Source organism: Ischnura elegans, chromosome 4 (assembly GCF_921293095.1).
Source record: "Ischnura elegans chromosome 4, ioIscEleg1.1, whole genome shotgun sequence".
Classification (NCBI taxonomy): Eukaryota; Metazoa; Arthropoda; class Insecta; order Odonata; family Coenagrionidae; genus Ischnura; species Ischnura elegans.
In genome coordinates this window covers 24,107,297-24,231,297 of record NC_060249.1, presented here as the reverse complement: position 1 = coordinate 24,231,297, position 124,001 = coordinate 24,107,297, and the positions used below count along the sequence as shown (strand labels likewise).

Genomic DNA, 124,001 nt, shown 5'->3' with positions numbered 1-124,001 from the left:
TATAAGGACCATGCCTATGACCATATACCCAAGTTGATCAATTGAAAATTGTTGGAGTTGGGTTTATCCTGATGTTAAAATCGTGAAGAGGGGCGAATTCATATTAGTACTATGCTCGAATGTAAGATTATGGTATGCAATCAATCCAATGCTGCATTTTCTGGGAAGGATCAAGCGGTAGTTTCTTATTGTCTTTTGCTTCACAATATTCCTTCCCATTCAAAGAATTTCAATCTTGCATAAAACTATGACAGTTGGTACCTCATGTTCTGTACATGTCCTCTGGATCTTTACCATCAGTGTCTTTTGGTAAACCTGCTACCTCATTAGTGGAGATATGTAGTTTTAGAGTTGCTTGCTGTTGCTGACCAAAATTACCCAGGCATATCTTGTTTTTCTAGTATTATCTTTAGATTGAAAATAATTTTGTTTGCATTGAGACCTCTGACCTTAAGATTGGACACTAAGGTAGCTACTATTTGTGCTACCTCTGCCTCGAAAAATTTGTTAAATTGCGAACAATTCTGAGTCTTTCATTTAGCATTCCACTGATCATGACACAAACCAAGAAACTATTATTAACACAGAGGGCGTAGAGTTCTTGGCTATTTTGTGGAATAGTAGTTAGCATAATTTGTTCACTATGTACACTCTTATCTGAGGTTACGTGCATTAAGGGTCAGGCTCAGTATTTCACTCTTAATTCACAGCAGAGAAATGAGTAATTGGCCATTATTGTTGAACTATGTGCCCAACTCATTGATAGGGCAGCGTAAAGTCGAATTTTACATGTAGAATGGATGAGAGGGGAGCCTTGCTTACTACGATGATTATGAAGGACTATAGTAATATGGCATCTACGTTAATCCATACGGGTTTATGTCTAAATGTATAATGAACGTGTCAATTAATGCAAAATTGCTCTATGTAGCCACCCAACTTGTGCAAATACATGAATAGAAAATGAAACCTAATTTGGCCCATACATTGGTACATTTTTTATTTCTGTCCACCATAATCAAGGGCGGATCCAGGATTTTTTTCTGGAGGGCACAAAGGTCTGGTAGGCAAACGATCCTCTGATATTTCAGATAAAAAACAATGAACAACAATTACTGTATGAAATCCACCCTTTATTTTTATATAAAAGTTATTAATATGCAAATATTAAAAATTTTACATCTATAAAAACGACGGTTTTTGAGCCCCTTACCCACTAGGACTATGTTTTTTTTTACCACTGACTAGGGAATAACCAGTGATCTGTCTTCTTGACTTGAGCTCAAGGCTTAAATGATCAAGGTTCTGTAATACAGAAAGCAAAACGAATGTAATGATAATGGGACCATATTAAATATCTTGTGTATTCTTTAAGTGCCTGGGGAGGGCAGGTGCCCTTGTGCCCCCCCCCCCTAAATCTGCCTATGGCCAAAATCATTCGTGATTTTAGACAAAAACCTTAATGGGTTAATTTGTCATGTAACCAGGCCTTAAAGGATGAGGTGAAAGGGAGATTGATTGCGACCTTCTCTAAAGCTGGTTTCACACGGTTAAATTTTGCTTCAAATTCTAATCAAGATTCATTGATCAAGGTTTCTCGAATGGACATGACGTCATTGAAAAGTCACGGTAGCGGCCATGCTGTCTTGAAACCTCTTTGAAGGCTTCTTCGCCATCAAATTTCTCTTGTTTTGAACGGTTCTAAGGCTTAGAAAAAATTATGATTACCAAAACATTGGTATAGAGAGTATTGAGAGATTAATTCATGGGGATCGTTCTGGGAAATTATGGAGCAATTAATGTTGCAAAATATGGGGATGAGTCTTTTGACTAGGGAATTAGGGTTGCTCAACAGGGGAAAGGATAACCAAGGCCAAGGAGCATTAACTCCTCTATCGCTTTAATATCTTTCGTTAACTAGCATTTATTTCATTAATATTATGTGTTTATTTTCCAAATTTATGACATAATTCATATGATAAGTATTTTAATGGTGTCCAGGAAAAGATTCAAAAAGGGACGTTATCTCAAATTAGTTTATTTTTGCTGAATGTAATGAATTTTTTGTTTTTCAGAATGGGTCTTTGTCCATATGATGGTCTATATTAAACCTGTAGCAGTAAAAAGAAAATGTATCTACCCAGACTTGTTTATCCTTGAATGCAGGTATCAGATTTACACCTTGTTATGATTACTGTCGTGTTTACAGATTAATTTTTTCAATTTTAGTTTTTCATTATTATTTTGTCTTTTAAAAGTATTATTTAATTATGTAAGTATTATAGTAAAAAATTATTATATGTTAATAATTTATATATTTAATTAATGCTAACCTTGTATTATAATTACTAAAATAATAAATAGAATTAAAATGTATAGCATTCGTAAAGTTTTAAGAAAAAGCTGACACATCTCTGGTAACTCGTCATAATTTTTTCCAGAGACTACGTTTAACTCTGTCATTATGCTATCAACGGAAGGAGCACTTTTTCGCGTGCGCGTTCTTTAGATTTTTTTTTCGAAGTGGCCGCCAGCGAAGAGGTCCGTCGCAGTCTCGTAACGAGGCTCCTCTCACGGCGAAGAGCGTAACTAATCTTCAAGTCCCGTCGCGCACGAGTTTTCGTTTCGTGAATTCATGTCACTCGCGGCAGTCGCGTGAATTTTGTGTGCCGAGGTAGTCGTCAATTTTCAAATATTTCTGCATTATGTAATTGCATTATTCAGTGGGAACTCGTTCAGTCAGCCGCGTTCGTGTCGGAATTCGGAACGATGAGAATTTTTTCATGATACCAATACGTACCCTGTCGGTAGCATTAAGTTTTCCCCCGAAAGACAGGAGAGGAAGTTCGCCCTCGTCTTCGGGAGGGCTGTCCGAGAAGTGACAGCGCTGTTCGGTATCCTTGTGTGATCGCGGTGGAAGAACTAGTTAAATTTGTATGAGTTATGTATAATGCATATTGGTTTTGGATGTCGTCGTTGAGTGTCCGACGCGGCCGGCGGTTAGGGTAGTGTGAGGTGTGACAGCCGCTGAGATATTCCGTCCTTCCCCCGTCTCGGCTCGATTTCCTCCGAGCCCTCCACTCGGTGATCTTCGGTCGAGCGAGAGACAGCGAGTGAAGATGGTCACTTCTCTCGGTTTGGTTCTCCTGTTTGTGCTCATCCCTGCATTGCAGTTGTCTTCTTCGGAAAACAACTCGACGCGAGACCAAGGGATCCCCGACGTATCCAAGGAAACCACGCAAAACGATTTCTGCCGCGAAGTTTGCGAACCCGAGGTAAGAATAACGTTTAAACTCGTTTCATCGTAAGTTTTCTAGTCCCTTTTCTCGTTCCATGCATGAATCCATCATTTGGTGTTCTGTCATTGTGGAAATACGCGGACAGGTGGATTAGCTACTGGTATGGGCCTCTGTGACGGGGCGGCATATACCTCTTATACGCACTCCCCCAGATACCCCTCTAAATGAGGAAAAATGAGAAAAAATCGTATCTAAATCTTTATTTATTAAATAAAATAATGCGCGAGGGTATGGCCAAGGTATGCAGTCATACTCCTTAATATTTATTAAATTTCGGTGCATATTGAAGTAAAAAGTATCGCAATCAATAATTTCAGGCGTTACGTAGTGATATTACTTCACATAAAATAACTTAGTTAAAGTCAAATTTTTAAGTTCACACGAACGGATTCATCGCGGTGCGACTTAATCACAACATGTGTCTCCGCGACGAATGCGGTCGTGTGAAATCAAATATACGAAAATAACAAGGTTAATGCAAAGTTAATCATGAGTTGACCGTATTTAAAATGGGTTTACGTATCCTTAGTCCAGTGGCGTAACTATGGGGGGGATGAGTGGGATAGATCCCCCCCCCCCCCCCAAAGCCTCAGAGAAGTAAAATAATATTCAAAACTATAGTCTAGTTTTGACTTAAAGTAAATTTTATCGTAACCTTTTAATGAAACCCGAATTTTAAGTGCTAAATTTATGTAAAATGTATTTGCAGGCATGTCATTTTTCCAAAATTTTCCTATAAGGGGAGGTCGCCCTTCCTCATTCCCTCTCATCCACCCCAAAGCACATTCCTAGTTACGCCGCTGCCTTAGACTGATCTTGCCCGCCCCCATATTATCTTAAATCACGCCAAGCTATTGCTTAGCTCTGTTCACCCAAATCTTCTGTACCCACGAGAGACGAAGGCAAACTTGAAGAACCGAAATCACCTAACTGAATTTGACGAAATCGGCCCCTCCTGAAATGAGGATATGTAGACGCCACCACTGTGTCACCTCTCTGGCTCTTTGGCAAAGAATTGGATATTTCTCCAGCATTGATGAGAGTTCATCGTTTGTTCAACGTCTGTCGCAATTTCCACGCTGAATGCGGCGACAGGGTATGGCGTTGATCGCGGTAACGCTTGCCGTGTAACAGGTCCTACGGTCATGGATTTCTCAGGCGTGGATGGGTTATTCTTGAGCGGGGCCGTCCTTATGGGAGAATGTATGGCACAATTCGGACCTTCAAGGCACTGGGGAATTGGGAGGAATTGAAAAAGACATGAAATTATTATTTAGTACTATACCGGTTAAGGTAGGTTTACGTAGAGGGTTTTTTTCGAGTTATCACTGCATGTTTCCCCTCCCAACGTGAAATTCACTCTTCAATTCACAAGGGATCGTGTTGGTGTGGTAGACAGAGTGCTAGCTTTCCACCAAGTTGTTCGGGGCTCAAATTCCGGCGGTAGCATCAAGTTTACAAAGGTTGCCCGATCCCTCTGTGAACGTCGCACGGAGGACACCTCATGTGCAGCACTCAGTCCGTCGCATGGGATGTTAAGCCGTGGTCCCATTGACGCCTTACGTTAAGAGTAGGCAGATTCCGACGCTGGGTTTATCTCCACCCTTCTTTCCCTACACTTCCCCAAAGCGCAAATGCCCTACATGTCGGTCGCCTCCTCCAATTACCAGGTACTCCCTCTTCCAGTGGCATAACTATGGTGGGGTATGAGGGGATAGATCCCTCCCCACTAAACCTCAGATAAAAAAAATGTTTAAAGATATTGTCTAGTTTTAACATGTAATAACTGCATCTGCTTAAAGTTAAACATTTAGAACCAAAATTTTGTAATAAAATGTATTTTCAGACATGTCATTTTTAAAAAATTTGCCGTTGACCGTTCACCTGCCCCCCTCCCCCGTCGCCACCCCAGGCTATCCCAACCCTCCCAAAGCATATTCCTAGTTACGCCATTGCTCTCTTCCATACCTTGAACTCTTACAAGGCCTACTCAACTTCATTCTATCCATAAATCCTATTCTCTTCCTCCTCTTCACGTTTGCCTATCGTTCTTCCCTATATCACGGTTTTTTTACGTCCCCTTCCCGCTCAGCACTCGCTCCATCCAAATCTATTATCTACTTTGTCGTTGTCAAGTTTCCTGCTCTCGCCTGATCCAGCACTTCATCGTCCCTCTTCCTCTCCGTCCGCTTCACCTTTTCCATTCTCCTCAGCATCCTCATCTCAATGGCGAAGACGACCGTTTCGCCGTTTTCATAGTTTTTCGCGTGTTCTTCTTCACTCTTTCGACCGTAGAAGCTAAAAGTTTACGTTTAAACAATGTTTGATGATTATTTGTTGTAGCCGAATACATAATGACTAAAACGATATGTGACATGACCCTATGGAGCTTCGTACAAATGCTTTAAGTTCAGCGCTCTACCTTTTTTGCGCAGATAGTAGGCTGTGCCACTACTACTTACCCTAGTTGTAGTTGCTGACTCCAGACGGTGAAGGGTAAGCGCCTAGATGCTCTCAAATTTTATTTTTATTGTGGTTATATTTTATGGCGCAAATATCCTTGTATTTATTGCTTGGCCACCTTACTTAGTTATTCTTTTTTCGCGAAAAAACAAATTTTAATAATGGAAAATGAAAAAATAAACTTTGTTAGGTTCACCAATATATTTGAAAAAGCAGAAGTTCCATAGCATAATTACATCGTCAGGTAATCATGTTATGAAACCCGGGTCGTGCTTTTTCAAATAAATTAGTGAACCTAGCAAAGTATATTCTTTTATTTTCCATAATGGAAAGGTTTCACACAGTTAAGCCTGAAATTATAAGTACAGTTTTAATAATTCTTGCGCCATTCATTTTCATTCTTTTTTCGCGAATTAGGGTTTTTCAGCCCAAGGAACATGCTTTAAGAGTTGTAATTAATTTTTAAATTCACAGGGAGATTTTCCTTGAGCACCAAGCCTCTTTAGTGTGGTCCACAACTTAGGTCCATCTTAGTAGTCTCCATATGAAAAATGCGGGCCTGATGCGAAGAAAACCCCTGGTATTATCCTTTTCTTGGTCATCTGCGTCCATCTCGCTTTTGAAATATTTTCGCGTGTCCTTACCCTCATTGAAACGCAGCAGCTGCTCAGGATAAGAGAGCGGTTTATATTCAAAACTTCTGTTGCTGCTATAGTCGGTGAGTGGAGATGGGGTCGTTTGTGGATATACTGAATGTTGAGGAACCCTTGCCCTGAATAAGTCTGGTGGAGAATATGAATCGTGATTTTGCCATTAAGTCAGGCACGTAGCCAGAATTAGCTTCGGTGTGTGCTTTAATTTTTTGCGGGTTGGCTGTACTGGTAATTTGTTGTCAATTCACACGTACCGGAATACTATAGTTTTCATTAAATAATTTTTTTAGTATTCTTCCGATGAAGGTAGGTTTGCATGAAGTTTTAATAAGTATTCTGGCAGTTTCCTCTCCCTTCTTGGAATTCCCGCTTAAATTCACAATAAAACCCACTGCCTTTCATTCCATCTAAAAATCCTATTCTCTTCCTTCCTCTCCCTCGTTTACCCAGTATTCTACCCTCTAACTCTGTTTTCAACATCCCCTCCACGCTCAGTTCTCGCTCCATCCATACCTTCCGTCTCCTCCGTATCTCATCTCATCTAAAAGCTGTGTCTTCTCACCCATCATGTCTAAAGGCCGTTTTACACGGGGAACGGAATTGCGCAGGTTAGAACTGCATTGATTTCTAAAATGGCGTGGAATTGCACGAATATATGAACGAAATTAGAACAGGGGCTATTTTGCCATCACACGTCCACGCTTGTGTTCTAGCAATTCACCGCTTTACACGACGCAATTTTGACTGCGCCTTCGTACACACGTCAGATTGTGCAAGTACGTGCCCGGTGTAAAACGGCCTTAGCACTTCGTCGTTCATCCTCCTCTCCGTTTACTTACCCTTCTCCATTTTTCTCCAAATCCACATGTCGAACGCCTCCAGTCCCCTCCTTTCTTAGTGTCCATATTTTCGTACCATTAAGCGCAAGTTATAAATTTCATTTTCATTATCATGAATTTTATAGTTATCGTTGATTTTCACAGCCTCAGTTTTTTGTGTTCATTGTCATCCGTTTCCGAAAGCAGCAAATTTTCGATGTGTTTGTTCAAAATGATACGGTGGCAGAATTTATGAAATGTGACTCTAGGGAGAAACAGAATGGCAGAGGATAGTTGCCCCTGGGCAGGAGACGACCTCAGCCAATGTTATGCGGGCAGTCGCCGCAATGGAAAATATATCGGGGGGTTGAACACCCCAAAACCCTCCTTGCTAATTGCCTCCTTTGAGTGTCAAACATAAAATATTATCCCTGGCATTTTAATGTAGCCACATAATCGGACCATCAGATATGTGCCATCCTTTTTGACACCTTTCGTACTCATGACGTAACATCTACGTCTTGGCAGCCACTAGTGAGTGACTGAGGACGTAAGCGTATAAATCATTATTGGGAACAACACCTTCGTAAAAAAATATTGGTAACGCTCTTAATATTTACTTAAGTTCAATAAAACTTAAGAAATGATAACAATTAGTATTATTTCCAGGATAACAAATTATTTTTGGCTGCATAATGATGTTGTATAGCTTTTTTCACAGAATGGCAAGGATTGATAGGATTTTCTCCACAATACTGACGAAGAGCGAAAAAGTAGAGGAAAGAAATGCGTGTAACGCGGAAAAGTATCAAATGTTTGACAGGTTACTTTCAACAATATAATCTCAAGTGTATATAGAAAATGAAGTATTATTTGAAAAAAAAAGAAAACATGGTTGCAGCATAAAATCTCATGAGATCGCTTTGTTAAAATAAAATAAAAAATATTAAATTTTTGCCAAAATTTCTCTCTGTGAGAACGGATTGTGTAAAATTAATCATTTTCACGAGTTTGAAATTTTTCGCGTGGACCGTTGCACTGAATGCGAAAACTTTCCAATATCAATCAATGAGTAGGCCAAATAGTTGTAATGGGCCCTGGATGATCGCTCTCTTGACGCCGTCTATTTTAATGACAGCCGCGACTTGATCTTCGATAGCATATTGCCGCCATATTTGCATGCGGAGGCTTAAAATTGAAGTAGATTAATGTTTTTAACCATGTGTAAGTTTTCCTAGTCGTCACATTTTCTCTCCATTGTACGAAGTGACTGCGTCTTAGGTTGCCTCACCGATATATCTATCCGTATTGTGTGCACTGGCTTTAAACCTCACTTCGATTAAATCGGATACCAACTCTTTCAGAATTCAGTCCCCAGAATCAATGAATATGTAATGAGAAGGAAAGCTGTTGTTGCACATACTCCCAATTCATGTCTTTATTTTTTTTGTCTCGTATATTTATCATTGCTATGGAGGCAAGTAACCCCTTGCGTTCTTCCAGCCCTTCATTCGTATTCCCTCAGTGAGTTAATAAATATATTCGAGGAAAACGAAATTAAGAAAATGAACATGTGGCAGTGTATAAGTTTTTATTACGTTGCGCCAGTTTTAGAAAACTTAAATTAATGGTCGATGAAAAGTGAGTAGTTATTATAATTGAGCCAGAAAGTGGACTGTGAAACAGCTGCTAAATAACGGTAAATTGGTGATAGATTTAAGATATTTTTCGTTTAGTTAGTATTACTTACGATCGATAGACCCAGTTGTGATTCCTCTTTATATTTTGGTGCATGCATTAGAATCTGGTAAAACCGTTATGTGCGAACGAGTGCATTCTTGGTGACTTTACCTCATACCATATGGAATAAATCACTCAGAAGTGCGATTTTTTATTTACACCCGAGAGAGAAGGGGTCATGGAAGTAGGTGGAAGATATATCCCGCATCACGTTTCCCTCGCGTAGATTTTTTTTGTGTGCGAAGGAGCGAAAGCATTTCCTTTCTTCCAACCAGGAAACGAAACGTTCTCAGAATTTTAGGTCACGTAATTACTGTTTTTTAACGATTTTAAAAGAATAATATACGGTGATAGTTTTTAATACACTGGGTGATGAAAAATGACTTTTCAAGCCGGTCGAGACGGAATAAAAGAATCTGCGGTACGTGGTAATTTATGGGCACAATACAGTCGTTTTCCATTTGTCAGTTATCAGTATGAATTTGAATTGAATTTCTATTCCGATAGTTTTTATCGAATTCGTGCGAAGGGGTTACGATGAGCTCTTACAGTTTTCTCCTGACCGTTCTTTTTACCTTTTTTTGTAAAAATTCCAGAATGGAATATTTCAAAACCATTGTCTTTTACTTGGCTGAAGTTCTATTTATCAACGATAAAAACAGTGTTTTTGACTATTCTGTCGAATTGGGCTACCTGTAATTTGTGAACGCGTGTTATGTTTCAGGCGATCATAATGTACCGCGAATTTCCCCGATTAAGGAAAATAATGCTTGTGACGAAGTTTAATATGAGCGTATTAGCGAAGAGTCGACTAGATAGAGGAGGCTTCAGTCCGTCCTGTAGAAGTTTCATGCATGCTGATTCTTCTCTCGCTTTTCAAAAAAATATCCGCAGCGTGGAGCGCACGACTATCCATTTATTCCTGTTGTTTGCAATTGTGTACATGCAATCGCGAAGGATATTTAGCATTGAAAAGTTGTGAATTCGACAGATTATATCGTATCGAATAAAATTCAGTTGACTGCCCTAATTATAGCTTCTTTACTCTTGAAATTCGAATCGCTTTATCACCTGGATCGCGTGCTGCAACTTTCACATGCACATTTAAATGCGCGGTGATTGGCAATGGCAATTGTTTATTTTCGTGGTCATCAATTTGAAGATGGGTATTAAAGTATGGGTCGTGTAGGACAGTCACTCCCATGTTTATTTTAGTACTCCCTTTTCACATGAATTGCCATTACAAAAAATTGCCCTGGACCGGGAATCGACCTCATTTCCGGTTCAGACCGGAAGGGGCATGGATATACGCAACTGCTGCACCATTTTAAGTGAGCAAGCTATCGTTCGTCTCCATTCATGTGTTTAAGTTTCATTGTCTACTAGCAGGCCCCCCGGCGTTGCTCGGGAAGGATAGTTTCCAGACAAGTGGGAAACTTGGAATTTAATGGTCACATGGTATGATTTTTAGGCAAAGGAACAAAGCAGGTATGATGATTATGTACATATGTAGCAGAAAACAACGGGAAAAACGATATCTGCTTACTATACATGGAATCAGCTTATGCCCCGCTCCACAGCATTGATCATTATGTGTCCGTACGTCCGTTGACCAAAAAAGTCGTGTGATCGCATACCCCAGCAAAAAGGTTTCTACATCTACAAAATACCCTGTGAGCCACCTCTATGGTGTTTGGCATGGGGTGATCAATCACCAGCATGCAGCATGCAATGGGATTCCCACATGCACTCCACACGGTCCAAAAAACGTTACGCATACTGACAAATTATTCTACCTCATTCTGTTAGAAATAATAATAAAATTAAAAACATGCATTAAGGTATACATAAGTTATTAGGCTACACTGTAAGTCATCTAATCTATTTGTGAATTCTTACGCTACCGTTATAACCTCTAATTGATCGTGGAAAAAAGACTTTCTAAATCTGTGCGAAAAAGCCACAGAGGAAAAACCATTCGCCTTGACCGGGATTCGAACCCGGATCCCTCGATTTCCTCAAATTTCCACAAGGGAGAATAACGCCTCGGTAGCTTAACTGGCTAAAGCACTCGGCCGGAAATCGAGGGATCCGGGTTCGAATCCCGATCAAGGCGAATTATTTTTCCTCTGTGGATTTTTCGCACCATTTGCGCATAGCGGGTGACTCCGTAAAAGTTATCACCGTGGCTGGTCCCGGTATACTTGAATACTTTCTAAATCTGTCTCTTCTACAGTCTATCTCTCTTATTTTATTTATATGATCTGATCTTCCGTAGTATGTTGGCTTTCGCTAGATATGACGAACTCCGTTAGAAAAGACAATGCTCTTGAATTTATTTAAAAGGTTTAGTCTATTTTCCAATCTACGGTCAGCCAGAGATTCCCATCCTAGTTTATCTAATTGTAAGAGGTCAGTTACACTAACAAGACTATCGTAACGACTTTTCACGTACCAGGCAGCTCTTCTTTGCTCGGGTTCTAACTCTGTTATTAAGCCTTTTTCATGAGGGTCCGAAACACTGGCAGCGTACTCCAAATGGGGTCTAACGAGGAAAAAGAGGCTAATTTCTCTCATTTTGTTGACGCACTTTCCTAATATTCTTTTCACAAAACCCATTTTACGATCAGCTTGACCTGTTTATTTCCCGATTATGTTTATTCCGCGATTGATCATCCACATCCCGTTGAGCGTGTCAAGAGATGAGCCTACTCGGCAGGATGTCCAACCACAGAAGTTGTATGACGTGACGTAACAAACGGTATTGAAAAAACGACGCTAAGCACGCGCCGGACACAATCAGAAGCAGCACTATGGACTTTTGGAGCAAAAAATGTACCTACGTTCTAACTTTGGTTGAAATCCGTGCGGCCGTATGGAAATGCATAGCGGACAGACAAACAGACGTCCTAGAAACATAAATACAGGACGATGACACAGCGTGGCGTGGAGATGGAATGAAGGCCGAAAACACATGGAAAATTTTAACCCAGACTGGGAATCGAACCACGGACCTTCTGCTTTCCGGGCAGATGCTCAGACCACCGAGCTATAAGCCTCCTAAAAGGCGTGTGGCGTGGGATGTTGGGAAACTAGCCGTTTACACTTAAAGAGGAAATTCGAAATCACGATTAGTATTTATTCGTCCTTTATGGTTCGGGGGAAAAACGAATTCCCGTTTCTATCCGTTCGGCTAAATATCTATCTTAATTTATCGCTTTTGTCGGACCTGGAAATATAGTGGGGCTCTAATATTATGTTCTCCATGTCGCTCTTAAAGATACAATCTATTCTCAATTGCTCAAGCAATCCTAGCCTAGCGCGCAGCCTCCCCAGTCTCCAGCGGCTCCCAGCCTAATTCGCGTAACATCTGGGTAACGCTATCTGTACGCCCATAGTGGTTTTCGACGGACCGTGCAGCCTTCCTTTGTATTTTACTCAGTTCACGGATTCAGTCTTTTCGCACCGGATCCCATATGCTCGCTGCATATTTAATGTGCGGTCGGACGAGTGCGATATAGCACCTTTCTTTTACTTTCTCATCCGAACAATACTCTTGACGATTCCTAATTTCTTCAGGGCTATGCCGCAAATATTCCTAATATGTGAAAAAAGATTTCGTGCTTTCCCGACGAATGGACTTGGTGAAGAGTTCTCGGGATCGCCACCGGGTCAGGAACTCCATATCTGCCAACGTTTCGATGTCCGACTCGGTCATCGAAACGTTGGCAGATATGGAGTTCCTGACCCGGTGGCGATCCCGAGAACTCTTCACCATTCTTTATATGTGCTCTCCACGAGAGGTTCGAGATTATCGTAACTTCTAGGTATTTCACTTCGTCTGTTGCCTTTATTTTTACACAATCCACAGCATAAATAAGGTTATAGTTGGACGAACTCAGCAAAAAATGTACCGCCGTGCATTTGCTCAGATTAAGTTCGAATCCCCTCTCTTGGCTCCACAGATGAACGTTGTTTAAACCCGATGATAGAATCTCATAGTCAGAGTGATCACAATGTCACGATAGATGAAAGCGTCGTCACCAAATAAACGTGTTTTACTGTTAATTTATGTGTATAATGAACAAAAGGGGGCCGATTACGCTTCTTTTTGGTACACCTGATGTCACTTTAACTACATCAGAGCTAATTCCGTCAAGAACTAATTTTTGTTTACGATCACTCAGAAAGTCGCGTATCCATTTCACCACTGTTTCGTTTAATACGCATGACTATAATTTGTGTAAAATATAATTGTGAGGTGCCATTTCGAAAGCTCTCTTAAAATCTGGAAAGATTCGGTGGGTCCCGCGTTCCATTAGTTAGCAGGCCTTCTTGTATTGAAGTATTCTTTATTTTTGACTCATAAATACAGTTCTCTTCATAGGTATACATTGTGCCATGCAAGGAGATAAAAATTTCTTGGTGTTGGGGTCAGCAACCCAGGCCCACGAACGGGGATCTCAACCTGCAACTTCAGCGCTATCTCTATAGTATGTTGTTTTGAGAGAAATACGTCTCCGGTTAGGCTAGAGTTCATTAAGCCTGAATCTCACGAACATATTTTCCGTTCCTTACGAGCGATTGCTGCAATGATATCTTCAACTTCACCGTACAATAATCAAATAGCGGCATTATCAAAGAACACCGTCAGTTTGAACCCTAATGTCGCTGCAGCGATGGTAGCAGCCCACCGTCGCTTCCCCTTTCTCGGTATTATATATCCCATTGAGATTAGATGGATAGACATCCCGGTCTTGGCCAAAACATATATGGCCCCCCTATCATCAATTTATCTGCGAATATTCTAAGGCCGTCGATTGTTGGTCGCAATTAGCTCGAGAAGGTGGCGAAGGATTGAGAAATGGAAAATACGGGTCCGTTAATTTTTTAAACCCTATCACATTAAACTGTTTTACCAGTACATTATTGAGGAACGAATGCAGTATTCTGCACATGAGGAAGAGAATTACGTTAGCAAAGGAGGCATGTAAGAATTTAAGAAGAAAAAGGTTATTGAAGAGTCTGATATGGAGTCGCTATGCGTTGCGGAAACATGGACACTTATGAAGGAGGACGAGAGGAGACCGGAGGCATTGGAGATGTGGGTCTGAATAAGAATGGTGAAAGTGAAAGAGACGGAGAAAAGGAGATATGTCGAAGTTCTGCACGTGGTGGGTGGGGCGAGGAAGCTCCTAGATAAGATACGGAAGAGACGGATGATATTGGCGGAGCGAATAGTGTGTGTGTAGGGAATGTTGAAAGCAGTGCTAGAGGGGAGAATGTTGGGTAAAAGAGGGAGAGGAAGGAAGAAATAGGAATCATTAGATGGAATAAAAGGGAGTAGACCTTATTATGAATATGAATTGACTGGAGAATACTTAAGTCCTCCATCGAGACATGCCATGGACAAAATTAGTTATTAATTAGTCATATTTTTTGTGATATTTATATTAAAGGAGCTTGCGTAAGAACGTGTACTTCACAGAGCGAATCAAGTCAGTCGACACAGCCACATTTTCGCCCAGATGTTGGCTCGTAGATGATGTACTTATGTTTGTCACTTTCGACCTACGACCAATTATTTGGAGCGTATGCTGTTCTTAAGTCGAGAAGTATTTGTAATTTTCATGTCGCCATCCTCTCCAATCAAAAACGTCTATTTCAGTAACAACTTGTGTGTTGATTACAATAGTGTGTGGAAAATCAATTGGCCCGTCCGTTATTACGATTGCATAGACAGGTTTTCTGTCTTCCATGACGAAGTGTGTTCTGGATGCTGAAGAATAGGTAATAATAACTTAGTCGATTGTGATTTACCCCGTTAAAAGTCGTAGTCCTCATTCCATCCTTAACCTTAGCGTATTTTTCTGTGTACATCATTATATTTACGTCTTCATTTTTACCGATTCTATTTGCTTTCATAAACGGATGCAGCTGTAGGGACACCGGGAAAAGAATTGCGTTAGAAAAGGAGGCATGAAAAAGAAGGAGCTTATGAGAGTATCGTCATGTAAGAGTTTAAGGTGAAGACTACTGGAGAGTCTGATCTTGAGTTGCTTTGCGGGGCGGAAACGTGGACACTTATGAAGGAGGACGACAGGAGACCGGAGGAATTAAGAGTTGTTGGTCTGAATGAGAATGGAGAAAGTGAAAGAGACGGGGAAAAGGAGATATGTCGAAGTTCTGGACTTGGTGGGTGGGGCGAGGCAGCTCCTAGATAAGATACGGAAGAGACGGATGATATTGGCGGAGCGAATAGTGTGTGGAAAGGGAATATTGAAAGCAGTGCTAGAGGGGAGAATGTTGGGTAAACGAGGGAGAGGAAGGAAGAAAATAGGAATCATTAGATGGAATGAAAGGGAGTAGACCTCATTGTGCATACGAATAGAGGCAAATCTACCAGAATACTTAAATCCTCCATCGAAACATACCTTAATCGGTTGAATACTTAAGTATTGCAGAATGAAATGACAAATATTGGTGAACGAGCCCTTTCACTGGTTACATTCTTGTCTGATGTTTTAGGAATCTGCAGCGAATCAGCGAAACAGCATAAATATGCAGCGAAGCAGTATTGACCCTATCTAACCCAGAGCTGCTTATGGCTGAAATTAAATTTCAAGACTTCTCATTTTATAAAATTGGAAATTTTCTACTCAATCATAATTATTATGACAGATACCTATTTTTCCATACACTTAACAGCACGAAAAAACACGTAGTTTAAATCTTTCCTTAATATAGCTGAAAATGACATTTTTTTATGTTACTTATAGACAACATTGGGTTATAATGGGTTAGACTATTCCTTCGCGTATCTTTGAAGCGCTCGTGTAAGACCCGTTACTTCATTTAAGCTGAGTCAGACTCCTAGCCGCGCGTAGTAATGCGTAGGCCAAACCTTGGTTGTGGTTCGTGACTGAAGACCTCGCTGGGGACACGAATTTCCCGACCTCGTGACGCTACGCGGTGACGCGTCGACACTATATCCTAATATTTCTGCAAATTGTGGGTCATGCATTTTTTGCGTTGCATTACACAAGAGGTGAGCTAAATTTGGTATGAAACGGTGATGAAGAGTGTAATTTTATCTTCAAGGAGTGAGTGAGATAGAGACTGTGTCATTGCACCATTCCGTGTTCAGTTCAACAAATGATTTGTCACAAGGTTTTCGTGACCAAAATAGAAATTTTACTTTATAGCTATGGGTGTTTGTTTATAGAATTCATTATGAGTAATTTTCCTCACATCCCTTATCATTTATATGAATCTCGCGTATAACATCGATATCTTTTTGTCTCTATGGAGTGTGGGATTTATAGCATTGCTAAATGTTGTCAGAGTTGAAAATTAATAACATAATTATTAAAGTATTCTACCAATTAAGTTAGTTTTACATGGAGTACTTAAGAAGAACTCTGGAATCCTCCCCTTCCATCAAGAACTTCCCTTTTCAATTCATAATAACGCCTACTCCCCTTCAACCTATCTAAAAATCGTCTTTTTTCCTTCCTCTCCCTCGTTTACTCAAAATTCTACCCTCTGACATTATTTTCAACATCCCCTCCCCGCTAAGTATTCGCTGCATCAATACCTGCTGTCTCCTCCGTATCTCATATAAGCGCTGTCTCTTCTCACCCACCATATCCAACACTTCGACGTTCCAAGTAACGTAATAATCGAAAAAATTCTTATTTTGTCTCTCCTTAAAAACATACTTCACCTTGTAATTTTCCGGAGAAAATGACATTTAATGTCAGTGGCAGATTTGGGGAGAGTTTGACCGTCCCCATAAATTGCGGAAAAACCGAAAATATAGTAACATACAAATTGGCTCTCCAATGGAGGTTTGTATTTCACCTGATTAGTTAAAAAAGTTTAAAAATTATTTATGAATATCTAAAAATCGCTTATCTACAAATATCAAACCTCAGATGCATTATTGCGCAGAAGTATTGCATGCCTCATTGGCGCTGCGGAAATAAATGGATCGCCCCAAAACAACGACCTTAATCCGCACGTGATAGCCCGGGAGGGAGGGAAGAGAATTTGTAAAGAATGAAATTAATAGAGATGGTACTTTTTACCATACTTTTTCAGTTCAATAGATCATTAGGGGCCGTAAGTTTTTTGCGCCTGCATTAGAAATTTAGTAATAGTCCAATAAAATCGGAAGGACCAAGCGTAATGGAGTGGAATTTTTCCGTATTGAAATAAACATTCACAATTTTCCAAGATTATAAACTTTATTCTGATCTAAGTTTCGATGTTACTACATCATCTACAAGGTACAAAATGGTGTGAAATACGTTCAATTTATGTATTTTTTTTTACAAAAAAATTTGTTAATCGAAGGAACTCTGCATTTCCCGTGCCTCCTCCTTTACTGACCCCACCACCTCTTTCTCCGGTTTTTCCAGGCATCATCTTCCCCTCTCTTAAGGCCGTTTTACACGGTACACGGAATTGCGCAGTCTGACGTACGTGTGAAGGCGCAATCAAAATTGCGTCGTGTAAAGCGGTGAATTGCTAGAACACATGCGAGAATGCGTGGATGCGAGACGGCAAAATAGCCCGTTCTAATTTCGTTCATGCATTCGCGCAATTCCACGCCATTTTAGAAATTAATGCAGCTCTAACCTGCGCAATTCCGTGTACCGTGTAAAACGGCCTTTACTCTCCTCTATTCCGTTCACTTTCTCCTTTAGGTTTTCCATCTCCTCCCCCTTTTCTCTTCCCTAACTTTCTCTCTCCCCGCTTCAGTTGAAAATTGAATTAATTGAATGCACTACACACCATTTTGAACTATTTTGTACCTTGAAGGTGATGTTATAACTTAGAAACCTTAGTCGGAATAAATGTTTATACTCGTGGAAAATTGCAATTGTTTATTTTATAGTAAAATAGTCATCGGAGTATAGGTCAATGTATGTGATGCAAAAAAGTTGTAGTCAACGTTTCAGTTTATTTTAAACTATCATCAGGGATTAGCTTTGCACATATTTATTGATATAAATATTTAAAACTTTTTTGCATCACATACATTGACATACACTCCGAGAACTATTTTACCATGAATTAAACGAGGTCAAGGTAAGAAGAAAAAAGAAATTAATCAGTGTTTATTTTAATAATTACAGCCCCTTGCGTGTTGTTGGGTGAATTTTATGACTGAAATGCCATACATCTATAAGCATTAATACAAAAATAATACATAATTTTACGGCAATACACATTTGCTTCTATAGAAGATGATATCCTACCGGCAGCACGGGATACATTCGGGTTTTAAAAAAGTCGTGAACCACCAGACCGAAGGGTACACTTTAAATTTAATGATAAAGGAAGTAATCTGATTTTGTTCCTCCCTAAAACTTTACTTCTTCATCCTGTCACATCATTAAGGAAATGTCGATTAATATATTACTCTTTTTATCAGTTCTGCAATGTCCTAGTTGATATTATATTTTGTACCCATGTTGAACGTATTGAGAGACTATTCCTAAGACGCGAAGAAGAGGATGATGAATGGAGAAGCGTTTCTCTGGCGTCGAATGAAGAGCAAGGAGGTGTAGCCATTATGATAGGTGGCGGAAGAGTTTAGGTTAAGAATTTCGCCAGGCATTGGAAAGTACATATTATTTGTTACAAGGAGGAAACATCTATAACTTGCATGTGCTATTTCGCTCTGAGAAACCATGGATAGTTAACTTGGCTATAATTAATTTGGATATTGTATTTTAACTATTCCTGGTTAATGGTGTGGGTAAATCATTACGATTGTATCGAAAATTAAAGCACTTTTTATTTCTCTATGAAACATATTCGGGTGTGTGATTTTTTCGGTGCCATAGTATGTTCATGGGACTGAAAGGAGCAACGTAAGTAGGGGGATGATTTCCAAAATATTTTTGTATGATAATTGTTTTCTACTGTAGCAATAAATGGCCACATGAAAGATGTCGATTTCCTCAGTGTCATCCGGCGCTTCACCTTTCTTGTATGTTTACGTGGGTGATTCAATGACACACATTTAATACCACAGTTACTTTTGGGGTGTTTAGGGACTCCATTCGAGGGCGTACTCAGGATCATAACTAGGGGGGGCAAGCCATGGTCTTGGGGGCTCAAGCCATGGTCTAGGGGGGGCAAACCAAGTTGTGACATTAGTTTATGAGATTATTTCCTTGAAAAAAATAGCTTTATTTTTGTTACTTATCTTATATTAATACATATCATTTTTCGTGGGTTTAAAAAAAATTTGTTGAATTCATTCGTTTCAATTCAGTACTGATTTTGCTTAAGGACTTATGCGATTTTTGCTTCTAGGAGGGGGGGCAGCTGCCCCCCCTCCCCTCGCTGGGCACGCCCATGACTCCATTTGAAGCCTGAATCACAAGATCATTACCTCTGTCCCTTTTTTCCATCGCTTATTCCGTCTATATTCGTACCTACAACTGCTATTCGAGTAAAAGCCATGCATGGCGTTACAATCGCTGTTATCGGTCGTGCAGTTTGATCGGCTGATGTACGGTGCAAGCTATGGTTTCAGCGACGGAAAAAGGGACGTGACGAGTGATGGATAAAGAAATGACATTTCCATCCCTGGAGCCATCGCGGAAATAGATAGCTTAAAACGTCCAATTTTTCCTCCAATCATTGGGGCGATGGTCAGAGCCATCGCTAGGAAGAGACAGAAAAAATGGTCGTGTGATTCAGGCTTAACCGTTGAATTTTCAGTGGGGAAAGTTACAAGGACCCCATTTTCACTGTAAACACTCGTTTCGTTAAATAATTTACCTGGATTTCATTTCAGGAATAACTTTTTTCCTCAGCCACGAATGCGTAACTTCTTTAAAAACATTATTTAAAACCCCATACCGTGCGTCGATTTGGTGGCTCCATCCATCCACATCTCAGCATTTTACTTCCTTGGGTCCCAGTTAAATGGCTGTCTCTTGGGAGTTTCTAAAACTTTTGGATTGAAAAGTAATTAGTTCACTTTATTTTGTCATAGCATTGCTGTAGGGTTTCGTCAAGGTTGGGGGTCGATTAGGAGTAGGTATTTGGGAAGGGTTTAAGGCAAACTTAGCCAGTTTGTGCGTGGGTTTATCGGGTGATTCGGTGACTATTGGGAAACTGTGAAGTTTTATAATTTAAAGCCGTCATCGCGGAAGAGACTTGACTTCTACGCCGTAAATATTCGTTTCTCGGAAGAATTTTCGTGCCCCCTTTTTTCTATCATTCCGACTCTGAGAATTTTTCCCCTGGTTCCCCCGGTTAAGTCGGTGTCTCTCTCTTCGGTGATCTTCGGCGCAGCAACCCGATGGGGTCCCGTGAATGTATGAATGTCAGTTCGCGCTCCATTCTTCCGTAGAGAGCCCAAGCTCTGCCATTCTTCCGGCACAAACGAAGACCCCTCGGCCGCCGCCGCCACCCAAGTCGTAAACAACCCCTTCTCCTCTCCCCCATCCTATTCCCCTGCAAAGATGTCGGGGGAAGAATGGGAAAGTCTCATGATGGCTCTCCTGGGAGGATGAGAAAAGGAGAAATAGAGGAAGAAGAAAGAAGAGGCCTAGAGCACGTATGTGTGCGGGGACCAAGGTCCGACTCGCCATGCGATGTGATTTTTTTAGCTTGCGTCCACTTACTCTTACTTCACTCCTGGAGGACACCGTGTCTATTTTTAAGTTTTAGCCGATAAGGTTGCCTATCCAGCGTCCACGTTTTGCGTATTTGCTTTCCAAGAATGTTGAAGCCGCTAACAACATGACGTAATCCTCGCTATTACATGTTTGTTGCGTAAAACGTGTGAGTAATTATTCGCGTTTTTCGCAACACAGTTACTAATTATAATGAGTACCTGCATATTTCTATTATTGTAGCGATACCAATGTTTTTTAGATAGCAGTGACAAATATCTCTCATTTAACTTTCTGGTTCCAATGAGCGTTCAAATTTGCTCTGGAATGTTCACTGTATTCTTGGAATGCGATAAACCTGAATAAGAATGGAGAAAGTGAAAGAGACGGGGAAAAGGAGATATGTCGAAGTTCGGGACTTAGTGGGAGGGGCGAGACAGCTCCTAGATAAGATGCGGAAGAGACGGATGATATGGGTGGAGCGAATAGTGTGTGTAGGGAATGTTGAAAGCAGTGCTAGAGGGGAGAATGTTGGGTAAACGAGGGAGAAGAAGGAAGAAAATAGGACTTACTAGATGGAATGAAAGGAAGTAGACCTTATTGTGAATATGAATTGAGTGGAGACTGATAAGAATTACTGGAGAATACATAAATCCTCAATCGAGGCATGTGCTGGACATGGTGGCTGAGGAGACGCTGCTTCCACGTGAGATTCATAGGAGACAGAAGCATGGGCGTACCCAGCGAGGGACAAAGTGGGGGGGGGGGGGCGGGGCAGCTGCCCCCCCTAGAAGCAAAAATCGCAAAAGTCTTTATACAAAATCAATACTGAATTGAAACGAAAGTATTCAACAAATTTTCTTTAAGCCCACGAAAAATGATATGTATTAGTATAAGATATGTAACTAAAATAAAACTATTTTTCAAGGCAATAATCTCATAAGCAATAAAGCGCTGTTATAATTTTCTTAAAATATTGGTTTCATTCACCATTTTCTTGCTAAAATATCACAAATTGGCTCCCCCCCCTCCCTAGTGATGATCCTGGGTACGGCCTTGGTCGGAAGGTATAGATGGAGCGAGTACTGACCGGAAGGGGTTGTTGATAAAATTGTTGATGTTTTGAATACGAGGTAGTGGAAAGATGAGAATAAGATTTTTAGATAGGATGAAAGGGAGTTGACCTTGTGGTAAATTGAAGAGGGAAGTCCAAGAGGGAGGGGAGACTACCAGAATACTTCTTAACTACTCATTGTAAACCTAACTTAATCAACAGAATTGTTAAAAAATAATTATTATAATTTAGAGAGCTCACGTGTGTATGGACTATTTTACGAAGTGAAAGAAAATGCGGAGTTTGTAAGGGGACTAGATTTCGTATTTCCCGACGACACAATACCTACTCCGAACGAATGAAACCCGGATACCATAAGGAAGTGTTTTAAAGAAAGAATTTTTTTCAGACTCGGTGAGGTGATTTTGGACCGTTTATTGGGTCAAACCAAAACCTATCTCGGCGTTGCGTTGACAGCATGGACAGAGTGAGAAATGTGAATAAACATCACGATAATTTCAGTACGGGGTACTTTAATTCCCTTACTCCTTTATATATGCCACTTCACAAGAAAGGGGTGTAATTTTGCTGAATAAAACACAATATTCACGTCAATCGAGAAATCTCCTCGTCGGCGTGGAGCGTCCAATAAAATATACAAATATAATAATTGGTGTAAATATTGGTGTAGAAAAAGAAAGTAGAATACTTAATAACAACCTTCCACTCTGCTAATTTATGTTTGGAGTGAATATATTTTTATTTTTCTAATTCTGGTGACACTTACTGTGATTGTTTTTTCCATTTCTTTCACCCCTTGCGGTTATATCTTCTCTCTGATTTTCCCGAGAGAATCCCTTATTCCCACGTGCGTGCCCGGATTTTGTGTATTTCGTGACCGTCTTTCTCCATCATATTTTTTGTCTGTTTCTCTTTCGCACGCGTGAGAATATTCTTCCCTGTTAATCTTAGGGCTCCGTACATTCCACCAAGTGTATGCTGCAAATGAGGGCCTATGGTTTCGTAGTTCAACGGGTAAAAAATATTTTTAGTTGCTAATGAAAAAATGTACTTATAGGTTGTCAGCTCAAGTTACGCAATGTTTTTCATTTTTTCGTTAGCTTGGTAGTAATTTGAATATGTAGTAGCTTGAATTGTTATGATGGCAAGGTCACGTGTAATAAAATCTCTTTAAAGTTAACCGGACATTCCTTAATTTTCGCTAAAAAAACAAACCTCAACACCACGTATTTATTTTTTTGCTATAGTTTCGACGTGGCACGTCATCGTCAGGGATTATTGGCATAGGTACAAACACACTAGATTCAAACGTAATAGAATAGCCCATGCGAAGATGGCATTCATGAAAAAGAGGAATGTTCATACTGATGAAAATTTGATCTTTGAAGTTAGGAAGTAATTTATTATGAATTAAATGTGGAGCATGCTTCTTCAAGGTAGTGAGGCATGGACGATGACAGCATTGGAGAAAGCATGGTTGGGAGATTTCGAAATGTGGTGGTATATTAGATTGCTGGAGATAAAATTTATATATCGCATGGGTAAAGTAGAAGTTCTAAGAAGAGTGGGAGAGAAGTGAAGTCTTTTGAAAACCATGAGTAGAAGACGGGAAAGTATAATCGTCATTATCATGAGACATGGTGGTATAATAAAAATTAACAGTTAATACAGTCGTATTCTCTTTATTCCCTGCTTCTTATTCCCGATGTAGTTCAACTTTTCAATATCCTTCGCTATGCATATTGCAGTTAAGCTTATAATGATTATGCAATATTTAGGTTTGATGAATGCATGTACTGTATCAATTTGAATTGTTTCCTTAATGATATTCTGGCGAAAAGAAAAGAAATATAAAACGATTTTAATTTCTCTTGGTGGATAACATTGAGGCATTCTTATCGGGTTCTCAACCAGGTTAACTTAGTCGTAGAGGCCGACGTTTCGGAAGATGACATGTTTTCCATATTCAAGGCGTGTAGGAACTTTATAGGTTGTCAGCTCAAGTTACGAAAAGTGTTTTTCATTTTTTCGTGATCTTGGTGGTAATTTGAAATTTTAGCAGTTTGAATTGTTATGATAGCCTGGTCACGTGTAATAAAATCTCTTTAAAGTTAACCGGAAGTTCCTTTAATTAGTGTGAAATTTATTTCCCGTCTCAATAAATGTCCAATTTCACACTTTCAGAAAAACTATCGCTGTTTTATCACAACGTAGCTCATTATTGTTAGTTTTATAGCACGAGATAGCAGTTGAAAAAATATGCCAAAACTTCATAAAGTTACGGGAAATGTAATGGATGTTTTTTGTTGAAAAATTAAAATATGAGTGTATAAGCTGTATTTACACTGTCAAGCTTTATATCCAACAAGTTATCCTTCTCTAGCCACTTCGGACGTTAATTGCGGAAATATTCATGATCTGCGAGATGCTTTGGGGAGCATATTGTTGATAGTAAATACCTACTCATTAATCTTAACTCCTGGCACGTTTATCATTGACTTCAGCTCTTTCTGAAGTGCTCGAAAAAGTAAGTTACGCCAAATAAATGGCTGCGTAAATGCTACTTTAGGGTTTATGAAGTCTTTCGAGGCATTTTTTATCCTCGACCGACGATAAATGTGCTTTGGCCTCTATGAAATTAGTTTTGTTCTCTGCTTCCTTATTTTCCTTACGTTTTCGAAGTTATTTTCTGGTAACCACAGCGGAAATGCGTAGAAATAATTACAATATACTTTTGGTACATTTTTATTTGAAGTAAGAGTCCTCTGCGAATGTCATTAAAGAAAAATTTTGCCTAATAAATGCCAGCGTAATTAGATCCTAACCTCACATATATTTAATATTCGCCATTTATTTTATTCATATATATTTTCGTTCCCCATCAGTTAAGTGAAAAAATATAAACTGCATTGCGTTTTACTGATGTTAAACAAATAAGGCTCGGGACCGCTAGAGACTCGTCAGGTTGCTTGAGCAATTGAGAATAGATATCTTTCAGAGCGATGCAGAAAGCGTTGTATGAGACCTCCTGTATATTTCCTGGTCAGACAAGCAATAAATTAAGAGATATATTTTGCCGAACGAATAAGTACGGGAATTCGTTTTTCCCCCAGCAATAAAGGGCTTAAATAAATTTCAGGCGAGCTTCGTTCGGAAATTTCATTTTTTATTTGTTTTACGGCTAGTGATATATCACCCCCCACCACTCGCCTATTGAGCTTACGAGATAGTAGGTGGATGTAGATGAAATATAAAGTGCGTTGATATTTTTCTAATATACATGGGGCAAAATTTTGCGTGCAAATACCCGGTGCGGCGTTCTTTTCAATCTGATCCATCCCTACCAAAAGCGAAGTCCAAGTTACGCCTCTGCGTCGTGCTCTTTTTCATTTTCGTCCGCCGATAAATGTCCAGGGCCTCCATGACCGTAGACCTAGTTCTCTGCTTCGCTTGCCCTTCCGCTTTCGTTCCGTCTGCTAGGAGGACTCGATCTCCACCTCCCGCGACGGGACCAGAATTTAGTCTCAGACGAACGATAAGCGGATCCTTCGGCCAGATTGTTTAGGCATCTGGTGGCAGCGTCTCACTCTGACGGTGGTCCATCCCATTACGCCTATCGTTTTTCCCGTACTCACTGTCCCCGCTATCAGTGCTCTTTCCTTCTTCAGCAATCCTTAGCTGGCGCATCTGCTGCAGTCGGTCAAGGTTATGTAGCGCGCGTTCCGAAATTTACCGCCAGCGTTGACTGTGCTGCCGAATGGAGTGTAGTACTGCCACTGCGGTTAACGCTGTCCTTCCTGAACGGTTGACGCCAACCGCTCCGGGTTATTCAGCGGGAATTTGGTACTAGTAACGAAATTAACAATAACTGCAGAACTTATGAAATCTGGTGAAGTTTAGAGCAAAAGCGCTTTTATATCAGATTAAAGTGAATAAAATACTACAATTACGAAAATTATACGTAACATACCTTCATATCGCAATGGTCCAACGAGAAGTTACCAAATTTGATCTTTTTAGGAAGAGTTTATCGATTTAAGCTCAATTAATAGCCGGTGACTTAAATGTATTATTTTTGTGTAACGTAATCATAACCGCAGCAAGCTATGAATTGGATCAGGAAGAAAGATGCTAGATCTTATCTCAAGATAATGAAATTTACTGATGCCTACGTACTGAAGCATTCAAAAGTATTCATCAAATATGGCTTCCCTGTTATTTTTCAAAACGTGGAAATTTTTTTGCATCTAGTGGTAGATATTCTTTCAAAATATAATTTGGTTGGTGGAGACCGCGTTATTGTAGTTCTTGGAAAAAAAGAATTTTATTATTATGCCAATTTTTACCTTTATTTGAATACTAAGCAGTCGAATCCTCGGTTTAACCCGAAGTCTTGTGCCAAGGGCTAAGGGGTACGTAATTACACAGTCACATCTTCTGGTTTCCTTGATCATATAATTACCATTTTAGTCAAAACTGAGTGTGCTGGTAAGGGAGAATAAGCTGGAGAACTTCTAATCCCTTTCATAGCTTATCAATAGTTCAAATGAAAATTACATTACGCCACGCATCACATTTTAAAATTTTTATAGGAACAGTTTAAGAACCGCGATCAGCCAAATCAACTGAGATTCATCCTCAACCCGGATGCGTAAGTTTTTGAAACAGATCGAAATTGGTTGGTCGGAATGTCTCCAAGTTTGGCCCGATTTATCCTTCCTGGAGGGTGGTCAAACCGCTAAGAGATTTGCGAGCTTAGTTTCCTCGTGTTTGCTTCATTCCAATGCTATCCGTCCCTTTCTTCTTAGAAGAGGAAAATTCCTCACGAAATTCTTGACCTTTCCGTTCGAATTTTCTAATTCCTATTCTCCATCTCTATCATGTGATCTCTCTTCCCTTACCCGCCATACCTGGAAAGTCTTCTTTTAAAATAAAGCTGTGCCGATGTTTTTGGAGGACTTTAGCGCCCAGGGGAAAGGGGGAACTTTGGGGAAAATGGAACGATTTTTATTTTCGACTCGAAACCATTCCATTTTATCAACTTGATTATTTTTCTACCTATGTTTTTTTATCAGTGAATGGGTTCATGAATACATTGCGTTCGTCTCTAAGGATGCGTGTTGAATCAAGTAGTTGCTTGGAGCAGTGGTGCAGCGAGGGGGGGTTTTGTGGGATAAACCCCCCCCCCCCCCGAGCCTAGAGAAACTTTTAAGGTTAATACATTTTTCTTCATTTGATTAATATACTTATGGAACAGTGTAAGGATTAATAAAATATCCCTCAGAAAGCCATAAAACCTACCATTTTGAACCATTTATCTTAAAAAATTTCTGGGGGAGGGCCCCCGCACCTCCCGCTTATCCTGGCGGGTATAACACACACCCCAGGTCTAGTTGCGCCTGAAACCCCCCCCCCCCCTAGCCTTTACTCCTAGCTGCGCCCCTGGCTTATAGGATAGTTACCGTGGAAGACAAAAAAATAACTAACAAGCCTTGAGGTTACACGAATTGCCTGTAATGTGTAACGTCGTGCCTAGTCTAACTCCATTTTTATTTATATTATTTAACTTTATTTATTCAATTTCGGTCGTTATTTGGGATTTTCATCGCATTAATTTATGCTGATATGAGTTTTGCTAGGGTGATGTTTTAGATTATTGTTTGTTTGTCGTTGGGAAGAAAGTGTAAGTGAGAAGACGTGTTAAAGATGAAGAGAGCCAATGTTAAACTGAATAATTTCAAGGAAGTTTATATAATTTGAGGGATCCCGACGTCACTATTGGTAATTTTACTGCCCATTCCCACGCATCCGTAATCCAACAAATTTGATTGAATAACCCATAAACTTCGTTTACATAATGCAGAAATATGATTTTATCGTTTGTTTTGGCATTAGGTATTATGGCTGAGTCTCCGTAAGCGTTTGCTTCGTATATCCTCCTGATTTTTCGGATAAGTTGGAAACTTGAGGACTCCGGCGGCAGTAGTAAATATCATCCGATTGTGAGCAAATTTCGGTTCTGAGTCTCTGATTTCTGTCCACAACATTAAGTAGTTGAGAGAAAGTTGGAGGATTTATTATCCCTGGGATGATACGATGTGTGTCGGGCAGTCGCCACAAGAGAAAGAAGTATTAAAAGAAAATAGAGATGGTACTTTTCCACAGGTTTATTTAAAGTACGACGCGTTTCAACCGTTAGGTCATTATCAAGTTCTTCTTCCTTGGCGCTACAGCTTTTTGTCAGCTTTGGCCTTCAATACAATCTTCCTCCATTCCTCCCTCTTAATGGCCTTATTTCTCCATCCTCTTATCCCCAAAGTAGCCAGGTCTGCTTCCACTCCATCTTGCCATTTTAGGCGTGGACGTCCTCTTCTTTTTACGCTGAATAATTTTCCCTCCCAAACTCTTTTGGCCACTCTCATTATCAAGTGCATTATCAAATATTGTACTTGATAATGACCTAACGGTTGAAACGCGTCGTACTATCAATAATAAACCTGTGGAAAAGTGCCATCTCTATTTTCTTTTAATACTAATAGGATGTCATTCCACTACATTTCGCCTGCTTCGGTTACTTTTACAAGAGAAAGAAATTACATGGGCGGAAGGTAGCCCCCATACCCTCCGCTACAGGCTCTGTTATCAACTTCATCATTATCGCTGTTGATAAAAGAGGTGTGCGTAGGATCAGGGGCGCAGCCAGGAATTAAGTCTAGGGGGGTTTTAGGCGCAACTAATACTTACGTGTGTGGGGGTATTGCATTAACGCCAGGGTCAGTAAAAGTTGCGGGGGCCCTCCTCGAGAAAATTTTTAAGAAAAAAGGTTCAAAATGGCGAGTTTTACGGCTTCCTGAGGGACATTTGATTAATCCTAACACTATTCTATAAGTAATAATGATCCAAATTAGTAAAATGGATTAAACTTAAAAATTTCTCTGAGCTCTGGGGGGGGGGGGGTTTATCCACCAAAACCCCCCCTCGCTGCGCCACTGCGTAGGATATCTCGAAGCCCGTCAGTGCGAGGAATGATCTGGAAAGAATTTCTTTACATTTCACTAATCTCGCTTTCTTGCTTGTCATTCCGATTGGAAGAGTACCTCGAGTAATGTTCAGAAGTAAATATTAAATATGGAGTTCTAAAAAATGGTCACTGAAATCCATTGGAGGCACTGCAATCACAGGAGGTGAAATAAAGTATCTGATTATAAAGCGTAAAGTACCTGTATATTTTTCTGTTGTTTATCTTCAAGCCTGCGATTTACCATACCTTTAATGACTGGCTCTGAAAATTTTACAATGCTACAGGAATTTTCGACTTCGCACATAGCTTTTGCCGTCTCCATGTTCCAGTCAACAATTGAATCGTACGTTTGCTATCAAACCATTTTAAGTTGTCGGAAGAAGTTAACAAATTGAATTTAGAGATGAAAGGATTTTAAAGGAAAGAGAAAGTGAGGAAAAGCATTATTATCCAGTGTGTTAAGACACTAATTTCAGGACATCAGGATAAGGCAGGCTGGCAAGATGCACGGTTTAATTAGAACATTTTATCAGATTAGCGCTCTCATGCCAATGTGTTTTAATTAATTTAACATAACAAACATAGCGCATCATGATTTTTACGGAATACCCATGACGAAACTATTGACAGCTCTTGATGTTGTATTAGCACTTTATTTCTCTTGTCGATTTAAAATAATAGAAACTATAAAAGATACTTCTAATTTTACAGTCCGATAAATGACGAATGAAATTGAACAGAAATCTATCAATTTTAAAGGTAAATTGAAACAAATGTCTTTTACTTGATTCAAATAATGAAGCGAACGAAAGTAAATAGAACAATTATGGCAATAATAATTATCATACTCGATTTAAAGAGCTCATATCATTTAAATTATTAGATTATCCTTTCTTGCCAACTAGGTAGGCTCTGGTATTTTGTTTGAAATAGATTGTGAAACTTTTCTTGCTGCTTGAAATTATAATAAACTAGTGATGGGTCGATTCCAAAATTTTATCGATTCCGATCCCGATTCCGATTCTGACATTTCGATTCCGATTCTACCGATACCGATTCCATCGATTCTGATGCCATAGGTTCCAAGAAAAATATCACTTCCAGGAAACAAGAAAACTACTTTTTAAAATATTACTCTGTGAAAGAGTCAGTTCACAAAAGAATCTTTCATATCATTACTATGCAATTAAAATATAATAGCTAAATTTCAAAACAGAGTAATAAAGATTACATACTACGTATGTATATGAATCATGTAATATTTGGCCCTTTCAAATTCTCAAGCAGAAAATCCAATTATTCTACATCAGTGGGGGATACAGAAAAAACTCAAGGGGGCAACATATCTTGAGTTGTCTTTACTTTTATCGTGATAAAAGATAATCAAGTCACAGGCAAAGTACCTATATGAAAATTTTATTTAAAGTGATTATAAACATGTAAAAGACAATGCCATCTTATGATATAAAAAAGTTACAATTGTGGTTTTGCAATGTTCGGCAATACAGGCGGACCCGCAAGGGGGGGGGCGTGCGCCCCCTGCGCCCCCCATCTGTATCCGCCACTGTTCTACATGCTCAGCCAGCAGGTTTTGACGTCTCCATGTTACAGTATTACTGCCTGCAGAAAATTGCCTTTTGCTACACATGTTTGTTATTGGGCAAGTACTTTCCCACCAAAATTGCAAGATTTCGGAGACTTTGGAATTTTTATTAAAAATTATATCAACGATTTGTTGGATCTTGAATCTTAATGGAATTCAAGTGGACGAAGCGAACAACTATTGAACTAAACTTTAGTTTTGTAGAGCCAAAAAAAATGCTATACTTCTCACGTCATTCAATCAACCTTTAAATCTCTTGCTTTTTATAAAGTTCAAGAAAGAAACTAAACGCTACAAATGAATATTACATCGGACGGACGCAGTAATAGAAAAGGCTAAAAGAGCCTTGTGGTGTGAAAACTCCCCCTAACGCGCGACTCACCTCAGAGAGGGTGGAAAGGGAAAAAGGGTATCGCTTGTTGCCTTTCACGGAAACTGTTCATTTTTCTCTCTCTTAAGCATACTGACTTAATCTCTTCACTTTACTTCAATACCCGAGGCATATTTCTTACGCGCGGGATGGTTCCGAAAAATATCCAATCCTTAGTATTTTCACTCGAGTAATGCGCGCTAAATGGTCTAGTCGATCTATACATAATCCTTTTTAACATCCTATTTTGTGTTTTAAGTCAATGAAGACGATTATCCATGCTTTAAATGACGATTTTTCAGGACTAATGTTTTAAAAAACTTGAAAAATCGGCCTCAGTTACCGAGCCTCAGAGGTCCGCGGCGTGTAGGTCAGCCTTGACGCGCGATTGAAAAATCGCTCTTATTTCCTTTAGAAATCTCTACTTTATATTGCGATTCAAATTTTCCGAGTTATATTTTTCGTAAACGAAAGATAATGTCTACTTAATGTCAAATTTCACGTGAAAAACGGGTCGGCCATTTTGCGTTGTAAAACCAGACAGATGAGAGCCAAAATCTTCAAAAGTCATTGAAAGTATAGGCAAAGCACCAGATCAAAGGAATATTGCGTTTTGTATTCCATAAAACTCAAACCAACGCAAAACCACTTGGATAAATTCAAAGATTTTTTGAGGGAAAACGATATCTCGTGTGGCATTGAAAAATTGGTCATGTTTGGGCCTCTGTATCTCACAGAAGGTTCGCATTTATGTAAAATGGCATATAAAGCAATATTTGGTAATGATTAATGAGTATTTACGCTGATTTTCAAGTCTCTATCCCCAAAAAGGTCATTTTGGACTTTATTCCAGCTTTTTCCGATTTCGGACCAGTGTGCGCGGGGTAGGAAGACGATCGGCCGCCGCGGCTGGCGTAAAGGTATTCGGCGCCCACGTCGACAACAACAATAGTGTATTCGGCAAGCTGAAACTACCAGGCCAAGGCATTAGAATGACTTATCGGCTTTAAAACCTGCACTATTACATGAGTTTCATGATAGCGCTTCCTGTCGGCAGATTGCTGGACCTACTAGCCTCGAAAGCTCTGTAACCTTAACTACTCGACTCGACATCCGTAATGCTACTCGAAACGCTCGAGTCGAGTACCAACTACTCGATCGACTTGAATTTTCGAGTACTCGCACATCCCAAGGGGTGCGGTCCGTTGAACGCTACCAATGCTTCGGAGCGCCACCAAGCGGTCCGTTATTCGCTACGGAGCGCTACAGGTTAGGCTGTGACGTAACGGCAAACGTCATGCACCCGTTTCCCGCCTCGCTCCGGACCAGCTCCAGACGCTCCCCTGAAAACTTGGGTCAGCGGTGGAGCGAGTCAGTTTTTGGCGGAAATTCGAAGGGAATGCACTGAGGCAATGGAGAGTTTACTCACGTTGCAGATGATGGACGCTGAATGTGGATGCCTTCTCCTTTAAATGTGACTACGAAGTAACAGAGTAGACGCACTTGGTAAAGAGATGTAAATTTAATTGTGATTTAAATAAATATATAGCAAGAACTAACTATCCGCAAACATTCTCGTATCTCCCCCAAAATGAACTCTAATGTCTTTGGAAGCAGCCTTTGCATACAAAAGGCAACAAAAAATTATTAAAAGGGGCATATAATATAAAGAAAGGATTGTAAGAACATATATCGACAAATTAACTCATGCCATAAATTAAAATCTGAAGAAAAATAGGATATACATGAAATAGATTAATGTTTTTTAATAGTCGTTAGCCATTATAAGTTAATATGTTTCAACTGGGAAAACGGTAGAGTACCTACTTTTTCCTTTACTAGGGTAATGAGTTTCATTGAGAAGAGTAGGCGAGGGTTGGTGTGAGAAATACGGTCCAAAGTTTCTTCCTATACTTTGTGGAACCTCGATATTGAAAAATAAAATTCATTTTAATGATATTCAAACATATTTATCAATATTCAATGACCATAATCACCTCAATTCGCAATTAAAACCACATCTTCGATTTCATAATCCCAGTTTGCCCACCCTCGTTCATTTCCGCCATCTTGACTTCGCTCCTGACCGGTCCGAAAAGAAATTCTCGTAGCGAACGTAGCGCTTATGGACCGGTGCTCCGGAGCACTTCCGTCTGTAGCGTCTGGTAGCGAAAGTAGCATTCATTGGACCGCACCCAAGAAGATATGTGTTTTGTTATTACGATTACGTGGCGCGAAAATTCAAACGACTGTTGGAAACGCGGTCTTAAATAAATTTGTGGTTTCAAGTACTACTAGAATCGGAATCGATTTTTTACCTTGGCAAGTACTCGTTTTCGATTCCGGTTCTTGGCCGAGAATCGAGGAATCGAAGAATCGAGGAATCGAACCGACCCATCACTATAATAAACGTTATCGCTGTCGGGTAAAAAAGAAAATATTTGAGACAAACACTCATTGTAAGTGGTGCTGCTTAAAATTTAAATCAATTGCAAAATTCCTCTCTAACAAATCTAAAAAGTCTGAAATAATATTAAGGTACAAAAATTACATTTTTATAAAAACAACGTTTTATCGAAAAAAGAATAAACAGCCTACCCCTTAAATTATTGAAAATTTCAAAATTTATCGATGAGTAAATTAATTTTTAGAAGAACATTTCTGGTGTCAAAAATGAAAAACGTGGTGCGCATGTGAGAAAAAAGTAATTGCTGATCAGTATTTATCAGATTTGTCTCCTGGTGGAAGCGGAATGCATTCTTATGCGCACCAATTTTTATGTTTTTGATGTATGAAATGGTCTTCTAAAACTTATTTTACTTTCTCATTAATCATATTTGAGTGGGTGAGAAGCCAAGGGGTACAAGTGATTTCTTTTTTCTACGAGTTAGGCCCAGAAATTAGGTATAGAGAACAAACGGGATAAATTAGATGTTTATCAGTGCAATTGATTTTCGCTCGATGTCAGCACAGAACAGAGACGCATTCGTATCCCTTGGCAACCAAGTTTTTGTGTATTTCTTCTAACAATTAACTTTACCTAACTCTGTTGAGAAAAAAATCACTTGTACCCCTTTGCTTCTCAACCTCTCATTTGAAATTTTCGACAATTTAAGGGGCAGTAGGCTGTTTTTTCTTCTTTTCAATAAAACGTGGTTTTTATAAAAATGTAATTTTCATTCTTTAATGTTTTATATTTCATGCATACAGCTAATTCTATTTAGTGTGTGATAGGTGATTGCAATGCAAATAATTCTGTGTAACTAATCGTGGATCTTGAATTCGGACAATTGCCGATCTAATATCGTCGTATAAAATTTCCGCGAAAAAGTTAATCATAGTTAGTTAATCAGTTACTCCTGCTCATTCCAGTGGTAGCATAATTATTGCAGTAACAGTAGTAATTTCCATTATATCCTTCACAATTGATGGTCGATCGTGGCACTGTTGATAGTTCATCGCGCTAACATAGTTCGCCTCAGATGAAAACAGCAATACGAAAATGACGGGATCGCAGTTGGAATTCGTGATATCCATCGATCACTAGATCGCTCTTATGGATGGATCGTAAGTACATCGGCAAAGTATAGTTAGACAGCCTTGTATCGCTTTGCGACCTCTCATGAGCGTCGTTATCGACGCTCCACATTTACACTCGCTCACCTGCTCCTTGCCCTCTCCCACTTTCCTCACCTTCGCTGTGTCGTTCCTTTTTCGGCACAGCAAATTTTCCCCCTATTTCCGTCACCCCAACAACCTCTTAGCTGCCCACTCCATCAGTTTCCTCCTGGATAGCCCCTTAGCGGACAAAAGAAAGCGTTCGCTGGACGTATTTACCTCTTTCTGTTACTTTGAAGGTCAAATTGGAAGAAATGAATTCAAGGGGTGCGTTTTTTTTTGGGATACCCACCCCATTTTTCGTCGTCACTTCCCTCGTTGTCATGGTTTCGTGCGCTCGAGTGGGATAAGGAAGTCGAGAAAATATTCTGCGTTATATTGAATTGTAATATCTGCCTTACGAATTGAGTCTAGTCTATTTCCTTAGAGTTCATCCATTATCATAACTGGGAATTAATTTATTTCGTTCCTCTGACTCCAGCGCCTCTTGAGGTATTGTTAGGTAATGGGTTCGTCGAAATTAATCTTCGCCTCAAAGCCAGCATCGATCACGATTAGTCTACGGATTAGTCACAGGAGAGTTGGGAAAACTATATGCTAAATTTTCTTACCGAATTTGGAGAAATTTTTTTTCAGGCAACGTGAAACATATCCTTCATTTACCGTCGTACTATGGCACACGTGGTCACCAGAAGAAAATAAAGGAAATATACCTACTGCAAAACATAGAGATTCGAAGTGTCATCCTTTCTTCGTACTATCGCGGATAGCAACTGTGTCTTGAATAATAAATTAATGGCGTCACTCCATGGGAAGACTCTTTGGATATTTATATTTTTCCATTGTTCTTACTTTGCATGGATTTAATAAAGGGATACTAACGCGTATCAAGTTTTGCCATTGCATAGTTTTGGACGTATTTTTTTGTTATTATGCGCATCATTTTTACGACTGTGTGGTGTTTATATGGGATCCTTTTGCAAGTTGCATGTAGGTGATTTATCACCGCTGCCTAACACCCTTGAGGTGGTTCGCAGGGAATTATGTAGATGTAGATTAGCTTTGGATATGAAATCCGAAGATTCAAGCGTGATGGAGTGGAATTTTTTCCATATTGAAATAGATACTTGAAATTTACCACGACTATGAAACTTATTACGAATTAGGTTTCAATGTTACTAGATCATCTTCATGGTGAAAATGTTGTTTGGTGCATTCAATTTATTCAATTTTTAACCGAAGTGGGGGAAATAAGGGGAGAGAGGAGGGTAAGGAAACGGGGAAGCCTGAATGAGAAACTCTTCTTCCCTAGGGGCGCAGCTAGGAATTATGGCTGGGGGGGTTACGGGTGCTACTAATACTGGGGGGGCTAGGTGTATGGCGTACCCGCCAGGGTTAGCGGGAAGTGCGGGGCCCTTCCGCCAGAAAAAATTTAGATAAATGGTTGAAAATGGTGAGTTTTACAGTCTTCGGCGGGATACTTTATTAATCCTCACATTATTTTATATGTAATAATAATGCAATTAGCTAAAATAGATTTAACTTAAAAATTTCTGAGCTCTGGGGGGGGGGGGGGGGGGGAAGTTATCCCCCTAAACCCCCCCCCTCACTGCGCCACTGTTCTTCCCCTCTTTTACTGTCCTCTTCATTCCGTGCACTTTCTTCTTCAGGTTTTCCCATCTCTTCCGTCCTCTCTCCCCTTACTTCTCACACTCCAGTTAAAAATCGTATAAATTGAATGCACTGAACACCATCTGTACCTTGAAGATGATGTTGTTGCATTGAAACTAAGGTCGTAATACATTTAAAAATCGTAGAAAATTGCAGGTATTTATTTTAAAATCGATTTGGGTAATACATTGCCCGGGAGTGTGTTGGGTTGTAGCGTTTGGCTACTAAAGGAATGGACCCGAGTTATATTAACGGTGAAGCCTTTCGATGTCCGTGGACAAAATTCCTCGAAGTGTGAGGTGTTACAGGGAAAGCAAATGGCCTCCTTACTCGGAAAGTGTATAATCCACGTAGCCGGTTTATGGATAAAATTAGCAGACAATTATCAGTCGGGAGCACTTGGTGTGAGGTGCCATTACCCACACGTAAATGGAAAAAAATAGCGCAGAACCTAATTAAATGGGCGCGAAAATTAGCGTGGTGTTTGGTCGATTTTGAATTGACGGAGAAATTATGCGCAGTGTCGTATTCATATATTTTTTCGTGCGATTTTCGTTCGTGCGTGTTAGTTCTTTAGGCCGTTTTACACGGAATACGGAATTGCGCAATCTGACGTGCGTGCGAAGGCGCAATCAAAATTGCATCGTGTTAACGTATCAAAGCGATTTAACACAAGGAATATATCACTTGACACACTGTATTTTAATCTTTTCTTAATATACATTCACTTCAAGATGGCTTTCTCTCTAACAATAATTTATTTAGTACCGTATTTTACCGTATTTCAGTCATATTTATTGGTGATAAATATGACTGAAATACGGTAAAAGATGACTTTTTATAAGACTTAAAAAAAAAATATTGGACAACATCAAAAGCTCAGATGGCTAGGAAGGGAATGGATCGAAGAGTCATAGGAGATAATGCGATAGGCGACCGTGGCCGTGCCATTCCGTGCCGTACCATTCGACAGTGCGAGACTCAGGAGAACATCGATCTACAAGACAAGAGGCGCAAAATGAATTAAAATATCAATTCTTCGTCCCCATTGAGGTCACTTTTGAAATATAAGAACATATTCTTAGAGTGCAAAAATTCAAACCCCGAAAGGAAGCAGGAAACATGAATCGATATGTAATATTACTTAAGGAAGTGCTAAAGTTTAAGGAAGAGCTACACGTGACTTATACAGCACTCCTGGATTCCATTTCCTTACTTGTACAAAAATTACAGTTACATATATTTACATCTAAGTGCACAAAATACTTCACTAAATAAGTGACAACCGAATGTAGGCTTGGATAGGCTCATTATGGCAGGCTAGGTGGGACTCACAAGAGACTTAGCCCTACGGCCGGTTTAAAGAAAGAAACCATTCACAATAAGTTTAAATTCAGTACATAACGAAAAATTAGCTTCACTGCTTTGCAGTGTTTTAAAAGAATAAACGTGTGGCTTTGACGCCATATGTCAATTTTTTGCAGAACTAACTTTCTTAATAATTTGGTATAAGTACTAATCGCTTTTGATTGGGAATGCTCTCGTCTATGAGTTAACCCACCAACTACTCGGCTGGTTCTGTTTGCACGCGTTCGGTAGTGGAGCAGTAGTGGACACACCGAATCTGGTGTCGAGGAAGGGTTTTCGAACTTATTCATTAGGGTAATAGCTTATCTATTATTGTGTCACTTATATGACTTAATCATCATCTTAATAGATTCATTTTTTGTATGATTTCACTGTTTTCTGGGGAGAAATGTATATGTGAGGCTCGTGACCGGGTAATTAATGAAAATGTTGCCCCAAGATTTTATAGCCAGGGGGTCTCCAAAATACGGCTTGCGGGCCGGATCCGACCCGCCGAGGGCTTTCATCCGGCCCGCGCAATCGTTTCAAGTATCGAATATCGTATACTTCAGTTATCGGCAAATTTGCTATCCGGCCCGCGGGGCGATTAGGAACTGGGAATGTGGCCCTCGTGGCCTAGTAAATTGGAGAGCACTGTTTTATAACGATTTGATGAATTTGAGGTACTAACCCAGTGATGACCCTAAAAAATGCTACACAAATGTTTAATTTTCATTTCATGGAATGTGATATCTTTGATTATTATACATGCATCCCTCATCCGATGTGTATATTGTAGTTGTGCATTGAAACTGGGAACTTATCCTTTACCCGTTATGAACTCGGTGTACCTATATTTTAAATAGAAATCGCAATTCTTGCGCGTGTTTTGGAATGTAAACTTACAATTAGTATCGGTCCGTCGAATATTAGGATTATCTGTGGTCCCCTGGACGTTTAGAGCGAATCGTGGGATCGTTTCGTTCATTTTTCAAAATTGATTTTCTCCATTCTGGAATGCATCTACTCCCTTGTGCAGTGTGCAACGAGACCATCTCTCCAGACTAAGGCTCTAAAAAACCCAAAGGTTGATTATCTCCATGAGTTACCTACGACCTTGGACTATGTTTTTAGCTGCAATTTTCCCTCGTGCATAAATACAAGCTGAGCTGGATGTGAGCCGAATAATATAATACGCACCGCTGTGTCCACCGGTTGGTTGGCATGGAATTCTGGCAATATTCGGTCTCGAAAATTTCCCGCAGTATTTGAGTGCTAGTAAGTGCTGTTTAATTGACTGCTAGAACAATTATTTATTTAAATTATTTTTATGTACAGCCAATTTAAGCTCAAAATATGGAATAAGACAAAATAAAAGAACAATATGAACACAAACAAACATAAAACCAGTGGCGAGAGAGGAAAACATCATTAATTTTGATGGTCCTTTTTTTGCTGTGAAATAGTTGCATGATAAGTAAAAAGAATCGACGGAGAAAGGGAGTGAGTTTAGAAGGGACGAATGAAGATTTAAAGGTGAGCGATTGGTTAGGGAATAGGCAGATGGAGTAGGGAGAACGAGCGGGTGGATCGAGTAGGTATTCTAAAATTCAACAGAGAAAAGAGTTCAGGGCTGTCAGCAGTCGAGTTTAGGGTAATATGAAGTAATATTGAATCCATTTTAAATGTAAGGTGCTATGATATCGTTGAGCATTGTGATTCGGAAGTAGGGATCAAAGGTCGTACTTTTAGCGATAATGCGTTCGAGGTCCTATATGCGTAGGCAAGTGACTTTATAAATAGCATACTATTAGTAGTGTAAGTAGTAGAGTAGATATTCATAATTTTTTTTCAAAACTCTTTGTTCAGCTAGTCGAATTAAAACTCCTATTGTTGACAATACCATATTTTCAAATTTTCAAGAAATTATGGGGGTGGAGGGGAGGCTGCCCCCAGCTCCCTCCCTTCTTAAGATCCGCCACTGAATTGAATTCGTCCGGTAATGATATTGGGGAATTGGAGTTCCGATTTACTTTGCAAGGTTGATCAATGTCAACGAAATTGTTGGTTCATTTTTCGCTAATTGCGTAGTCCACACATGGTTTCGCATGAATTACATATTGCACCCATTGACTTAATTTTTCCTCGGATGTTAAGTCTTCGTTCTGTAAGTTCTTCTCTTCCTGCTCAGCCATGCCTCACTCATTTCACCTAAGTGAAATGAGTGAGGCATGGCATGAATGGTTCGAGTTGTAGGAGTAAGTAAACAGGAACTCTTATGACGTCACTAAATCTTGAAAAGTGAGCGACAACTTTCGCCTTTTTTATTTTAAATTGACAAGAGAATGAGGATGAGCCTTTTCTCGTTACTTATGGGCTCGTTACTTTTCTTTCCCCGTTTATCTACCGAATGTTTTGAGTGAATTGCAATTTTGGTTATCAGTAAATTACCCTATTTAATAATCTTCCCTGCTTAATTTTCAATCTTCTTCCTGAAATTCTCTTCCTTCTCTCGGGAAAAGGATCTGCATTTATATTGCGGTGATGATGGCTGACGAGTTAACGGTTCGACGATGTGACGAAGTGCACCAGAGATTTTAACGACATTTCCATTCGGGGCTTGTATACTGTGGTAAATTTCGTAATAACTTATACATTCAAAAATGATTTCAGTTCCCAAATCACGCATATTTTGAGGGAGGCGAGGAAAAATCCAGGAAAAGTGCGGATATTCCTCAGATTTTTCCCTCCCCGGGATTCGCACAGTTCTTCAGGGGTTGAAAAATTTTGCATTTATACACCTAGTACATGTACTAGAAGCTTACGAAAAATTGGAACTACGTGAATCAGCGCATTTTTTTTAACTTTCAACTAGCCTAATTACTAAGGTTCTAATTTCAAGTACTAACTAAGCGCTTTCATTTTCAGTTTTGGAGTCATATATATTCACTTTCCGAATCATAATTAACCGGCTTTTGGTGCGGCGGGGTAAAGTCCTCGCTTGCTGAATCGGAGATTGTGGGTTCGATCCCCGTCTGGTTGCTCCTTTCCAGGGCAATGTCGTACAATTATAATATGCATAGGAAATGACAATTAAACTACCAAGAGCAAATAAATTTTCAGATATGAACATGAACTTGTAGTAGAAAATTTTCCGTACTCTCCAGGTGGTAATAAATATCATTATAAGATTATTTATTTTTAGCATCAAAGTTGCATCGGGTGTTTTTGATAGTCCATCGTTATTGATAGTCAGAATTCCTTGATGATGCTGATTTCGGAGAGGTTAAGATAAATAATAAAAAAAGGCCTTACCTATGTCACCAATCAAACATCGGTAGTTTTTAGACCTCGACAAAAACTTGCCTACCTTTTTCTCTGTCTTGAGTCTAGTCAGGCTCCGATTCCAGTCTCATCTTGTCCGTTGGGGATCACACTACTTCGGTGGAAAGCGTTACGCTTGAAAAGTAATGGCTGCGATTGGTCCCCTATTTTTGTATCAAAACTCTGTGTAACACCGAATTTTTATTTAAAATGTACAATATAGCACATATAGGCTACGTGCCCACCGGAGACTAAAAATCTCTAGAGACCACAGATTCCATCTTTGAAATGATATGATAGCTTTATTTTTTGGGTCGAAACTGCCTTAATATTGGGAATAAGGGAAATGAAAGGGGGGAAAAATGTTAGTTCTAAGTCTATTTCTCCTCAATTTAAACGCTTAGTCCTTACTTTTGGAATGACCTGAAAAATGTAAGTGCTCCACGGCCAACGAAATGGAAAATCACTATGGTAACAGGGTCGCTTTTCGTCAAGGTATTGAACTTCCTAATACAACTCTTGTTCCCTCTTCAAAATCTTCTCCCCTCATAGTTACATTTCCTGCCCATCTAGTCTCGTACTTTTTATTGGAGCTATTATGTCTGGCCCTGTATACATTTCCCTGAGCTCCTTATTAGCTCTTATCCTCCAGAAACCGTTTTCAAATCTGAGGTCATAAATGTTTTTCAAGTTTATTTTCGAATTGATATCGCTAATTTCGACTCAGGCTGCTTTGATCGTATACTCTTGTGCCCTTGCTCTTCCTAAATCCGAATTGGTCCTCATCCAGGAAATCATCCGCTCTCCGTTCTATTCTGCTGTATATGATTCTTGTCAGAATATTCGACGCATGTGTCGTCAAGCTTGTGGTCCTAAAGTCTTCGAAATTCTCTGCCCTTTTCTTTTTGGGTATGGGAATGATGATAATCTTCTCAAAGTCACTAGGTAAATTTCCTGTTGAGTACATATCGCAGATAGAGTTATAGATATCGAGTTATATACAGTTGAGTTAAAACCTTTTCTCCTGCATTTTTAATTAGCTCTGCTGGAATGTCATCTATTCCTGAGGCCTTATTCTTTCGCAGGTCTCTTATTGTAGGGACAAATTCTGATCTGAAGATGCTCGCTCCCATGTCATCCTTTTCTTCTTCGCTTTCCTCTTCGATAATTTTTGAACTAAGTTTGCTTCCGCTGTATAATTCCTCTAGGTATTCCTTCCATCTCTCGGCTTTGTCTTCGTTCTCAATTAGAATATTTCCATACTTGTCTCTATGTTATTACTTCTAAAGCTTCGTTCATTGAATTGGTTCCTCACTATTCTATAGGCCGCTTCCACTTTCCTTGGTACGAGGTTATTTTGCACGTCCTCGCATATGTTCCTCATCCACGCTTCTCTAGCGTTCCTCGCTTTGCGGAAAATTTCGTTCTTTATTCTATTGTAGCAAGTCTGTCCTTCCTCAGTATTCGCATTCTTATATCTTCTTCTCCTTTCTTCAATGAGGTCTAGGATTTCATCCGTGATCCATGGCTTTTTCTTAACGCATTTTCTTCTCTCTAGAACTTCTCTAGCGGCCTCCTGAAGCCCACTTATGATATTTTTCCAGCTATTTTCCTCTGATTTCTCAGTCTGATGTAATCCTAACATGATCTCCACTACTTCTTGAAATCTCGTTGATTTTTTTTGGCTATTTTAGTCTCTTTTATTGCCATGCGTTCTTTGTTGATTTCTTTAATTTCTTGAATTTCAGATGGCATTTCATCATCATTAGATTATGATCACTGTCGATATCTGCCCCCGGGTAGCTTTTACAGTTCTTTATATGGTTCCTAAACCTCTGCCTCACTAGAATATAGTCTAGTTGAAATATTATTTTGTCTCCTGGGATTTTCCATGTATATCTTCTTCGCATGTGATTTTTAATAGCGTATTGGCAACCACTAATATGTGTTCTGTTCAAATTTCAGGAGCCTTTCTCCTCTTTCATTTCGATTTTCTAAATAATATTTTCCGGTTATTCCTCCATCCTGACCTTCGCCGACGACAGCGTTTAAATTACCTAAATCAGAAAGGTTTTCTTCACCCCTTACCTGTTTGATTACTTCCCTGATATCATTGTAGACGTCTTCGCCTCCTTCATCCTCGTAGTCTGTCGTACGCATGTAAACATGTACCTCTACGGTATCTACCGGCTAGTCTCTGTTATGTTGGCAGCCTGCGCGCTGTGAGTAGTGTTATGTTTGCAGCCTGCGCGCTGTGAGTCATGTGGGCAGCCTGCGCGCTGCCGAGTGTTACGTCCGGGCAGAGTGCTGTTCGGGCGGTTGACGAGTTGAGAGAGGTCGCAGTCTTTCGTTACTCATGTCTGTGAGACCCAAAGTGAAATAAAGTCTAAAAGCCAAAGAGTAAGATTGTTCTTCTTGTAGACAGCTTCCTTCGACATAATATCTGGCGACGAGGAAAACTGGCGAACGTGTGCTATCTTTCAACAGTAATATCCATGTTAAGAGAGCGTGATTGTAATTGAGGTTTTTTAGTCATGTCGAAACCTCCTATATTTGAACCCGGAATCGAGGACTTTGATTCCTTCGTGGAAAGACTTGAGTTATTCTTTCTCATAAATGGCACCGAAGACAGACTCAAGAAAGGTCATTTCTGTGTGAATCTGATTCCGGGCGTTTATGCGGAGTTAAAAATTTTATTAGCTCCAGTAGATTTCGCTAAGGCTACATATGATCAGTGTGTACAGGCTTTGAGTACTAGGTATAAAAAGATAAGTAAGGTTATACCTGAGCGTTACAAGTTCAATTCTCGTAAGCAACAATCAGGGGAATCCTTACAAGACTACGTTTCTGAGATCAAGCGTTTATCAACGAAGTGCAACTATGGCTCGTTCCTGGATCAAGCATTGCGTGACAGGCTGGTGTCGGGTCTACGGAACACGTCTATGGTGAGTCGTCTATTATCAGAGAAGGACACAATGTCATTCGACGAGGCTTGCAGTATTATTTTCGAGATGGAAGCGGTAGAGCAGTCAACATTGGTGATGGCCGGTTCGAGTTCTGACTCTTTTATGGTTTCCTCCAAGTCTGAGGGTTCGCCTTCATTTGAACGTGTTGCCGCGAGGAAGAGTTTTCGTTCTCCCGTGAGGTCGACGTCATACCAGTCGAGGAGGGGGTCATCGCCGAGGCGAGGGTCTCCATTCCGGGGGCGTTCGCCATCACCTAGTCAACGCTCGGAAGGAGGTCAGAAGAAGAGGTGCCGGTATTGCTATTCCAGACATACTCCAGATAAGTGTCCAGCTAATAAGTGGTTGTGTTACAATTGTGAATGTCAAGGTCATACAGCTGAATTCTGTGGCAAGCAACAAGTGAATTTTGTTGTTACTGGAGTCAATGTATCTGTGAATGTGTTAAAGTCTCAGTCTGATTCATTATTTGTGAATATCGTTATTAACGGTAAATCTGTGCGGTTCCTTGTTGATACTGGGAGCTCTATTTCGATTTTGAGTTATGATGTTGCAAAGGAATTGCAGTTATTGTCGAAAATTTTGCCCTACTATGGTACTATAAAAGGTGTTGGGAATCACTTATTAGATGTGATTGGAAAGTGTGAGGTTAGTATTTGTTACGGCAAGTTGAGTACAATATTTTCCGCTGTAATTATAAGAAATGTATCATGTCCTGCTATACTGGGTCGCGATTGGCTGTCAGTATTAGCACCAAATTGGGGTATTACGTTATTACCTCATTTGTATAATGAGGGTGAGGTTGGTCTAATAAGTAGACAGGAAACTTGTATGTCCGTTCGGTCTAGCATAGAAGAGTACGTTCAGTCCTTGTCAGTGAAATTTCCTAAAGTATTTTCTAAACAGAGTAATGATAAACCAATTGAAAATATTAAGGTTAATCTAAATTTGAAAGAAAATGTTCCTCCTGTTTTTCATAAAGCATATACGGTTCCTTATGCATTGAGAAATGAAGTAGGCCTTGAGTTAGATAGATTAGAGTCTAAAGGCATAATTACTAAGGTGAAAACGTCTGATTGGGCAAGCCCTTTGGTTCTTGTTCCTAAAGGTAATGGAAAGATAAGATTGTGTGCCGATTTCAAGGCAACTTTGAATAAGTTTTTGAAGGTGGATCAACACCCTATGCCTATACCTGAGGATATTTTTAATCAGTTTACTGGCTGTACGGTGTTTTGTAGGCTAGACTTAACTGAGGCTTACTTGCAATTAGAAGTGCATGAAGCTAGTAAGGATTTTCTAGTTGTTAACACAATACGAGGTTTGTACAGATTTAATCGTTTGTGTTTTGGACTGTCTCCTGCATGTGCAATTTTTCAGTCTGTTATTGACTCCATTTTAGTAGGAATTGATCATGTGGCACCATACTTAGATGATATTTTAATTGGTGGTAAAGATCTGGCTACTTGTAAGGAAGTTTTGAATAAGGTCATGATAAGATTAGAGGAATATAATGTCAAACTGAACGTACAGAAATCTGAATTTTTTGTCAACTCTCTATTGTTTTTGGGTTTTGAGCTGTCAGGTAAGGGTAAAGTTCCTTCTGCCACCAAGATTGAGAAAATTTTGTCAATGCCACCACCTGAGAATTTGACACAGTTAAAAGCCTTTGTTTCTATGTTCAATTACTACAGAAATTTTGTTCACATGTGTCCTGACATTTTGGAACCATTCCATAAACTTATGAGGAAAGATGAACCATGGGTATGGTCTTCGGAGTGTATGATTGCCTTTTCCAAATGTAAAACAGCTTTATCTGAAGCTTCTATGCTTGTTCTGTATGATCCAAGCAAAGAGTTAATTTTGTCGGTGGATTCCAGCTCCTTTGGGGTTGGTGCCATCCTAAGTCAAATTGAAAATGGTGAGGAGCGGCCTATTGCTTTTGAATCAGCTACCTTAAATCAGTCCCAGAGGAACTATTCTCAGTTAGATAAGGAAGCATTGGCGATAATTTTTGGTGTAAAAAAATTTCATAAGTATTTGTGGGGGAGGAAATTTACAATTTTCAGTGATCACTTGCCTCTGAAAACAATTTTTGGGGAACAAAAAAAAATTCCAGTTATGGCTTCTTCTCGATTAATAAGATGGGCTACCACTTTATCGGCTTATAACTACTCTCTGGTACATAAAAAAGGAACTTTGATTCCTCATGCAGATGTATTGTCGCGTTTACCATCTTCAGATAGCATAAATGATAAGGAAGTGTTGTTTACATACTTGTCCACTCCCATGTTAGATTTAGATGAAGTGAGTGAGCACACTCGCAATGATAAGTTGATGAGCAGAGTCTTGGAGTATGTTTTAAAAGGTTTTCCAAATTCTTGTGCAGATGAATTGAAGGTTTATGAACGAAATAAGTGCGCCTTATCTGTAAGTAACAATTGTTTATTTTTTGGTGACCGAATTATTGTGCCTAAGAGTTTAAGACAGAAAGTATTAGAGATAATGCATTTTAATCATGCGGGTGTTGTACGATCCAAATTATTGGCACGTTCATATGTGTGGTGGCCTGGATTAGATAATGATATTTATAACAAAATAGCAACCTGTGACATTTGTCAGTCAACAGGGAATAGAACAAATAACAAGTACCGTCAATCGTGGCCATTGGCTCATTTTCCTTGGGAAAGGGTTCATGTGGATCTATTTGATTTTTGTGGAAATAAATATTTGATAGTGTGTGATGCATATTCGAAATGGATCGAATGCTTTATTTTGAGGTATAGGTGTGATTTCAATGCGGTATTGTCCAAGTTGGCTGAAGTTTTTTCAAGATTTTCCTTTCCAAAGACTATTGTATGTGATAATGGACCACCATTCAGTTCTCATTGCATGAAGATTGCTACAATAAGGGGATTAAACTGATTTTCACTCCTCCATATTCTCCTCAATCAAATGGGCTGGCTGAGCGTAGTGTCCAGACCTTCAAAAATTTGTTATCAAAATTTCATTTACAAAATAGACACAGAAACGAAAATGTTATCACTGAAGAACTGTTACTTGACTGTCTCTTTGCTTATAGGTCTACACCGTCCTCGGTGACGGGAAAATCACCGATGTCGATGTTGTTAACGTATGAGCCAAATGTTCCTTTGTCGGGTCTCAAAAAAAAAGTTACATTTAAGAGTGGTTTAATAGATGAAAAAGTCACAGAACACAGGAAATCATTCAAAATATTTGAGGTAGGCCAAGTAGTATGGGTTAACCCTAATAAAAAGCAAGAATTTGATGTCAAATTCGAATTGGGAAAGGTTATAGAGAAGGTTAGCAATTTTGTTTATATAGTAAAATTGTCCAATGATGTTGTGGTTAAAGTACATGTAAATCAGCTCAGAGAATTTTATGATAATGCCCAGCTACGCAATTCTCTGGCGGCTAAAGTTCGCAATTTGCAAACTAGTAGTGGTGAGAGTGAGCAATGTGAGGTGAATGATTATAAGGAGACACAAAACGAATTGCGGAGGTCTGGACGAGTCATAAGGAAACCGAATAGGTATTCCGACTCGAACTTTGCTTAAATTTGTATTAGCTTGAATCTGGGATATGCCCATTATTATTGTAGTAATGTCTTTTGTTAAGTATTCGGTGTTAAGTCATTTCTTATCTAGTCAGTCTGTTAAAATATAAACCAATCTTGTCATTTTGCTATTGTTTTATTATTTGTCAACTAAGAGGGGAGAGTAGTGTTATGTTGGCAGCCTGCGCGCTGTGAGTAGTGTTATGTTGGCAGCCTGCGCGCTGTGAGTCATGTGGGCAGCCTGCGCGCTGCCGAGTGTTACGTCCGGGCAGAGTGCTGTTCGGGCGGTTGACGAGTTGAGAGAGGTCGCAGTCTTTCGTTACTCATGCCATTGAGACCCAAAGTGAAATAAAGTCTAAAAGCCGAAGAGTAAGATTGTTCTTCTTGTAGACAGCTTCCTTCGACATAATAGTCTCTTACTTTACCATAGCTATCCTTTCATTGTACTGTAGGAAGCTTTTCAAACGCATTCCGGCGCTCTTTCTGAACATTATGCCAACCCCAGCATTACCGTTTCGAAATCCTGTGTGTATTATCCTATAGCTTCCACTCCAAAAGTCCCCATCATCAGACCACTTCATTTCGCTGATTCCTAGCACGTCGATGGTGGTGGTGATGTGAGGCATAATTGTTGGCGGCCTCCCATCGCCAAGTCACGGCATCTTCACAGGCTTAATGTATCATTTAGATAGCCTATCTTATCCAAGGATAGACTGATACCCCTCAGAACGCTGTCGCTCGTTGCCCACGACTGCTTATTCGACAGGTAAACTCGCTTATATCGCAGCTAAACTCTATATCTAGAGGTTGACCCACCATCCGCAACCCGGTGGACGCACTCGGTGGCTTAAAGCTCAGCCGCGAGACTATTGTCATAGTGATGAAGAAAATAAAGATTGATTGTTGGACTGGAGATGAGAGAGAAGTAAACTGGAGAGTGACGGAATAATTCTCGGGTTTTCCTCCGGGTGCGGTTTTGATTAATTGGCCCCAACGTTTCTAAGGCTGACAATGAGTCTGCCATCGTCTTCAGGGGTAGAATGTGAAACCAAATTCTTGCCGGTGTTTTATTTTTTTATTTATATCCTGGAGCGGTGGCGGATACAGATGGGGGCGGCCCCACAAGGGCGCAGGGGGCGCCCTTGTGGGGCCGCCCCCATTGCCGAATATTGTAGACCACAATTTCAACTTTTTTATATCGTAAGATATAGTCTTACATACGTGTGTAATGAGTGTAAATAAAACTTTCTTCAACCTCGCAACGTGGCTTGATTAATTTTACTTTTTTCTTTTATTACGACAAAAGTAAAGGTAGCTCAAGATATCCTTTGCGCCCCATTCCTTTCTTCTTGAGATTCATTCCCCTTGAGATTTTTCTGTATCCGCTACTGTCCTGGAGTGCCCTGATTGGTTCTTTCACGATTGTTGTTTTCGTCGCATTGCTATTCCGAGTAGGTATTGCTTAATTGAAAGCTTTTGTGTCTATTGATGTTCTTTTCTTCTCAGGTAATTTCAACCGCGTTTTTTACAATGCGATTCCAATAATTGTCTGTGCGGCATAGAACCTTCGTATTTTTGGAATTCATTCTATGGCCGAGGAAATCATTGTATCATGCATGCGGATCCAGGATTTCTTTCTGGGGGGGGGGGGGGGCACAAGAATACCTCGTAATACAACACGAGCGCAATGATAATGGAGCCGTATTAAAAATCTTGCATATTTTTTAAGGGTCTGGGGGGGGCACGTGCCCCCGTCCCCCCTAATTTCGCCTATGGTATTATGTACTTCTGTATGTCATAATGCATGGGTATGGCGAATAAAGATTAATTACTGAGAATAGGGAAAAGAAAGTTCAGAGTGATATCAAGGAGAATCGATTGTACACGGCTGGATGAAAAACGGAAAAATAGTGTATACTTGGCATGAAATGTATGTAATTTCATTTCGTTCCTGTCCTTTGCATGATTTCTGTATACCACGCTTTCGAGAACGCAGCAAAATTTGGCTATGAGAGTGTGTGCAAGAACTCACTAGGTATTCATGTGTAATTTTCGTTATATTCTTCGTCAAATAAGGGGTCTGGTAACACAACATCTTTTAAATCGGCGAAGTAGATGAGATTCTGAAATTAAAAAAAAAATATTGTTGAAGGATCCCGGTGAAAGATTGATTCCCGTTAGGGCCATCGTCGCGCTTCTTTTCGATTAAGTTATTCTGCATTTTGCAATATTGGTATGTGTTAGCATGTATGAAATTATAGTTTTTATTCATTAATAAAACACTAAAGGTACTTTAAAGGGGTTTCTACCCACCTGGGATAGTTAGGGAAAATCCATCTCCTGTAAAAACTCGGGGAATTTTATGATTCCCCTGGAAAAATTTGTGGAGTGTGTAATGACTCACCTGATGTAGCATTTACGTATCCCGTGTGGTCTAGTGGCTAGGATATCTGACTTTCAGCCACATGGCCCGGTTTCGATTCCTGGTATGGAAATGTTATTTTTTGGCCAGCCTCGGTGGCGAAAGGGTCATATCCTCGCCTGCCAAACCGGAGGTCGCGGGTTCGAGTCCTGCCTCGGTAGGTTGCTACTCTCTACGTCATGGGTGTTTGTGATAATTCATTCTTGTTGATTGTTAAAAATCCCCTGATCTAAAGGCCTTAAATGCTGCTTTCCGGAAGATGAAGATAAATAAAATTGGTTTTCGACGCTTGCATCATCCGGTGAAAATTATTCCAATGCGTCATATTCTCGTAACGTGCCGTAAGATAATGAAAACATTTAATGATTATATTTGATTTTTGTTATAATTTTCTCAAATATCCTATTTATAGGAGCTCTACCCTCCCTATGCCAATAACTTTCTATGAAAAGTATTTTCTGTTAGAATAGTTGCATACTTGCTATTCTTCACTTGTCCAAACTCTTGTAGAACGTATTTGAAAACGTATTAGTAACAAATGTTTGGTTACTTGCCTTTAGATTTACAGGTAGTCACTTCAGTTCCTGTCAGGTGTATTTCATAGTATTAAATCCTCTGTCATTTTAATAGCATTTAATTTAGACATATTTTTTTAGGAAAAAATGGAGAAAACCCACCATGAATTCCTGATCTTTGCGTTTTAATGTGTGAGCTGAGGTTTAATATAATATGCAGACGGTTTATTGAACTTCGCCTAATTGTGGTAACGGGCGTGTTTTTGTTTGCTTGTAGATAACTTTTAATATCAAAATTTTGCTCTCGACATTAAAATGGCTTGAAAGTTATTCCTGTGGTAAATAATTTCTAACCTTTGCGCATTGTTTTGCCAAAAATGTTTATACTTAGGATTTGACAGCATCCAGGAAAACCTGGAAATCTCATTTTATTTATGAAAATCGACTCTAATTCCGAGCTTTTACATTTCGTCCAAAGCGCTCTCCATGTGACATGCTGAGTCTATTAAGGCCGTTGCTTCGCGGACTCGGTTAACGGGAATGAATTGATAGGCAAAATGACGGCAACCAAAGTTTTCTCCCATGCATATTCATGCGTGCCATTTAATTTTCTTCCGGTCGGAGTCAGTTCCCATTCCGGGAATACGATTACATAGAAGACCCCTGTTAACCTATATCGATACTTTACCTTTGGTGTAGGTAACTTTATGGAAAACGAACTTAATAAAATCTACTTACACGTTGTCAGATCAAGTACACAACCCCGTGAGCAATTGATGACATCGTGTCAACGTTTTGATTTGAGTTAATCCAAGTTATATCATGATAACAGAAAATATTTTATGAATCGTGTATCTCCTCGCGTCTTGAGTCTCGCATTTTTCACTTCATTCTATAAAATCCTAGTTATGAACGGAGGCCCTGCGACAACAAATTAATTAATTGTGTGCATGGTACTAAATGAGGGAATGGTAGATCGCTTAAAATGTGAAATAAGTGGAAAATTCTTATTTATTCTCGGGAAATCTGAAAGCCTCCCGTGTGGGGTAGAGACATGGTTATTTTTCGTGCTAATTCACATGTTGAAAATATGAATTCGTTGTTATATGAATAGTGATTGTCATAACCTTTCTTATTGAAAATGGTGTTATCAGCTCCTTCATTCTAATTTGATTAAAGGTTTTTTTCTCATTGCGCGATACACCGAGCAAAGGAAGAGGGTTGATAGCAGAAAATACTTCAAAAGGCTTTCCCTTCTAGTATTTCGATGTCGCTTTCATTTATCGCACTCTTCTCATGGAAGTATGTCCTGTAGGAACGTAACTTAAACTTCTTATGCATGATATGAGTAAACAGGAAAGTAGTAAATAGTGAAACATTGGCCATGTGTCTCCCCTCAGCTCTCTCTAAATGCTCTCAGTAACCAAATCATCGTATGCCTCGACCTTTTTTCTCCAAAATTTTCACTGAATTATAATTTTTTAAACGTATGACCATAATTTCGCTAGGCAACGTGGAAACATAGCGAATGTTCAATGAATTCACGTGGAATTACTATCTTACTGAATTATATTTCCATGAAAGTATATCGTTAAATATTAATGCATTTTAAATTTTGACAGTGGAAAGTTTTAAGCCCGCACATCTCATTCTTGTAATTTAGGATATTACGATGTATATGGATGATTTCTACGCTCTTGTACAACTGAGGGGTCTTGAGCAAACTTAATGTTATCGTGACAAAATAGGTGGACCAGTAATGGAATATCCACCAGGATAAGCAATAGGTGCGAGATTAATAAATTGCGGAATTTTAAGATAAATGGTTCAAAATGGTGAGTTTTACTGCTTTCTGAGGGATAATTTATTAATCCTTACACTATTTTATTAGTAATATCAATCCAATTAAGTAAAATGGATTAAACTTTAAAATTTTTCTGGGCTCTGAGGGGGGGTTCATCCCCCATAACCCCCCCTCGCTGCGCCACTGCTCACTGCTAAGTATACCAAAGACGGATAACTACTGCCAACCTATGAAATATGAACGTTGACTTATTATAAAAGCCGTTTCATTACTTAATTAGACAGTGATCCCCTTGCTATTTTTAATTCGGCTCTCTCTAATTTGCCTACAGAGTTCTCTGCGATGGGTTGCGGGCGAAACGGATGCCATTATGGGGAAAGTACAGATATTTAATAATACTAGCACAAAGTGTCGTAACCACTTTGAAACGAATGCATAGCCTCTCTTTACGAATTCATCATCATCACTGGTCAACAATCCTAGGATTGGTTTGACGCAGCTCTCTACTCAGTCCTCCTATCAGCTAATCTTTTCACTCCTACGTATTTCTTCTCTTTCACATCTCTCTTTCATCATCATCACTGGTCAACAATCTTAGGATTGGTTTGACGCAGCTCTCCACTCAGTTCTCCTATCAGCTAATCTTTTCACTCCTACGTATTTCTTCTCTTTCACATCTCTCTTTACTTGTTCCATATATTTTGTTCGAGGTCTTCCTTTTCCATTCTTGCCTTCCACCTGTCCTTCGACGATTGTCTTCATCAGGCCATCATGTCTCAAGATGTGGCCTATAAGGTTGTTCCGTCTTCTTATTAAGGTTTTCATGAGGCTTCTCTTCTCTCCTACCCTTCTTAGGACTTCCTCGTTACTAACTCGGTCGATCCATTTGATTTTCATCATTCTTCTCTTTACGAATTAACTTTCGTTTTTTCCGGATTGGGGGACCACTTGTATGTAGATTGGGGCGGGAAAGTAGAAAATTGCATAAAATCATAGGTCGCGGCTAGTTTTATCGCCGACCTTGTTTTTTTTTTTTTAAATTTGCATTTCATGATGCTATATTTTCGACTTGCTTTATCCATGTTACCCTTAAATATTTCGGGGAAGTTTATTCTTTTTCTGATCGGCCGGAATTGCAGCAATTCTAAACTGGCAGGCCATTTGGTGTGTGATGCTAATTTCGGCAATTAAAGCGAAATCCACCTCCCCCTCATCGCGCGTCATTCATTAGCTAGATTTTCGTTTGATGTTTACATTAAGCGGTTTTCTCCCTTCTAGCTCCAGCTAGTTTCAAACCAGGGTGTTTTTCGATCGTCATTGAAAATCGGATGGAATTTCTGAATAAATCAGGGAATTTATGGATAAATCAAGTAGAAACTGGCAAGGGAAATTTTCGTAATTGTTGTACTAATCGCTTTTGCCTGTCAGTCTTTCCCTCCCTTTTACCTTAATTTGCAGATTTTCGAAGCTCGTGATGATATTTGGTGGTTTATTTATTTATATTCTAGCGGAATACACCTTTTTATAAACAGGAGGTAGCTGATTGCAAGAGATATTTTAGCAACATGAGTAATATCGGAACGCTGTCAAGACGAGGCAGCAACAATAAGTAACATAGTTAAAAAAATGTGACAGTGAGGGATGTTGTTATTTTATAAATTTTGATAGGCTGAGGTCTGAAGCAGTGTACTTGATAGCTTGCAGGTTGGAGGAGAAGAAACCCACCGAAGGACAAATCTATTTTAGGTTCAGCGAGTATTTTTTACTATTTATATGCGACAGTTTCGCTGTGTTCTGCTGCAGGCTTCGTCGAGGGTTTAGTGCATATACATGGAAATCACTTTTTAATATTTATTTTAATACTATAAATTTCCCGAACTGCCGACTTTATTTATAAAGCTACGTGTAACTATTTAAAAAGAAGACCATTGTTTATTTAACCAGCTGAACCAATATCCTGATTAAGAAATGAGGAAGCCCTAAGAAAAGTTGGATAGAAGAGAAGCCTCGTAAAAACCTTGATTAGAAGACGGAACAACCTAAACGGTCATATTTTGAGACATGATGGCCTGATAAAGACTATCGTCGAGGGAAAAGTAAATACCTATCAGGAACGGAAAAGGGAGACCTCGAGTGAAATAAGCAAGTGTTGAACAGGAAAAGAGGGATGTGAAAGAGAAGAAGGACGAAGTTGTGAAATGATTTGCCCACAGGAGAAATGAATGGAGTTCTGCGTCAAACCAGTTTTAGCATTTTTGACCTGTGACGATAATGTTGATGAACTAATTTCCGTCGCTGATTAGTTTGGAATCAATTCGTAAAATTCAGTTTATCATCATTCAGTTGCGAATCTTATTCTTCGACTTAAAGAGTATCCCTTTTGCGTATCTTCATTGCAATATATGCTTAGTATTATTATAATTTATTATGTTAAATCAGTGGCGTAGCCGGGAATATTCTTTGGAGGAGATGGGGAGACTGCGGGGCGTCCCTCACCCCAGGCCACGGGGTGTAGGGAAAAAAAAAAAAAAATGACATGGCTGGAAATACATTTTATATAATTTTGGCACTTAAAATTTAACTTTAAGCATATTCGCTTTTTCTTTTTCAGAAATAGAAAATAGTTTTAAATATTTTTTCATTTCTCCGAGGCTTTGGGGGGGGGGGAGGGGGGGTATATCCCCCTATCCCCCCCATTGTTACGCCTCTGGTTACAATGCAATATATTTTGCTCATCCCAAGGGATCTGGGGCTATAACTTGGAGGAATTTCAGCCTCGCCTTTTTTCCGAGACTTGAGTCAAAGTAGCTCGAACGCATGCTCCTTGTCAATATGTGCTCGATTTTCAAATAAAGGCGAATAGCTAAGAAATAAGTGTATTATGCGATGCACAACAGTGTGCCTGTATGGTTTGAAAATATTGTCGTTTGCATGGCTCTGTGGTGCTACTTATTCATTTTACTATTGATGTACGTGTAAATCTCTTTGCGATATCTTATTTTAAAAACATGTAGTATGTACCGTGCAACGGAATCAGAAAGTAAGTAATTGCTGTTTCGTTAAGGAGGAGAATGTGTTGTCTTATTATTTTGATTTGCAAGAGGTTAGCTCTAATGCATTTTATAGCTGAGTACCAATTGCAGATAAAAATATGCATTTAAATGTTTCCAATTAAATCATCGAAGGCTTAGTTTATTTGTTTTTTATTTCATTTACGTGTACCTAAGAGTGATATCAAATCATTTGAGTATTGTCGGAATACGTAAGAAATTAGTTACTTCAATAGCTATTTCCGATTGATCGGGTAAATTGGTGAATCCATTAAGGAAATTTAAAATAGAAAATTAGAAGCCGGTAAGCAATCAAATACCTTAGTCAGCAATTGAATGACCATAATGATTATTTATTGGATATTTTTTCCTTGCATATAGTTACTTCTCAAAATAGGGAAGTGCACTAGTGTTTCAAGTGCACCAAACACATTTTTTAAATTAGAGTTCAGAATAACATAATGTCGTAAAACCACAGTTTAAATCCTAATAGTGAATACTTGATTCTAGATGACCGTCTGAAATATGGAAAAATTCAAAGGCCGCGAAAACGGGTGTCCATGTTGAATATTGGCCGTGACGTCACAAGGCAGTAGCAGAAGGCAGCTTCTTCACCGTTTAGTTCTACCACTATTATTGCGTAGAAAAATTACAGAATTTGAGGGTATCCGTTTTTTGCTGTCATAAAATATCTTCAGATTATATATTTGGCTGCTTCTCTTTTGAGTAAACGACTTCATCATTGCGTAATATATTAATATTCATTTACGTGTCAACTTCAAGTTTGGAAAGAGTAGTACGAATAGCACATTGAATCTTTAATAAATGCATGATGGCATTTATTTTTCGCTGGGTGCCGTTTATCATGCCAAAACTTTTTTTGTAAGAACCGAGTCAAACTAATAAACCTATTTCAGACGTTTGCTGCAAGACTTATTCGTTACGCCGGCCGGAACGTTCGCCCTTCGCTACTAGAATCATGGGATGTTAGCCTTATTTCCGAGCTGGCTGGTTGTTGCAATGGTTCGCTGTCCAGGATAGGTTCAAGAAAAGATAATCTTGGTTGGGAGAAGGAAAATTCCAACGATTTATATATGGTATACCAAACTTTGATGTATTTATGGTTACTGAATTTATGAATAAGGAGGACAGGTTCAACGCTCCATAGAAATGCGAGACGTTAAGGCTAACAAGGGGAGACCGCGTACCTTGCTGCATATTTTTCAATTAGGGCGTTAGTTAGGCTGTAATTAATTAATTTTCATGCGTTACTTTTTACAAGTTATATATATAAATCCAAAATATCCATTGGGGTAGTGGTAGAGTGCACGAGTCATAAGTAAGATGTTACACGAAGGACTGTGGTTCAAATCTACGTCATGGCAATATTTTTTGTTGCCTTCATTGTGATCATACGGCGTCTAGTTTATCATTAATTATGATTGCAGCAATCATTGACATGAGACAATTTTTTTATCGTCATTATGGCGTTTAGGTATTTTAGCAGTGTCATTACAAACGCCGAGATACGATGACTACAAGGGTTGGTGTGCGCTAAAATGTTAATTTTTTCTTTGCTTATACTGACCAACTTTCACATTAAAAATGAAAACCACTCTTGCAAGAGCACATACCATTAAAGGCTCGCGGCAAGCAACAATATGCGTACAGGCATAATTAATAAGAACACAAAGCGAATATAAAATGCCATATATCTCGAACACTTGTAATTCACATTACTCCAAAGGGAGTTTACTTACTCAGTACATACCTCAGTACCTTGTACTCAGTACCTACCAGTTTACCTCAGTAGCAGTGCTAAAAGAACCATTCTGAAATATAATTTGAACTAACAAATAGGATGAAATAAAAGTTGATAACCCTGGACCGGGCGCGCTGGCGTATGAAATACGTCAATCTTTGAAAACCAAGGATTTCGACATTGTACGTACATTCTGGGCTATAATGGTCTCGTGTATTCTTACAATGTACTTTGACTGCTTATATTGCGAGTTTTCAAAGTTCGAGGTATTGTAGCTAATTTTTTAGATAAGCAAGATGAACCCGTCACCAGTGGAGTACAAATTACGCCGCGCGACCTGCCGTGTACCTTTATATCTTTATCACCTATAAATGTACTAATTTCAACAAATAAAGATCAACTTTAACAAAAATCGTTTGTTATCATATATGCACATATCATGGGCAAAGTACGCATTTTGCCCGGTCGTGTAAAAAAACAGTCGCGCCATAATTCTTTAACCAAACTACTTTCAGTTTATAAATTACGTAGGTCTACGCGGAAGATGCTATATTTTGACTCAACACACTTTCTGATGTGACTGAGGTACCTATTAAGTAAATTATTATAATATAAATATCAATTTGATCTTACAATACCTTCAAATGATCTTCAAAACAGAATATCATCGACAGGTAAGAGTCAGGAGCAGCCTTGAACCATTTATTCCGTATAGCTTGTGCTTAAGGAACGGGAATGAATATCTTCTCCAGGCTTTTGTTTCGACGTCGAGATGAAATTTGGAACAAAAAATCATTTATAATTCTATTTTGAATTCATGTTTTCGGTACTAGACGACATTTTTAGGAAGCAAACTCCACCGATTCCCGGAAACTCTCGCCGCGCTAAAGAAGGCGACGGAATACAGCGATACTCCACTGGTGACTACTGCCTTGTGACGTCACATCTCAATCAAGATGGAGGCACTGTGTTTCAGCGCAACATGAAATTTTCCGACTTTCAAAACGTTTTAAAGTGCATACCCCAGATGCAGAAAATAAAAGTGACTATACCAATGTTTCTTTTTTAGGCTAAACTTTCAAATTCAGCAATAAAAAAAAATTAGTGCACTTCCCTATTAAATGATAATCTACTTTTCAATCTCTTTGTGCAATCTTAATTTGGATCAGTCTTTACTGTGCAGCGAATATTTGCTGTTTTGTTAAGGAAAGAAGCCGAAGATATTGACTTCTTTGTTCATTGTGCATTAGAAATCTAGCCGAGGTAACGTCTTTCGACCTTTAACCGTTTTTTCATCTTCTCCCATAAAATGGCTTCATTCTCAACTCAAGGGTAGAGTTGCATCACAAGGACAAAAAACAGTTAAACGTTTCGTCGGCGTAGTAATGATAAAAAACAAATTAAATATTACAATTTTTAATTTCTCAACAATATATGCATTGATATTGGGAAAAGAGCATATTGCAATGACATGTATTTACGTGTTAAGGCACTCGTAAACGAATTGGAGGGTGACTTTTCCCGTTAATATCAAAGTAATATGCAAATGATATCTTCTCACAGGTATCCTACTGTCTTGTAGATAAGTTCGAAAATGTAATTTTGCTTTTTTACCTAATTTACTTTAAAGAGACCTCAATTTAAAAAAAATATTTTTTCAGTCCTTCACTTTTTCATTAATTTTCTAAGATATATTTATGAATACCATGAAAGAATAAATTAGACTAACTTGTCTTTATGGATTGATTCGGTATTACGTATTTACATTGGAAAATCGTATTTTTTCTTTTCGTAGAGATTTCGAGAATTTTTCCAGATGGACATTTGTTTGCCTGTTCATGTTTCTCCCTAGGTCTCTCTAAGTTTATCCCGATACGAGCTATGTTCAGAAAGTAACCGAGTGTTTTTTTTAAATACATATATTTATTCGTCTAATTTAATGTTTTCAGCTTCAAATAGTCCTAATTAGCATTATTATTTTGCATTTGTGCCAGCGCCTCTTCCAATCCTCGAAACACTTCCTGAACTCGATCTTTGGGATAGCCTTTGGCTCTGTAAACTATTTATTTTATTGTCAACCATGCCTGTGGAACGAAGACCCTTTAATATCCTCTTTACTTTTTGTAAAGAGGAAAAAGGCGTGATTAGCTCCCTACCTAAAAAGTGAAGACCCATCAATCGAGCCGAAAGAAACTACCGACTAAAAATAATCGAAGCACCATAATTGGAATGTGTAAATATTATTTTCACAAGGTAAATAACTTTCTTAAATCTACTTCAAACAGCATGTTTACTCTCCCGCAAAAACTAATGTCTCTGTTGCCACTATTTATAATAATTGATTACTGCAAAACGCTGTAATGCTTTCCACCTCCTTTGCAAAAGTTTTCCTATAATGTTTCGAGTAAAAATACCTTTATCGCTTTGTTGTAGCAGAATTAAAACTTTACGACCGATAACGAAAAACATTATGGCGGGCGTCGATAAGCTTAAGGCGTGTTCTCAGGTGCCCGGATAAGCTATCGACATTTTTCGTTATTGCTTTCGAGAAAATATCGTTAAGCAAGCGTAGAGAAAACCAAGTGTCGTTAGTTAAGATTTTCGATAAGCTAACGACGTAGCAACGTCGATAAGACTTGCTATCGAGTTAGAGAAAGCCCCTTAGTGCGAATATGGAGGCTGTGGCATCGTTACTGTATTGTTTTCGGCCAAAAATTCACGAACAAGCAATAAAGCTCATTAAAACTTATATTAATGGCTGTCACAAAAAATTAAACAATGAATACGGCTGAAAATGTTTAAATATTTCTTGCTTTAAAAAAAAATTGACAATCGGACTCTTCAAACCGGCGAAATTTAAAAACTCCCGTAATTTACTGAACACACCTCATACGCTTGGAATATCCTTTTAATCGATTTCTTACCCTCTTGTGAAGAAGTTCGTCGCTTTATCTACTGCGTTTTATTTTGCGGGTCACTCAAAGTGCGGATCACTTAATACTAAATACTTTTCATGTGTTCTTTGTAGCGTGAGTTTCATCCGGCAGTTTACCTTATGCGACGACAGTCTTTTATTTTGAGGCCCACTCTTAGAATGGTGTAAGGGCCCACTGCATAGATGACCACTTGGTGTCTTGGCGTTCACGTGGCGAGGAGTCATCGTGCACACATCCGTCTCATTTGCAAGCTACATTGTCTGCGACTCAAGGGCTGGACGGGGCGAGCGTCTTTTTTGTCCCGTTGCCGCGTGTTCGAGTGAGCGAAATCCTCCTCCTCCCCCCCACCGCCACGCCGTTTTCCAATGCATTGGGTGGCCGCGTGAAAGTATAATCAGCTATTCTCGCGGGATCGCCCTTCTTCCCATTACGGAATCACATTGCCTGCCTGACCACCCAACCCTCTCCACCTCTAGGACCCCACCTGCCACCTACCTAGTATTATTAAGAATTGGTATCTCTCAGAACGACACTTAAGACGTCATATTAGTAGCCCACTGTATCCAGTGGCGGATCTAGAGAAGGGGTAAGAGAGGGAGTTTATCCACCCCAGGAGTATCCAACTTACACTAGATAAAATCGTAATTTTTGTCTGTTGTCGAATATGTGAAGGAGAGGAGAGACCTGAAAATGCAGTAGGCTAGAGTAGGTAAACGAGCTATTACTCATAAAAGCATTTTTGCTTATTTCGGCATTGTATAACAAGGAATGAAAACGTAATGCATTATGATGCACAAAGGTTAAGAAAAGACTTAGCTGTTTCACAAAATAAAATATATTTGCGACCGGTTTCGATACAGCGTATCATCATCTTATCATCATCATATCAGCGTATCATGCATTATATAAACTTAATATGAGGTTAAATTACTATAAATGTGTACTTATTAATGTTTCTTTTAAAAAATTAATTCTTTGAACAATTAGTAATGAGACAACGTTAAAGTGTCATTAAAAACCTCGAAATTCTTAGCTTTCCTAACCTCCATAACTGCTGGGAGGTTTATAATGAAAGATGATTTGCAATTTTCCACAAAAATAAATTTAATCCAAATTTATTTTTGTGGACAATTGCAAATCATCTTTCATTATGAATCAATTCCACTCCATCTCGCTTGATTCCTCGAATTTTATGCTGGGAGGTTTACCCCCCCCCCCCACGCTCCTAACCTAGCCCCTCCTCCCCTTTGTCCCTATCCTGGATCCGCCACTGACTATATTCCTAGGTCCAATAGAAACGATAAATTAAGGGAGATAATTTGCCGAACGGATAGGTGTTGGAATTAGGTTTTTTCCCGAGAAGTAAAGGACTTAAATCAGTGCTAGGCGGAACTTCGTAAGTACATTTCTTTATATTACGGCTGGTGTCCTCACAACCACACGCCTATTGGGGCGGAGTAGTATGTAGATGAACTTATTACACTAAAACCTGCCCCGAATACACGATTTTTCTATTTATCGACTGGTTACTCTAAATGAGAATAAAATAAAAAGGTAAATTTCCACACAATTTTATTTACAAATTTTTTATTTACCCGGTTTCGACACGTAGTGTCAATCGAAACCGGGTCGGTATTTTGTAAATAAAATTGTGTGGAAATTTACCATTTTATTTTATTCTCATGGATATAAAACATTTCCACCAGATATCGCCGGACACTGTGAATAATGATTACACTAAAGCCTAACATATTACGCAAGTATTCTAAAGTCCGTTTAAAACTTGGTGGTCCCTGCGCGGACGTCGGTTTTGGGCATGGGAGAGTCTATTTTGGGGAAGTAATGTTTATAAAAAAAAGTATTAGGGGTTTTCAGTGATCGCAGGATTCGCAGCAGGATCAAGGGAAAGGTACGAGGGCCGTTTTCTTTCAACCTCCGATGGGTCTTGAATAGAAGACGAAGTGATCGATTGAAAATTATTGCATTGCTAAATGTGGAGCCCACTTGTGGTATCCTTTTGACATAAGCGCCTCGGCGATTGAGGAATTGGTCGTGCTTTTGGACAAGCTTTGCTATACCTTCTTCATTGGATGCTGCCGCCAATGACTTCTTACGAATTTTTCCTTTTCCCCGGAGCTTATCGCCCGTTTGAAAACGCTTCCCTCCCAGCCACACAAAGATGGAAGTCACACGGCACTAAGTCGACGTTGACGTTACACGGCGGGTAATCGAAAATGTTCCATTGAAATTTCTCAAGGAGCAGTTGGGCTGCATCAGTGCTGAGATGACGGACGTAGTCGTGGATCAGAACTGATCAGAACACTTCCAGAATTCAGCATGTCTCCTCTATTGTTTTGGATGGGAATGGACGTAATGTTTCACACTGTTTTACACTCTAGCCACTGTGAATCTGTCGCTCCGCAGTTCAAACTCGGCATGAGAATCAATTGAAGCAGTGTAGTTAATGAGATTGCTACTAACCTTAAACTAAAAACTTATGTCAGAAATGACTTGAGGGTGTGGTATGGTGGACGCGCAATCGCCCAACCTCCGCTGTACCCTAGGCCGGCCCTTATTTTTCAGAATTGCGAAAAGTTATGTTTTCCTGGTCTCAAAATGATCCAAATGAGGTTTATATTCACGTGTTAAAATTTCGTTACTTTAAAATAACGGCAACCCGTGCCCCAAGGGCCCTAAGTACTAAGGACCCTCAATTGGGTTTTTTGGGGCCAAAAAGCGCTATTCATATGTAAAACGTAAAAGTAAAGCCCTTTAGGGCTTTACTTTTACGTTTTAGTAGTTTACGATATGACGTTTTAGTAGTTTACGATAGAAGTATTGTTATGGCAATTAAATTATTTCTAAGGTAAGCACATTTCTTTGGATGCTAGATCTTGCCATCAGGAGCAAAGTCTTTGCCGAGGGAGGGGAGGGGATTGAGGGGAAATCTCTAGTAAGTGGTGCGGGACGTACCTCAGCGGTGCCGCGGTGCGGGGTGGCGCCCTGGGGGGGGATTGCATTACGACGGACGATATCTCCTAAACGCTTAGAGATAGATCAAAACAAACGAAAAATCGGATCTTAAGGGCTTTACTTTTACGTTTTACATAGGAATAGCGCTTTTTGGCCCCAAAAAACTCAATTGAGGGTCCTTAGTACTTAGGGCCCTTGGGGCACGGGTTGCCGTTATTTTAAAGTAACGAAATTTTAACACGTGAATATAAACCTCATTTGGATCATTTTGAGACCAGGAAAACATAACTTTTCGCAATTCTGAAAAATAAGGGCCGGCCTACTGTACCCGCCTGTTGCCTGCATGGTGTTTTTGATGAGGTATCGGAGGTTGAAAAAAAAACTGCCCTCGTATAAAATAGTTGTGCGGCCACCGGTGTCATATGGAAGTGAAACCTGGCCTGTTAAGAAAGCCCACGGAAAGAAAATTGATGAGGCAGAGATGGAAATGCTGAAATGGATGGTGGTAAAACAAGAATATAACCTGCTACTAATACCTGGGTACTCATCGATATGGGAAATATACGGGAAATTAAAATGACCATGGAAAATACGGGAAATCCGCATAGTGCCGAAAAAATCTCTGAGACTGTAAGGTTCCTTTGCTATTATTTTAACCCTTAATTGGTCGCACACCAAAACTTAACGTAAGTATAACTGGTCGCGTCGGGTCATTGTGACCGTAGTTGAGTTATTGCGATTTACAAACATTTTTATCTATACATTTGTGTTACTTTACTGCTACTCAATAAGTAAGTTGTTTAAATATGGTTTGCACATTTTTATCGTTAAATTTGCAGTTAGATACACAATACACATTACAGCAACTATGGCCGATGCATAGAAAACGGTATCAATATGCAGCGAACATATATAGAAGCGTTAATTTTATAAGAGGGAAATATATTGAGCTTTACAACATTTGAAGAAATCAGCCTGTTACATAAAACAGACTAATATAAGACTAAAACAGTACCGGTGGCCCCGACTCCACGGGCCCTGAGGGGGGCCGAGCCCCCTCAAAAATTCGTTATGGTAGTGAGGAAAAAATGTGTTAGGTTTGTCGATTTTCCCCGGAGTGCCCAGATATCGAGATTCGAGTTATCAGGGTTCTAATGTTGATCAGTAGACTCTTCTAAAATGCTTAAAAAACTTAAAACTCACTACTTATAAAATTTCCCGGTGCAAGATCCCCGGTTTGGGCCCCCCCAATATTTTTTGAAAGTCGGTATCCCTGAACACAGCTTCTGGTTTAAGGTGGAAAAAATCTGATACGCTCACGGTCGCGTCGCGTCGGGTCAAAACATCGGTTGCAGCGAAACAAAGCGATACTTTGAAAATCCAACTTTACTCAGCGGTAGAATTACAAGAATTACTAGGCTAGAAAAAATTCAATTTCGAACGGCATTATTTTATTTAAAAAATTTAATTAGAGTTAAATGTGTTCAATGTGACAATTAGGGGTTAAACGTGTTCATTTTGTATTATTCTTGCCTTTATTTGTCCTTTGAAAGACTCTGTAAGCAAATAGACCCACGTTTTAGTCTGGATCATATGATTATTTTTTCCGTCCCTTCAAGGATGTCCATAGCAATCGCCTGAGTGCTCGCTGAAAAATGTACGTATGATGGGATTCCTTATAGCTTTTTCAATCGTCTTTTCTGTCGTTGAAGAGATCGCTGATACCGCCATTCAGCCAGTGGCGGATACAGAAAAAACTCAAGGGGGGAGGGGGCGCAACATATCTTGAGTTGTCTTTACTTTTATCGTAATAAAAGATCACAGCCAAAGTATAAGAAAATTTTATTTAAAGTGATTATAAATATGTAAAAGACAATGCCATCTTATGATATAAAAAAGCTACAATTGTGGTTTTGCGATGTTCGGCAATACGGGCGGACCCGCAAGGGGGGGGGGGGGGGGGGGCGCGCGCCTCCTGCGCCCCCCATCTGTATCCGCCACTGCATTCAGCCAATCGGAACGCAAGGCCGCAAACAGCGATTTTAACACCGCGATCGGAATTCAATGCAATGAGAGTGGTAAACATAACGCAACCTCGACCGCAGAAAGTTACTGGGCTCTATTACAGTTATTTCGGATTAAAATAATCAATTACAAGAACAAAGTACAGATTTTAAAAAGTAATCATAAAAATTACAGTTGCAATTACTTCGTGTAAGATTGTCCACTGTAGAGACCATCTGGCAACTGTCAAATGTTGCAGTAAAAATGTGGAATAATTTAGTATAATAATAGTAATCATATTTTGTACCATCATGACTTGGCTATAGCATAAGAGTGACTGAACCAAAACAAGCGAATAGGGTGGTTTCCTATTATTTTTTTATTGCCAAAATCGAAAGATTATTACTCCTGGAGTACGAATTTCACACTTTTAGATTTTTACATGACGATATCTATTTTTCGCGATTAAATGAAAAGTGAAAATTTTCAAGCGCGCGAAAACGCGACGCGTAAGTATGAATGCCGGGAAATCTCTCCGTGTGACGTATTTCTCGTTCCCGCTGCCGCCCTGTGAGGTGACCTTGAGGCGAGTTGAGCGCTGATACGACGCAGGCTGCTAGCGGGTAGCTGAGTACCCTGCTGGCTGGTAGCGCTTGGCTTAAATAAGGATTATTAATACCTTATCAAATGAAGAAAACTTTCCGATCTTAGCCAGTTTTAATAAGTGATTATTAAGACATGTTTCCCTGAGCTCTGCACCTCATGCATGCATTGGTAATCACAGACGATGTATAACTCCTATCTTCTCGTATGAAACTAGGTCCCTGTGACGTCACGTGGAGTGGCATCGCATGGGCGCCAATCTGGCCCTTTTCAAATGAGGATAAAAATGGACCATTGCCATTCGTCTAAACCGGTATTTCTAAAACGAAATAATTTGTATATTATGAATACACTAATGGTGTGTAACGAATCGCAATCAATGCCTTTCGTTTTCTTTGATGAGGGAAACTACCCTATTATGGTACTCAGGGACTAGAAGTTATCTGTATGGCTAGTGCCTCGTTCAGATTACGATCGTTCCAGCAATCGTTGGAACTATCGTGCATTCACGCAACGATGGTTAAAATCCGTGCTGCCCTTAGTGCTGACATCTAAAGTGAACGAGGAATTGACTGTTAGCAAAGCTGTTTAGGCATGCAGGGTCAATATATTACCGTGCTCAACGTGTATTTAACAAATAATTTTTCTTCCGCCTGTATTCTTCCTTGCTTGGTGAAATTCATGAAAAAATAGAGCGAAGGGAGCTTCACGAACTTTTCGTCTTTCTCTTGTCGCTTCCTTTTCCGGTCTCCCAGTGTCTAACCATCGTTAAGTGGCAACGTTCGGACTACGGTAACTATTGTCAGAACATGCATTCACACTGCTAGTTCGGCCAACTATCCTTATGACGATCGCTCATACAATCGTAATTTGAACGAGACATAGGCAAATCAATGAAATCAGTAAAGTAATCGTCGATAACGAGCAAGTAATGATTACAACCAAGGTAACGATTCCTCTTTCACGGTAGAGGATAAATTATGCCTCTTTCAGATTACGACCACTTGCCTTAATTTGACGCGTTTTGTAATTAATTCTTAATTTTCTCTGCTATTGCTCTGAGAAACGTGTCTTAACATGGGATAATTTGCATAAGAGGGGCAGGGGCGTTGCATAATAAGGTATTGCATAATAAGAGGGGCAGGGGCGGATCCAGGATTTCTTTCCGGGGGGGGGGGGGGGGGGGGGCACAAGCAAGGCCGTATCCAGGATTTTGTTCAGGGGGGGGGGGGGGGCAAGGATACCTCGTAATAGAAAACGAACGCAATGATAATGGGACCGTATTAAAAATCTTGCATATTTTTTTAGAGTCTGGGGGGGGGGGGGTAGGGGGCTGGTGCCCTCGTGCCCCCCCCCCTAGATCCGCCTATGCAGGGGGGAAAAAACAGGGAAGGATATGCACTCACTGCCTACCTTAATCTGCGATGGCTGCGTAATGCTGCGTTGCTGGTGCGCCGATGCCGCTGTTGTGACTGATGTGTCCTCCGCTGGTTGGATGGCACCTTTCTGGTGATGCTCCTCGCTGATGAGTGCTGGTGGTCCTCTGCTTTGAAGACCCCGATTCGAGTGCTTTCCGGGAAATGCCTCGTGTTGATGTAATCATTTCTTTCCTTATCTTGACCTCGTTTAATTTATGTTAAAATATTTCTTGGAGTGTAGGTCAACGTATGTTACGCAAAAAAGTTATAGCCAACGTTTCTGTTTATTTTAAACCATCATCAGAGCTTAATTCTGATATGTTGACCATTGACTGATTAACATACGTTGACTTACACTCCAAGAAATATTTTAACATGATGCTGTAATCTTGCGCCGATGCACAAAGATTCCGAATATGCTTTGGCGATCACTGGTGCGATCCGGCCCGAAGGACCATAAATGCTCGCGCAGTCCGGCTCGTGGTGAACCAGGATATGTGCACGCGGGGACGTGTGTCTTAGGTTATGCTTAATAAAGGGCGAGGACACCTTTAATCGAATTCGCTTTATTTCGCGTGCGACTTCCGGCGAAGGGCACGCCAAAACTCCGCGTCCACACGCTCCCGGCTTTCGTAAAACATTGATTGACACCCAGGGGGAAAGGAGCAGACTTGCGTAAAAATCCATATAGTTTCTTAAAAATTTCTGGGGGAGGACCCCCGAAAACCCCGGTAAGAAGGGCCCCATCATGAACCCCATCCGAGGGACCCCAATCATCCCAGACCACTCATTACTGTATTACATTCTAGGCAGTACATGCGTCTCATTTTTTTTTGTTTACGGCTGTCATTCAATTAAAAGCCTAGTGTGGCGTCACAATCGCATTTAGCGACCGTCCGTTTTGATTGGCTGAAATATAGTTCGAGCGATGGCTTCAGCAGCGGTAAAATGGGACGTGCCGAATGATGGGGAAAGGGATAAAATTTCCATCCCTGGAACCATCACGGAAAATAATTGTGTGAAACCATAGAGCTTCTATGCTTCGATACTCTATGTGTGAAACGGTCATATTTTCCGCCATCATTGAAGCAATCGCTCGGATGAGACGGAAAAAATGATCGTGTAATTGAAGCTTTAACACACCGCCACACGCGTAGATATTGTTGCGGCTGTTAGGGTAGGATAGGCCCGTAACTACTGTCGGCGTCAAAATGATGTGCCGCTGTTATTTCCAAATTTATATCTGGGCTTAAGTGCATGCTAACATGATGAATAATATGTCATTTTAAAGAAAATTTCATTCTAAATTCTGCTTTATTTTTCGTTTTACGAAAAAGTAAACAATGAACGGGGGATGAAGGGAAGTGGGAGTATATGGGGAATTCCTCCCAGCTGAAGGGGTGTTTGGGAATTATGGAAATTGCGATTTTCATAGGCTAATGATGGCTTTACGCTAATACTTTGACAAAGAAGACACAAATATGCCCTAAGTTTAAAACTCATTTGTAATTAAATTCGTAATAGTGGGTAAATTTACCAGAAAATATTACTAAATATTTTTGTGCAAAGTGGTAACCTCCAAAATTTTCGATTTTATCTAGTGAATGTCTTTTGAAGGTAACAAGCTGAAATTTATGTGGAAATGAATTTTCTTAATCATTTTATAGTTTGGTATAAAAGTGACCCAGTAATTCACCAATTGTATCAGTCGCATAATTTTTACAAATAACTTGTCAAACTTGTCAGTTTCATCACTAAATGAGAGATTTAGGTTAATTGCATAGGTTGAATGTTCAAACATGATCTACGTGATGTAAATAATTTAGGCTTTATTCAGATTTTAGATGAATATGATGTATATAATCTGGCTTTTGAAATATTTTCTATGGATCTATAGAATTAATCTAATTATTCAGGGAAATTCAGTAATAATTTTAAAATGCAAATTTAATGTGAAATGTTATGAATGAAATTTGAAATCTAGATTTAACTGGGATTTTAAATTCAGTGCTGTGAGCATGATAAAGTGAAAATGTTTCTACAAACGAATTGGGTTCTTGTCAGGGTATAAAAATTATGACTTTTTGAATGAGTTTATTTGCATTTTTATTATTTTTAGGACTATGCATCCAATATTGATGTGATGCCTTATTATATTTTGATCAAACGTTATGTCACCCGCAAGACTTCTTATATTATTTGTATCTCATTTTAGGTATTGGCTGTATTAAAGAGAAATAAGACTGGCACTGATCCATGCCGTGGACTTTATAACCGCTGCTCTGTTAAAAGAATTAAACCGGTAATAATTTGTGTTCTTTATTTAGATAATAATTAAGGCATTTTTCTATTGTTTTAGTTTGTAGGTTTTTTGTATCGTTTTTTAATTATTTTGTTTCAGTTGTGCTGTAAAAGTATTTCTATGAAACAATGATAAAAATTGTGTACTGAAGGTATTCTTATGTTTTTTTTGTTGATGAATATCTGTTAACTTTTACAGCTACCTAAAAATTGTCCATCTGCTGAACATGCTTTGGAAGTACACAGCAGTGTTAGAAACCAGTCCAGTTGTTCCTTAGTTTGTTTGGTAATGTGTATATACATCATCTTAAAATTTCATGATCTGTTTTTTTTTAATTTTAAATTCGACAATCATTTATTGACTTTATTTGTTCAATATTTTCTTTTAGATGAATTCATCTCCTTGCTTAATGGAGTGTAGTTGTGTTTATGACTCCATCGTTGAGAAGAAAGGTACGTATGTTTTGCATTCTTTGAAATCATCCTTAATAGTAAGCATAACTTATATTAAAAAAAAGACCAAATAAGGCTCAGTTTGGTCAGAATAAACATTTAATGCCTCCTTTACTTGATTGGAGGTAACTACATGAATTTTTTTCAGCATATTTAACGCTATCAGTGCACAAGGTTTCTCTTTAACCATTGCTATCTTCTGTCTGCTGCATTACTTCTGCTTAAAAATATTCATAATTTTGTGCTGTATAAAATAGAATGTGAGAGGATCATTTTGATTTTAATCCTTCCTTGAAATATGGATTTTCTATTAATCATCTATGCTTGCATTGAAAATTATGAATCAGTTCTTACTTTATTATTCATTACAGCTACATCATTCTAATTTTTTTATCTAATTTATTTTATCTGCACAGAACCAGTGCCAAAAAATCTTTGGTATATTACTGATGTTGGTCTGCACTGTCAAGATCTTAAACTCAGGGACCTGGAGGTGACTGCTTATATATCCTGGAAGATCCAAAGTGCTGTTGACTTCAGTGGTGAATTATTTCCTTCAAAAAATATTTTTTCTGTCCAATCTCCAAGTGACTCACTCTTGGAAGCGACAGGAACGTCATTGTGGAATGAAGAAAATAATACTTCAATGGATCCATTTCCTGTGACTTCTCCACCAGGCCAATTTTCTGTCCAGATATGGCGTGAGAATTCTAGCAAATGGGAAGAAGTTGGCAATGTAAGCTAGGTTATTTCATTTTCTCATTGTGATTGAGCTTTTGACTTAGCTGGAAAATATTACCCTGGAAATAGTTATATAAGTAGGTAATTACCTATTACGTATCGTCTTTTTACAATTTACAGTCAAGTAACGTATGTTACTTGACTGTAAATTGTAATGAGACGATTGGTATGCCAATATCTCACCAAGCATTTATTAAACTAAATATACAGGTTGTTTGAAAAAAAATGTCCAATGCTTTGAGAAGTGCTTATCCAGCAAAAAATGAAAATATAACAAGCCTTTATCGAGAAATACACTTGCTCATAGCAGCTGAAGATGTTTGGTCCGAACTCGCATATTTTCTTTAAACTGCAATACAGTTGTTCTAAGGATATGATAAACCTGTCATCCATTTATAGGAGATGCTCAATGTGACATCCGTCTATGACAATTCATCCCTCATGCATAAATAACCTATTTGCATCTTTTTTCCTAATGTCTCATACAGTTCTTACCACAAATGTTAAATGGGGCTCACTATCATCAATTTTTTGTTAATGTCTTACCTGCCTTTATGGAGGATGTGTCATGTTAGCGATGGCAGGAGAAGTGGCTTATGCATGATAGCATACCAGCACGTTTCCTTCGTAATATACATGCGTGAAAATTTCACTCTGGCATTTGAGGACTTCTAGATTGGTCGGGGAGGCCCCAAACCTTGGTGTCCCTATCCCCAGACCCCAATCCCCCACATATTGGGCGGAATCAAAGGGATCAGGGCCCAAGGGGAGTGGACCCTGGGCCACCCACTAAACCATGAGCCTTCTGCCAATATAGAGGTAAATCTCACAAAATCTGAAAAAAAAACAGAAAACCATTGTGCATGAGGGGATTAAAAGTGAAGGTTAAAATTGAAAGGTTGTATTTCGGTTAACATGTAGTCTTTAACATTGGCATTAATTGCTACACCTTGAAACAGTGGGCCTCCTGGCCTCCCAACAAAATGGTCTCCGGGCCACCCACATCCTAAATCCGGCCCCGCCTAGATTTTTGTTTATCAATTGAAGGCAATAGTTTATGCCACCCCAGTTAAGGATATGCAGACACTGTCTTCAAAGCATGCGAGAATTTACGGAAAGAATTTCCAAGAGTGTGTGATACTATATGTTGAAGAGCAGAGGGATGCATTGCCATGGACGGACTTGACATTGAGCACCTTCTATGAATGTATGTCAAGCTGAACATATCCTAAGAACAAGGGCATATATACATCTTCAGCCACAACGAACTGGTGTACATAACTCAGAAAATACCTATGTTTGCATTTCTGGACCAAGGTTTGGTGAAATTTTTTTCTTTTTGTTTTGCTCGTTATTACCGCCTCTCAAAGCATTGGACACTTTTTTTTGAATTCTCTGTATATAAAGGTGTCATTTTCAGTTACATATTTTATTTTTTATTTCTGCTACTACATAATCCTAGGAATTGATGTTTGCTATTAGTACTTATTTCAGCTTATTTTTTGTCAAATCTGGAATTTCTTTATCGTCTATTTATTAATTGTCAATCTATTTATATCTTTTATCCTTTTCTTAGACAAATATGACAATTATGAAGCTGGATCATCTCAGTCCAAATTCATCTTTTAAAGTTCGGGTTCAAGGATTAGATATTAATCGGTCAAAAATAGGGGAGAATGCTGTGAGTCAATGGATTAGGACAACTGAAGGTATTATTAAATAATAATGTGAAAAATATTGACATAATTTAAAAAGGCTCAGTTATTCACACTGGGAAAATAAATTAACTTGTTAAAGTCTTATTTTATTTTAAATTATTAGTTGGTTTAAATATCATTTAATTAAAATATCTCTAATTAGCTTGTCTATTTTCGGTTCATTTATAGGTATTCATCAGGGATGGTTGGATAGAATACATCAGATCCAAATATCCACAGATATTGCTATTTACCTGATACATAATTAAATTGGATTCAAATTCACTAAAATAATGAGATCTGGATCGAAAAATTTAATTGATGGAGATTGGACATTTAATTATCCAATATTCTAATTAATTAATTACTTGAGTAAGCATTCAATAAGTTAAATATGAAATTATATAAAATAAATGCTGTACACGTCTTTTGCTATTGAAAACATTCACCTGGACTGGTAATTGAACCAGGGGCCGCATTCTGTATTTCATCGGTACCGTACCGATCTGTTTCCCTTTCAAGCCCACCGACTGGACTTCATTCCGTACCTACAACGGTTTCCGTACCGACGATGGCACTTTCAGCGATTCTGTAAGGTCGTCGGTTTCAAACCAGTTGGTACGATTCCCCTTCCTTCCCAAACAGGGAAAATCCGAATATATCCGAAGTTAGAAGTCATCTAGCGTGTTACCACCAATGAAAGAAGGGTAAAAACAAGTGAAGACTCATTGGCACAGTTTGTTGTCGTCATTCTCAATCTTTTTATTTGCGGAAATTATGACTTATTGCTATATTAAGATAATCGATATTGGATTAGTTGTTAACAATGCATATATAATGTGTGGTAGTAATGCTGCACCTACAGAATCGAAAGAAACAATATTACAACATCACAATAAAGTTCATATGTGATGGAGATTGTTGTTGCTGGAATGAATTATTGAACCTATCCTTGAGATCGTAGTTTCTTTTTTTTAAATATTGGTTCCGTATATTGCTATTTATTCATGATTTGGTAATATAGTTGTCATTAAGTAAGTTCCGTCTAAATGTTATCAACGGAAGGTTATGCCATTGGCACCGTAGCTGACAAAAATCATGGAACGTCAACGTATATATACATAGGATAACTATTACTATTGCATATACTATAGGATTCAAAAGCAAATGTAAATGTTATATTACAGGAACAAGTTAGGAAATTGTTATAAAAATATGGAGCTGGGTGTAATTAAAAGAAGTGTAATGACGAGGAAGTAAAGAAATTGTGAAATACATATGTATAAGTTGCGCATTCCAAGTGAGAGAAAATGATAATATTGCGGCAAACCTCATACTTATTAACAAATATCTTCTTTCATTGTCAAGGGAATCAATGGCTGACGATAATATGAAATATAGTTGCCTATTACTAATGAAAGAAGCTGATACCGTTGTGGCAAACTTCATACTTAAATAAAAAGATCTTATTTCTATGCCAAGAGAAACGCCAAATGATGATTGAGTGAAATAATAGTTGCCTATTCAGAGTGATATAAAGTGATAACATTGCGGCAAAACATATATTTAATCAAAAATATCTTTTTTTATGTCAAAGGAGCAAATAAATGATATGATAGAGAGAAATAAATCCTATTACAAGCGAGTGAAAGTGGTAACATAAATGAGAGAAAGTCATTATATGTTAGCAAACCTCATGTTTATTAACCAATATTTTATATTTCTGTCAAGGTAATCAATATAGATGGTGACACAGTGAATTATGAAGGCGTATTCGATGGGCAGAAAAAGATAACATTGCAGCAAACCTCATTATTTACTCGGTGATGAGGTAAAAACAAAATAAAACGTACAATGTGCACCGGGGAGTTCATGAAACCCACTAGTCGGTGGCCGTACCGACACCTTTTTGCTGTCGGTATGGCTACCGACAATCTCCCGTCCTCACGTCGGAGCCGCACCGATCGGGTTCGTACAGAATCGCACCACTGCTTGCAGGGAGTCGGTGTGACGTCACACCCGACGAATCGGTGCCGCATCGATCGGTTTGGAGTTACAGAATACGGCCCCAGGTTCCTTTAGCTTTAATCCTTTCTAATCCAGAGCTGCTTATGGGAAAAATTAAATTTCAAGACTTCTCATGCAAAAAAGTAAAAATTTCTACTCTATCATAATTAGTGAGGCAGCTACATATTTCAACATTAAACTTCACAGCACAAAAGAACAAGTAGTTTAAATTTTCCAGGGTAGCGCTGAAAATATATAAATTCTGGATGCTACTTGGAAGCAACATTGGGTTATGATGGGTTAAGAGTCAATGGACAGACTATTGCACTATCCAGATTCTTTGATGACCATGTCAATTCACCAAAGTACATGGTGCTTATTGTTAGGGGAATTTTTTTCACAGTCCAAGGGAATATTTTCCTATTCTAGAGGTTTTAGTATGTGGTTCTTTTCCATGCAAGCAATCCTAAGTTCTTCCACCTGTTAGCCTTGGATGAATTTTTAATTTTTTTTCTAAAGAATGCTGAACCATAGTAATAGATTGGAGAATGATCACTGATCACCAAATATCCTTGAATCAATGATTATTCAACTGCTAATCTTAAATACCACTGACAATAAGTTTTTAGTTGTAGATAGTGGAACTTATCTTAAAATTTTCAGCTCATGTGAAGCCAAAAATGGTCAAAAACATAAAGGTTGGAAATATGTATCCTGCAAAGGCCAAAGTTACGAACAAGAAGAACAAACAAGAAAAACTTGAAATGTACGAACAAAGTCAAAAACAAGAAGAGTGGAAGCTAAATGTGGAAGTACTTTGGGAGCCCAATGAAGGTTATTACTTAAATCTATTTTCTGGTATTCTTTGAATCACTTATCTAGGAGACATGAAAAGCGAGTTAGTTAACACTTTCAGTGTGGGTGTGAATTTTGAATTCATAGTCAATGGCAAACATATTATTTCCCTAATTTCATGTTCAAAAGACTGATTACTGTAAAATTACCTCATATAATCATATTTCTACGAAAAAAACATTTTTCTTAAAAAAAATTCCTTTACTTCTTAAGCAGTCATTCGCCATAGCTTATATGTATTATCTTACATATATTTATATCTTTGCCAAGAATGACTCCTTCCATAGCGAGTTCTCTTGATGTTGCAAGGACGAAAAGAAAACCCCACCCAGCGGTGACAGGGTGGGGGAATCAAAAGAACCGTCCTAGGCCCCGTGATGGTATAAGCAGTCATTTGCCATGGGCTAGGAGGTGGCATGACTGCTTGAGAAGTCATCTGCATGGAAAACATTTATTCTTATACTATTTATGCATCATTTACTTGAGAATGCTTGGACCTCATTATTTTTAATTTTGTTTTGCAGACATGTCATGCAGTTATAATTTGGCTTGGTTTTATGCTTCGGGAAACGGTGTGAAATCCATAAGGCCGGTAATAAAATAAGTAATCACTTTCTCAAAGCACTGTGTGCAACAAGTAACTTTGTAAGCAGTCATGAAACACAGACGCAAATTCACACCAAGGATTAAATCTGCCACGAAAAAATCATTTGGCTTAGCCCCAACAAAGCCTCAATGAAATTTTAAAAAATATTTTAAATTATTGCCTAGTTTTGACATATGACCCTTGCTGTAATGATTTCAGGTGGGATTACGAGTTTCAAAGTGGTGTAAAATGTATTTCCTAGCTTGTCATTTTTCAAAAATTTTCCCGCACTGTAGTTGCCTGGTGGGGGGTCACCCCCTCCCCAGGCTTTCCTTTTAAAGCATATTCCTAGTTACACTACTGCTACCAGTTACACCACCAAACCTTGGCAATCATTATACTGCCAGTAACACCATTTAGGCTTGGTGTACCTTAATGGCCGCAATTGGGAGATGCCGGTGCGAATCCGGGGTAAGACAAAGGATTTTTTTCACGGCAAATTTATCCTTGGTGTAATCTATTCATGACTATTATTTTAAGTATGTAGTGAAATCTAAATTCTGGAACACATCTAATCATACATAAATATTGTAAACAACCTGGAAAATAAACTATAAGTTGAGCCACTCTGGTCTGGCATTCTATGATCAGAAGGGCAAGTCGGTAACTCCCCGAAAATGGGAGAAAGGAGATTCGTGAAGTGCCTGTGCGAGAGTTGTCGCCTGCCCCAAGTCTCTAGCGCGTCCCGCCGGAGAAAGGAGACTATTTGCCACCTGGGAGAGTAGTAGTCTCCCGACCCAAGTCTGTAAGCCCCCTCAAGCGCCTTCCGGCACCCCAGACGGGCGCTTCAGCTACTTCCCCTCAAGAGCCCGACGTATCTCTTTCTCCCATGGAGAAATTGCGTATCTCGACAGTGTTTTGTTGTATTTTCTCAATATGGCAAGTTTTCTTTCAAACCATAGAATATTATTGCTCGTTTATGAGGTGCATTTAAGAGAAGTGGGGCAATTAACAGAAGGGAGAAATTGGTGCGGGATATTAATAAACCGTTTGAGGCGAGGGAGGAAGATTTCCGGCCGCATTCGCGGAGAAGGTTGTCCTATCCGTCCTTCGATGGTCCGATTCTCTTCCTGCTGAAAATCCATCGCCAATACTTAGCTGGAAAGCCTCAATAACAGACAAAAACACTGCAATCCTATGAAATAACAATAATCTGTAGCTCTGCATTCTTTTCGTGTAAGTAGCGGGATTTAGAAAGCTAATGCTAATTCAGAGAGCGCAAGAAAAGCACTTTTTTAAATAATGGAAAATAACTTCTAAGCAGTTTCCTATGAAAAGCAATAGATAGTTAATGAAACACTAAGACATGTCCTTATTGTTAAAAGAAACTCATTCCATGACAATGTAACAAGAGTTTCACCATTTCATTGTTTCACGAATACGACTGCTCAGCAAAACCGTCTGTCTGCACACAACATGTGAGATCGCGAATCGGTTCCGCTGTCAACACATACACAAGCTATAAATGTACTTCAATAATAAATGAATATCCACAAACTAAATACTAGCACACACCGTAAATATAAAGTGAGACATAGGCAATTAAAATAATAAAAAACTGGAAATCACTTCCACTCTTTTATTCATCACGAACAACTTACAATCACTGAGCTCGTTAGGATGAAAACAATTATTTATTCACTGATTTAAAGCCAGAAATTAGCCCAAAAAAAGTGGCACAGGTGACTTTTCTCACTATTATTCGTTAATATACAAGAAAAAGAAACTTCACACACAGCTTTGATCTTGATAGCTTGATCGTGAAATGTCAATGTACCTACGAAGAACAACGGAGGTGAACACGCCACTGACAATGTTTACATTGCTGTCAGACATTAATCGATATGGTAAGAGCACTGTTTACAATTCAATCACGATGGAGCCCTGATAATTACAACTCTTAGCCGATGTTTTTCAACCTTTCCAAACTTTGTAAATTGCAACCACTGGCACTGTGATTATCAGCAGAAGATTAAAGGGAGTTGTCACGTTGACATTAACACAATTTTGGCACAAAAGATGTTTGTAGAAATTTCCAAGCAGCGAGCAAAATCTGTGTTCACATTTGAAATATACTCTTAATTTTCAACTTTGGTGAGGCTGTAATTGATATGAAATGAAGAATTTTACATGGTGACAAGCAAAATTTACCGGCACTTGAATTTAGCCTTGCAACCCTTGCAAGCGAGGAATCACTGTGCGTGGTCAAAAAAGTAGTCCCGACTTTAGTAAGTCATAATGAGGTTATTATGCATTCAATTTAGAAAATATTTGCATCCCTGAGTTTGACATAAAATTAAAAACATTTTAAAATTGCACACGATTAATTTTTCTATAAATCAAGCTCCAATATCAGATTCGCCATAGAAATTTTTCATACTACCTACTCATCGGAGCGAGTTGTCTCCCATCCGGTCGGGAGAAACAGTTCTCTCTACCGAGTGACAGACTTGGGTCGGGAGACAGTTTTGGGCGAGAACTCTTTCTCCCAAACGAGGTGCCCCAAGTTACAGACTTGCCCTCCTGGAAACTCTATTATGTGGCTTGTTTTACATGGGCAGATTTTAGTTCACAGTTTTCCTCATTGTGGTGCTGTTATCAGTTTGACTAGTGACAGGAAACTGCATTGAAGTTGAAGTTATTACTTTTTATCTGTTAAATTATTATCAGTTAAAAATACACCTCTGGCAAATCCTTAATAATGTTGATTTTCAATTGGTATTGTAAAAGAGATGAGAGACATATTCAAGTTAAAAATTATTTTTCCTGTTATTTCTTCTGTGCAAATGGAAATACATCTAATGCTGCCCAGTGGCCTTTTTGGCTCTTGTTCTTCAGAGATTGCAGGTTCAAATTGATTATTCTTACTATTTTCTACAGTACTGTGTTATTTTACTGAATTATTTTTCTTCTATGTGCAGCCCAAGGCATATTTTCAAACACTGCTCAAAGGTTTTGAATATTCTACCAGCTATACCTTGGGAATAAGAACTGTTTACCCTGAGAGAGATGAGGCTGGTAATTTGGAAGGAGAGAGTGAGGAAAAATGCATTTATTTCACCACACCATCCTGTGCAGATGTACGGAACCAAACTCTTGAAATATGTTGTAAGAACAATTGTATTTATTCTTAAGAAATACCATTAATATTTTGACAAAAACCTTATGTTCTCATAATTCTGCAAGTTTTCAAATTTATTTATTCTATTTCACAGCTCCCCCAACTCCTGAAAATATAACTTATGAACTTACACTAAATGGTGACATTGATGGGAGCCCTTTGTATGATTTAAAGATCATGTGGTCATTACCTGATTATGTCTTGCAGAGAAGTGGGCTCATGACCGTAGTAGTATTGATTCCTGGATATGAGGAAAGTCAGAAATATGATTATGATAATGCTACTTTTTTTCATCCCCGTGCAAACATCAGCCAGATGGATACACTAAGAGAGGATGAATTGGATGCTCTCAAATTTCAAGTCTCAAGTGTAAGTTTAATTCATTATTCATTAACTTCTCCAAAACCTAATTGATCTTGAAAAAAGAAAGTGATCCTAATTTAGTTCTATGAATAAGAATAAATATAGATAGGTGCTACTTTTTTGTCAATATGGATTCTAGTTGAAAATAAATAACAAGAAAGACATTAACAGCATCCTCAACTTTGTAGATGTCATATTTCACCTGATATCTACATCTACATACTACCCCACGTAAAAGGTATGTGGCAGGGGGTGTTAGGACACCAGCCATTTGTACATAAAAATGAAATTCTCTAATGAAATTACGAGTGGCATTTATTTAAGTCCTTTATGTTGTTGATTGTTCGATGAAACCATGATGGTGAAGTAAATAATTCCTTGGAAGTGCACGAAGATTAGGTTATTGGTTCAACATGAATTAAAGATTCCACAAAGTTACGCCAGATGTCATTTCATTTGTTTGTTGATGTTGAAGAGAATGGGAAAAGGCAAAAGACAACTTTAATGTGGCAGCAGAAAATATTGTAATATGTTTTGCTTTGCAGATGGGCCAGTGGCAGTTTTTCCAATATTTTATGACGCCATATAGGCAAAAGGCAGAAATTAATGACAAAATCTCACTTGTAAAAAATTTCACTGACAAAAAAACTTATTTGCCTTGACTGGGATTTGAACCCAGGTATCCCTATTTCCAGTTGAGTGCTTAAGACAGTAAAGCTACCACCCACACAGCACACGGACACCTTTAGAACGTCCGGTGACTGTCCGCCAATTGGCCTATGGATGTCTGTAGGCTGCCCGAATTCATGCCAAAGGATGTCCGCTGCAAGTCCGCATGTCAGTAAAAAAGGTTGCCTATGGACGTCCTGAAAGAGTCAGCTCCGGACACCTTCAGGACACTCAAAGGACACGTTTAGGTTAGGACTGAATTTTGTTCGATACTAATAAAGAATAGGTCCTGACAAGAATTTAAATAAATAAGGCATCAATTTCATACACAATATTTATTTGGCTTCCTTGGTAAAATAATGTAACACGAGAAACTACATATGTATTACTTTTCTTCTTCCCCTGCAGCCGCTCCTTGGCGTGCCTTAGCCAATTTCTGATAGCCACCTCCACATCTTTTTCAGGGGCTGACATGCTCTCCTGCACTGCTCCTGTAATAACGAAGTATATAAACATTTCATTGTAGCAAGAAATCATTTGTTGTGGGTAACAAGCAGATTACATAAGACAGGAAGCTACAGTCTTATTAGTCTCGTGTTTAACATTCTTAAGGTTTCAAAATTAGGAAACCTGTCCATTTTAGGCCGTATACATTTTAGAGACTTTTCTTTGACTTTTTCTTTTCCATAAAAAAGAAAAGATTTTTAATAAAAATATTAATAAATTTTATATTTAAATATGAAATTTATAAATATTAATACATTAGTAATTTATATATTATAATTAAGAACATTTTTCACAGAGCAATTGTAGCACAACAGAACCGAACGACAGAATACAAAAAAGACAACTATAATGCAAAATTTTTCAAATGAATTGCTGCTAAAATATTTTAAATCACCACTTTCAGTCCTGAGTTGTTCATCAACATCCCGAAGCCACTTCTAACTAGAAATTATATCCAAATAATTTCAGGGAGAAAGGTTACATACCTTAATGTTTTTCGTAGTGGTGAAATTGTCTCTTCTTATCGCCCAAACACACTTCTTCTTCAACTCACGATCTATAGGTAAGCTAAAAACTTGAACTTTGGGTCTAGTCCTGCTGGAGTTACCTTCGCATCCTGGCACCACACACGTGAAAGGCATATTTAACAAAAATGCCTCACAAACAAGTTTCTGAAGCCCACCGAATGAAATTAAAGAATACCGGAAACTTCACTACTCGCAGAAACTCTAATTTTCACAAACTTAACCACAAAAATCCCTGGAATGTGGTGAGACGTAACGTTAACAACGTAATTTCCAATGGCGATCCTTCCGTGGGCCTTCTTTCTAGGTGGCTATGGCACCATCCGAGAAAGAAAATAGTCACACACCGGATACGAATCTTAGTATCCAGCGTATCCAGATACGAAATGACTACTGAGTCATAGGTTAATTCACGAGTTTTTAGGAAATTTGGGCATATTTGATACAATTTTATCGCTGCATATGAATTTGCCAGTGTACTGTTCAAAACCTTCGTACAAATGGGACACTATTTGGACGTCCGCTGGACGTCCGAGGTCGGACAGTGTGCGGATGGATGGCAAGGACGGTAGCCGGCTGTCCTCTGTCTGACCTGAAAATTCCTGAACAGGGAGAGGACACGCCAGATGCACAGCGGACGTCCTTTGGCAACGATGTGCTGTGTGGGCAAGGCGTCATTCCCCTCCATGGAAAATTTGAGGACTACTGGACAAGATGTCTGGACTGCTGAGCATATTATGTGACTAACAGCCCAAATCATATACGCACTGCACCAAAGTCAGAAAGTATAGCCTGAACTTTGAACTGTAGAGATGTTCGTTCTTGACTAATTTAAATTTTATTGCGGAGCTGAATCTCCCTTCGTGGGCTCAGACTGTGGGGGCACCCACCAGTGGGTCACGATTGTCACTTGACTTTGAAAAAGACAAAAAGAAATATCTCATTTGTAGTGATTCCTAAGTAGCTCCCGATATGACTCTGATAGTGTCCTCAGTCTAATGCCTAGGTTGTGAAAACCCAGAAATCAACAGCCCCGAGTCATGGCAGAGGGCCTGTGCTACATTCTTGATGCACTGCACCAAGAGGGCGTCAGAATAAAGGGTCTCTAGCGTAGTTGCTTGCTGCACTGTGTCCCAATGGTGGCTGCCCTATGTTCTCCCACTTCTCCTCCATCCACAGCCATTGGCTGAAGGTCCCTGATCTTGCAGTATCACCTCTAGGCAGTGGCTAGAAGATGAGCCTACGTGTGACCCACTGGTGGGTCCCACCACAGTTGGAGCCCAGGAAGGGAGATTCAGCTCCTCAGTGAATGTGTTGACTATATTTATGTTTCAACCCCTCTATATTGTGTAGCAATAATGCCCACATGTCTACTCTGTGTGAAGCACTGGTTATAGGACGTGAAATTGTGGATCTTTGTGTCTTAAGTAGCTTGAGGTTGGGCGATCAAAGTTCTTTTAGGGGATCATTTCCAAAATATTTATGTTTCAAAATAATATTCTTCATGTGGAAGATTCCTGTGAATATATAACCCCGATACAGCATTGCATTCCTTGTTGCCTAAATCATAGGAAACGAGTGTTTTACATCATACTCCCTATTTTCTGGGTTAATAATGGGGGAGGCGGCACGAATAATTTATTACAATTAGGTAATGCACATTGTCTGTTATTTTTCTTGTTGCTTTCCGTATTCATTCATAGCCATCTTCTCCCGACCGCAATCATTTAAGCGGTGATAACGTGATTGTACTCGTAATCCTACTTCTCCATGTAATACCTGGTTTCCTAAAACTGCACACCTGCAGATCATGGATTCTGGAAGTTGGTTTGCACGAATGTTTCAAAACAGATGTGCAACGTTGTTAACCACTCTGTCAGGCACCATGCCGTGAGATCACTCTTGCACAAGTATCCTGGGATGCAACTGCTGTGGGATGTGGTTCCATGATCACTGAATGCGATAACAGACAGCGATGTTTAGGTAACACTAATGCGGAGCTTCCATGAAGTTAATGGGTGCACGATCACCCCATCACGCAGCAGTAGTTGTAGGAAACCAAGACTTTAGGCAATATGTCTACGCGTTTGTGCCTGGCTATGACTCATGCTGTCTCTACTTCCACTTCCCCCCCTGCCTTCACTTCTACTATTTCCTTCCTCTCCAGTTTGTACTTAACAAGTCACGGCGTAAATAAGTCTGAGTGCAGAGGGAATCTCTGGTTCCTTTGGGCCACATTCAACTTAATGTGAGGCTACAGCAATAATAATGCAATTTTGCGATATGAAATATACAATTATAGATCATGTGCAACATTTCTCTTGATTTGCAATTAGTTAACCATTGAAGATTCTTCTAAAATTAATCAAGAGTTTTTTTTCCTGCCACTCATCGTCGTCTGCTAGCTTGAGCAGACTTACAAGTAAACTTGAAACATTTGTTTTCCACAAGTAAATAAAATAATTCTCTCTTACAAAGATCATTTTTAATGGAAATAAAAAGCACATTGTAGCCTTGCATTAAAATACAAATATCCTGGTGCTTTTGCATCCAATTAATGTTTTTATGAATACATCAAAGGAGTTTAAAACTCATGCATAGACAACCCTCCACAAGGACAAACTGCAGTCGGATAATTGGGAGTCTGCTGTATATGCAATTCCATTTTTGCACAGATGCCCAAGAAAGAAGTGTATTGTTTAAATTAAAACTAAAAATAGTTCTAACAGTTAGTCATAAATTTACACCTTTAGGTTTTTTGGTAATTGTTGCAATTTGGTAATTCCATTCTAATATTATAGGGGCATGTTAAAATTTAATGAAAGAACCCACATCCTTTTGTATACCCATGAGTAGGTGGACGTAATGATATGCTTATTTCCTTTTCAGGATCGGAGAGAAATGATTATACCTTCAATTGTCATTCCGACAAGTCTGATTGTTACCATTAAATGTGAATCTGAAGAAAGAAGCTCTGAAGCAAGTCTTTATATTGTCCCACCCAAACCCCTAAGTCATGAAGCAGTAATACCCACAATAGACCCTGGAAATGGGATAATAATTGGAGTTGTTATATTTTTGACCTTGCTGGTATCATCTTTATCTTTACTGTTTTATGTTATTCGAAGATGGAAAAAGCAGCCCACTGGAAAGAAGATTAAATATTTTGAGGCAAGATTTATTTGTATTATATATAACCCTCGTACAGATTTACCAATTTAGTTACATCGTAGGATTTATTGTGCCGCAGCGGTGCTGTGTTTTATTTTATTAATTCTTTCTAACTTGGCCTTTATTTCTGTTAGATTATTATAGTGACATCTTTTCTCTTTATCTCTCAGGGTTTTGCTGGATTTAACCTATTATTGCAGAGATTATAGCAAAAAATCTTGAATTTTGCATTCTTTTCCATTTGTTGCTGTAATACTCTCTGTTTCTGCCCCCTTTGTCAGTTATTTTCATGAAAATTTCAGTTTCATGTGTAATGGTGGTTTTAAATATTTTTTATGATTGGCAGTGTTAGTTAAGCTCTACCTTTCAATGTTGTACATTGTCTTATTTTTAACGTATCTTGATACTCGCAGCTGAGCTTAAAGCCACCAAGTGCATCCACTGGGTTGCGGATGGTGGGTCAACCTCTAAAAATAGAGGTTAGATGTAAGATAAGCCAGTTCTCTTGTCAAATAAGCAGTTGTGGACAAAAAGGGACGGTGTTCTGAGGGGTCTATTGGTCTATCCTTGGGTAAGGTAGACCATTCAAATGATACCGAAACCTGTGAAGATGCCATGACTTGGCGACTGGGGGCCACCAACAATTATGCCTCTCATCTCTCGGGGGAGAGGGCAGAAGCTCTTCTTTACATGTGCGAAGGTGGAGACAATTTTGGTCAGTACAGTGACACACATTTCACTCTGGGCATGGTAACATTTACTTAAATTGCTGTTGTACTACGATGTGGAAGCCAAGGCGAAACCAACTCATTATCATCCCGAGGAGTCGCAATTACTCGACTCTCTTAATATCATGACAAGATGGAATTCTCTTGAGTAAAATATTCCGGAGGTAAACTAGTCCCCCATTCGGATCACCGGGTGGGGACTACTCGAAAGGGTACCGTAACTTGGGGCGAGTTCGGACACGCGGGGCGAGTCCGGACGATCGCGCCGGCTGATGCTTACATTGTATTTCCTTCCGACTTTCGCTTTGTAATACACTGTAATCATGGCTTTAAGACAAAAAAAGGTACAATGTATCATATTACGTATAAAAGCGATGGATCTGTCGCTTTTGGTCGCAGTTCATCCGATTAGTTTGCAGCGCAACATTAGAGTGAAAAATCTTACCGGCGAAAAGAAACATCTCTCCTCTTTGGTAAGTACTTCTGAATGTAATAATACTCAATTCCTCCAAAAGCTGTGCTATTTCTCATTAAGTGTGAAAAATTTCGTGTAAATATTTCGAATACTCTATTTATTAGAGCGCGTTATTTGATTTCATGCACCTAGTTCCGAGGGCAGAATGGTGAGAAATTACGCAAGGGTCGTTGGAGGCCGGCGCTCACACGGACACGACAACCAACAAATTGAGAAGGCTGTTGAGGCTGTGAAATCTGGAAGAATGAGTCTTCGGGGGGCCTGCAAGGAGTTTGGAGTGCCAAAATCCACAGTTCACGACATATTGAAGGATAAACACCCAAAGAAATCTGGAGGACAAACGGTTTTATCCGCCAAGGAAGAGGACCAGCTAGCGCAAGGGATTCTCAAATGTGCCGAGTGGGGCATTCCCTTGCGAGCAATAGACTTAAGGTTAGTCGTTCGGGAATACCTGAACAGGATGGGACGAAAAGAAAAAGTTTTTAAAGACAACTTTCCGGGAATGGAATGGGTTCGTGGTTTCTTGTCAAGACGGCGGGAACTCACCGTGCGTTTGGAAGAGAACATTAAGAGAGTCCGCGCAGCAGTGACAAGGGAAGTTCTGGAAAAATACTTTAATAATTTAGAGGTGGTTTTAAATGGTGTTCCTCCGGAAAATATTGTCAACTACGATGAGACTAATTTCAGTGACGATCCTGGAAAGTCCCGGGTGATTGTTAAGAGGGGGGAGAAACATCCGTCAGTGATTAAGGACACCAGCAAAACGAGTGTTTCTGTAATGATCGCCGCATCAGCGAGCGGGGAACTTTTACCCCCATACACGGTATATAAAGCCGTTCTCTTGTATCCTACCTGGGTAGAAGGCGGCATTGAGGGATCGAGGTTCAATAGGAATATTAGTGGATGGTTTGACATCACAACCTTCGAAGACTGGTTCACCACGACGTGCGTGCCATTCTTCAAAAACAGGCAGGGGCCGAAAGTTATGATTGGGGACAATCTATCGAGTCACCTCTCGGTGGAAGTAATTAGGAAGTGTGAAGAAATGGGAATAGACTTTGTCATGCTTCCACCTAATTCGACCCATTTATGCCAGCACCTCGATGTAGCTTTTTTTAGACCTCTCAAAATTGCATGGCGAAAATGTTTAGACCAGTGGAAGCGCAAAAATCGTGGCGTTCTTCCGAAAAGTGAGTTCCCCAGGTTATTAAAGTCTGCCTTTGAGTCCATGGGATCTTCATTGTCTCCCAATATTTGTGCAGGGTTTAGAGCCACGGGAATTTTTCCATTCGACAAAAGTCGAGTCATTAGTAAAGTCCCCTCTTTAAATCCAAAGGAAAATTATGACGCAGCCTCCGATGCTTGGTCCAACGCATTTCTGGAGAAGTTAGCATCATCCCTAGTAGCACAAAAAGGATTATATCTAGATATAATACGTATCATTGTATACACTGTATACAGATTATATCTGTATAAAATCCATGCAAATGTCCTCTACCACGCATATAATATCTAGATATTATACATATTATATCTGCTGCAATAATATGGATTTTATACAGATTAAATATGCGACATAATATAACCCTCCAAAATATATTTTCAAAATATAATCCATAATATAATAAGATAATATATATTAACCCTCCATATACCTACGAGATAATAGAGAGAGACTATACTTGCCACAAAGAACTATTGACAATGTAAAATTCGCGAGAAAAATAATATTTTCAACTAAATATGTCTGAAAGGATTGTACTTCCACTATGCCAGCAAAAGGAAAGATCAATCCAAACCTCAACTACTAGTCCAACCTCAGCTACTAAAACGTACCAGTCCCAGGCGGATATGTATTTGAAATATTGTATGGGATGAGCAAAAGTTTCAATGTCACTTCAGTAGATGTATCAATCTAATAAAAATTTGAAAGTCCTGCCAAACCACCAGCATAAAAATATGTATAAAGAATATGATATCTCTTAAATCACATCTCAGCTCTTAGCATGCATGAGGACATCACCATAATGAATTTTAGTGGCAGGAAAGAAAAAAACAATTAAAATACATATTTTTTATTTTCATTATTCAATCACAATAATAGCTGCAATCCTCTCTTGTTACCATGAAATACTTTGCTGAAACAAATACTGTCATTCTCTTTGAACAAAAATTATTTTTAAGTGCATTGACAGAAGCCATACTATCTTCAATAGTTTCTCCAACGAATGTCTATTGTCACATACACTTAAAAAAAATCCACATCCACCATAGTTCTATACGTCACTAATACCACTGTCTTTCTGTCTTCTGAATGATAGTTTGGTAACTGAAGAAATGGCACCTTCCTCCAGTCTCGGCACCTTTAATTCAACACGAATTATCTCCCCATCTTCTCGTGCAAGGCCACAGATTCTTTTCTGATATCAATCGATGTGAAGTGCAGCTCACACACCTAAAATTAATAAATAAGAAAATACCAAGTAAATTACTTAGTCATTTCATTTTCAATTTAAGGCATTTCTGAATGAGAAATATATCTAATGACTTGGCTGGTAAATACAGGAGATAACTATATACCTCAATGATTTTTTTATAAAAAACTAGATATAAGCATAAGATAATTTGAGCTGATAAAAGCCGGACACAGTTAAATTCCGGTTCATTGCACCACTCACGATTGTAAGAGAAAAACGCATATTTCCATTCACGGCGGTTCATACACACTAATAGTATAGAAGTTTCTGACGAGACTCAATGAATGTCTCAGCATTGCTTTCCATGCAACTTATTAATTGAGTATCACTGGTCTTGCGAAATGATACATAAGCTCAAATTAATTCGAAAGCATGAATACCTTAAAAGGTATGTGCTTTCCCCCGTAATATACGGTACTACGCCAAAAATACAATGACTCAGGAAGCCTCATCAAAAATACCCTAGTATATAACTTAGGGCGTAAATAATTCAAACAGCTTTTCAAATCTAAGTTAAATAAGTATTTTTAACTGAGTACTGAGTTTCAGACGCATAACACAGCAAAGGGCAAGCTAAGAAATAATATTCGATACCATAAACTTGGCTGCTGAATTATAATTCCAACTAACTCCTTCAACCACACGTTTACTGAACGAAATAATACAAAAAACAACTAAAATAGAAGAATTTTCAGTCGAATTGCCGCTACAATATTTTAAACCACCACTTTTAGTATTGGAGACATTCATCAACATCCCCAAGCCACATCTAGCTAGAAATTACATCCAAATAATTACAGCGTGAAAGGGTACATACCTTACTGTTTTTCGTGGAGGTGACATTGTCTCTTCTGATCGCCCGAATCCACTTGATCTCCAACTCAAGATATTTTGGAAAGCTAAAACCTTAAACTTTGGGTCCACTCTGGAGTTTTCTTCGCACCCCGGTACTGAACACATGAAAGGCGTTTTTAACAAAAATGTCTCACAAACACACGTTTCTTAGCGAATGAAATTCAAGAATAAAGGAAAATTCACTATCCTCAGAAACTTCAATTTTCAACAACTTACACCACAAAAATCCCTATAAAGTGGTGAAACGTAACGTAAATTCACTCGTAAACAACGTAGGAGTTTCAAGGATATCACTACTTCGCTCAAAGATGATCTTATGAGTGGACTCATTAAAACCGATAATGTGCAACTAGGTAATTATTAGTTTTCAGAGTGAATATTAATCCACAAATATAATTTTCCTCGGCAGTATACTCATCTATATGTTACATTAATATTTTTAGTCGCTAATATGAACTCAAAGGTTTATGCCGGTATGGATACACCAATATACATAATGTAAATCCCTACATATAATAACGCTGTAATACAGCAATAATACGTAACAAAATACATTATGTATAGTAAACATCAATTTCCTTGGTAAATACATTATGTACGCGAGTTCTTGTGCTGTGTGGGGATGTTTGAAAGAGAAGCAGAGATTTTAAAATATATGATAAATATATATATAATACAGATATGTGTATCTGTATATGATGTATACCAGAATCTTTAAAATATACAATTAATATCCTTATGGTGTAACCATGGATCATCAGACATGTATAAAATATGTATCATATACAGATTTGCAAATATGTATACGGATGTATTTCGAAATCTTAAAAATATACAGATATAATCCTTTTTGTGCTACTAGGGATCCCGCGCAGAAACACCAGAGGGTAGAAAATCGCGGGGGAAGAAACTAAATGTTGAAGCAGGAAAAAGTGTGAGTGCTGAAATTAAAAATGAATCTGTTTGTGATGATGTGGTTGACATTTCCTCAGAGAAAAATCTGTCTGTTGATGAGGTTTTGGCATCGCATGTCAACAATGAAGTCGATTTTGAAATTCCCGGCTCTCTCACAGAAAATTCGTTCGTGTTATTAAAATTTGGGACCAATAAACGAGATAGGCTGTTTGTAGGGAAAGTGATTGAAGTCTGCTCCAACAAAAAAATCCGTTTGCAGTGCCTTCGAAAAAAAAATACAGCGAAGGAAACTTATTTCAGGTTTCCAGATGTTGCTGACGAGTGCATAGTGGGAAAATCGCAAATTGTTCGTCAGCTTGCTCCGCCAAGGGACTTGCGAAGGGGCCGCTTCGTTTTTAGTTCTTTAAGTGATGTTAATGATGTCGATTAATATGTCAAATTTTGTATCTGATTGTCATTAAAAATTCATTATTAAAACTGGTGAAAAATTGATATTATTGTAAATTTTTTCATTTCCGTTTTCATCGACAACCATTTCGAGGCCTCGGAATTTAACCTGAGCTATTCGGTCCGATTGAGAGTTTAACCTAAAGAAATTTCTTGTTTCAATGATACTTATTTCATACCAAAGAGTTAAATTAAAACTCCGTCTGTATTTAATGTATAAAATTGACGCGAAATGCCACCATATGTTAGTCCACATCTATCAATGCAACGCTCGCGAGATATGCGATTCGCTTTTCAATTTCAACAAATTTGCTGATAGTAAAATAAAAATAAAAGCTCATAGAGCCCGTTTAACATCACCAAGATAAGTAGAAAGTAATATTTTTAATAAATTAACATGTTTTAAGAAAAATATTTCGTTCACAACAACATTAACGCTAACAACTCGCATGCGTCCGAACTCGCCCCAAAACGTGAGGCTTGTTCGAATGGTGTCATTGATCATTTTTCGAAGTTAAATCTAAGACAATATCTTATGATTCATTTGCTTAGTATTTTCAAAGGATTAAGGATTTTAAATTTCGATTATCACGCATTTTGACAAGTTTTTCGATGCGTAAATCGCATGTATATGTAAAAAAGTGTCCGAACTCGCCCCAACTTACGGTACATCGGTCAAAGGTGATAGAATGTTAAGGATAGGAACATGGAATGTTACATCAGTTTGTACCTGTTGAAGGCTGAGAACTTGAAGGTGGAGATGTAAAGAATGAACCTCTATGTATTAGGCACCAGTAGGGCTCTTTGATTCTGGCGATCGCGAATTTTTGTGATTTTTTGCAATTTTAGGTACATTTTAAGTTTTGATGCGAATTAAAATGATATTTTTCTTTATTGCGATTTTTTCTACGATTTTTTGGGAATTTGATCATTTTGCTACCTTTTAAATTTCAAAACACCAATAAGAGCTGTAGATTTTTTTTTACCAAATCCATAATTTAATTATAAGCCACGAAATTAAACTACAGATCCGCAACACCTCATCCCAAAACCTCCGATTTGAAGCGTTTCTATGGACATCGCCACACCACCATTTATAAGTTCTTTTTCTATATCAACTACAAGTGAGCATAGCTTGTTACAAGTGGCGTGAAGTAGAGCGGCCGTTAGTGCATTGGAAAGATGGGTGCAATTCGGAGGAGTGAATGCTAGCCGTCACTGTGCATTGGAGTCGGCCTCTGTATGTAGTGGTGCAGTGAGAGGAGGTTTTGGGGGATAAAACTTTCCCTGAGCTCATAGAAATTTTCAAGTTTAATGCATTTTACTTAATTGGATTAATACCACTTATAGAATAGTTTAAGGATTAATGAAATATCCCTCAGAAGTCCATTAAACTCAACTTTTTGAACCATTTACATGAAAATTTTTCTGGGGGAGGACAGCAACTCCCTTGCAGGTAAGCGGAAGCCACCAAAATTAGTTGTGCCTAAAATCCCCCTAGCCTCAATTCCTAGCTGCGGCCCTGGCTGGGTGAACCTCCTGGAATGCATGAGCGATTAGCTGGGGCACCCATAAGTGGCTTATAGGCCTTGTCGCAACACACCACTAGCGCAACGAATTGCTTCGGCAACAATGAATGCTCGGGCAAGAAGCAGCCAGAAAGAATGCTCCGGAAAATGACTCTGCCCTCTAAGCGAATGCGAGCACACAAGCCCAAAATGGATCCGAAAAATGTGGTATGGTGGCATATTTGGAATCAAATGCCCACATGGTGTGATATATTTCAACGAAAATCGAATATTTTAATTCGTAATTAGAACACGATTTTTTCAAGATGGCACTGTGTACAATAATGGCCGAAGCTACCGTATAAGCGTGTGTAAGAGGCGCACACGTGTAAAAGGCGCACCCCTATTTTGAGCTTCGGAGCAATGAAGAAAAAAATTTTGCGGCATTTTTTTCATACTATCGCGCGGTGTTGCAGACGTACGCCTGGAATTTCGACAGTTATCGAACTTTCCTATTTCAATATGAATTGAAAGAGAAAATTTTGATAACTGCGGCTGTAATAGCGGCATAAGAGGGAGTAGAAAGAGTTCCGATCCTCTCTTCGCATACGCCGTTGCTCTACGATGCTTGTCCTATTTACGAAGAATTTTGTTTAAATGTTCTCGCAGGAGTATTGCAATAGAATTGCAGCCGTGGAAAATTTTAAGGCAAAACACAACAGGCACATAGCATGAACCTTCCCAAGAGCTTGTACAACAATCGGGGCAATCTCAGCGCCGTAGGATAATAACCACGTTGTGGATTTAATGGAACCACACTCGGCCCTCCATCAGCCAATGCCTCTGCCGTTTTTTTTCCTTTCCGAGACCCCACAGGAAAATAGGAAAACATCAAGTTACAGGGGAACAATGGAAACGTGTTTCATCCCTACCCCGTCTCACCAACTGACCTTGATCGATCTCCCACTTTATGGAGGCCAAATGCTAGGTGAGTCATCTACTGAGCCCGAAGATATCTCGATAGCTTTCAATAAATGTATGACACGCACGAGGTTCAAAAAAAGAAAGAGATCTAACGCGACGCATATCTTACAGAATTTAAGTTTTTTAAGCTCTAATTGTTTGACACAAAGATTTATAGTTACAACAAGGCTACTAATATTCAAAATAGTCCAAAAAGGACAATTTCAGAAGAAACAAGCGTAGCATAAGTGCATTCAAACAAGACAAGACGGACTGGAAACTTATGGCAACGCAAACTGCGTATATCACATTGCTGCGCCTTCGCCCCTTCGCTTTGAAGGCAACGACGTCACATGCAAGATCGGACGTGTTCTTCCCTTGCTCCTTCGCTCATAGCCTCGTAGCTTAAAATACGGAGGGGAGGGATTGCGCTCCTTCCCCTGGACCTCTCCTTCCGCGCTCTTCACTTATAAGCATTTCTGATTTTTTCCATCCACAATTTAGTCCAACAATGAACACACTCGTTCGAATTTTTTAAAGCGCAGGTTTTGACACCAATATAATTTTCAGTTGCAATAATCCTGATATTAACGTCTGAAGATGATTTTTGGAAAATCAGGTACTCAGAGTAATGGAAATTACTCAGCAAGACAGATATTGACTATTGACCAGGTATGTCATTCAAAAATACGCGTTTCTCTACGTTTGATAACCGATTACTATATGCAGTATAAATGCCGCGGGATGCCCACTCGTGGCAGTTAATTTAGCGTGCCCTCCGGAGCGAAAAACCCCCGCACAATCTTTTCCATGTTCACCTCTGGGGTACCGACGTGACGGCGCGATGCTTACAAGAAAAGCAAACAGGAGCATTTTAAAAATACATCACTAAGGGAGAAACTCCCCTGCCTGCCGCTTGTTTTTGACCTAGGATAACAGATGACTGACTCACACTGAAAACCAAGGCCACTCAGTTCCCCTTAGACTTGCGACTGGTGAAGGGGAGGGGGGAGGATAAGAAGTTTGTGTAAGAGGCTCACCCTCATTTTCGGCTGCAATTTCTGGGAAAAAAGGTGCGCCTATTACACGCGCTTATACAGTATTTTTCTCACACTACACCACCATTAGATTTTTTCCAAATAAAGAATCTAGACTAAGCCCAAGCATGGAGGAATATTAAGCATTTTCTAAGTAGAATAAAATGCCTGCAAGACAAGATTGCTGAAACATTGTAAGCTGCACAAAGCTTAGTTTTGAAAATGACGCAGATACTTGGAGAAAGAGTGAAGACCGATGAGACTCTTAACGAAATCGTTATTGGCAGAGCAATAACTGAGAAAAAAATAAGAAAGTAATTAAAATGGCAGGAGAACTTGCAGATAATAACATTGTTTGAATTCTCAAAGAAGAATTCAAAATAAAGATCTTTGTAATTGTTTTAAAAATTTCTCAGAATTTTCCAAGTAATGTTTTGAAAAATTAATCATGATTTTTTCCTTCTTCTTCGCCAAATCTTCTACGCTAGATACCACGCTATTCTCAAATTAATTTTTTAATGTGTCATGGTGTGATTCAATTTCTATTCATTGTAAATTTCTCTGCTTAAATTTTTAGAGCACAAACAAAAAGAAGGGAACAGAGGATGATGGAAATGAGGTTGGAGGAATGCTTTATGAACAACCTCGAAGTGGTGACGTGGACCTGCCTGAGGGTTATCCAGAGGTAGAAATGGCTGACGAGAAGGAAGTGGATGAATTTGAGATCACTCTCAGCAGATTGGTAATAAGAGAGTTACTAGGAGAAGGAGCCTTTGGAGTGGTATATAAGGGATACTACCGGACCTCCAATCAAGATGAGGTTTTTGATGAAAGATCCATAGTGAACCGCTCCGGATCGTTATGGGAATTGGTTGCTGTGAAAATGCTAAAAGGTAAGATTTGCTCCAATTTTGATGTGAACTTTGAACAGAAGTTAATCACTGAAGAAGTTTTAAATTTTGGCCATCATTGGTAAATTTTTTCATTGAATAGTACGAGGGAACTAGATGGAAGAGGTCCCAGTCTGTGACGTAGAAGCTTTATTTATGCTATTACCAAGAGTGCATTTTATCAGTTTTTGAAAATGTTTGCAGGGAGGTGGTAATTGCACAGCGATCCATTAATTCCCTTTATTTGCAATAGATTATTCAAATTTGCAAGAGATAGCACTGAAAAGTTATGAATTTGATGTATTATATTGCCTTGAGTATAAATTTTGATCAACTGTCCTAAATACAGTGTATTTCCCAATGAAATTTGGATTGCTCTGCTGTCAGCGATGCAAGTAGTAATATATATAAACAAATTTAAATGTGCAATGGGTGGCAATTCATGTGGTAGCCAACTAGACTATCCTTTACTGTAATATTTGCATTACTGTAGATCACCAATTATTCTTGATAATGGAAGGGAAGCTGCAATGGATGACAAGTCAATGGATTATTCATTTATGATAATTTTTCTTAAAGGGTTGACTTTGGTTACCATGATAAGCTTTCTCTATATTTTTTGTTGTTAATTCCATTGAAATACTCTTTTTTTGTTAGTGGGGAGGCTACCATTATGTTTTACTGTGGACATTAGGCATTCAACAGGCATGCTAAAAGTGGTTAACAATTAGTGTCCTTAAGACTTACAAACCCCATTCCTCTTAAAAACCAATGAACCTCATGCCTTTCAAACTTAATTGTAGGTAACAGATTGGAGGATTTCTGATGCCTTCTGAAAGGATTCTTTATAAGTTATAATTTGATTAGATTCATTCCATTATCAAAACATTTGCACATCTTCACTAACAGCCTATGTGTTTGCAGATAGAAAAAAATGGAATTTGTCACATTTTCTAATTAATGGAATATTTCAATTCACCTTTATGCATGAGATATCTCTTGCAAGTAGGTACAGCTTTTATAATTCTTTTCCAGAGAATGCCTCTGTTGAGGAAGAAAGCCAACTTAGACATGAAATGGAAACACTGAAATATCTAGGAAAATCCAGCCATCCAAATGTTGTCTCATTGATTGGCTGTCATACACGTAAGGTAAAAAATAAAAAAGTGGCCTTAAGTTCTTTGATGGCCTCGGATATCTCTGTAATAGATTTCTCCACTTCAAAGCCTCTGCTTTTGCTGATTGTGGAGCATTGTGCCCTTGGTGACCTGCAAAGATTTCTACAGAAAGTGAGTAATTTCGTTTTTCTAACATATACTTGGTCTATTTTTACTATAGTTTATTGCCTAAGCCATTGAACATAGTGACTATTACTTGTAATACACTTATTGCTGCCTGAAAGTAATTGCTTCTTTGTGGTGCATACTCTATGCATTCTCTGCCGTAGGAAGGAGTGCACTGGACAACTAGCAATGTTTTCTGGAGATAAACTCTGGGAGAATCTTCCTAATGTTCTTTTTTATAGTTCATGAAAATTACATCTTCCCGAAATCTGGTTTGAATCATGTCTCTTGTTTCATGCAGACCAACAAAGTGTGAGTTTCCATATTCCCTATTGGAAATATTCAATTGAAAAGGGACAAATTTCAATTCAATTGGAAAAATTTCAAATGTACAAATTCATCCAATATGGTAAATTTATGAGGTAGGACATGTTCAAAATCAAAATTTCACAAATCACAAATTCTAAATAAGTAAATTATGCAAACAGAAATTGCAGTTAAAATCTTTTTTGAAGCAGTGTCGTAAAAAATTTAATTCTGCTTTTCCACATCTTCCATCACTTCCAACAATCTTGAGTAGTCATCTTAAAGCGAAATCTTCGCCATGATTAACAGAACCACAGCACTAGAACAACAACTTTCACCCGTCCCAACAATCTTCAATAGTCATCGAAAAGCAAAGGTTCTGCCATGATTAGTGATAACAGCTACACCAACTAATATCTCAAATGTCTTTATCTAAGAAAGACTTCTTTAAATCGCTAATGAATATAATTCTGGTTTTTGCATTAAGCCAACATAAAACATGTTTCGCAACAGAAATATGTCATTCATCTTTACACAAGAACAGGGGCGGATCCAGGATTTCTTTCTGGGGGGGGGGGGGCACAAGCAAGGCCGTATCCAGGATTTTGTTCTGGGAGGGGCACAAGGATACCTCGTAATACAAAAACGAACGCAATGATAATGGGACCGTATTAAAAATCTTTCATATTTTTGAGGGTCTGGGGGGGGCACGTGCCCCCGTGCCCCCCCCCCCCCTGGATCTGCCTATGCACAGGAACATGGGGATTTCACTTCACAAAACAATCCTGCAAGATACACACTATACTCTGACAATGCTTGTAGTTTTTTGTCGGCGACGTAGTGCACGTAAGCATGATTTGGTTAAATTAATATGCTTACATATCAAATAAAAATATTAATAATCAATCAAAAACTGAAGACAAATGATAAATTACTAAATGAACACACAAGAACACAACAATCTCATCAAGGGTTTCACTATATCACTGAAGAGACACACAAAAGACCTAACTCAATGCTTTGGGGATTTAGCACAGCTAAAATAATACTGATACCAATAAATGTTTTCTCCAACAGCATAAACTTAACCACAATTCAGTCAACCATGTGCACGTAAGCATGAATTATGGGATGATGGTATCAGAATTGTTGTTGTTAGCTATCTTCCGTAGGCAGGTGCTGGCACTATGCCCACTATCTTTTTATAGGAGAACTTTGAGGCTTTGAGGATGTTCATAAAAGTCGTGGTAGTAGTTTTAATTTTTGTGATCACTTCATTGGCCGTTATTTGTGGTTTGTGATAGCTGTAATAATGAGTTCCAGTGGAGACCTTATGGGTGAATTCAATTGAGCATTGCGATTTACAATTGAATATTTGAAATTTCAATTGAATGTTTTCTTCGAATTCAATTGAATTTTGGAATATTCAACTAAATATGTAAAAATTCAATTGAATATTGGCATTTTCAATTGAAATTTTTGATTGAATCAGCAGATTTTTTCCAATACAGTTGATGCGCAAATTAATCAGAAATAGCAGAAAGTTTGTCTGTTAAAAAGTTTGTCTTTCTGCAAAAGTAGCTTACTTTACTCCTATATTTAATGATAGTGTTCAGTGTTTCTTATTTTATTTTAACAATTTCTTTCAAGAAGTCTCTCAGGGAACTTGTCTTAGCCAGTCTTGTTCAATGATAGCTCATAGTACGTATACTTTTTGCAGTCAGCACAAAAGATAGATTACCCCATTTTTACCATTACTTTACATGCATAGAATTATGGTAAAAGATAAAGACCTATGTGTAAACGGGTAATTCATCTATAACTTTAACTGGTAAAATTTGGGTAATTCATTGGTAAAATTCGGCATATTTCCGGGTAAAATATCCCAATTCGACATCAGAGACATCTGTGGAGCTTAGGTTGAAACATTACTTCACCCCCTCTGTCAGTACCTACTGGTGTGTACTAATAATACTTTTACTTGATGTGTTTTAGGAATTATTACACAATAATGAGCAAAATCATCATTGATATTGAAGAACAACTGCTTATTGAACAACGAAAAGTAACTAAATATCATAATACGACATTTATATAAGGAAATACCCAGTTGGAAAAGAGGAATAATTACAAAAATAAAACCTACATTCATGAGGACATACGAACTTGTTGAAAGAGAAATGACCAAAACAAATAAAAGCTGTGTTGTGAGAGGAATTGCCGATTTCTTTTAATATAAAAACAATGAATAACTTGGAAATGATTTTCTTCCATTGACACTCTGTGACAACATCTTCCACCCCAAATGCCTTTCGGTATGATTATCCCACACAGCACATGGCCACCTTAAGGACGTCCGGTGACTGTCCGCCAAGTGGCCTATGGACGTCCGTAGGCCACCCAAATTCATGCCAAAGGATGTCCGCTGCAAGTCCACATGTCAGTAAAAAAGGTTGCCTATGGACGCCCTGAAAGTGTCCGCTCCGGATACCTTCAGGACACGTTCAGGTTAGGACTGAATTTTGTTCGATACTAATAAATAATAGGTCCTGACAAGAATTTAAATAAATAAGGCATCGATTTCATACACAATATTTATTTGGCTTACTTGGTAAAATAATATAACACAAGAAACTACATATGTATTACTTTTCTTCTTCCCCTGTAACCGCTCCTTAGCGTGCCTTAGCCAATTTCTGATAGCCACCTCTACATCTTTTTCAGGGGCTGACATGCTCTCCTGCACTGCTCCTGTAATAACAAAGTATATAAACGTTTCATTGTAGCAAGAAATCATTTGTTGTGGGTAACAAGCAGATTACATAAGACAGGAAGCTACAGTCTTATTAGTCTCGTGTTTAACATTCTTAAGGTTTCAAAATTAGGAAACCTGTCCATTTTAGGCCGTATACATTTTAGAAGATTTTCTTTGACTTTTTCTTCTTCTTAAAAAAGAAAAGATTTTTAGTAAAAATATTAATAAATTTTATGCTTAAATATGAAAGTTATAAATATTAGTACATTAGTAATTTATATATTATAATTAAGAACATTTTTCATAGAGCAATTGTAGCACAACAGAACCGAACGGCTGAATACAAAAAAGACAACTATAATGCAAAAATTTTCAAATGAATTGCTGCTACAATATTATAAATCACCACTTTCAATCCTGAGTCGTACGTTCATCAACATCCCGAAGCCACTTCTAACTAGAAATTATATCCAAATAATTTCAGGGAGAAAGGTTACATACCTTAATGTTTTTCGTAGTGGTGAAATTGTCTCTTCTTGTTGCCCAAATACACTTCTTCTTCAACTCACGATTGATAGGTAAGGTAAAAACTTGAACTTTGGGTCTAGTCCTGCTGGAGTTTCCTTCGCATCCTGGCACCACACACGTGAAAGGCATATTTAACAAAAATGCCTCACAAACAAGTTTCTGAAGCCCACCGAATGAAATTAAAGAATACCGGAAACTTCCCTATTCACAAAAACTCTAATTTTCGCCAACTTAACCACAAAAATCCCTGGAATGTGGTGAGACGTAACGTTAACAACGTAATCTCCAACGGCGATCCTTCCGTGGGCCTTCTTTCTAGGTGGCTATGGCACCATCCGAGAAAGAAAATAGTCCCACACCGGATACGAATCTTAGTATCCAGCGTATCCAGATACGAAATGACTACTGAGTCATATGTTTATTCACGAGTATTTAGGGAATTTGGGTTTATATGATACAATTTTATCGCTGCATATGAATTTGCCAGTGTACTGTTCAAAACCTTCGTACAAATGGGACACTAGTTGGACGTCTGCTGGACGTCCGAGGTCGGACAGTGAGTGGACGGATGGCAAGGACGACAGCTGGCCGTCCTCTGGCTGTGCTGAAAATCCTTGGACAGTTAGAGGACATGCCGGACGCGCAGCGGACGTCTTTTTGGCAACGATGTGCTGTGTGGGTCTGATGTCGTATCAGGAGGTTTCACCCAGAAAAATGGCAAATTTTACTGCCAAATTTTACCACTTAAATTTACAGGTATATACAGTGGAACTTGGTTAGTACGTTTCTGAAGGGACCACGAAAAATGAACGTACTAACCAGGAAAACGTACTAACGAGGAAAGTAAATAATAGCAGTCGGGGTTATTGCAATCAGTGAAAAAGTCGTCATAATTACAATTACTATCAGTAGTTCTCATAGGATCGCCTTCCTGAACTCTTTTCACATTTAAAATCAAGAAAATGAGCGCTACCATGAAAAACAATACCATGTGAATAAAAATCGCAATTTTCCATGGACATCCCGGAGAGGATTTCATGATTACGGCGTCTATCTCCCGTGATTTATCCTATATATATTTACAGAACGAGGACGAGTGAAGCTCAGACAAGTCATTTTTCTTTCTCACAGCGTACTCGGAGAATATAACAACAACCCGGAGTAAGTCAACTGGTTTTTTAAACATCATAAAAATTGGGCAAAATTATATTGACTTTCAAATTACGGCAACAGCCGTAGACATTCGCTTCTGGAACGATACCATTTCGATTGTAAAATCGATCGATATATCAACTGATGACACGCAAGATTATTAGATTACGACGTAATTACAAGAAAATTTTATATTAAACAGTTGAAATTTACTTTCAAAATTTGTCTAATGTCGTCTGCTTTCGTTCCGAGATCAAGTATTTTTAAGCTAAGCTTCGCGTGGAGATCCAGAGGATCGTCTGCTCCCGCAACAGTAGTCAAGTAAATACGCACGACGTCGAGTTTATGGAGCAGTACTGTTTTAGATAATGTCGGAATTGTCTAATACCGTTAAGACTCATTTCTTCATCATGATAACTCGTGCAATAGCAACAATTGCCCACTCACGAACTTTGTGCGCAGCAGTGGGCACTCCCAGGCTCCAAAGGCAACAGAAGGTGAGGAGCTCGGGGTGGGGAAAATTGGGGCTTCTTATTGGCTGTAGTTTTTCATAGTCAGACATTCCCAAAAAATGGCCGCATTTTATTTTTCATCACGTCACAAGAATTTAGAAATGCATTTGGATAAATTACGGTAGAAGAAAGAGATGTGGAATGAATGGAAGAATGTTAATGGCTAATAATAATAAATTAAATCATGAATTCAGACGTTTGCGACCCTTAAGAAGACACTAGAGAACGAATTGCGGGTTGCGTCACGGCAAGCAATTGAGCGTACTAACCAGGAAAGCGCAATTTTTTCAAACGTACTAACCAAATTCTTTTACCTGTATTTTGTTCGAATGGTACCGGGACCGAGGGAAATCGCCGTACTAAGGAGGAAAACGTACTAAGGAGGAACGTACTAACCAAGTTCCACTGTAGTTCAATCATTTACACATTGGTCTTCCATCTTTTACCATAATTCTACATGTTTAAAATAATGGTTAAAAAATGGGTAATCTATCTGTTGTGCTGAGTGGGATATTGAACTTTTTTGCACTTTAAACTTTTCTTAAGAACATACTATTAAGTAAATGCTTAACTATATATTTTTATACTTCACTGTTGGCAATTCTGCATGCGAGTAAACAATGGGTAAGGAAAGGGTGATGATGAAAAGGTTAAACTTTCCCCAAGTTCCTCAAATTATTTCCATCTAAATTATCTTTGTGCTGGATGGATTTGGCTCACGACTGAATAAAATAAAATTCATTTAGGTTTGGCGAGAGAGTCTCACTAGTGACAATGTGAAGGATCATAAGAACATAGATGACTTGAGGGATGAATTTGATAAAGTGATGAAGAACTGTGAAATCAGGTACATAAATGAGATGACTGACCAGAACTTGAATGGACATACCTTAAAATATGCCACTTTAGATCATTCATCGTCATCAAAAGAAGACATCGATGTGAAGTGCAGTCCAATTATTGTATCAAACCGTTCTTATGGAGTTGCACCAGGTTAGCAAAACTGTTTTTCACATTTTTGTAATTATTAATGTGTTTAAGATTTCTTCTGATATGCTCGTTGGTATGATGTTAGTTAGCATTGTTTGCATCTGCTTTTAAGTTGTATAATTTTTATAAATTGTTAGAAGTTCTGCATTTGATGCTCCTTATACTGGTCTTGTAGTTCTTCCATTTAACATTCATTTTATTGCTGTTGTCTTTTTTTACCATTTTTGCATTGAGTTTGACTTCACTTGTATTTATATTGTTTCATTAGGTTTGAATGATGACAAACTTGTATCTGATGAAGTAATTGATGCAAAGAAATTGACTCCAGCTAATCTATTATCATATGCTAGGCAGATAGTGATGGGAATGGTAAGCAATTTAGAGATTACATCATAGACAGTTTTACTTTATTTTTTAATTATTCATTGAATGTCTGCATCTGTATTCTTTTGAAAAAAGTAATGATGATTATCATGGTATTATGTTTGAATAATAGTGGTTAGACCTACTCTATGTAATGAATATGAATTGGTAGATTAACAGTTGCTCAGTTTGTCTCTCTCGCCTTCAAACCAGGTTCTACCGAATTTGTATAATATTTTTTTACCAGAGAAAAGAAAAAAGGGCACCTTAATGCAAAAGAAAAATGTGCGCCATGTTAAGTTACTTCCTCAAATTGAGAGAATTCTTTGCCAGCTTAGTGTTCAATTGATCGTTTATTGTTGGCTCTTATCTACAATATTTCATTCTGGGAATAATTTTTTTTGAGGGTTGTGGCTCTGTAATCTAATTTGAATTTTTTAATTTAATTGCATTTGCATTTTATTCCTCTTACATTCATTATTGTATCATTATATCAAATGACTAACCTGGGAAAGGTCATACGGGGTGTGGATGACACCCCATGGTTCTTCTTCGACACATTGTATGTCCATTGTTGTATCAACAGTGTTGTTAGTTCTTATACCTTCAAGTGTCATACATGACAAAATACTGCCAGTATCCCATCAAATGTTTATTTCGCTTCGGAATCGGAATGAGTTAAAGTGTCCTGGGGTGTCACCTACACCCCACACGCCCTTCCACGTTCCTCTTCTGAGCCATTGGACTTCCCCCGAGAGTTTTCCTTTCATGTGATCTAATTATCTTTTTTTCTCTTTCAGAATGTAGAACTTTACATTCAGCATGTTTAAAAAGACATTACATGCCTTGAAAGCCAAAGTTGAAAAGTTAACATAAAATATGTCACCAAATTTCAAATAACCTACATAGAAAACTTCAGTTGAATATTTTTCTCCCATTGTCAATTTTATGGCTGTAATGTACCCTATTGGAAATATTCAATTGAAAATTATTCATTGGAATTGTTCTATTGAAAAGTGACAAATTTCAATTGAGAAAAATTTAATAAAAAAATCAATTGAAAAAAATGGCCTATTCAATTGGATTCAATTGAAATTTTCAATCGAATCAGTAGATTTTTTCCAATAGGATAAAAGTAAATAGTTGGTATCAATTTAATTTGGTGGACATATTTAAAAAAGAACGCAACATATCCAAATCATTGCAAGGAAAGAGAAAAAAAAATTCTTTGGGGTGTTGATGACATTCTTCTAACGTTAAATTTCGCGATGTGCTCTCTCCTGAGTTATTATCAATTTAACATTGTTGGATATTTTTAAATTCATTGCTCCAAGTTGTCGTTTTTCTTTTCCATTCAGGGGGGTCACCAAGCTAGGGGCCCATACACAACTTGATGTCTTAGGTGTTTCAATAGAAAGTGACCAATATTATTATCAATTCTGTACAAGGATGCTATTCTGATACTGAATAAAATATTATGGCTATCTTGTTGAATTGTGGGATCATAGCCAATAAAATTTGATTCACGATGCTGCCAATCACAGAGAATTTTTGAGAATGCTTAAATTAAAACTGCACATAAAACATTTTCTCCATGAACTAATATATACTGACGCCAATGCCAGCAAGCTCCACCATGGAAGAAGGAGGATAAGAAGTGCAGCTCCCTTAAGGTTAATGGGTAAAAATTTTCAGTGCTGTACTCTGGTGGACAGTTTTCCTTTAACAGCACCAATTCAAAAATGGCTGACATCCCCAGCGTGCTACAGCTGTATTCAAAACTACCAATTGCGATATTTTACAAGATATTGAGACCCACCATGGTATCAAAATAATTCCAAAGTTATTTATGATCACAATGTGTTAAAATGAAATCTCTGTATCTAATGGTAAAAACAAGAGATGAGTCGAATAGCAGATTTCTCGAACTCGAATATCGAATTCGAATATTAAATCATTGCTTGAATATTCGAATACCTCGAATACTAGAGTTGCGTAAAGCATATTAAACGTACGTTTCTTCTTCTATTTCCCTTGATGAATGTATAAATCAAAAGGTATCCAGTGGGACCTTGATCTATCGTTTTTCAAGCGGATGGACGAAAAAAACGATGAATGCGGGAATGTTTGACTAGGTTGCCTACGCAGCAGGAAATTCAGGATTTTGGTGAGTAATTGTGATTTCCTTTAAAGGATTCAAACAAGAATTCAATGATTAATGGAATATTTTCATTTTATGGAAACAATTTGGGCATATGGTTGATTCAACTAACATCTCTCTCAAATATCCAAAGGGGACACACCACCTCGCGAAAAAATGATTTCATGCCATCTCAGCATTTACACTGCTACGATTGATTTCTGTCTGTTGTATACATTCTTATCTACCAAACGCCATTTCAGTGGCACGCCCATCTGATACTCGGCTTCATCCAACTTCTTATTTTCAACAGGTAGCTCGCTTTACCCCCACTCCTACTGTCAAGTGCTAGCGGACAATCCGAGGCGTTTTGCAAAATACACACGCTTCTCCACCGGATTTTCATCTTCATCAATTATTTTCAGTTCATCTTTGGAAATTCTCATGAGATAATCAGATGAGTTTGAACTGCTAGCAGGGAGAAACCAAATATCCTGAGGAAATATCCCTTCGTCTGTGACTGTGACAATAGAGATTTATAGCATAGCTCTTAAATTGTAACTTGATATATATTTTTGGAAAAAAATACTGCATCAACTTCCGAGAAGCTCAGCTGTGAGGATATCGAGTTTCGCCAGAATGCTAAGTCTCCGTTGTATTTTGACATTTATTTCCTTGCGTAAAATGCTTAAATAAAGTCAGAAATATGTCATGTTTTGTCTTATTCTTTTTTAAATTACGCGCACATTACTAATATTTCAATCCAATTAAGGTGTAATATCAATTGCCGAAAGTCATTTTTAGACACCTTTTGGGCTAATAGATGCCTCATGCAGCAGTTGACTTCCAGAAATGGGGAACTTCGATGGCAAAAGCATTTGTTTTAGGCATGCTATTGCTCTTGTAAATAATTGTACTTGAAATGGCGTTTGATGAGTAAGAATTTTTACATCAGACAGAAATCCAAAATAGCAGTGCAAATGACGAGATGAATCCTTACATGAATATCATAATTACTCATAAAAAATATATCAGGTGTTTCCTTGGATATAGGTAATCCAGTAAAACATTCTTGCATTGATTGTTGTCCTGCATTCATCGGTTTTTTTTGGTCCATCCCCTTGAAAAATGATAGATCAAAGTTCCACTGTACTACAGCAGCAGTGCCCCATGTAATCATGCCAAATGCAATTTGCGAACTGCAAGGCTGGGAATCACAATCACTCCTTGTGGAATTATCCATTTTAATAATGGTTATGGAATAAAAAATTAAGTTACTTTCTCAAGGGGAATGATACATTAAGGAAACGGACTTCCTATTCTGAAAACATAAACAAAAAAAAAGTGTTTGATGTACCCATGCCCATCAAAACGCATGGTGTAGATGCATGGAATGGCGGCCGACCCTTAGCATAAATCTGCGTTCCTCCGTACAAAGTTAATTATCAGATTATTAGGCTGTGTAATATGGATTCTTGAGCAAATACAAAGGTGGGCACCTGATTAGTTAAGTTTAACAGACCCATATCTTCGCCCAAGTGTATTCTTTTAACCTCAAAGCGTGACCATGAGGTAATCCATAGAGTGAATCGTAACGGCTGGGAACTGCATCTGCTCGTGATAATGCACACAGCATCTTGCATTTATAATCTCTCTCGATAAAATGGTCGCTACTGAGCCTCATATTTTTTATATCTTTCTCCAGTAATTCTTCCCGCAGAGCAAACTTGAGCCACTCAACCACCCGTGAAACAAGCATGCCGAAAGCGAGTGCATAACGAGACAAGAAATTCAATACTATGTTCAACTTTTAAGGTTCCTCTTACCAATTACAATCTTTTGGAAAATAAGATAAAGAAATCAGTTCATCTGTCAGGCACTCAAAAAAATTGTTAAGCGGCACATTATATACCACGCTTACTCTTCACTGCTGGGCAAGTTTTCTCCACCATGGCCATCTAGCACATAAATCCCGTTACCTTTGAAGTCATCTACTCATGTTGGCATCCTAGGTGAAAGTGAATGAAACAGGATGGACTTGGAGGCAGCACCAGTGGCATCGACTCCATGGGGCCTAAGGGGGCTCGAGCCCCCTCAAAAATTCATTGTGGGTGTGAGGAAAAAATGTGTCAGGCTTGTCGATTTTCCCCATAGTGTCCAGATATTGAGATTCGAGTTATCAGGGTTCTAATGTTGATCACATGACTCTTCTAAAATGCTTAAAAAACTTAAAACTCACTGCTTATAAAATTTCCTGGGGCAAGATCCCTGATTTGAGCCCCCCAATATTTTTTATAAGTCGGCATCCCTGGGCAGCACTGTCGAGAAAGAGACATCTACTGGAACACGAAAAAAATGTTGGAGTTGCGCTTCCTCTCTTCCTTCTTCCATGGTTTCACCACCACAACATATTACACATTGTTCCTGTGAAAAAAAACATTGGGGGCAGTACATAGATATTTGCAAACAAAAGATGGCTGCCAAAATGAACATAATGAATGTGCTTAATACATCTGTTTGTCACTTTATGATTTGAAGTTTTAAAGAGATACTGAATAAAATTTAATGGATATTTATTTATTATTTTATCATTATATGCTTTAAGATATTGTACCTTTTTTCTGTAAAATTCAAGAGTGCAATTAGTAGATAGAATGTTACAGTGTGTTTTGTATAGAATTTTTATTATGCTAATAATGTCTGTTTTTTATGTTAAAATACTGCTTAGCCCAATGCCTTTGTGGCATTACTCTTTTATGCTCTATTGTTATGACTGTATTCTCTCTTAATTGAGTCAGCTTATATGTATACTGGTTTTTTCCAAAATGAATGAGTCACTTTTCTCATTTAGGTATTGATTCAACAACTTTAAATTCTTCAAATAATCTCCTTCCACATAGCTCTGCCAGGGGTTCTCTAGGAATCATCTGTTCTTGATAAGCTTCATCAATGTAGCCTTAATGTGGTTAATATTTTCAAAATGTGTACCCTTGAACTTGCTTTTGAGGCATGGAAACCAAAAGAAATGTCTGGTAGTGACAAGTCCAGACTGTCCTCACTCTATGATCTTGGCAGATGTCCTGAGCAAGCTTTGTTGGCAACATATTCTCAACCCTCAAGAAACATCTTTTGCCATAACTGCTGCTGTGATCTGGGGAGGCAATCTTTCCCAAAATCTTGATGAAGTACAAATTTGAAAATTTTCCAGTGGCAATTTTTTTAGTATAATTTGAAACTTAATTGCTGCTCGTAGATTGAAAGATCACTCCATATTTACCTTGGTGAGTTCACTATTAAGGGCTTCACCTAATTATTCATGTACATACTCCAAAAAGCTCTGAGTTGTATAGCACACAGATTGCTAGAAAGCTTTGACCCCCCCTCCCACCTCCTACCTCAACCAGTCCTATTGGTCTTTAAGATGAAGTTGCATTGGAAAGTAATGCAGCTCATTGATTTTGGCACAAAACCTGTTTTTATTAGTTCTTCTAAAATGTTGCATGGTGACTAATTTTTAAAATATGCATATTATTATTCTATGAATGTGGCTCCATCAGAAAATTCTTATATTATTAAACTTTAGGAATTTTTAGCGGGGCATAAAGTTGTGCATCGTGACCTTGCTGCGAGAAATGTACTCATCTGTGGTGATGGATGCACAGTTAAAATATCAGACTTTGGAATGAGCCGAGATGTATACCTACAGAATGTGTACCATAAAGCCTCAGCGCAGGGGAAACTTCCCATCAAATGGATGGCACCTGAAGCGCTACTGCATAGAATTTACACGACCCACAGTGATGTGTAAGAAAAATTTATGTTCTTTAGAAAATTCTAGTCAGTCTTGTTTGCATATTATATGTGTAAAACATACAGGGTATTGAGGAGGAATCCGCAATACTTCAGGACATTCAATTCAGCAAAATATGGGATATGATAATTTTGGTCCATAATGATATTTATTCTTTACTAATCCATATTTAACGGGTAGAGCCAGAGGTATTTTTAGTTGTTGCCTGGCCATACTGAAGTATGGTAGATTACATATTCAGATTTGCCTAATGAGCATCAGAATATTCCTAGATGGTTGCATAATATATTTACAGGTTCCTGTTTTCCCTAGGTCTAAAGACATGCTCTGCCACTTTTTTTAAAATTCTTTAATATGTATCACTCCTTTTACTATGTTTGGATACCACTTTTTCCCTGATCATGATTTTGCTATGCAATAACACACATTGCATTATAACATTTCTTTCATAATAGTGTAAGTAATGTGAAATGTCTGTGCTGTCTCCGCTGATTTTGGATGAAATTTGCATATTATTTTTCTTATATTTTTTAACTAATTTAATTTTTTTTTATTCAGGTGGTCTTTTGGCATATTACTGTGGGAGATTATTACCTTGGGTGGAACTCCTTATCCAGGAATTGAAATTAATGAAGTTTTCAAGTTAATACAGACTGGATACAGAATGGAAAGACCTCAAAACTGTAGTCCTGAATTGTAAGTTCCTATAATTTATAGTGCTTAATTAATTGCGATTTTAAATCTGAGCACCAAAGATAAATAGAATTGTGTGCCCATAAGCCAGAATTCCCTAATTTGGGAACACCCAAAATCCTTTAATATTTCTTAGACCTACCTGGTGCAAAACTAATTTGTCTTTGCCTTTGGAATCTGTTTTCAACACTTTACAAAAATTCTACCTGTCGTATCAGTCGACAATAGGACTCACAGTTACTGTTAAAATACTTTATTGCCAAATCAGAAACTGCTCTACCAATCTGATGCAGAATATGCTCCACCAATCTTATGCAGACATGAGTAAACTTACCCTGTCGGGACTAGCCCCAGATTCTTGGCCCTGGCACAGAACAAACAGAAGACTCTCAAGAGTGTCGGAAAACCGCTAAAATACATTCTTATAGTTAATTATTGCATAAAAATGATGACAGTATTGTTAGAAAGTCCCGTACTACAAAGATTAAAAAAAAATTGAAGACCCCTCTATGCATAGCATATTGTCTTGCTAGCTTGCTGTGGAGACGTAAATGTCACATAATGGAGATGATTATTAAAAGATGGAGCTATAAAAATGGGAAGTCTGTTTGCTTTGCTGTGGCCTGTGAAAAGAAAAGCTTTTTTGACCAGCAAAAATCATTCCCCAAGGCTTCCACCCCACCATCACTCATTCCAGATGCATGGACGAATAGTCACACAGAAGGAGGCCCTGGTGGCACCAAGCTGTGATGGATTTGCAAGTTGACAGTCCATTGAACCATATGAAACATGGTATATAGGCAATGCAAGGGACTTTGAATGTAAAAAAAATATATTTATTTTATTTCTAGTAGTTTTCGTGATAGTTTCTGAAGTTTTCATGGCATTCAGGTTTGCAGGAGTGTAGATTTCCGGGTTCTGTCTGTGTTCTTATTTTGATGGCGACATTTCACCTACTGCCAGACTTGGTGCATGCTTGTTGCTGATTGGTCCCCAATCTGCTAAGCATGGGAAGGGAGACATCTTTCTGGGGTCCAGTAAGACGTATTTGTCTGGCATAAACATATAAATATCGGACACCCTTGAAGCACTCTCCACACCAGCCTGGCCTTAGGATGCCTATGGCACAGAAAGTGAAATGTCGCCATCAAAATGACAATGCGGACAGAACCTGGAAATCTACCCTATTGTGTATTTATTGTTTTTTTCAGCAAAGAGCATTTAATGCATGATATATGCTCATGAATTGATCTCCTACCATCATGAAGAGGAATTTGACATCTTTTATACACACTCACTCATTTTTCAGCAGTCAGAGCCAACATTTTTTTTGAAACACGTTTCTTCAGGTGCTGTTTTCCCAGGAAAAGCACTCTTTTCTGATCAGAAGTTTGTCCGATCAGGAGTTTCTTTGAAAATCCACAAGTGAAACAGCCAGTTGCTTCAAGCATGGGAGCCTTGCTGTAGTTTTTTATCGCATGTGTCAATCTCTTTTCACAAGTAGACGTTCTTAAAATATTTTTTACTCTTCATAATGGCCCATATTTGAAACCTGAGATTGAGAGAATCAGTTACAATGTGGAAGTGGTAAGGGCCACCTTGCATTAAGTTCTTGAGCTCGTAGCCTGAAGGGCCTCCCTCCATATAAATCATGCGGACTTGCTGAAAATTGTTTATGATATTAATGCCAAGTAGTTTTTCCAAAATACGAACGTTCTCTGCATCTATAATATTAGCTGGGATTACTAATATTAAATTTAAGAATTGAAGTTCACCATCAGTTATTATTAACAGTAATGTATCTAGTTGAAGTGGGGATACCTCTGATCAGCGGATTTGATGATCACGAATAAGTTTATGTTAGTAGTCGTGAAAATGACATGGATTTGCCTCAGGTGCACATTGAAAAATATGGAGGGGTGAAAAGATGCTCCAGTCAGATTGTAAAAATGTTGTGCCATTTTCTTTCCATTTACAGGTGGTGTCATTGCTTTAGATCAGATTATTTTAGGTCAGATTACTTTCACGATTTATCTACCTTCACGACTTATGGATGAAGGACTTTTTCAAATGTTTTGAGTCTTTTTGAAATCACATCTTAAATCACTAATTTTATTAATTTAATTTGATTTTTCTCATTTCTTGAACCTTAACTCAACAATGCACTGTTTCCACTGACACCAATGCACGTTCTGAGAAAAAAATTCCATGAATTGGATGGATGAGGCAGATACTTTGCGGAGATCCATTATGAGATATGAAGTGAAACGCTTTGAACTTTCCACATGAAAAGTTTTTATGTGGAAAGTGCAAAGTGTTTCACTTCATATCTAAAAATTTCCATGCTGCAGTGTTACCTACGTCTAGGTAACTTATCTATTCACTGGAAATATTGCTTATCGGGAATGTGTCTGGTCCTAAGCATTCCGAATTATTGATCTTCTATTGTAGTTAGTGATTAATTTGTCGCATAGAAACCATTGGTGTGGATGCTGGCATGTGCAATTCTCAGCTAAAGTATACCCAGATACCACTGGTCAATTTTTACTGTCGGAACACACATCAGGTGTAGTTCTATGCTTTGCAATCGTATGAGAGATCTGCCTGCTGTATGAGTCACATGTTCCTTTGATCAGGCTTGCTTGGACCCCATATTATGTAGTAAAAGGCAATTGTTTCATTTCAGATATCAGTTGATGAATTGGTGCTGGCAAGAAAGGCCATCGAGCCGGCCAAGTTTTTCCCAACTACGATTTCAAATTGAAAACCTGCTAGAAAAAAGTTCAGCATCTACATACTTGAGCTTACCCATCTACTCTCCAGAAATGAGTGGAGTTGAACTCAGCTGCCAAGAATCGTCTGTATCCAATTCAAATGATGTTATCTGTAGAGATTGTGAAAGACAGGCTTCAGGACCAGAAAATCAGTCTGAGGATACTCATCACATGAGTGATATATGCTCAAATAAAGTGTATAATATGGAGTCTTCTTCTGATGCAATTCTGAGGTTAGTGATTGATTTCTACTCTTATATACACACTTCCAGTTTATAGTTATTACCTAATGTCTGCTTCTGGGTTAATATTTTTGAAGACAACTGATAACACATCATGATAACACACAAATTTTCCAGCCTTAGTGGCAGCAGAGTTTTGTCCTAGCCGACCAAAGCATGGTCTCAGTTTTGAGTTGTACCTTTGTAGATTCCCTCTATCCAGGATGTGGATGCTTGAGATTGTATATTGGTTTTTGCTCGATCTCTCCCATGTACAAGGCTGTAATGTATTGTTTTCAAAGGATGGTGACATGAACATATTATTGTCTCCTTTCTGTGCATTACCTTGTGGAAAGGAGGCATGAGTTGGAAAGAGAAGCTTAAATCTAGTCATAGGTTCTTGTAATTACTAATGCAAGCATAGGTGCAATTTAATATGTAGTGTGCAGGGACTTTCGTTAAGGTTTTATTTTGGGTTTTACAAATCACCCTTAAAGTTGTAAACTCAACTGTAATCTCCTAATATGGTACCTCTTTTTTGCCCAAAATTTTTGGGAGAAAAATGATATTTGAGCATAAGCATTTGAGTGACAAATTAGGCTGCCTGAACTTCACCACCAAGGTAAATAGCATGGTGGACATTTTTTTTTGTAATTATGTTGTTTTCAGATCCTATGAAAAATGTTTTTATATCTTATTGAAAACCAATGTCTACTTATGTCACATTCTACATGCAGTCCACTGATTTCAAATATGTATGTTAATTACAGTGAGTCCTCGTTCTACGTCACCCCGTTTAACGTCATTTCGCGATAACGTCACGAAAATTTTGAGACCGTCATTCGTTTATCGCACCTTTGCTTCGCGATAACGTCAGGTCTGGTCAGGTCTTTTAAATTTCGTGCGAGAAAAAATGCGAAGCGGCGGGCGTTGCAGGTTGTTCGTTTTGTGGGCGGTAATACAGTCAGTCTAAACGAAGTGTAAAACGGTGTGTTTATTGTCAATTTCGATTACGTTTATAGCAAATTTTCTGCAAAATGAATTCTTAGGTAGGTGCGCAAATGTTAAGTGCGTAAATGTCAAGTAAAGTTTTAGCAAATTTTACTTGACATAATGGTTTTCTGGAACCTGAAAAGTGATTTCTAGGAATTTTTCCGGGTAGAACTCGGAGTATTTGTCGTCACTTTTTCGCCGTGTTCTCAATAATCTTGGTTCCTGTAACTGCAACGATGTTTCAGCGATGATGATGCCCAGGCGATGATGCCCAGGTGACCACCATAGCGAAGCCAAAAAAACAAATGCGGGAAGATACAAAAATGGAGAAGGATGTACGTCGCTGCTGGTATCGCCGTCAATGAAGACAGAGACTCGTGTTCATGCCATAGTTTGGCATTCCCATCGTAAGAAATGGCCCAAATATGATACGCTAAAATTTTTTCGCGTAGGAATTGTGAGGTCTAGGAGCCGATATTCACTTTTTATATTGTTTCTTATGGGATATTGTGCTTCGATTAACGTCATTTCGTTTATCGTCACATTTTTCAGGAACGGTAAGTGACGTTAAACGAGGACTCACTGTATTTGAAGAATTCTTTGTTCCGTATTTCTCCGAATACAGTCCCCCTCTGAATATAGTTCTCCCCACCCCCTAATTTTGAGGCTTCAGTTTCGGGAAAAGTTAAATAAATGCGTTTGAATATAGTCCCCCCTTTACTTTTACCACAGGCAGTTTTGGAAAAAAAGGGGGATACTATATTCAGACATATACGTTACGTGTGTTGCAAGGATTCTTTTTTATACCCAGAGGACCTGACGTCAGGTATAGCTTTTGCAGATTTTTCAACGCAAATGATTGGACGTCGGCTCTGACAGATGTAAGGGAAGGGAATTGACTGCTGAGGTAGCAATTGCCGGATGCATTCAGGTCCGGCCTGAGATCCAGCTTAGCGAGCCCTTAGGGCCTCTCCTTGGCAATTAAGCCTGACCCTCCCACTCATTTATATGATCATCCTCACCGCAGGAATCCGTTGCAAAGTGGTTATATTGACGATGGTTTGTTTCACTGATATATTTTGTTGCATACTACAATTTTTTATACTTTGAAATGTATTCTTATTTTTGTTCCATGTGTAAGCAATTTTTTAGTGAAATTCTAGCATTAAAAATAACGGACTTCTGGACTTATAGCTTTATTACCTTGTATTAACACTAGAAGGACGGCAGGGGTCATTTGACCCATTTTCAGAATTCCAATTTATTTTTCTCTTATTAAAATATTTTTTTAAATTTTGAAACTTTTTGACTTTGTTCATTTTGGTCTATATTTTGATAAATTAGTGAAAATTCAACAATAATGTTTTGTTTTAAATTTTTATGACGTGTTATACCTAGAAGGACAGCTAGGGGTCATTTGACCCAGAACTGGTTTTCGCGCTATTTTCTTGCCCGTGGGCTGACTGCACGCTGCGTCCTGGGGAAAAATCCTGTCTCTTTTTGAGAGAGCGGAGGAATTGGGTGGACGGTAAAATTCTATTGTAAATCCTACCTTTGGAATCCGCACGTAGGTCGGAGAAGAAGCATTACTGCAAGTTCCTGGAAGATACGAATCAGGATACGGTTGTCGGTTGAGTCCCTGCCTTTCGAATGGCAATTAGCGTTACTCCTGAAAATTTTGTCCTTTTGTATGAATTTCTAATGCTCTCCAGCTCTCTATACCTGCAATGCAACTAGAGAAGATTCTACCATAATGCGCTTTCGTTTGTAGATTTTTTTGCATGCATATCAGTAGCGAGTTGAGGAAGAAAGTAAGAAGTCGAGAAATACATCAAGAGAAGAGAATCGTCGCGATTCTAATAGCTGTAGGAAATATTGAAGATCAGTCTGGAAGTGAATCGTAAACATCAGTTCAAGGACATTCTGACCAATGCATCAACATCTGGGTGTGATGGAAGCGACGAAGTCCAAGATAGTGAATCCGATGGCGACTTTGGCGTGATAGCAAATGCACAGCTCTATCCAACAAAATGCAGCTGTCCTTTTATGAGGTAAATTCCAAATAAACCAGACAAATTTGGAATCGATTACTGGGTTTTGACAGATGTGAAATGAAAATACAGCCTAAATGAATTTCCATATTGTGGCAAAGATGATGATTGGCCATCTTATCAAGCGTTGGGGAAATAAATAGTTCCTAGAGTGACCGTAACATACAAGAATTCAGGAATAAATGTAACTTGTAACAATTATTTTCCATCCATCCAGCTGGCAGGAAGTCATAAAAAAATGGAAAACTTCTCTTGTATGGACGATCTGAAAAAAACAGGCGTGACGCACAAATATCTATGACCCCTAAAATTATCATGTAATCCATTCAACGCGAGTGTTCAAAAATACCTTAGGCCATACTCTTACGTAGAATCAGGCAACCAGAACAATAATGTGCTTTCACTCAGCAGCATGATCTCAGACGACACTATTTCCGAAACGAATAAAAGAATACCAGAGACCATCCTATTTCATAATAAAAGCAAAGCGGGAGTAGGTATGATGGATAGAATGTATCAATTTATTTACACGTCTCCAAATCCAATGGCCATATCTCCACGGGCACATAAAAGAAAAAGGTGCCAAATACCATCAAATTGAATCATTGCACCAATTTCCTTTCCATTTTCCAAATTCCTTTTTATGTGCAAATGGCTGGTGTCCTAACACCCCCTGCCACACGCTTTTAAGTGGCTAGCGGGTTAGTGTGTGGATTTAGATGTAGATGAAAAAATCGTCCAATGAACGCATTCAGCGCAAAAAAATATTTTGTGGAAACAGCGCTGAAAAAAATACTGTGTCTGAGATTTACAACAAAGTAGTAAGTTTCAAAAATTTTAATGCAAATTTTGTAAACCTATTGTTTAAACATGTAAAACAACTTTTGTATTGGGTTTATGTTTTTTCATTATTTGATTTGCAATCGACTACTACATACGGTTTAATTCATGATTCTTTAAAATAATTGTTATTAACTTTTGACGATTGAAATAATATTTGATAATGTTAAATAGTGTTTTTAATGAACTGATTCAACAATTAATACGATTAAACTGAATATCGGTTGAAAATTAGGCGTTTTATTCCAAAATACATTTTAGGGGTCAAATGACCCCTAGCCGTCCTTCTAGGTAGCGCGAAACTCCCGTCCTCCTAGTGTTAACTAAATTTGTTGGTATTAACGCTAGAAACCCATTTAAAATTCCACAATGCTTAAAAAAGTGTTAGTAATTCTTTGAGAAGAGTAAATTATTGAAAATGAAATACAATTTTTGGTTGAAAAAAACACTGGTAACGCAATTATTTGACTTTGGATTCATGCTATGATAGGGTTAGAGGGTGTAGTGCAGTGGCAGCGGTAAGGGATGGCCACCCTGTTGAGCCGAGTCCCATATCTGAGGGATGAAAATACCTGGGTAACTCCACCCCAAAAAAGAGCTAATTAATGTCATTCCTCAAAAAAAGATCCTCAATTGTAAAAACATTGTGAATTTTGGCCCCAGAGAATTTTAATTTTTCATTTTAGCTTTAGATATGATGTCATTTGGTCTGTTTGAGAAAACTAATTGTAAATATGTTTAGTGATGTTGGGACACCTCTTAATGTTAAAAATATAACCTGATATTGTTAGCACATTGATTTTACTCCCTATTGCACAGTTTTAGAGATATAAATCAAGAATCCACGAGAAATTAAAATAAAATAAACCATTCCCTAAGAGACATTGTTTAACTCATGTTCAATCAAAGTTATAAAATTCAGCCTTCGGGATGACATTAAAGGGAACACAATCTAGCTATAGTTGTGTAATACAGGGATTTGATACAGTTGATACAAAGATTTTGGAAACCTTTCCACTGTGATAGGCCGGAGACAATTGAGAAACTGATTCTTTAACTGTCTCTCATCAAAATTAAACCTTAGTAACTAGAAAAGCAATGAAAAGTTCTGGTTTTTAAGTTTTTCAATTCAATGATGATATGTAGTCAGCCTAAAATATGAGTGCTTTTTTCCTTACTCACTCTGACTCAGTGATTCAACTGAAAAGGTTGGTTTGGCTTTTCCTCCTACCATTTCAAAAGTATACACATGTAAAATAAACTCAAAATTATTCATTACACATCAGCATCTGGAGATAGTAGCAAAGAATTTATTTAAAATGATTTGGGAATGTATTTTAATGCTCTTGCTGTAGGGCAACCATCCTGTGGGTCACTCCACTGCAAAAGCATCCAGGCACCAGGTCACAATATTGAGAATTAACAAACTTGAGGATTATGTGGAATTTGGAGATGAAACTGCATGTGGTAAGGTAATTTCTAAGTGATGATTGTATGGAGAGGTTGTTTTCCTACCTGGGGTCCACAAGTGGATATGGTTATAGGGAGGCTTCGTAATTATGTAGGTATGTATAGAAGTTTGTGACAGAATGTTTTCCTCCATGCATTATAAACAGGAAAGGCCTGGGACTTGGGTAATGACATTGTTAAGAGAAGGTTTTTTTTTAAATATTATTGTATGGAAGTTTTCTGCATAGGATTATGCTGTGTAAATACCCACACAGCACATCGTTGCCAGAGGACGTCCGCTGCGCGTCCGTCGCGTCCTCTCAGTGTCCGCGGATTTTCAGGACAGCCAGAGGACATCCGCTGGCTGTCCTGGCCATCCGTCCGCACACTGTCCTATCTCGGATGTCCAGCGGACGTCCAGCTAGTGTCCCATTACGCAGGGTTTGGGAGTTTTGGTTTCCTCTTAAAACACTCACCTCCTCAAGGAGGAACTCCGAGAGAAAGTCTCGTGATCCTCCTCCGAGTAGGGAGTATAGGAGAAGGGAGAAAGAAAAAAAACTCTCTCTCGTTTCTGAAGCCAGAATACTTCCTCCCGATCGAGGAAGAGGAAATTTTTCGTGGAGGAAGAGATATTTTGAGGATTATTTTAGGTAACCAAATGTAATCCTCTTGTTGGAGTGTGGACTCGGAGGAAATTATAAACTATTTAACGAAAAAAAAATTGACATTTTTACCGCTTCTATAGTTTAAGAACAACAAATGTACGCTATTTTTAAGTTTTATATTGTTTATAACAATTAATCAAGTTTAAACAAAGTTAGCAACAATTTAAGTAACATTTACGAGCGTTAAAAATTTCTACATGCCTCACGGGTTAAACAACAACAATTGAACGAACTTACATTCTTTACTACTCTCTACATTATTTATAACAATTTTTAAAGTTTAAATAAATTTAGCAACAATTTTAGAAACTTTCAAAAAATTAAAAATTTCCGCATGTTGTACGGTTGAGAAGCGTTGGATGAACAATAAACCCGTACTTTTCATGATTATAAAAATTACTTAAATTTAAACAAATTTAGCAACTTTTACAAAAATTAACAACAGGAATAATGGAATTTATCGATTTTTACTGAAATTTTATATTATGTACCAATGTCCTGCGGACGTTCGCGTCTCGGGGACATTCCATTCCTACAGGTTAAATGAACTCTTTCAACTTATTGATTAATTAATATTTACTCTCTAGGGATTAAAAAATCTCAGAGGCGATTGATTGGAAAGTATTTTAATGAAACATAACGCTTTAAATTCATTTTAATTTTAATGGTAAGAATTCTCCTAAAATTATCACGGCATCGATGGCCTCATTCCCAGATTAGAAATTGTAATTGTCCAATTTAAGGATAGGCAAGTAGAAGAAGTAGTAGAAGATAGAAGGTAAGTACTGCCGTACCTTTACTTTATATCGAAATTCTAGTTTTTTTGGTGGCGAACGAATTTTGAATCTACCGCTACTCCGCGATTCAGGTGTTCTACCATGGTTCTCCACATTCCTCCGTTCCTCCTTTCCAACAGAGGAACCGGAACGGAACACCGGAGACAGCATGGTGGTTTGGCGGTTACAAAGATGCTGCTGCAAGTAAGTTTGATGTGACTTCTAAATAATTTTTTCTTGGCGTTCACTGGCGGCAGTATAGTGTTTCCGCATGCTCCTTATATTTCTTATAACTCAGCCTGTAACATCTCGAGGAAAAATATGGCTCTGCTTGGAACAACATTACCGTCTTGGTAAAACCGTTACTTGGCAACTAAAGGTAGCGTCTTTTTCCGTTGTTCATGGTGAAATTTTCGCTTTTGTTCCTTGTTTACATGATATAATTTAAAGTGGAAGTTCTTGTACTATAGTCTCTGTACGCGAGAACGTATAGGAAATAATGTAAGTGCTAGCGCATAAAATAGAACCTGTTGTTTTGATAGCGTAGGTTACGGCTGAATTTGTTGGAAGTCCCAACGGTCCGTTTGGTTCCGTTCCTAAATCAAATCAAGTAGGGTTCTTGGCAATAAATATAACTAGGAATTGTACTTACGTGTAACCGGGGGATTTTGCAACACGCATGTATGATTAATAGGTTTCACGTAAATTATTAATTCTTTGAAATCGGACTACACCGTGTGATTTCTTTCGATATGTATAGTTACGCACGCATCGAAAAAGAACAATAATGTTATGATAGGATAACCACCAATGTTTAGCCTTTTTACAAAAAGTTTTTATACTCTTTATCTGTTTGATGGAACTAGGTTAATAATTAAAAATTTTAGGTCCTAAATAAATAAATGATCTATTATGTCAGTAAAGATAAGGCTTAGGGATTGAAAAATTACAATGCCGACGTAACTTTTATAGCGTTTATTATATTTTTTCTGCCAAACTTTGCTAACCTAATAAAATATAAACTAATTTAACTACAAACTAAGTAACTGTGCTATTAGTCATCCATGCATTTAATTTAGTGGAAACTATAGGACGACTGTAAGAAACTCGGGATGAATCTAAACAAGGTCTAATTGTAAGTGATATATTGTGTAAACAAACCTTAAGGCTATGTTTCATGGTTCATTTATTTGCTCAAACTGCTGCATGAAATCTTATACCCAGAAAATAGAACTTGTGCATCTTTTCGTACAGCCATCGGTACACATTTTGGTGTAGAGTATCGTGAACCTGATATATTTACCTGGAGGCATTTACTGACTATAGCTTTCATGTAGTGGAGTTGAATAAAAATAGTTCATCTGTATTTTTATTTATTTCCTATCTCTATTTATAAGTTTGTATGTCTCTCTTCTTATAATTGTCTGTATACTTATTTGTCTTCATTCTTTACAGATGTTGCATTTAACCAGGACGATACAGCCACCAATTCTAGTGTGGAAGTTACAGTGAAGAGTTGGCTGGAACATGCTAAAGCGAGGCATGTGAGAGAGGTGTAAGTATTCGTTTGATTATTATATAGGTTTGAGCAAGGAGGAATAATTTTGGTCTGGATACTTTTTTGACAAGTTGCTCCTCTAAAGGGAGCTCATATAAAGTAAATTTAAATAATTATTAAACATCTTGTAATACAAGGTTCACCCTTCCATGCTAAAGGTAGAGAAAATAGTATTGTTATGTATTATTTTCAGATGCAGATTCCACTACCAAGTAATTCAAACATTTGAAAACAATTTTTGTTCTGCATATGGGAGGTATAATTACCAAAAACGTGGTTGAAAAGGATCTCATGCTCTTTAAAAGTTCGATGTATAGCACCTGTAGAACTTAAGAATGGGATAACTTATTCAACAGGGATGGTAGTTGCACAGTACTACAGAAGCTACTATTTTCTAGTAGCTCTAGCTAACTAAGATGTTTTGAAGTAGGTGTTTTTGTAGGAGCTATAGAAATTTCAGTAGCTCACAGCAGGCCTTAGCTGCTATTCCCCTGTTATGTCTCTGTCGAAATGTGAATATTGCCAGTGAGCTAGGTTGTCACTTTTGCCTTGATACCAGACTACATTAGAAGATCTATTTTAATTATTAAGATTGGAAGAATTCGGAGATCTAAATCATGGAATGGCCTTAACTACAGCAAGTTTTTGCTAGTTTTTCAAAGTTTCTATTTTTTTAAGTTGCATCTCGGCCAATGCAGCTAAGTGGTTTGTGTGCCAAATCAGTGTGGCTGTTTTCACACTAATCCCAAGAGATCTAGTTCACTTAAACTTCCTCCTTTAAATTTTCTAGTTTCCTTTACTCCTATATCATATTCAGCTCTTCTGCATTAGTCTTCCTTAGCTCCAGCTTATGTAACACTTTTCTTCACCTCCACAATTCACTCTAGTGTAGTCATAATCTTCAAGGGGAGACCAATTGTTCAGAAATATTATCCTCCATTTGAATGCTTTTTCCAATATCTTTTTCGAGACCTCTACTAAGCTGTCTGGCAAGGATGGATCAAAGAATTTTTTTCTAGATGGTGCACCAGGGTCTAACAGGCAACAGTCTTCTCATATTTGGGATTAAAATCTAGTTCAACAATTGTTCTATGAAAAATGTTCTTAATCATAATATATACATTACTAACACATTAATAATTTTACTCAAATTCTTTTCTTATTTAAGAACAAGAAAAAGTCAAAGAAAAGTTTGTAAAATGTATTCAGCCTGTAATGGACAGGTTTCCTAATTTTGAAACCTTAAGAATGTTAAACATGTGACTAATAAGACTGTAGCGTCCTGTCTTATGTAATCTGCTTGTTACGTACAAGATACAATTTCTTGCTACAATGAAATGTTTATATACTTCATTATTACAGGAGCAGTGCAGGAGAGCAAGACAGCCCCTGAAAAGGATGTGGAGGTTGCCATCCAAAGCTGGCTAAGGCACGCCAAGGAGAGGTTACAGGGGAAGAAGAAAGTTAAATAAATCGTATGTAGTTTCTGGCATTGTACTGTTTTAAGAAGCCAAATAAATATTGTGCATGAAATTGATGCCTTATTTATTTAAATTCTTGTCTGGACCTATTATTTATTAGTATCGAACAAAATGCAATCCTAACCTAAACGTGTCCTGAAGGTGTCCAGAGCGGACAATTTCAGGTCGTCCATAGGCCACCTTTTTTACTGACATGCGGACTTGCAGCGGACATCATTTTGTATGAATTCGGCTGTCCGTAGGATGTCCATAGGCCACTTGGCGGACAATCACCGGATGTCCGAAAGGTGTCCGTGTGCTGTGTGGGTATCATTATCTGTGATTTCACCGTGTATCTTTTTGTCATTTCTGTATTATTGCCATTCTCTGGGCAAACGATATATCTGTTAACGTTAACTAATTCTTCTCTCATTTCCAGGAATGAAAGAATTGAATGTGGCACTGATCCTGACTTATGTCAGAGCATGGTCCCTTCAACTGAAGTTGAAAATTACCTTACTCCCATCTCTGCATCGATGGAGTATTAGAGATATCCGTTACATTTGGCCAAACGTAATGGATGCTATAATTGGATTGTACCTGATTAGTGAAGATTATTTTTCATGTGGAGGCCACCATGGAACAAAGATAGTGACTTTTGCAGTATTATCAATAGCCGACTCAATCTGTAGAGCTTGGCTGCTTCAATTCACCTAGAACAAGATGATTGGCTTCACTTTGCCATTCAGGTTACACGAGTTTCATTTGCCCTTATTTAAGGTGAAATTGAACTATTAATCAAATTATGAAGTTATGTATAGAGTTTCTGTGGCTACAGATGAATAAGTTATGAGCAGTAGTGATCTCATGTTTTCCTGAATGAAGCACAATGCTTGCCAGCAAATTTATTAACTGATCAAAATCAAGGTATTATATTTATTGAGTGTGTTCTTAAAAGTAGGTATATGTTTCGAGGTAGAAATATCGGTGCATACCTTAAGTTATTCACATTGAGGTTTTCTCCTCATGATTCCATTCATTTTATATCTATAAATATCATGAAAGGTATTTTCTTTTTGTAGTCAAAGGCAGATATTTTTCTGTATGTAGTTCATTACCTTTGACACATGTACTTTATATTTCAATAAAATTTTACTCGAAACTCTGTGAAAGTGATTTCTGCTAGGATTCAGATGTAGATGTGTACTTTGCTGCATTCCATGAAGTGGTCATCTAGCAGATATGCAAGAGCCTTGTGACAGGCAAGAAACCCACAATGTGTTGCATAACAATATTTTATATAAACTAGCGGTTCCCTATCTTTTTTTCCTACTGCACTCCCCCCTATGTTGTAAATGTATAACTAATATTGTACCCCCAAAAATTCCTCACGGTCATATCAAACATTCATAAGAACAAAACCAATTATTGCATGGTAAGAAATGAAATTTCCAGCAATAAACCATACAGATAATGAATGCATTTTATGTAGAAAATACGTTGTAAACATAGCAAATATGGCATATCAAGTTATGTCATTCTTAGGCTCTTAATAAATAGTTTGTATGGGGTCAATGCACTAACTTTTAATGTAAGCAACCTTTGTACCCAGTACAGGCTTCTAAATTATTTAGATTTTTTTATTCATTGGAGCAATTATGATAAAATTTGGAAAATCATTCATTCTCATCAAAATATTAATCCCAAGTCTTTGACTTTAGCCAGAATAGTGCCAAGTACCCTTGCCTTTTCACTGAGACGAACTTCCAAACTTCTTATTTAAAAACATGCTGCTAGGGCAAATCCCAGTCGAGGCAGTTATAATTTCAAAAAAATTGAAAATGCTTCTTCATTACTTTGGATTTAGAAGTTCTAAATTCAAATCTAATGCTTATTGTCGCAAGGAAGTATGGCAATTCATGTATGTTACATTTGTGATCTGGGGCCGTATTCTGTAACTCCAAACCGATCGGTGCGGCACCGATTCGTCGGGTGCGACGTCACACCGACTCCCGGTAAGAAGTCGTGCGATTCTGTACGAACCCGATCGGTGCGGCACCGACGTGAGGGCGAGAGATCGTCGGTAGCCGTACCGACAGCAAAAAGGTGTCGGTACGGCCACCGACTAGTGGGTTTCATCAACTCCCCGGTGCGCATTGTACGTTTTATTTTGTTTTTATCTCATCACCGAGTAAATAATGAGGTTTGCTGCAATGTTATCTTTTTCTGCCCCTTCGAATAGGCCTCTATAATTCACTGTGTCAACATCTATATTGATTACCTTGACATAAATATAAGATATTGGTTAATAAACATTAGGTTTGCCACTATATAATGACTTTCTCTCATTTATGTTACCACTTTCACTCGCTTGTAATAGGATTTCTTTCACTCTATCATCATTTATTTGCTCCTTTGACATAAAAAAGATATTTTTGATTAAATATGAGTTTTGCCGCAATGTTATCACTTTATCTCACTCTGAATAGGCAACTATTATTTCACTCAATCATCATTTGGCGTTTCTCTCGGCATAGAAATAAGATCTTTTTATTTAAGTATGAAGTTTGCCACAACGGTATCAGTTTCTTTCATCTGTAACAGGCAACTATATTTCATTTTATCGTCAGCCATTGATTCCCTTGACGATGAAAGAAGAT

At 38.4% G+C, this 124,001-nt stretch overlaps 1 protein-coding gene across 1 annotated transcript; it reads left to right on the top strand.

Annotated features, from left to right (window-relative positions):
- Positions 1 to 2,695: 2,695 nt before the first annotated feature.
- LOC124157146 lies at positions 2,696 to 122,503 on the top strand. Its single transcript, XM_046531646.1, has 19 exons — positions 2,696 to 3,275; positions 68,887 to 68,973; positions 69,172 to 69,258; positions 69,362 to 69,425; positions 69,842 to 70,161; positions 71,743 to 71,875; positions 74,534 to 74,704; positions 75,250 to 75,317; positions 78,293 to 78,479; positions 78,587 to 78,861; positions 83,445 to 83,726; positions 93,709 to 94,024; positions 95,057 to 95,310; positions 101,304 to 101,550; positions 101,816 to 101,916; positions 107,634 to 107,854; positions 108,420 to 108,557; positions 111,241 to 111,561; positions 121,781 to 122,503. The coding sequence occupies exons 1-19, from the start codon at positions 3,120 to 3,122 to the stop codon at positions 121,887 to 121,889; spliced, it is 3,537 nt and encodes a 1,178-aa protein (XP_046387602.1). The 5' UTR covers positions 2,696 to 3,119; the 3' UTR covers positions 121,890 to 122,503.
- Positions 122,504 to 124,001: the final 1,498 nt, after the last annotated feature.

What these genes read in the sequence shown, in the direction of transcription:
- LOC124157146 (XM_046531646.1), top strand. Translation starts at nt 3,120, where the DNA reads ATGGTCACTTCTCTCGGTTTGGTTCTCCTGTTTGTGCTCATCCCTGCA. An exon ending in TGCAAAGATTTCTACAGAAA is followed by an intron (nt 95,311 to 101,303) that starts GTGAGTAATTTC and finishes AAATTCATTTAG; the next exon opens with GTTTGGCGAGAGAGTCTCAC. An exon ending in TTCTTATGGAGTTGCACCAG is followed by an intron (nt 101,551 to 101,815) that starts GTTAGCAAAACT and finishes TTGTTTCATTAG; the next exon opens with GTTTGAATGATGACAAACTT.